At 42.4% G+C, this 144179-nt stretch overlaps 2 protein-coding genes across 2 annotated transcripts; one reads left to right on the forward strand and one right to left on the reverse strand.

The window, feature by feature from the left end:
• The first annotated feature begins 8520 nt into the window (after nt 1–8520).
• VAPB (VAMP associated protein B and C) lies at nt 8521–39323 on the forward strand. Its single transcript, XM_054173640.1, has 6 exons — nt 8521–8850; nt 25951–26103; nt 33563–33666; nt 35921–36001; nt 36764–36937; nt 39064–39323. Exons 1-6 carry the CDS (start codon nt 8793–8795, stop codon nt 39220–39222), a joined length of 729 nt encoding a protein of 242 aa, XP_054029615.1. The 5' UTR covers nt 8521–8792; the 3' UTR covers nt 39223–39323.
• Nucleotides 39324–48232: 8909 nt separating this feature from the next.
• APCDD1L (APC down-regulated 1 like) lies at nt 48233–67454 on the reverse strand. The gene is made up of 4 exons (XM_054173655.1): nt 67077–67454; nt 54687–54816; nt 53610–54168; nt 48233–51119 (listed from the first exon to the last, which is right to left on the reverse strand). Exons 1-4 carry the CDS (start codon nt 67111–67113, stop codon nt 50355–50357), a joined length of 1491 nt encoding a protein of 496 aa, XP_054029630.1. The 5' UTR covers nt 67114–67454; the 3' UTR covers nt 48233–50354.
• Between the last annotated feature and the right edge of the window lie 76725 nt (nt 67455–144179).

A 144179-nucleotide genomic window follows, 5' to 3' on the forward strand; every position in this document is an offset into this window, starting at 1 on the left:
TGTTAAACTTGGTTAGTCATAAATCTGGAAGTTCTTTAACTTGGAAAGATCATGTAGTGAAAGGAAAATCTCAGCTATTTGGACTATCTTTAACATAAATTACTAGAAAAGGCAATTTCAGACTTTCTAAATTATTGTTACTACATATTAGCTTATGGTAAAAATGGAGGTGAAATCTCTTTTTCAGTGAGATAACAAAAATAGTTTACTAATATCCATCCAAGATTTATTAACCTGAAAAGAAAATACTGGACTCTAGGCAAGACTGAGAGTTAGGCTAGTATTGAGATTATTGTAGTTCTCTCCAGACAGGAGAGGCATCAGTTCATAAACATTTGCCAACATACATGCTTTCTGATCTATCCTTACTTATTTGCTAAACACCAAAATTAAACTCTAAAAACAAGCAAAAAAGAAAATAACCCACCATCCTGAAAGACTAAAGAAGCAGCAACAATCTGGCTCGTCTCAAATGTAGCTAAAGTCTTAATGCCTCAAACTCCTTTTGTTCATTACCAGGCTAAGCGAAATGCCGGCATGCTTCATATCCTTTTCTGCCGTTCTGGTCTTGAATTACTGCAGTTAATAAAAACATGGAAATTGCCAGTGTTTCAGACTGTCCAAACTACAAACACTGAAGAGAGGCTGCTTTTTAACACATGCCTATTTAAAAGGACAGACTGTTGATGTAAGATCTTTTGAGCCAAGATAACTGTTTATTGATCAGTTGGCCCCAGCTGAAAGCTGGAATGCAGTCTTCCCTGGATGAGATGCACATGTTCATTGTTTCATTTTTGTTGGCAAAAAATGGTTTCTTCTGTACTAATAATTTGTTAGGCCATCTGCTTTCATCTTGCACTAGGCTTGCTGCAATTGATTATATTTTGTCCTAACATAATTTCACTATTTGGAGATACATTAGCCTTTGAATGCTTGGAGTGCTGGTTATTAACCATTCCATCTAAATTTTTAATAACTTCTTTTCTGTTGTTAAAAAAGCTCAGGACTGAAGTGTTACTCCACTATGCCTGTTTAATGAATGGAGCCCATCATAGAGGCTAGACTTTCAGATACTGCAAAACAAGCTTGTCATGTATGTAAAAATGTGGTGAGGTGCATGTCCTATCATTGATTCAGAGCATTTTTAACTGACAAAGTAAGACTGTTTCAGCTTCTAAACACCACCAGTTCTTTCCCATGAAAGTTAGATTTGTACAAATGTATAATTTGATAAATATTTTAGAGCACCCTAAATATGCTCCCCATGTTTTTGACGGTGCCTTCATATGACCCTCTAAATTACAACAGCCTCTTAGCCAACTTACCGTTGTCTTGATCTGTGCTGTAGGTGGTATTGTACTATGTTTTACGTACAGGCATAATAAATGCTGAAGTAGGCAAAATCTGGAAGTATCTAGTGGCTAAACTACTGAAAATTGTTATAGGTGCTTTAAAAAGATCTAAGACAATTCTGTAAACTTTTGCAGTTGCCAAGAAGGTAAAGATTTTGTTTAGGTTATTAAATCCATGTTGAAAGAACAAAAATCATTGGACTTCAAATCCCTACTGACATGAGTGAGGAGCAGACCCTTCAAGCACTACAGGATCAGACAGTTAATAGTTTAGAGGGATGTTTTAGGCAGACTTGAATCTTTGGGGTGTCACTGTACAACATACCAATTTAATACTACCAGACTGCTTAAGACAATGCCTGCACTGATTTAGAAGTCTAATGCTTTAACTTGGTTGAGAGATGTGGGATTCATTGGGAGCTGTCTACATTCATGGTTAAAGCTTCATTTTAATTATTAAAAAAATAATTTATCCTGAATATTTTTAATGGTTTAAAAGTTGCCCTCAACAAGATTTTTGTTACAATGTTAATACTTATTCCATAACATTAATTTTCTGTATAACATATTGAGTATTAGTTGGAAAAGGAAGCTTTAGCAGTGATGATTGAATTACTTTCTTGTGAAACAGTCTTGAGAGTTTATTAAGGATAGCATAGTCTATTTGTGGTGTGCTGTGTCAGCAATCTGCAAAGACTATCTTGAGAATTGATGATGTACAGGAGAAGAAGCTGTCTAAGCTGTGTGTAACCAGTCACCCGTTAGCAAACCTCACTTACGAGCAGTAGTAGCTACATAGAATTATAAAAAGCTCTCAAACATGAGGAGAACCTGAAGAATTCACTGACTTAAACTTCTGCATTGCCTATTCATTTTCCTAAAAGCTTCATGTAGTTCTCTTAAACACTTTAAACCTCTGAAAACAGAGGCTCTTCTGGTCATGGACGAGAGAGAAGGACACGTTCTTCAACTTTTTTTAGCAGGAAGTTGTTTTACAGTGACCTGGGGCTGTTTGTGTGCCACAAGTCACACTGCTTGAAGCAGGAGAATTGTGTGCTTGGAATGTAACTTACAAAAAATCTGCACAAAATTCTCGGAAGAAAATGGTAAAAGGTTTATGTTCAGATCACAGCTGTACTAATGGGAGGTGGCAGAAGATTTGTAGAGATAAGATTCTGGTGTGAATTACCAATGTAAGACAGAAATACAGGTTTTAGTATATATATATATTAAAAAAAAAAAAAAAAAGGAACAGTCATACTAGCTGTCCTCTTCAGAGTCACGTGGCTCCAGCTTGTAAAAAGAAATATGCTTGAAACCACAGCTTTGTTTTTAATACAAGACTTCAGGTGCCAAAACACTTCCCTAAAATTGTTAGGCCTTCTGACGCCAATGTTTGCTTCTCAAAAATCCCTTCTGATACTTTGGGGGTCTCTAAAGTTTGAAAGCAAAGCCTTTCTTAGTCAGGCAGAATCCAAAATTTATGACTCAGAAAATCAAACAAGCATTACCAAACTTTATCCATGAAGTGTCACAGCTAACAAATCTTTTGAGGGACACAAGACTACCCTGATACCCTGGAGTACTGATGAGCTTAGTCTCTGACATGTCAAAATTGTCCTAGGGTCAGGATTTTCTGTTTTCCCCACACACCCCCAATTTTTAATTTAGCATTGTCAGTGTAAATGCTGTAAGTATCTGTTTAGGAATACTGAAGGAGGTTCTAGTGGCATAGAGTTATTTGATGTTTCCTATTTTATGTGGAAAACCAAGGCAGTAGGATGATTTGTCCAACTAAAAAACTGAGACAGCACTTGCTGAAACTGCAGTCACTCTAGAGTAAAGACTTACTAGAAGAAACAATTTTGCTTTTTGATCATCTTGCAAGTTGGAGTTCTTAAATTGTTCCTTAAACACTAACAATTTTATTCAAGGAGCTAATGACCTTTGTAAAGATACTCTTATCTGACACAGGTTGTGGTTTTCTTTGCTTTGTTTCTATTAATGTTTTCACACATGTATTCTTGAAGAAGCCAACTGCTACTTCTTTTTGTCAAATGTTGAAGGATACAGGCCACTGCCATGCTCTTCATCTGTGCAAGTGTGATACTCCACCCAGTTGTTGCACTTGGATATGCTGTAGCCCTGACACCTGGAGACATTCACTGCTATTATTTTGCCTCACTTCTGCTCATGTTACAGAATGTATTTCCTATTAAAACCATTATGCTTTGGTGACAATTTGTTCTTTGTTTCCTTATGGGGTTTAGCTAGGAATAGGTGGCAAGTGTCTTTTTCTTCCCAAAGGTTCTCGAAGTATCTGTTACAGCAGCAAGTATTTGTAAACAAAATGGTAATTCATTATTACAGCCTTATTACAGCCGCTGAGACTTGTACCAATACTGATTCTTACCACATAATGAAGGCTAAAGGCACATTCATTTGGGGGAGCAAATTATTGTTAAGGCTCTAGTAACATAATGTAAACTCTTCTATATTTTAACTTCTTTTTTTTTTTTGTTGTACTTCCTATTTCTGAATATTGCATATCCAACGTGGAAATTGCTTTAAGACACAGAAACTAATTGTATTTCTGTAGGTGTAAAACACTTAAATCTTTTTAGCAATCTTTCCCCTTCTACTCCCCACCTGCAGTACAATGGAAAAAAAATCATTCTGAAGGTGTCTTCTGAACAAGAAACTTTGCATTTGTCTGTTCAGGACACAGAAATAACCTAATATACCATATAGCTCTTGCAGTGTAATGAATGTTTGTCTGTAAAATAAAGCATGAAGGTTAACCTTTGTATCAGCAATTCTTGTCCCTCTTAAGAACATTCTGCCTTTTAATTATAGGATTGGTTAACCTGTTACAAAGGTTGAGAGGTCTGTGCCTTCTTATTATGTTATCTCTTATTAAAACAAACTTAAGCCGCTCCAAGTTACAGAGCATTTGCAGCACTGTAAACTGCACAAATTTACAACCCTTGCTTCACTGCATGAAATGTAGTCGGATTACTAGTGTTGAAATATTGTAGTGATGAATTCCCAAGCTTATGAATGTTTTGAGACTTTTTGGGTTGTTTGGTTTTTTGTTTTTGTTTTTTTTCTTTTCTGTTTTTCAGTCTTCTCTTGGGCTGGTCCTGAGAGTGTGTACAGGTTTGTCTGTATTGTTGGTTTGTAGATGCTAATGAGGAAAACCAAGCTTTTGTGCTCTTTGTTTGAATTGTTACACTCCCATATAGTGCATAGATTGCAAACAAATGTTCATTTGGCATAATGTAAACAGCCTTTTCAGCCTAAGCATTCATAATAAACTTTTCTAGTGTACTATCATGCTAAGTCACTACCAGTTTGATGTATTGTGGGAAAAAAAAAAAAAGAAAGAAAGAAAAAAAAGGAAAAAAAAAAAGGTGTAAACATTTTATTAATAAAAAGCTTTGTTTATAAATGTGCTGGCTTTGTTCATGAACGCTTCCAAAGTGCTCAACATTTCAGGAAGTAGTTTCTATAGCAATAGAATGAGGAGGGGAGATCAATGCAAATCATACTACAGCAGAAGTGAATCTTAGTGATGATTTGTATAACTTTTCCAAAAACACAAGAGTGCTGGTCATTCAGGGTCTGAAGAGTTTCCCTGGTTTATATACACAGAAAAAGGCAGAACACAAACTTGTACAAAGAGATGGGGGGGAAACAGCAGAGAGAATGCAGCTTTTGTGTAATGCTTCCTCTCTCTGCAGTGTGATGTCTGAGAAACTGCAGGCCACACAGAGTCCTGTCAACCGGTGCAAGGCCTGACAAATTCTAGCAGGGTCAAGTTATTTAATACAGTGCATTTAGCTTAGATTGCCTGAAATGTAAAATCTTAGACTGCTTAGGCCAGGTTTCTGTCAATCAAAACTGTAAAGTGCTTTTATTGCCTGCCTAGTGTTTTGGGGGCCTGTCATGCTAGAAAGGGATCCTTTCTTATTTGTTGATACAGCCACCTGGCTGGTAGCTTGATTTTTTTTCTTTTTTTTTTTCTTTTTACACCCCAGTACAGAGCACAAAAATGCAGTTGCTTACAATTGTCTTGCTTATCTGAGGTGATGCTTAAAAGATGTAGTTTTCTTGGTTTAATGCATGATGCAACTCTAGCATATTTAGTTATTAGCAGCCTTTGAAAGTGTAAATAAGCAAAAAATCATGGTTTTGATACTGCCATTCCACCTGAAACCGTTGGATACAAGTTTCTACTAAGCAACTGGCTGCAGTTCCTATGCAGAAAACACATACTGTCATCTTTTTAACAGAAACCTGGAGTAGCTTAAATTCATTGTTCAGTACCTGTTGGTTTTACCCTCTTAGACGTACATAAACAACTTTTGAGAGTGTAAAATGTATTTCTGTAAGGGGTATGAATGTGCATTGGAGAGAGCATATGAAGAATATACATGAGGAATGTGCTAAATAGAGAGAAAAACACATTTACACGTTTGCACAGGGAATTCAATCGCTAAATGCAAACCACCTCCTTTGAGCACACACAATATGAGATAATCTTGTACTTGGATCAAGTCTTCCATAGTATTTAAGGTTAAAGTTTTGTAACAGATGAAACTGTTTGTTAACATTGCCCCAGTACAAAGCTTTGAGGTGCTCCTCAGAGTTTTCCTAGAGTGTTCATCTCCATTTTCTCCTGTTGATGAAAAACCCACCTGGGCAGCAAGTTACCGCCTAGCCTTGGCATGGCTGAATTGTTAATGAAGAGAGGGTCAGTTTATGTTATTGATAAGGACCCAATATTGCAGGTACCCTTCATCCATGCTGTGTTCAGTGAATCTGATCTGCATGACATTAAATGTACATGTTATTTGCATACAACAATCCCCTGACAGCCTACATTCATTAGACTTAAGAGATTTTCAATTTAAACACTGCTGTGCTTTGTAAAACCAGTGAGTCCTTCAGATCAAGCACTTAAGTTCAGAGCTGCCAGTTTTGGTAACACAATACAACTAGGCAAAAAGCCTTTAAGAGGTAGATCATCAAATGCTTAAGTGTTCTTTGTACTTCTTTCAGGAAAAGTGGAACTGGGAATGGTCTGGACAGCAACACTGAACAGTTGCTTACTTAAGTGGTTTTTATTATATATGAGTATATGATGTATAAAGTTCTCTTATTCCTCACAACTAACTTGCAGATACATATATAACTTCTCTACTAATGGACTGAGAATGACAGAATCTGTTTATAAACATAAAACCTGAGTGAGTACAAGAAAGAAGATAACCTTCCCAGCATATCAGACAAAGAAAGCCCTACTCCACAGCCTAAGTGTACCCATCTCCTGATTTGAGATCTAGTAAAATGTTATGACTTACAATTTATAGCATAAACAATGGATTAAACCCCCACAAGTAGTAAAACAAATAAGGCAAGAATATTCCAGGCTCCAAAAATAATTAACTAAGCAAAACAGAATAGCAGAGACCTGAGGACCATCTTTTGTCCTACAGAGAAGGAATTTAAGGAAGAGTTCCAGTATATTGCTGAAGCTTTTAAAAATTAGTTCTCTGTATTGGGCAAGAGCAGGTTTCACTCGGATTATGCAAACCCAAGAGCTATACTAAACATGTATATGGGCTTGGTTTGCTTTTGGCATGGAATGAAAGACAGAACAAGACCAAAAGATTAAACAGGATCAGAGGTGGTTATGTGGAGGAGCTGAAAAATACAGATTATCATGGACAAGAACAGCTGAAGTGTTGAGACATGGTATAAATACTGCAGATGTGCTCAAAGCATTGAATGGCATCATCCCATCCAGTGGTGTTAATTTTAACATGTACATCAGTCATTTGTCGCTGCTTTCACTGCCAGAAATGAGAACAAGCCTGTTGTCACGAATTCCAGATTTTTATCATTTTTTTTTTTAGCTACTTTACATACTCTTGGCAATTACCAAGTAAAACACCATTCTTGATACAAAGAACTTCTGTGAGGGTGAGGTACGTGGCATCATGAGTTGTGTCAGTGCAATAAAATTAATTTTCATAATAGGTTACTGTTACCATGTTTTATTCACCTCTTACCTATTTGCTCATCAGACCTGATTAGAACTTAATATAACTGAGTACTTTGAGATACTATTTTTTGGAAGCTGACTGATGTCAGTACACTTGCCTTTCATCTCTGCAAATGACATCTCCTCCCAAAGTCCTGTATGGCTGAAGTCATGAATACTTCTTGGTGGATATACATTTCCAGGTTTTATGACCAGTGTGTTTCTGCTGGTAAGATGGGGATCCCAAACTCTTGCTTTATTGTTACCCCTCAATGAATTTGACAGGTTATAGCAATGCTTCATAAATTCTTGGGAACTTCTAGAATGTTTAAATCAACCTGGAGAGAAAAGAAAAAAGCATCCTGTTACTGCAATTACTCGGGTCTAAGGCTACCAAAGAAGCAGTACTTTATAACAGACCAACCTGTAAATTGTAAAACTGTTTTACATCAGGCTATTTAGAATACCAAAACAAAACAAAACAAAACAAAACCCACCCAACCCACAAAACACAAAAAAACCCCAACCAACAAAAAAAAACACAAAAAAATCCAAGCAAACCAAACTCAGCAACAAAAAATAACTCAAATCCAAACAAAACAACCCAAAACTTCTGTTACAGTGTAGAAAAGGGAAGGGGATATTTTTCCAATCCCCGAGATGACCTGTAAGTCTCTTTTGACTTGTTGAAAAGGTAATCTGTCCTTGATGACAGTTACCAGCCTCTCCTGGAGCTGTAATGGTCTTTTCTTCAGCTTTGCAGTCACACCACAACTGCCCCAGGGTGTCACACTCTGCAGAGCAGCTGACTCTCCAGGAACCCCTCCTTGCCCTGGATGCTTTTCTCTTCCCCTTTCTTAGCTATAAACTTCACTGATGGTATTAATTAGCCCCTTTTCTCCTGTACAATATTACAGATGTAGGGCGGTTTCTCGACCCAAACAAGCTCTCAAACGAAGCCGTGACGAGTCTCCCCACACTGCCCCTGCCGACAGGCCGACCGGACCGGGCTGGGCCGGGCCCTCAGCCGCTGCGGGAGGCGGGCGGCAGTAGACGTCAGTCGCAGCCTCTCTCTGGGCCCCTCCGTGCTGCATCATCCCGCCTCCGTCCCGCCTCCCGCCCTCTCCCCGCGTCCTGCCAGGATAGCGTGCGCTTTGGGAGCCTGCGAGCCACCGCCCGCCCTCGCCGGCCTGTCCCCGCTCCGCCACCCGCAGCGCCGCTCCCTTCGCCTGTTCGAGGCCGCTTGGCGGGGGTGAATAAACCAGCCGAGCGCGCCAACCCCCCCGCCCGCCTGCCTGTCTTTCCTCCTCCCCTCCCTCCCCCTTTCCTTCCCCTCCCTCCCTGTCCCTTCCTCTCTCCGCCTGGTGCCGCCACCGCCGAGGAGGAGGAACATGGCGAAAGCGGAGCAGGTCCTCAGCCTCGAACCGCAGCACGAGCTCAAATTCAAAGGTACGAGGTGGCCGCCGCCATCCCCCGCTGCCTGCCCGTGCTGGGCCGGCGGCACGGCCGTTCTCAGGCCTTGCTCCAGCGGCAGCCATTTTCCGGGAACCGGGGCTGGGCACCAGCCGCTAAAATGTCCTTCAGCGCCGCCGCCCCCCGCCCTGCCGGGCTTCTGCCTGCCGCGGGGCGGGGAGGTGCCCCCTTCCCCAGTTTCCCGGGGCTGCAGCGGGGAGCGGGTGTCCCCCGCTGGGCCTGCCCCCGCCGAGGCTGCGCCGCCCACCCCCACCCGCGCCGCGGGCGGCTGCTGCAGGGCCGAGGGCGGCCCTGAGGGAAGAGCCCGCGGGGGGGGGTCCCGGCCGCCGCCTTCCCCAGCCGATAGCGGAGCAGCACACCCGTGCAAAGCCCGTTTCACTCCCGGGCTGACCTTCCCCCGCCGCGGCGGAGGGTGGGCCGCGGGCTCTGCGGGCGGCGGTGGATAGCTCCCGAGCCCCGCGGGACCGCCCGGGAGAGGGAAACATCCGAGGCGGCGGGAGAAGCCCTGGGCCTCCGCGGAGGTGCAGCGGCAGGGGAAGGCGGTGCTCTTTAGCTGAGGGCTCGGAGTCTCCCGGCCCTGAGGCGCGGGGGAATGAGTCCTCCCCGAGCTGTCACGCAGCTGGGGCGTGGGGCACCCGAAACGTGTGCGTGCAGCTCGGCCGGGCTTGGACGGAAAACACAGGGCCGCTGGCCAGGTGCTGGGCAGCGTTCCGCGGCTCTTTCATATTCCTGTTGTTATAATTCGGCAAGCCACTTAGATAAATTAATCGTAAATACTCTGCGGAAATCCATCAATTCTTTAAATAAAAATCTTGAATCGGCGCGAATTTTCATTAGCGTTGGAATTGCCATCTCTTAGCCTGACAGCACTACTGTAATACAATATCTGGGATTACAAAAAAACATTCAGCAAGTTTATTTATGCTACCAGAGTCAGAGGTACTTTATAGTTTCATTTGAATATCTGGCAAATCTGTGGTTGGTTTGTGCTTTTTTTTTTTCCCCCTTTAAATAGTAACTTACTGGCTTTTGGTAAAAATAATATACCTATAAAAAGCTTTCATATGTGTTTTCAAATGTGGAGGAAATCTTCACTTGTTTTTAACAATAAATATATTGGAAGCAATAATATCCAGTGAGCTTACAAAAAAAAAAAAGCACAATAAAACACTGGGTAGGATGAATATATCTTTGTTTTAAGGTGAAGTATTTGTGTGTTGTTATGGCAGCAGTATCAAACATGCTTAAGAAGGAAACTATTGTTTAAGCATTCTTTATGTTCAATATGATTAGAAGAAAATCAGCTCTTGTTCTGAACAATACTGCTTTCAACAAACAAGTTGGGTAAAAAGTGGGGTCCTAATTGGTGCTGACTTGCTAATGAGACCTAATTGTGATTAAAGGTTTGGTTTTGGGTTGTTTTTTTTTCACTTAAGCACAGGTAAGTATACACCCAGGAAAATTCTGTTTGTGGGTTGGTTTTTTTTTTAATGAAATAAAGATGACTTGTCCAGCTCCCTGTCTTTCAGTTGAGGTTCTGGGCTACACAGTGACCCCTGAAGTTAAATCAACCAGCCATATAGATTTTGGTTGCCAAATCTTTAGCCCGTAATGTTAACATATACTCCTCAAAATGTCAAATGTTATTTGAGTAACTGCAGCTATTAAGAGATCTAGCTTAAAAGTGTGCTTAAATATTAGTGTTCATACAGACTTAATGCTGTGGACAGCATTCATGTGCTTTGGCAATAAATTCTGTCTTACAGTCCTTTCAAACAGGTAGTGGACTGCTGTCCTTCATTCAGGAAAGGCCCATTTGAAGTACTCATGAACTAAGCTCTGCTCTAAGCATTTCTTGTGCTGCTGGTTTTGTGATGGCACATTGCCTGGTGATAAGGTAGTAATTATTTTCATACCCTTGTAAATAGTTGTATTTCTTTCCAGAGCTTTGCACTATACGAGTAAATAGAAGCTGGCAGAGGTCAGTAGTGGTGCTGACTGGTGTGGTTGTACTTCCTTGCTGGTGTGTGCTGAAAGCTCTGATGCTTAATGTAGAGCAGCAATGTGAATGAGGTAGGAATGTAAACCGAGTTTCATGAACATTGGAAAAGGATGAATGTCTCAGTCAAAATGCAGACAGAAAAAGCAGAAAATAGCTCTGATGCTGTATATATGTATGTATAGCTCTTAAGCATAAAAATCTAAAGGCAGGCTACTTCTGTATATCCCAGTCACCATGGGCTTGCAACCATCTCTGTCTTAGCCAGTGCTTTCACCTGTGAAGGACCAAAGACCTTTTTAAAGAAGCATTTTCAGTGAATCTTCTAAATTCATCTGATGCCCTATTTCAAAACAGTGTTTTGTGACTTGTTAGCAAAAATAGGAAACTAATTTTTCAAGTGATAAGTTTTTTTCCACATCACAGCATGTGAACGTGAGCAGGGGTTGTCTTTCCCTTCCTGCCTCACATCTACACTGTAACCCACATGCTCCAAAATAGCATCAACGTGTTCTGTACTGAAATGCAGCTGTGAATAGTGGGAGGCAGGACACTGATGTGCCCAGTTCCTTGCCCTGGTCTCTGATGCCATGTGAAATAGGAGCTTTGCTGTCTTACCAGTGACTTCCTCCACTTCTTGATTGTTGTAGACTTGCAACTTAGGTGAGAAAGCATCAAACTAAAGGTTTATTACTCTGACTGTACTGGTAATAGATGGTGGGAAAGACTACTATTATACATGGCAGTATTTCCATTTGTTTCCTTAGTTTTTCTTATCTAGGAGATCCCATCCAGCAGTCTGCTACAAATTAGTTCAATTACAACATTCGGGGCTCTGACTTTTGGAGTTGCTAGATATAAACTTAGACATTTAGGTGTCTAATTATGGCTCCTTTTGCTGGGTGATTTTTGGATCTAGCTGTTAATGGCAGTGCCACAGCTGTGCTCTGGGCGCTGCCTCAGGCATTTCACAGGATGGCTGATCTGACCCAGTGAAGCTGATGTGACCTTTGATCATAATGTGCCTATCTAAAGAGAATTTCTTTAATATCAGTAAGTAAAATTTTGTTAGAATGTAACTTACCTTAGAACTTGCCTGGGGTTTTAGGTATTTGAAACACTGCTGTATTCTTTGCAGATGCAGCACATCAGGGGAGTGGTGCTAGGTAGGGCACACACAAAACAAGAGGTGGCATGGACTGGGGTACGTTTCAACAACGTGTTTAGAGGTTTGCTACAGGTTAAGGTGGACTTATGACTCAGCACTCTGTTGCAGTGCTCCCCAAGTGGCAAATCGCAGTACTGCCAAGTGCAGGATTAATTCCTTGTAATACTCAAAGGTGGTGCCAATTGGAAATGCTCTTCCCCAGTATGTGATTCTGCACCTGCACGTATGCAGCATGTCGCTGTTTAACTTTGCTTTCTGCGAAGGGCACAATAATAAACCAGAATAGCCAATATCCATCAGTCCTAATAGTACTGATTCATACCTGGCCTGAAGCCTGGAAGTGTTGTTTCCAGGCTGTCACCTGTCATTGGCTCAAGTGAATCCCCTGGGTACATCAAAGCTACAGTCCCAAAGGTATGGCCTCAGCCCGTGTGGATGTGCTCAGTCTTAACAGTGTATCTGCTGTACTGGGAGTAAAGTATTTGGTGTTCAGCCACAGTCCATGTGGCTTGTATCACAGTATCACTAAGGTTGGAAGAGACCTCAAAGAGCCAACCTGTCACCACAGACCTCATGACTAGACCATGGCACCAAGTGCCATGTCCAGTCCCCTCTTGAACACCTCCAGGGATGGCAACTCCACCGCCTCCCTGGGCAGCACATTCCAATGACGAATGACTCTCTCAGTGAAGAACTTTCTCCTCCCCTCGAGCCTAAACTTCCCCTGGTGCAGCTTGAGATTGTGTCCCCTTGTTCTGGTGCTGGTTGCCTGGGAGAAGAGACCAACCCCTTCCTGGCTACAGCCACCTTTCAGGTAGTTGTAGAGAGCAATGAGGTCTCCCCTGAGCCTGCTCTTTCCAGGCTAAACAATCCCAGCTCCCTTAGCCTCTCTTCATAAGGCTTGTGCTCAAGGCCTCTCCCCAGCCTCATTGCCCTTCTCTGGACACGTTCAAGTGTCTCAATGTCCTTCTTAAACTGAGGGGCCCAGAACTGGACACAGTACTCAAGGTGTGGCCTAACCAATGCAGAGTACAGGGGCACCATGACTTCCCTGCTCCTGCTGGCCACACTATTACTAATGCAGGCCAGGATGCCATTGGCTTTCTTGGCCACCTGGGCATACTGCTGGCTCATGTTTAGGCAGCTGTCAGTCAGCACCCCCAGGTCCCTCTCTTTGGGAGCTCTCCAGCCACTCTGACCCCAGCCTGTAGCTCTGCATGGGGTTGCCCTGGCCAAAGTGCAGCACCCGGCACTTGGACTTGTTGAATGCCATCCCGTTGGATTCCGCCCATCTGTCCAATCAGTCGAGGTCCCTCTACAGAGCCCTTCTACCCTCTAACTGACCAACATCTGCTCCTAACTTGGTGTCATCTGCAAATTTGCTGATGTCTGACTCAATCCCCTCATCCAGATCATCGATGAAGATATTAAAAGAGTATGGGGCCCAGCACTGATCCCTGGGGGATGCCACTGGTGACTGGCTGCCAGCTGGATGTGGCACCATTCACCACTGCTCTCTGGGCTCGGCCCTCCAGCCAGTTCCTAACCCAGCACAGAGTTACTGTGGTTAGATGATTGCCACTCCCAAGTAAGGTAGTTTGAGCTCTGTCGTCTATATAAACTAATCAGATCTGTGCATTGCAGTGTAGCTGTGCAAAGCTTTCTGTATTGGACATGAATATTCAGTTATTATGAGATCCCAGGCTGAGGCTCTTCAATGATTCATTTGGGACATAAGATTGGTCTTCATTGAACCTGCCGTTGTCAAGCCTCAGAAGAGGGGTTAAGGACTTGCTCAGACATTGTGACTAAACCATAAAATTACATCTCTGTCCCTGTTGTGATCTGTCTGTAATGATTGAAGCACCCCTGTATAGAAGGTGTTTGGAGGGATTTGACGCTGTTCATTCTGTTCTTGCTGGATAAATGAGGATTTGTAGTCACTGCCACTGGAACAGGTTGTGTTTAAGAATGTAAAATACTGAGTGTTGTGAGAAGTTGCCTGTTCAGTATAATTAATAAACATCTTTTAAGCTGAACATTTACATGCTGCTTTCTTAAAAGCTGTTAGAGCCTTCCTGCCATTTACAGCATAATGGTAGGCAGTGCTAGATTATTTTGTGTGTGTGTTATACTCTTTGAAGGCTGGTCTGCCAGTGGCTATCAGTTTTTCTGCTGGAAAATGTACCAGTGGTATTTCCCTTTCTCTAGCATAATTGCTAGTAAGATAATCATTAAGTAAGAGTAAACCTTCACATCTCTCCACATATTTTAATTTGATTATCAAGCTACACAGCTATAAAAGAGGTCATAGTATTTGAATAGCAGGCTTCCTGAAGCTAAACAGTCTAAGGATGTAGCCCAACTATCAAACAAAATTAGTCATTTTCTGGTGACACTTTAAGTATTTGCACTTCGTGTTATGCTCCCTATTTGTCCCTATTAGCTGAAGTCAATGGCTGATTCTGTTAAGTGTTTGTTATGGTTATACAGACTTGCTGCATCTCACTGAATTATTCTAATTTCACGTGCACTGCTCATTTTGTAATTACTTCGCTTTGCATAGACTCCATTTAATTTCAAAAGAGCAGTGTTAGAAAAGAGATAAAAGCAAGGTAGTGGTGCATTGTGAGTGTCTCATGACATATCTCATGGTTTGAATGATGGTATAAGCTGAAGACAGTGCTTCTCTTGAGCTTCTGTAGTCTGCTGGTGTTCTTCACGCTAGAGACGTGGCACTAACAGCTCCACTGGGAAAGGGGAGAGGAATTGTACATGTATGGGCTAACAGCAATTTGAAACTTGAATAGGAGGGGTAGAGAGCTAAAGAACAATTACTTGAGATGTGTGAAGCAGTCAAGGCATAGTTGCATTTTCTGTTAAATTTAATTAATGTATTTAGGTCTCCCAAGACTATTTCCAAAAATCTCACAATGTGCTTGAAGTCTTTGGCCACTGTGTTTTAGAGGTTAAGGGCTTTTGAATAATTTTGTACTGCCTAGATTTTAAGAATTGTGGTGGAAGTAACAGGCATTAACAGGATCAAAGTATTACTATTTCAAGGAAAGTCCTGGTGCAGGGATAAAACCAGCATAAGCAGTTGCTACCCTTGGTTTTGTGGGATTTTGTGGTTTTAATGTAAGCACCTGCTTGCTTTTATTGTAAGAGCTGGGACATGTACACTCATCATTTCCTGTTCCTTGGGAATCTCATGTTTGTGCAGCAGGTTTCAGTTCCCATTGGGATATGCAATCACTGCAATGATAGGTGAAGAAGTTGAGTTTGTTATTTGAAAGCTCATCAGGGTGGCGGGCTGCCAGTCTGCTTTGGTTGATAGGACGTATCCTATTTATCACGTCAGAAAATACATCTGATAACAAATTGCATTGCGAATACATGTGTAAATGTGAAGTGAGGGCTGGCTGTCTTAAGTCCTAGCAGCATGGGTGTCATGTCAAAGTAAAGACAGAGATAATGTATCATAGTGGGAGCAGGTTCACACTGATGCTTACCAGTAAATTGTATTTCCCAGCTGCTACCCTGCATGCCATGTGCAGTGTCTTATCACCAATGAAAGAGGAGCATGGAGTGGAAATTTGCACAGGAGTGTCTGATAATTTCTTCTCATTGGAAATGGAATTACTGTGTTTTTCCTCACTTCACAGGTTTTATAAATTAAAAACTTATCAGTAGTCATGCAGTGTTTTATTTCTTATAAGGTTGTTTAGCTACCTTAGAACACAAGGCTGAATTTTGTTTAATTGCACTCTAAGTAGGAATTAGGATTGTAAAAATTAAAATATAAACCTTTAAATAGATTGTTTTGAAACTCAACTGGAAAAAAGGCATCATCACCATAGTGAATGATCCAACTTCATGAGCTCAGGTCAGCTTGCACGTACGAGCAAATACTCAGTTTTAAAAGAAGCTTAATTTGGTGTATGCACCCAGCTCTGCAAGGTATTGATTGCATCAAATGAGTTTCAAATCAAATGAGCAGTTTCTTCATCTGTTATGATGCAATTTTTGCAGAAAACTGGGTGACCAAGGGTTTGTCTTCTTTCTTGTTTTTAGAGTGCCTCTGAACTTAGCTTTCTGCTTAGCTGGAGACAATGCAGGAATCAAATGACCCTTGCTAATTCTGGCCACATCTTGCAGTCACACTCATTTTCTACTATCTTGTTACCATATTGGTCTTATGTTTGCTCCCTGCAGGGAACAACTAATAACTACTGAATGCATTTCATAGTTGGTACAATAACAGCCTTTTTGCTTTTTCTGTCAGTGTAGCTGCTTGGCTTTGAAAGCTTTATTGATGATGTTTGCAACAGCTTTGTTTGTGGTAACAGCTGTTGTTTCAGACTTAAATTTCATCTTTGTATTTGTAGGGAATGTGATCTTTAACATTATCCTTGTGCTGCTGCAAGGCTTCTCTTTTGTTTGTTTGTTTTTCCCTTCCAAGTAAATCCTCACTGATTTAAGTGACAAGCTGGTTCAGTCAGGAACTCTCCCAGTTAGGCTTCTCTTTTCTCTGGGTGAGAGACTGACACAGGTGTGACAGTTCCTGTAATGACAGGAGACAGAAAGGAAGCCTATTTTACCTACATATATGAATATTTAAGTACCATTTTTTTATTAGACTAGGGGCTAGACTCATGCCAAATCTCTTCCTCTGGTGTTTGACACAATATTTACTCAATATAGAAATCCTTTCATACCTGCTTTTTAGAGTGAGATGTCTGCAGTGACATAGAGGATATTTTCTGATACTTCTGGGATGTTGTTGAGTTTAAAACTTGGCCTGCTAGGCAACCTTTCATAAAGAGGGATTTGTGCCATCAGTCAGGAACAGCTGTCACAATCTTGTTGTCATTGGAAATGTATGCAAAGCGAATCACCATTTCCATGTTTAATTCAGTGCAGGATTAAAATGCACATGGATTGAAGTGATTGAGTGTTTACACGAGCAAGACAACCCAGACTTAGAGTTGACTGTGTCTATTCCTTCAGTATTAGAGCTGTTCTGAAAATTGCTTACTTCAACCATAATTCTTCTGGCTTCAAAACCATTTGTACAAATTGGGTACTGCTGCTGCCTGCAGTACTTTATACCACATTAGTATAAATACTTTATGAAAATAATCTCTTTACTAAACTACTTTAGTGTCTAGTTCTCTGAGCTGTAAATGAGGTCCCTCATACCATGGTGCTATGGATTAAAGATTTTATCGTTCTAAATATAATCCTGTTTTCTTGGTTGGTTTCCACGAGGGGTGGGAAAAAAATACAGAAGGGGGAGGTTTGCCTGGTGATCCAGTTACTTATGATGCAAATTACAAAATCCTGTAGGTGTGGGGCTCACTCTGGAGCCAAGGCTTATGTTTGTGCAAACCATCTTGAAGACCGTATTCAAGTTTGTTGTGCGTGTAGAAGGCATGTCAAATTACTATGTAATTATTTAAGGGGGAAAAACCCAACAAGTGCACTTTTTTTTGTTTTCCCATGATTGCTCCTTTTAACCTAATCAGTTCATCCTTAGTGGTTCTCTAAATGTTTCTTATAAGCAGGAGGCCAGCCCTTGTGTGTGCAGTTTCATGTTTGGACTGTCACTGTTCCCTGTTTATATTTGCAACTGCTGCTTCCTGTGATATGTGAATTAACAATATATTTTGCATCTTTAAATATTTGCACATATAATATCTTCTGGTTTGCAATGTCTTTTTTTCTGGTCTTACTACACTTTCACCACATCAGGAGCAAAAGTCTTTAACAGCAGTAAGAGAATTTCTTTTTTCCTCTATTTCATATAGCTGTTTGTACCTGATGCTTATTGGCTGCAGATATTGTTTAGAGATGAGATTTGGAGACTGGAACTTCAAATTAGTATCTTGTTCTGTGCCAGACAGTATAAGCTGTCAGGTATTTTTTTTTCCTTACTAAGTTTTCATACCGTTTCTGACTAAATTTCTGTTTTAATTTTAGCTTGGGTTAGGTTTTTTGTTTGCTCGGTTTTTTGTTTTTCCTTTGATTCTGAAAGCACATTAAAAGAAGTCCATTTTTAAAGAGGTTCCTTGGAAATGTGTCACGCTAAATTCAAGATTCCTTCCATATTTGTAACTTTAATTAGTTTCTTACTGCCTATTTAGGCTTTTTTGAATGTACTGGAAAAGCAGCTATGCATTGTGCATCCCAAAATCTCTAGTTTTGCTTGTTTCTTTTGGCATTTGCTATTTGTGTGTACTTCTGCACTTACAATATTTACTCGGTTACTATTTAAGTTGCACATCAAATTTGTCTATTTCAAGAGTATATATGAGCATAAAATTAGAACAGTTAAGTTGCTCTTTCTCTGCTATTTTAATGTGCATTTGAAATGGAGATTAGTGATTAAATTAGACCAGGAAAAAGTACTTGACAGGTAGTACAAGAAAACACATAATTTGGAGTGGTGCTTTAAAGGATGATGCTTCATCCGCGGATTTATCACTGTTTTTTCCAGGGAAGCTTGCATATCAAGTTATCTTCGTGCTGCATTCTGCTCTCTGCTGTTGCATCCCCACTTCTCTCTAGGGACCAGGGCTTCGTTTCAGTATCCTTTCAATGCTCATCCAGCAACCCCTGTGGATGAGGCTTCCAGCCATGGAGAATAATCGGGTGGTGTTATAAATAGGTCTTACTATGTCCTGCTTATTGAAGGAGATGTAGCTACTATTCCATTATCAGAAGAAAGTGAGCTGTTTTGACACCTGGAGAGAGTTGGTATGTGGGATATTTGTGAGTGGTGTGAACAAAGTAATACAATATGTTTGGCATTTGGTTCAAAAGGACATGAAAGCGCAGAAGAATCAGAGATGTACTTCTAAAGCCAGCCAGCTCTGCTGTCAGTCTCTTGTTCAGGCAGTTGTGTGTGGAAAACTGCTTTAAGTTTAGGACATAGAGAAAATGTTTCATGTACGATTTTGTTACTGAAGAGTGCTCTAAGTAATGTTTGGATGTACTAAAACTCTGAAGAGATCAGTTGGAAAAAAACAGATGACACTGCTACCAAAATTATTTGAAGGGCATATTCTTCCATTCTTCTTGGCAAGCTTATGTGTGGCCTCTCAGTGCTTACAACTGTGAAGTCAAACTGTTAATGATCCTCTGAGGAGTAAAAGGTGATAAAATTACATATTAATAAATGCCCTGAAAATAGTCTTCAGTCTCATACTTGTTTTTTAGCTGTGGGGTGGGGTTTTTTGTTTGTTTTTCCCATTACATATCAGGTATGTTCTGGTGAAAATAATTTGTGCCAAAACATGCCAAAGAAGGACACTGATTAATCCATTCAAAGGGGTTAATGTACTGCCAACCTTGCCCCAAATTTTGGCATCTGGATCATGTAGTTTTGTTGGGTTTCTGTAGCTTCTTTTTTTTTTTTCTTTCTTGGTTTTTTTCTCTCCCCTGGATAATTTTATTGATTTCTTTTTTTCTTTTTTTCTTTTTTTTTTTTTTATGACTCCTCTGCATCAGCTATTGCATGGGAAACCTATTTGGATGGCACTTCTGGTTTTGTAATAGGTTTTTCATCAAGGCTTCTATTGCTTGACACAGCAGAAGTGGAAATGACCACTTCCTTCCTATCACTTTGCTTCAGGGGCTCTTCTGAGTGAGGATAGTTGCTGTGAGAGTAGAGCAATTGATTCCACAGGGGCAGGGGGTTCTAGCTACTTCCATTTAAAATCTGAGGTAGAAATGTTTATTACATGGGGATTAAGAGAGGCCTTTCTTTAAAAATTATTACCAAATTTGGGGTTGTTGGGTCCTCATGGTGAGTTACTTGTGAAATCAGATGTTTATGCAACACAGGCATTTCTCACTTCTCATTCTTTGACTTCATTGATTTTAAAAGTTGTGGATGCTCAATTATGAATGTCTCCAGAGCCAGATGATGGTGGTGATTAAAACTTGGCATACAGTACTTCTTAAAACGCTAATCTTCACAAGATTGTCTAATTAGATAAGTATTCTCCTGACATCAGAGAGAGGAAAATGATAGGAGTCCAAAACTGCTTCTGTTTTGGAGTTGCCATCAACTCTTAAGGCAGTTAATAGCAGAAGATAAACCCTTAAATGATTTGTCTAAAGACAAGTAAGATGTTGCAAGAGTTTGATTGGCTCTTGGGTGTTGTTGATTTGCAGGCACCTGGCTAATAGCTCAAGATGTCTTGCTTGACATTTCAGCTTTTTTCATTTTTATGTTTATCTTCAAAGGACATCAGTTTTATATATAAACTTTAAAAAGAAGTGTACAGTAAGTCAAGCTCTACTCCTGTTACTGAGCCTTCCTGCTCATTGCTTTCATTTTTGACTATTTGTGATAGAAACCCCTAGAAATAAAATGGGAGAAATCGTGGGAAAATGAAATATTTTGGTACTGTCAGAGGCATAGTAAAGGAACTGAGAAGTAGCATGGATATGATTGGAAATGCTGTAAGTAGTGGTCTCTCTGTCTGAATATTTCAGCCTTTTTGTTCTTCAGCAGTGGTTGCTTTGTGCATGGTACTAATACTCTCTCACTTAGGACTCTGTGGTAGGTTTGTACATGCTGAAGCAAGGCAGTGTGCATCCCCAATTGGAGAGGTGGCCCAAGCTGGTGAAGAGACACTTCAGGCTATGGGAGTAGGAGCCATCATGGTGTGTGTTGATGAGGAAGGGAGCCTGAAGTATCATGTTCAACCCCCATTCACACACAGTGTCAGTGTGGCTCTTTCACTGGGTGAATTATTGCTCCACACAGACATCTACTAGTCAGGGCACATCAGCATGTGCAGGATTTGGGCTCTCGCGAGTAGCCATGAGACAAGTTACCTCTGCTGCTTTCCACCATCTCCCTTATTAAAGATTCCTTGGTTACCTTTCTATGTCTGATTAATACATCAGGTGATTAATGACTTTTGTCTGACACATCGATGGGATTAAATCAGGGTGAAATATGTCCTTCTCTTCCTATTCTTGCATTCTGTTGCTTTCCACAAAGGAAGTGCAAGAGGGATTGTCTCGCTGGGAGCTCTGCTTGTATTTCTGTCTGTTCTCAATTACCGTGCCTTTGGATACGTGTCTGTGGTGCTGAGTTGGAGTGGCAAAAGTTGTTCAGGGAAGATGATGAAAGTGCATCTAAAACATTCTGGGAATAACATAGGCAGCTTGATGAGAACATATTCTTGGTCTTGTTGATGAGCGATTGCTAATTTAACATGAATACAATTGTACCAAGTGGTCCTGCAGTGCTTTGCCTCTGCAAAGCACCAGTTCACTAATTTTTTTATTTATTTTTTTTTTTAGGGGATGCCTCATTTTAAACAGATGATAATTTGCACTACAGCACAAAAAAATTAGACGTGTACCTTAATACTTTAAACAACTATTCTCACGCTGCAAGTGTGACTGTAGTACATATGCCCAGACGTGCTAGCTTTAACTTAGTAAATAGGAGGCTTTGTTGCCTTCATTTGACAGGATGCTGCACAGAAAGGCATGGTTTCCTTGATGCCAGTGTTTTGAGTTCTGCTTGATCACAAAAAAAAAACAAACCAATTTTCCTTTTTCTCTTCTCCACCACCCCCTTCCTACTCCCTGTCTTGTAAGCGGATTAATTTTCAGCCCAGGAAGCACCCTGGCTCAGTGCAGGCAGGTGAACACTGTGCAGCTAGTGCAAGCGGCTGGTGGAGGTGAGAGCTCAGACTAGTCTATCCTCTCAGCACTGACATGGACTGATGCAGGAATAAAGCAACCCTGAGACTGTGGGCCACCTAATGTGTGTAGTTAATTATGAAGACCTACAAATCTTCAGAGGAGCATGCCCGTTTACTTTCAATGTTCCTGATCAAGCCTGTCCCATCGAAGCTTTACCTTTGCTGATACTTGTGCTAAGTTCTTTCACACACCAAACACTGCTACATCAGTGTTCATTCTTCACTGAAAGTACAGGTGTTTGAGGTTATTTTTATTTGCCATGCTAAACCATAGGATTTTGGTTAAGGTATTGAAATTTGGTACAATTATGTAGTTGTGTAGTGTGTTTGCAGTGAGTAGTGAGTAGCAAGAAACTCCCATCACGTTACCAGTGTGGCTTTGCTGGTACAATTATAAGCAATTTTCATTGCAATGAGAGTTATTTAAAAATTAGATGGAGTTGACATCATGTTCTTTTGACCCAATTCTGAGGCTTTTGGATTACTAAAATGATCTGGGCTATTATAATGCAGTACACTGCAAAATGGCACTCTTAGGAAAGATTGATATAGCACTGGTGTTTGAATAGGAAATGGAGCATGGCAAATTCTGAGATAATGCTCTGATCTTCAAGTGTGAAGGGTTGCATGTGTAGCTCCTGGGTGGAAAGCCACAGCTGTAGTTTGAAACACACCCTGCTGAAAAGTGACCCTATGAAAAACTACGATACCTCTTAGTGTTTGTGGCATGAGTGTATGAGGTGATGTTTTCTTTAAGTAGTACTGATAGTTTCTCTATCACTGGGCACCTAATTTGCATTAATAGAAGTTGATTTTATTCTTACTGTCAGGAAAAAAGCTGTCAAGCTCTTGTGGAATATTCCAAACTTTGACCGCCAAATTCAATTTACTGCATTCTTCCTTCTAGACAGCTTGCTCCCATGACAACCCCATGTCAGATGATGCATGTACAGACCCTGAGTTTCCCATAGCTTTGTCCTAAGGATGACACCAGTAGCATTTTTCTCATGATATTTTTAAACACAGGAGAAAAATAGTCCTTTTTTTTTTTTTTTCTTAACAAGTGTGTGAATTGTCATTTGGAAAGCACCCTGCCTTAATAGAAGTTTCACTTACCTAGATGCAATCAAACCCACATTAATTGGTTATGAATGTTATGAAATAGAGGTGGTGTTTTTTAAGAGAGTGGCTTTTCTTTAGGCACACAGTGAGTAGTCAGTCTTTGCTGCTGAGTCCACTTGTTGCTTTTAACCCAGGTACCATCCATGTCTATTATTGTGCTTACTGCCCACCTTAATAGTATAGGCATTATCCAGGTGTTGCATATATTTGTAGGAGTAGTTCATCCACTTTCAGAGGCATTGGGAAATGAGAGCATTTTAAGTGTCTGTGGGTAGGATTCCAGAAGCCTTGCATTGAAAAATGAAGCTCCAGGGTAGATGTCTGTCTGGCACAACTGATTAATACCCAAACTAGCTTTCCTGCAGTGCTCCAATCCAGACATTAGAAAGCAAAGGTGTGCTTATCCTGGGATCAGTTTCCCCGTGTAACCTCACCAAAACTGTCTAACGTAGGCTATAGTAGTCTGACAATAGGCTATCAAGGTTTCATTTCAGCCTGAGTTGACAGTTCATGTGCCTCGCTCTTAAAAGGTAGTCCAACCAAGCTGGTACTTCACTACCATGCCCTAATTGCCTGAGTAATACTCTGTTGTCTATTCGGTTTTTTACACGCTTAAAACATCTCTACTGGCACTTTAATCCTGCGTTTGTCTACTCTGTTTTGCTTTGCTACTGTATTTGAAGAGTAGTGCCATAAGGAGTTTGCCTGCATACAAGTTTGCTGAGAGCAGAGGTTGACCTTCTGCTGGCTAATCTGTAATTTGGGGGAAATGTATCTAAAGAAACTGTTTCAAGTTTAGTGAACAGAGAAAAGGAAGAAACCTCAAGCAGACAAGAAGCAGCGAATTTGGCCTGCTGAAAGGTTTTGCTGCCAAAGACTTTGGTGTGATCTATGTTAGCAATAAGTAACTCCATTTGGAAATTATTTCTCACATGGAGGAGTTGTCACATTATTATTACAACCAGCAGTTCCGTGCTGGGCCGCGCAGATCCCGCACGCATTCGTGGATCAGCCAAGTCAAAACATGGTATTTCCCACAGGAAATCTGTCCCAGCATGCAGACTAGTAAAGCACTAGTGAGGATGCAGCTGCATGTGTAGGGCTTTGTAGAGGCAACCCTCCCTCTGTGCTGGAATAGTTCAAGCTGTAATTTTTTAGTAAAGGCACATCCTTAGTGCTTATGCATCAAGTACTTTCTGCTGAAATGTTAGACTTCTTCCAGTTAGAGCTGTCTTGAAGATCTGCCACTGGCTTTGCACCACGAAATTGTTTACTGGATTTTTCTGATAGTTCAGCTTGTTTAACTTCCTAAACAACTCCTGGCTTCTTCTACCCAGTTATTTTCCATTAGACTTAAAGTCCCACTTTGCATGCAGAGCACAGAGCTATCTTGACAGCTGTGTTTTATTTTCTTTCACATCTCAGTGTTTCACCAGACGCAGGTTTAGTGAAATCCTTGCTAGGGGATCCAAAAATTTTATTGCTTCAATTTTTTGCTACCATGTTGCATCCTCCCTGTGAAGCTGGTTTGTTCAGAGTGCAGGCAGAAGTGTGCTACATTGGTGTCTGGATTTTTTTGTACGCAATTGCTTTGGGTTTTTTTCCTTTCTAATTACTTAAAACAAATTAGATGAAGGATAAAGGTTGCAGGAATGTAATACTTTCAGAGTTGTATTGCTTCCTTTTCTCCAAATTTATCACGAACTTAAATTATTTTAAGCCAACTGTGCTGCAGGAGGAATGTTACCTGCTAGTATTTGGATTCTCATCATTCACCCTTTTTTAAATTTTCAGTAAGGGAAGGTTTGATGTCTTTTTTTTTTAACCTATTTTCTTTTACTCTGAGGTAGATTCAGGCGTCAACTTAATGACTCCTCTGCCGAAGACAGTCCATCAAAGTCTGGTTATATTTCTTTTAATTTTATTTCTTTACCATCTAATCAAGCACTGCAGTTGCTTGCTACCTGTCTGATTTATCAGTGTCTTGTAGAAAAGTCTCAAATTGTGCCAGTGGAGGCTTAGGCTTGAGGTGAGGGGAAAGCTCTTCACAGAAAGAGTTGTTGGCCATTGGAATGTGCTGCCCGGGGAGGTGGTGGAGTTACCATCCCTGGAGGTGTTCAAAAAGGGATTGGATGTGGCACTTGAAGCCATGGTTTAGTAGTCATGAGGAGTTGGTTGACAAGTTGGACTTGATGGTCTTTGAGGTCTTTTCCAACCTTACTGATTCTATGATTCTAAAACCATTAAGTAGGCTTTTCTCTAACCCAAGGGATGTGGGCTGTGTCAACTAGACAGTGAGCCTGCGAGGGACTAATTCATCTGCACTCGTTGTTGCAGAACTTAACAATGGTTTTATTCTAGAAATCTTTGCCAGTGCTCTCAGTGACCCAACAATTTTCATTTTTTCACGTGGTTACTTCCTGCCTTGGGTGAGGTAGGCTATTTTATGAAGATTTCATCTGGCTTATTTCTAGTAGCCAAGAGAATTACTAAAAATTACTTGGTAGGAAAAGAGAGTGGACATTGGCTGCTTACCTTGCTGGTTGTCATTCAGCATTTGTGAGTAGCTGGTGAAATCCTGCTTCTGTGGAGGTACAGCTTGCATATGCAGCTGAATCTGTAGTAGCCACTTTGTTACCATGCCTGTTCTAGTTAACATCCTGTACTCCCCTATTTATTGTCTGTAAGGTAGGTATATGTGGTATCTCTGTAAGCCTGGGGTTACTGGGATTCAGTAGTTAGAATGGAGTAACTGTGTTACAGCAGGGTTTGGCATTGTTTGAATGCCATGTTGCTGTGTTGGCACCATGTGTAAATGATTTCCTCCTTTTTGTTTTGTTGTTAATGATCAACTTCAGCTGTTGGAGCATACTGTAGTTGTTGCTCCAGGGCCTCAGTGCATCCTCAGTTTTGCATGCACCGTTATCCGTAGATGGAAATTGAACATCTAATTACTTTATAAGATTTGTGAACAGAGATTTAGAACTTGCTTAGTTTCTGCTTGGAAAGTACTTTCTGTGTGATTTCAAGTTTGCTTTTGCTCTCCTCCTCAGGTCCTTTCACAGATGTTGTCACTACAAACCTGAAACTTGGCAATCCTACAGACAGAAATGTGTGCTTCAAAGTTAAGACCACAGCACCACGTAGATATTGTGTAAGGCCTAACAGTGGAATTATCGATGCAGGAACATCAATTAATGTTTCTGGTAAGCCATTCAAGAAGTTCCTTGATGACTGAAAATAGTTTCTTGTAATCAGTTATTTTTTGGAATATTTTGCAATCTGCAAAGTATTTTGCTGAGTGTTTGTAAAAGCAAGAGGTTGTGATTTAATGGGGAAGCAGCTGTTTCATATATCATTACTTCCTTTATTCCTAGTCTGGCACTGTTGTTTTCATCTTGTTTTGGAGCATGAAGGAGGGAGAAACACATAAATTATTTATATAGTTCATCAACAGCCATAGCCAGCCTATCCAAACCAGTACTACTGCAGCACTGCCCTCCCTGTGGGATTATTTTTGTACCCTTTTTTTGCCAGCTTAATTTCCTCAACCAGCTCATTTACAGGGTCAAAACAAGTGCTTGGATAGGCACATTGAAGGAAGACCAAAACTGAGCAGACTGCAGCCCCACCGGTTTGGGCTGGTGTTGGGTGTTGCCAAACTGCCTGATATAACCAATAATGAAAACATTTACTTCCAAAGCATGCTTGTGTTGTATTTCTGGAAGATGCAATATGCTTTGGTGTTAAAAATGTCAAGTGACTAAGTCTTTGCTGTTCCATTGGAAAAGTTAATGATTTTCTCTAATGACTCAGTAGCTCTTGATTTGCCTAAGTTTGGTAATGGAAAAGCAAAGGAGTGGCTTGCTTTGAAAGCAAAAAGAGCGGAGTATTTCCCATGAACAATATCTCTATTGTTAACTCGCTGATAATACATGCTTGAAAGCAATGTATTTTCTCAATGACTTCGCCATTCCATGTTTTTAATGAAGACTTCTCTCAAAGCATGTAATAACGGCATACTGCCTGAATAAAGGATGAGTTTTTAGTTAAGAAAATCACCTCTGCAAACAGAGATTCATTTTATTATTTTTAATGCATTTTAATAGTGATATGATAAAAGTTATTTACTGATAGGTTACACAGTTTGCCATTAATCTCTTAGCAGACTTCTAGCCTGGAATAGACAATGTTGGGAGCTAAAACTACTGCTTTCTACTGGGGGGGGAAACAAATTTAGTTTTTTTTACTTAAACTACTCAAACACCTCACCCTTGGAGAGCTTGCTTCAACAAAATAAAAATTGGTCCCAAAAAACTCTGTGTAACATTAAGAGACTCTAATCCTGTAAGTCATCTTGAGCATGCCTACATTTGCACAGTCCCTGATCTGTTGTCTGTGGAATATCTTGTGTCAAATGAGTGTGCATGTGATTTTAGAGTCGTCTCACCTGCACTTACCCTAGGGGATGTCATGTTCAGGAGACAACCAGCGCAATGTGGTACCTACGGGTGGAGCAGGCAAAGCACTTTTGCTTCAGGAGAAGGCTAGCACATACCCAGTAAGCTCTGATATGACTAATATGTAAATGAAAAAGCTCTCTAGAGAGAAATTGAGGTTTTTAAAACTCGGGACAATTCCCAAGTAAAGCTGTCTGTCATCTAATTTAGCTTCAGGCAAGCATATGAAATGCATAGAAATCAATGAAGTGATAACGAAAATTAGCATGGTTTCTAGCTACAAATTATCTCAATGCTATAAAGATGTGAATTCTTTTCATCTTTCAGATCAACTTTCAAAATTAAAAGCCTGCTTCCTCTACAGGCACATACCATCCCTTTTTATATGTCAGCTTGATCTCAACATTGTTTCCTTCAACTTCTGCTTACAGTGGCCCTTTGCTCTACCTTGAGCAGAAGATATTACAGAGTGTGTCTGTACCATCTTACACAAGCAGCATGCCTAGATCTTGCTATTCCAACCCAACTCTTCACAGTGGCATACCATACAGAATATGGATCTAGTCCAAGACTTAAAGTATCTGATTTTGAGAGATTGCTGTGCTAACCCTAAGCTGTGCTGTGCTTTTGCTTGCATAGCTTTGAAAAATTTGCCTCCTTTGATAACTTTATAGTGATTGTGATTCAGTTGGGTTTGCAAATGGCTATGGTGTATTTAATCAGAAGCTCACATTTGTGTTCTACATTTTCATGCTGATAACAACTTAGTAAACAATGATTCTAAATTGCCATTCTTACATTAATATGTTATTTTAAAATGCAAACATTTCATTGTTCTTTGTTTAATATATTAAGGTGAAATTATAGTTTACAGAAATCTAGTTATAAATGTTGATTCTTGATTTCCTAAAATGTTCTGAACTGAAGCTTTCTTTATCTTGTGCCTTGGCTGAATTTCTTTTTAATAGATCTGTATATGTTGCACTCCTGGTAGCTCTTTTAAACCATGAATGGGACCTAATATTTGGACTTAAAGATAGAATTGGTTTTGGTTCTTACTAGCAGAAAGGACCTTTTGGACAGGGGGGGGTCAAAGAGGGGACTTTCACAAACTTACAGAACAGAATTGGGTTTGAATTCACAGAAAGATGGGAGGGATTTGTTTAATCTTTGCTTTGGATTAGTGTTGCTTAAGAGCAGGGGGCTGATTTTGGAATTAATGAAGTGAAAAATAACTAGAATTTGGGGGTTTGCCTTTGAATCTTTTTTTTCAGTCATGTAACTCAGGTCTGCCCAGAGCATAAAAACAAGACTTGAATTTCTCCAAATTTAGTGAAAATACTACTGACAAGAAATTAGTAGAATATATTCAGTAATAACTTCCAGCCACTTAAACTAATTAGACTGTATTTACTATGTGCAATCTGTCCTCTTGAGAATTGCTGACTGGCTTTAACTCAGCCACGTGGTAGCACTGCATTGGCACTGCACCTTGTCTCTTCAAAAAGCAGTGCTTAAGTACAGTGGCATGAAGCTCTGAAACAATTTATTAGTTTCTCAGAATACTACTGACTGGAGCATAGTTTGGGGCAGCTTTATCTTCCTTGTGCTGTAGTAACCAAATGCCTGCCTGCCTTCCACTTCTGTGAAACTGTATCTGTACTATTTTGATGTAAGCGTGTGAGATGTTCTACCCGAAGATAGAGGCAGCAGTCAGAACACTATGCCACTTCATTTCATACCAGCATGATGGCTCATTTGAATCACATAGAATGCCAGAAAAGTAAGGCTTGCTTTATTCTAGTGGAGTCTCAAGAACTGGCTTCTTAGGCCAATGTCACAGCTTTTCCTAAATACCAGCAGCAAGGGCCCCATCAGGCTGCTCTGCCTGCTGCGGTGTCAGGTTTGTAGCCCGTGTTTTCACCTGTTATATAATGGCATGGCATGTTAACAGCTGAGTTTATGTAACTGTTAGGAAGTGTGTGTGTGTGCTGCCATCTGATTCCACTGCTTTTACTCTGAAACACTTGGCAGAGAAGACTACTTGCACATGCTCTGGTTTTGTTAAACATGTCTCATTTCAACAAAGATACCTGACTTTGTGCCTTCCAAGAGGTTGAAATATAAATAAAAGGCATGAGTGGATTACAAGGGAAAAGGGTAAAAAATACAAGTAGATGCTGCTGAGTCTGCAGAGAGGCATGTAACGAGGGGAGAGAGGAAGTACAGATGGTACCATCTGTGCACAGTGTCCCGCTGAAGAGAGCAGTCTGAACATGCTTCCTAGAAATGGGGAGAAGCTGACATTATCCTTAGGTTGCTGTAGAATATCCTGAGGGGGTTGTTTCTAGCCTTCTGTAAACTTGCTTGACTTTGATAAAGCAGTGTACATTGGCTTCAAGAGGGTGCTTCTGCAGCTGGCCTCTATTTGGTTGCAGTGTTTCACCAAGATCACGATCATGTCCTGTGCAGTGCTGCAGCCCCTGACTCTCAAGAGGCAGCATTGTTGCTGCACAGCTGCCCCAGCCCTCCCAAGGACTAGGTAGCAAGTTTTGGGTTGGTTTTATCCACTTGCTTTAGAAGAACCTATCTTGATCTTCGCAGATTCAACATCTTTCAGTGTTACTGGCATCTTTACAAAAAGAACTATGTATACATGGAACCAATGTGAAGTGATGCACTGGGTTCTGCCTGTTTTCATGGATAAGAGTGTCCTTTTCTCATCTCTAGCAGAACTGATCAAATTGCACTGTGATATTGAGGCTTACCCTTGCAGCTGGTTAGGGTATTTGATGTAAAGGTGACATAAGTGTGGTAGATTTGATCCATCCAGACCATAAAGAACTTTGTGCAGTGCCATTTAGGAAAATCATCAATAAAGCTAGAAAAGAAAAGTAGATTCACAGACTATTGAAGGAGCTGCTTAAGAGTAAACATTGATGTGTAATAACAGGAAGTTGCTAGTGACATTTCTTGAGAATGATTCTTGGTACTAATCCTGTTTAATGCTTTTATAAGCAATTCTGTCATAAGGATGATGATGATGTGAAGTTTGGACTACAGAAACAGAGGATGAGTTTCATCAGAGAAACTGCAAAATTATGTACTTGAAGAATAAAATACTCCTGCTGTAAATGCAAGCTTGCTAAAGGGGGCTGGCTGGGATCACTAGGATGCTGACATTATGTGGCTGTGAATAAGACAGGTGTAGTATGTGTGAGCAGACTGGATAATGGAAGAGGTGAGAGGGTATAAATTCTGTCATCCAAGGAACTAGTAATGTTTCCTGGATGTAGAATTAGAGGAGTTCAGGCTAGAACAGGTGCAGAGAGTGAATGGGGAGCCTGGCCTGGAGAGAACCCACTGAGTCTGGCTTGTTCAGTTTACCAGGAGGCCAAGAGAGATTGATGTCATGGAGTGCACCAGAAGTAAGTGACTCTTTCCCTTCATTGATATTTAAGCATAAGGGCAGCATTGGTCAAGGACCAAGTAAACAGACCATTAAGTTTAGATGGAAACTAGGGGAAGGTTGCTGACTATCTGAGCAGGGAGACTCTTCTTTCTGCTCTTGGAAAGGAGTGCCAGATCTTAGCAGGTGTTAGGGGTAGAGTTTTGCCTCCTTCTCTGTCCCTTGATAAAGGAAGTTTACTCTGGGAAAACCAGAGTTTAAGGCTTTGGCCTTAAACCTGTTTAAAATAATGGGATTATAGCAGAAATATGTGAAAAAACCTGGCTTCCATTTCTTTGGAAACATCAGAACAGGATGTACATAAGGTCAGTCCTTTGTTTGGAGAGAGACAAGTGGGCTAACAAAAGTTGTGTTAATCTGCATCATGTTGCTCTCAGACTTTGCAGTTTTGCTTGTGATAGAACACTTCTGGTGCTTTAGCTGTGAGGCTTTAGAAAGTGGATGAAATACATAAACCTGCCTGAGGGCCACTGGTGCTAGTAAACCTGAAGATCATGCTAATCATTTTGTTTCTTAGAGCTCTGGGTTCTGATGAAAGCTGGTTGGAAATGTTGACCAGGTGAGATGACTGATTTAAGGCATTTTGTAGGAACATAGGCTTTCTACATCATTCTTGCATCAGGTCTGGAGTTTGCAGTCACAACAGGGTAACCCACATTCACAGTTGCAACTTCTCCATCAATTAGGGCAGTTACATGGACCTGATTTTCTTCACAGATATTCCCAATAGTATGTGGATAAATGCTGAAATGGTTTGGTTTCCTCTTGAGCAAAGTGCATATTTTTGAGCTACCCATCTGGTTTACAAGACGTTTGCTGAGTAATTTGTGCCAATGTGGCTTTCATGTATTGGTCTAAAAATACAAGTGCTAACAATGTTTGTACTGTCAAGCCCTCTGTAGCTGCTTGCTCTTAAGATTCAGCAAATGGAATTCAGAGCAGCAGTCATTTGGCATTGGAGAATGGCTGGCCTCAGTGCTATCACTTGGGAAATAATGATTTTCAAATGAGCTTGTAGTTGCACTCAGCATAGTAAGCTGATAAAACAGTAGATCTGGAGAACTTCCATAAATGGGATAGTTTTGACTATCCAGTTGGATCTTGCACAGTATGTAGATTTGAAATAAGTTGTGTTTACTACAGGGGAGAAAAAACTATGCCACTGCTTTTCAGTGATGTATCTTACAGTGCTGAAATACAACTCTGCTTGCACGGTGCAGACACTTCTGCTTTGGAAAACAGCTTGAAAATCAGCTTCTTAATTTGCACACATTGGTTTTGGACTAGCATTTGATTGCTGTAAGGTGAGTTTAGAATGCATAGTAATTTTTAAAGCACCTCAGCTGAGAGAATTTGCTGCTGGCCTTCTCTTCCAGCTTTAAAAGGCATGTGGTGGTTGATAGCCACAGATTGCATATGCAATAAAGATGGCACAGCCGTAACATACTCTGGCCAGGGAAGGAGGCAAGTTGATTTGGCTTTCCTTCCTTTGCAATAAATGGGATCTTTGGATATCACTTTTATGTGACAAGCCCCTGCAATTAGTGCAGATTAATTTGGGCACAAAATGTTAATAGCACTAGTACTTGAAAGCAATCCTAACTCTTGATCTGCTTTTCTTCTTGTGATTGAGTTGAGGGACCAAACTAGCCTCATGGGTCATAAAATATGAATTTTTAAACCTTACCCCAATTTTTGTTAGCAGTAATTGCAGTACCTACAAGCTTCATTTTAAATTGATGTGGTGGAAGCTCTTGGCAGTATCTAATAACGTGTTTGTGTAAGCTGCTCCCCTTGTTTTCACCTAAGTTCCATCTCGGGTTGAAGCCAAACCTACGTTTGTTCATGTCACAGTAGCTGAATATCCAAATGTCCCACTGTGATTCAAAATGTTCCACGTAAATGCAATACTCAAGTCACACCCTCTTCAAGTCACTAACATGCCCTTTTTTTACCCAAACAGAAGAGACATGGAAACTCTTAAATTAAATTAAAACCAATAATTTTAAAGAAGTATACAGTCCTCCCAAAGTTGCCATTCCTTGCTCTCTGGCTCATGAACAGTCGCTTTGTATGTAAATAAATTCTGGGATCTTTGTTGTTGTTTTTCAATAGAGAAATACATTCTTTGTATACTTTCAGAGACAATGTTTATATAGAGTTTAACTATAAATTAATTAGTAACAAACTTTCAGCAGTTTACTTTTGGAAGAAAAATACTTGCATGTGGTAAATCAAATACCAGAGTCTCATTGAAGCTTTGTTGAGGAAACTTCCATCCTGAGATTTGAACCTCAGAGTTTCAAGTGTTTGACTTTGCCTCTGTAGCTCTTCTTAGGAATCACTGTGTGTAGAGCTCATCAAAATGCCAGTTTGTTATTTCTGCCCCAAGGATGGAGGAAGGAAAAAAAAGGCTTTCTTTGAGAATTTTCCTCTCTGTCCCAGAAGACATGTAAATTACCCTATTTACTCTAAACCACTTATTATTATCTTGCCAGAGCTGTGTACAGAATATTTTACAGTGATCAGCGTTTCCAAAATTCTCAGACAAAAACCCAGCCTGTATCTCAAAAGTTTTGTTTAAAGTGAGGTTCCTGATGACAGCTGCTGCTTTGGTCACAATGGACACACAACTTGCAACTGTTTTAACTTCTTACGTGTGGTAAGGATGTCATCAGTGTGCGAGCGCGCGGCAGAGCAACGTTAACGTAAAGTCTCTTGGGGTTTCTCTTGCAGTGATGCTACAGCCTTTTGACTATGACCCTAATGAGAAAAGTAAACACAAGTTTATGGTTCAGTCTATGTTTGCTCCGGCTGATACTTCAGATATGGAAGCAGTAGTAAGTATTGCCATTAATTCAAATGGATTTCTTTCTGACGGTATAATTTTATAAGACCTTTTACTGCGTTGCCTCAGGGCTGTTGCAGAACCACACTGGAACGATCCTGGAGAGCTTTGCCAGATTTCCATCTCTGAGCATAACAAGGCCTTTGCTGCTTATTTCAAGCCTCAGGAATCTTGCACTGAAAAATCACTGTTCATGTCTGTGGTTCCTTCTTTAGGACATCTCAGTAGCACAATACTAAGCAATCAAACAAATGTTAGAGAGTTGTAATTTTTTCATTAGATCCTTTTTTAGAAAGGCCATCTTAAACTGTATATTCTGAGATTGAATAGAATGTGCTCTAAAGTCTGTGACATCTTTCATAATTTATGCCTCTGCTCTCAGTCTTGAATCTTCCCTTGAGCAGCTCCTTTATCCAGCAAGAACCAGGAGGATGATTTACAAGTACTGTATTTTGGTTTATCCCTACCTATGTGTGTTGTGGCTTAGGTAAATGAAAGGCCCTTGTAGGTTTTTCTCCTGTGGATTACAAATGAGACTGACAGAAGCGTGTAGGTGCTGAAGCAAAGAGGGACAAAAGATGTAGAAATAATGTCTCAGGCTACATTAAGATGACTTGGAAAGCAACAAACCAGTATGTCAACTTCTGCAAGAAGGCACAAGGAAGCTTTCTCTAGTCTAGCTTTTGTTAGCTTGAGAGAACATTCAGTAGCTATTGGTGAGACAATAAAAAAGTAAAAAAGGCCATTGCTCTTAAGTGGTGGGGCTTGCATGTGTTTGTATGTATGCATGTTACTTAAAACCAAAAAAGCCAACCCCAAAACTCCATAGACTACATCTCATGGCCTTTTTACAGTAGTATTTGCAATCTGAATAGCTTTTCAAAGCTGCAGCACTCTGCAGGGTTAAGAGTTTGCCTTCTGAAGAGATTTATGGAACTATATTTGTTTAATGGCCTCAAAATAAGATCCAGTGGGAGAAACAGCAATAGTAATAAACTGTCTGCATCGCTAGAAGGATAATCCAGTCTGACATTCCTTCTAACTCTTTAATTTTCATGATGTACTTTATGCCATGAAAATCTTAATCTGATAGCAAAGAACAGGTTTTGGATGTGGATTGCTCTTTGAGTTTTCCAGAGCTATCCAGACCAATACAATTTCTTTTCCTATAACATGTGGTCAGTTCTCAGTTTTGTTACTGCTCTCCAAATCTCTTCCTCTTCTGGATAAACAGGTGAGACAAATTACGGGAGTACTATACAGCTTTCAACACTTCACAGGCAGCCAACGAGCTTGAAATAGAATTCTGACTTCAGCCACAGAAAAGCCAAAGTACAAGTCAGCTATTCAGGATGAGTCAAATACTTCTTCAGGTTGTACAGGGGTCAGCCATAATTTGACACCTACTTGAGACATGCTGAGCAATACCATGCTGCCGAAAGTGTGGACAAAGTGAACAGAATCATGTGAGAACTCCAGGACATATATGTGGCCACTTCTTGCTGTATCACTGCTATGAATCAAACTTTTCAGTTCAGGGTTCCAGCTGATAATCAGCAAAGATTTATACTTGAGTCTTATTAAAAATACTGGAAGAGAGCTTATTTATGGTGGGACTTTTAGTTGAAGAGGGGAGAAGGATGAGAGGGAAAGCTGTCCTATATGTAGCACATCTATTACTGTTTACAGACTTCGTTGGTGAAAATATAAGGACATGAAGAACAAGGAGGTTTTCTTCCTACCAGTCAGGAGGAAAACCTCATGCAGTTGAAAAAGCTTGAATAGGAACTGTGCTAAACAAAGGCTTCAGAACTAACACTGGTTGTTTTTTTTCCCTTGTCTTTGCATTCCTTTGAATGCATTTCAGGTTTTGGGGGGGTTTTTTGGTGGTTATTGGTTTGGTTTTGGTTTGTTGGTTGTTTTTTGTTGTTGTTGCTGTTAATCAGGACCATAGCTCCCCCTATCTATGCTAATGACTCTTACACAGCTCCCAATTCTCTCACAAATTTCCTGGGTTTCAGACTATTTAGAATGATTCCCTCATAGTATCTGGTCCTTCTTTTCAATACCTCTCTGTCACATACTTGGTGTCATTTTTTTCATCATGTATGTGGTTCATGGTAACATGATAAACACTTGTGGGGCTTTTCCTAAGTACCGTGATGCAATTTGTTTACATCAGACTGTATTTTCCATCTGTCTTACACTGCTATGTCTAATACTGAATTAACACTAAATTATTCCAGTGGAAAGAAGCCAAACCAGAAGAACTCATGGATTCGAAACTTAGGTGTGTGTTTGAGCTACCAGCGGAAAATGATAAGCCTGTGAGTATTGTCAGATGCATGTTGGGTGTTCTAACTTAATACCACAGCAAATCATGTCAAGTGGCATGTTTATACAGACAGCTAGATAAACAAGCAAAAGGCAGGACCCTCTGTTTCACTGCCTGGATGGTGTCACCCTTGGAAAACAATCCAAACTGTTTAAAATCTTAGTGGTGCTTAATGTAACTAGCAGCTAATTTGAGCAACGTAAGTGCAACACAAGCACAAAGAAATCTTTTGAGTTGTTCTGTTTTCGTTTAGTTGACACAGGATAAAGAATATTTTCTAAAAATTGGAAGATGCTGATAGATGGCCACAAAGCTCAGAGGTCATGCTGAAGCAGTTGTAACTGTCAGCAATATAAATCTGCCTGACTGACACTCCCCTTTTCTTCCTTGATACAATACTGATTTCAGGAAGTAAATGGGTAGACAGCTAGTGAGGAAGACACAAACGCAGCAGGCTGTGAGCAAGTGAGTTCCCGCTCAGATTGTGGAAAGAGGTCTAAGGATGTTCCCTTTTCTGTATGTGCAGGGACAGAAAAATCCAGGTCATTCTGTCTGCACTTATTGATGCTGATCTGGTGTTTTCTGTGAGACAAGAAAGTGATGGAAGTAAAGGTTACAAAAAGGAAAATGTTGTTTGGGTTTTCTTGGTACAAGCATGTTTCAGGTGTGCACAGACAATTTTACCTGTTTCTCCTCCTAAACAATCAGGGGGTGGTGTTACTAACTAACTAAAATCACTCTCCTTTTTTAACAGCATGACATAGAAATAAATAAAATTGTATCCACAACTGCAACAAAGACAGATTCTGTAATGTCTAAATCATTAAGTTCTTCTTTGGATGATGCTGAAGTTAAGAAAGTAATGGAAGACTATAAGAGGCTTCAAGTAGAAGTTCAGAGGTTACGGGAGGAGAATAAACAGTTTAAGGTAAAGATACTATTGTTCTGTTTTCCCAGATTTACTCCATTCCTGACAAAGAAGCTTCTGAATTAAAGGTTGGGCTACCCAACCTTGGTACAGTATTTTAATGTTATCTATAAATTAAAAGATAATTTGCATTTCTCTTGAAAGAAAAAGTGTTGAACTATGTTTTCTTCAGAAAGTGCAGTCAGAGGAACTCACTGGACAGCAGCTAATGAATTCCCTTTCTTTTTTTTTTCTTCTTTTCTCACCTTGTTTTCTTAGTCTAAATGAAATGTTCATTGTTGGACTTGGCCCTGTTCTCAAGCTGCTGGAAGCTTGAGGGCGGTGTTGTGCAAATACTGAGCGTTTCAGTAATTTCACCTATAATAGGCAATTGAAATGCCCAAATTAAGACAGGTTAATAGGAAATGTGCTTCCTGTCATATCCAGCACATGGCTCTGAAATCAACTTATTGGGAAGCCTTCGTCACCATGCTGAGAAACTCTTGTTACAGTTGTTTTGTTTGCTGTAAATGTCCAGTTTCATAGGTACCAGCAGCAGTGGAAATTTGAAGTGTTTGACTGCTGGAGCCCCATGAAAGGAACTCTTCTGTCAGCTCTGGTGGCTGATGCATGAAGAAATCATTTTAACGTTTGTAAACAAGTTTTGTTTTGCACATAGAATCTATGAATATAGCTGAGACACAACCATAAATACTCCTTCTGTTCTTGTTTTGCCAGCATCTCCCAATGTTAGAAGTATTATATGACTTTATTGTATTTCTTTTTTTGCAAATCAGTCTTGAATAAACACTCTGCAGGAGGTATCTAGAGTTGAGCTGATGTCTTACAGTAACGTCTTTAAATGGTGAGCTGTTTGTTCCCTTTGTGGAGTGTTAAAAATAGCTGTAAAGCATCAAAAAACAAGGGTAAATTACTGCCAGCTGCCAGGTGCTGTCAGTGTCAGGTTAGAGTCACTGTCAAAATGAAGTGAAAACATTTTCAATGAAAATTAGTTGTTTCTAGCAGTAACATTACTATTTAGGTAAATGCTATTTTATTGTTTACAACAGTCAGTTGTCCCTATCAAGACTCACAGCAGTAGCAACCTATTGATCTCTGACTTATTTAATAAGTAATTCTGTAAAACAAAATTTTCTTCCAGAGTGTTAGGTGCCCCTTTACATTCAAGTGACAAACATTGATGTACACTGAGCCTTTTGACTTTTACTTACCTGACAATTCTTAAGGCTGCAGTAATTTTATTACAGTTTTATTTCTTGAGGTTTTTTTTTTTTCTATTACATAGACTTGAGGCTTTCACTTAATGTCTTACACTTCTGCACTATAATATTATATCACATAAAGTCTAACACTGTTGCCTCACCAACAAAGGTCACAAGAGGCTGTTTTTACCATCTTTTGAAGTGTTTTTGTGTGTGAGTGGAATGGAGTGTGCTAACACACAGCTGTGCTACACAACAGTTAAGATGGGGGGAACATCATCTGCACTTGATAATATCTAGTGTTATGATGTGTGAGAACAGATAAAATATCTTTAAATCAGGAGAGCTGTCAAACTCATACCATGAAAATAGCCCAATTATTGCCAATTAGTATCATGTCAAAATGTCAGCATTAATATGATGGGAGAAAGACATTTCCCTTCAAATGCTGGTAAAATTTGCTTGTGACATCTACCTAGGGGAATGCTGAGTATAATTGCCTTAGTTGCATCCTTTTCACAACCTATCTTAGTTACATTGGAAAGTGTTTTCTTCAACAGAACTTTGCTTGTCTTGCTCTGTAAGCAAATATCTTTATGCCCTTCCCTCCATCATTCTTTTTGAACTTCTGGAGCTGTCTCCAGACTTTGGCCTGGTGTTCTTGTAGGATTTCTCATTGCTTCCCCTGTTACTTCAGTCAGCAGAAGAAAACTTCCAAGAGGACATGGTGGTGGTTGGTTTTTTCTGCTAGTCAGTTTCTTTCCTACCTCACTTCCCTGTCCTCCTTAGGATTATCTAGGAAAGAGAGCTCTGAATCAGCTGTAAATTAGCTTCACCTGTTTTATTATGCCCACCTGAAATAAATGTAAGGGTGACTATTTAAAGGTTTCATCCAGTAGAAATAATCGATGTATCTTCCTTTAGGAAGAAGATGGACTGCGGATGAGGAAGGCACCCCAGACAAACAACCCAATATCTGCTTCTGCAGCTGCTGTCAAGGATGAAGGGCTCAGCTCCAGACTACTTGCTTTGGTGGTTTTGTTCTTTGTCTTTGGTGTAATTATAGGAAAAATAGCCTTGTAGAGGCAGCATGCTGGAAATTGTAAATTGGTTTGATGGTTCTGCCATATCATTGGATTAAATTTATTCATAACAATGTTTAAAAAAAAAAAAAAAAAAGAAAACCAACAATTAATGTATGACATCTCACAGGTCTTGCCTTTAAATTACCCCCTGCACAAATACTATGTAACATAATCTAGAAAGTTTAAAATGTACAATGAGTGAATGACTGCAAGAGGATACACTTCGGTGATGAAGGTGGGGAGAAAATGATTTAACACTACAATGGAATATTGTATATGTCATTTTAAACATTCTTAGACCCTGGTACATGTTGCTGGATTACTTCTTTAAAAAAAAAAAAAAAAAAAGAAAACTTAAAAAAAAAAAAGGGAAAGGGGAGAAAAAAAAAAAAAAAGGAAAAAAAAAAGAAAAAGAAAAATTGAACAAATGATTCCTCCACTGCTGGAGCTGGCCCGATTGGATGTTTGGAGCTGGGTTAGGCAGGAGGTGTTGATAACTTCTGTAAAATAACGTTAATCTGCCATTCTGCTCATAAATTTAACAGTTTCTGTCAGTGTCTTCAACTCTGTGCAAGTTACCAATTCCTTGGCACTTAAATGACTAGTGAGAAGCTGAGAAGAATTGTATGTGGCAATGCTGAATGTGCTAGGCATCATTAAGAGGCATCAATTGACTGGTATGACGCTCATTTGGAATAAAGGTCAATGCCTTGTTCTCATAAAGGGACCAAGCTACACTGCTGTTGGTTCATTTAGTTGGATTAAAATGTTATTCAGAGATGTTTAATGCATATTTAACTTATTTAATGTATTTCATCTCATGTTTCCTTATTGTCACAAAATTGACTAATACTCTATGATACGAAAAGGCACCTGTTTAAAGCCAGTGACTAGAACTAAAAATCTGCTGCTGTAGTGACATGAGATTCTTCTGCCTCCTGGTGTTTTGGGCACTACACAATTGTTGGGAGTTTAAATCATCTGAGCATTAGAGAAACAGTGGTCAGGAACCTGGTTTTGTATGTAAATAAGTCTATCTAGGGAAGAAAAATATTAGTAGTAAGCTAGTCCTATGCCATAAAAGACCAATCCTGTTTGACTATGTAGCATCTTAAAAAAAAAAAAAAAAAAAAGGAAAAGAAAAATTAAATAAAGCCCCCAAATTAATGTTTCCTTTGTTACTTTTGTCATGTTCTCAGAGCTTTAGAGGTGGGGGAGGAAAAAGTATTCTGTGTCAACTTAGATTATGGCATAAGAAAACTTGCAGGCTTGTTTCAGGATGAATGTATTTTTTTTTCCCCCCCAAAAAACATCAATTCAAATAACCTCATCATGAGTCTGATAGACATAAGTGGTGTTCATATTAATGTGCTGGCTGCTGAGGTACAAGGGAACTCCCCAATTTTCAGTTCACTTGGGGTCAGTAATGAGTTGAAAGTAAGGTTTAGGTAATTTTGGTTTGAAGCAAAGTACACAAGCTCAGTGTGTTCTAACACGTTGAACGTCAGTAGGTGAAATAGCTTTCAAGTGGCTCAATTCCTCTGTATTCTTAGATGTTAGGTCCAAAAGCCATTGGTGACAAAAGTTTTTGTAACACCTGTAAGGATTAAGAGATGTCTTCTGAAAGTGACTTCTTTCATTCCTTTATTCCTGTAATTTCTTGAGAAAGCTGTTAGAGCTGCAGCCTCTCCGCTACACTTGTTGACCTTTATATTCGTTCCAGTTGTGTCTCGAGGGTTTCCTGCTTTGCAAGTGCAAATCAGTTAGATTTTATGTGAGATTTAATAAGAAAATAGAAGGAAAAAGCATCTTGTGTTCAGCTTTTGGACAGCTCTGGAAGTACCTCTAGAAGGTTCAACAGCCCTTTGAAATGCTAGTGTCTTGTCTGCTCAGGATGGACATGACAAAGCTATTAAGGTATGCCTGCAAAGGGCAGAGAAGATGGGAGATGAGCTGGAAAGGACAAAACTGAGCTCAGTGTAACAAATTGGCCAGAACTTATCAAGAAAAAAGATACTTTCTAGGCAGTAGAAGCTAATGAATACTTTTCCATGAGCTCTTTAAACAACCTTGTCAGAAAGACAAGGTTGTAAGTGATGTTGTAAAATTAATTTTCATGGCTTTCAAGTATATGTTTGAGCAAACCTTTACTGAAGGCAGACTGACCTATGCAGTGGAGGGGTTTTTTTAAGAGGCTGTAAATATCTTGCTCTCACTAAAAACATGTCCTCAGAAGAGCAGGACTCCTAATCTTCTCCTGAAAAACATCCTCCAAAAAGTGGGCCAGGGGGGAAGACTCTTTGCAGTGTAAAGGGGGAAGATTGAAGCTTTGAACTCTTCTCAGTATAGCTGAAATAATAGTCCAAGCAAACTTTACAGACATTATTAGCTACCAGAGATGGTTTTGCTGGCACAGACAGCTCCCAGATGAAGGCAAAAGCTGGCAGAGTGGCTGTCTTCCCCCCACTGTTAAGTAATCTCTCTTGGTGATCTGTGACAACTTGGAACTTTAGATCATTTTGTAAGCAAATTTGTTCCTGCCGTTTGCACTCCAGGATTATAAAGCGTTCCCCAAAAACATTCATGCTTTGCTAGATGCCTTACAAGTGTGATAAAGGAGACCAACAAGCAGAGGACCTTAGTTAAGGATCTGTTGGTACTGTAGCTTACAGCTGGGGCCAGCCCACACCATCAGTCCTAAGCAGGACTGTAAATTTAACTGCTTATATTTTGGAACTTGAAATGCTGAGCTCCATGCTAACCATTTCTGACAATAGTCTGAACAGACAGTGGCACTGCATTGTCTGGGTCACACTTTGCATTTGCTGAGCTTTAAATAAAATGACCGATGAGTGGAATCCTTAGTACCCTCCTTCTGTATGCAGCTGAAAGAAGTCTAAGAGGGTTTGTTTGTTTTTTTTTTATTCCAAGGTTCCTAAAGGCCAGTCTGTAGATAATTTGCAAAATACATTGAATGAATGTGCTTAAGCCACCTGGATCTTTTGTACATTGTTCCTTACCTGATGCCAGCAGAGCAAATGTTTTCCGTGAAGTAGTCATGGAAAGTGACTCATTCTGGAGGGCACTATGTATCTTAGGATGTTATGCATGAAACAGAGTTTCTAAATAAGGTTATCTTCTGGTGTCCTCACACAACACCAGCTGTTAGAAAATGTAATTGATACATGATAGTAGAAATCAAATTACCACTTAATCTAATTCTTGTCCTTGCTGTTGTTTTAGGATGCCTGTTTGCATTTTTTTTCAAGAGACAGTAGAGGCTGCCTATATAGTCTTGGTGCTGTGGAGCTCTACACTCCTGTCTGCACTCTTGGAGTGGGTTTGGCATAAATAGCTATCTAAATGTCTTGAAGCCTAGTACTGGGAAATGAATGGAACATGGTTTCTACTACTTTCACAGAGAGCACCACATCTTAAGGTAATTGTTCCATGCAAGAGGGATCACAACTATTGCTCTGCACTAGCTGTTGTTAGCTGTGAATACACAGCTGTGAGTGCGAGCTGTGCACCCAGGTTCAGGTTACTGCTTGAGGGACTGAAGAGCAAGGTAATGTTGTGTTGAGAGGGGTCGATGGACCATAATGTAATTCCCTAAAAATACAGGATTGTAATAGCCTGATGGTAGATTTCCATGTTACCTTTTTGTCCTGAAATGCTGTTAGTGGGATAAAGTTGGAATCTTACTTTGCAGATTGCTGGAGTTTCTTCTCGCCAATAAAGTATAAAGGGTTTCTATTTGCTGCACATGGAAACTTGCAGTTCTTGTTGTAATCTTGACTTAGCAGTCACCATGTTCACATAGTGGTGTGCACACAAAACTGGACTTAATATCTTAAGATACTTGATGTTGCAGTTGCCCAGTGAAAGAAAACTGTCGTCCAGTTTCTTTAGAAAATGTGCAAGACCCTCATCTCTTCCTTGGAATCACTTTCTTAAGCCTTGGCACCATAGTGACTGAACTGTAGTATTCTGAGGTTGTGAGACTATACTTCTCTTGCTCTACATGATGTCCTGAAATGCCATATCCTGAGTTCTGTTTTCTATATAAAGCAACAAAAAAAAATTCCACAATCAAAAATCCCTCTGTTTGAAATTAAAGAATGTGTAAAACAAGCACTCTGAGCTTTGTCTTTGTGGTGGCTGTGTTACAGCTGCAATAGTACTTCACAGCGGCACTAGAGCAGCTTGCGGTTGGAGAGCTGCACCTCCACTGTTTGAAAACTGGTTAGGTAGAGTCCGTTGCACAGATCCTCAAGAGAGCAAGTTGGAAAGGGGCAGGTGGTGAGTGCTTTTCAGTGTACATGTTTGAGGTATTTTCAGCAGTCAGAAACACTAACACAAGAAAGAAGAAACAGATCTGCACGGGAGTGAGACTATCCCAATACTGCATGTGGAAGTTGCTGTTCTTTGCAGTCAGTTACATGCCTACAGATGCAATTTACTAATTAGGAAATGCTTGTATAGGCCAATGGTTAGGCATTTTAGAAAGAAACAGCAGCTACTGAGCAAGGCTGTGTGCTCTGTGAAACCCAGCAGTTCCCAAGATACCCTTTGTTGAAGGATGACAGTGGGATACAGTGCCAGTATAAAGCATGTTGCAGTTAGCTAAATAGTGGGATTTGTTGTTCAAGCAGGGCAGTGCTAATCCTTTAACCACATCCAGTTAAGTTTTCTTTATATTCTGCAGACAGTTTCACCTATAGTGAATCACTTTGTCTAATGGGTGTCACTTCAGAAGTGGCACTACTCCTTGTGCTGATACTAAATTCTACTTTGCTAGTTTCAGAGGACAAAGTAATTGTGTGTTTCCACTATTCAAATCTGCTTAACTATAAAGTTTGTTTTATTAATGAGTTGATTTTGGTGTACTGGATAAGTGTAGATTAGTTTTTAAAACAACACAAGAGCCAGACTGAAATCTCTCACATGTGATACTTAATAAGCATCCACTAGCACACTGCCAAAATGACTCTATGCCTGTCAGTTGCTTCACTGTGCCCTGTGACTGCCTTTCCTTTTACAGAAGTCTTTGCACATTGGTATTTTGAAGACAAAAACTTGAGGAAACTTCCCTAAACTTCCACATAAATCTTTTTGCCTCTCTGTCCAGGCCTCAGTTTGTCCTGAAGCCTTCTGCATGAGTGAGAACTAAAATCAGGAACGCTGAGTCTGTGAAGGCAGGAACAAGGCTGCTTTATCTTGAAGCAAATGTGAACTTTAGATCTTTCCTCCTCTGATCTGTCAATAGAGCACAGCCTTTTCCAGAGGGCAAAACAAAAGAAGTTAAGAAAACAAATTAAGAAGAATTAATTGAAGCTGTGTATTACAAGTTGACATTGTACATCTGCTATTTGTGTTTATGTTCCTGTATCAGTGCATTTCATTCTTACTCAGTAAGTTCCTAATTTTGTAAATGTTTTTTCCCAAGATCTTGAAGTGCCTATAGAGAGCTGAAGAACAGTCTGTGGTGAAGTAGTGTTCCCAGTTTAGCTGTACTTCATTGTTTTTTTTAATCAAATCCTTTTCTTCAGTGGCTAAACTCACAAGATTAGAAAAGCCTCTTGAACTCCCTCATGTTTGACTTGGCAGAATTCCCCCACACAATTATCCACACACAACTACATTTAAAAGACCTTTATTAAGGCTGTACAAAGTCAAGCACTCAGAAAGTGGGAAACTCAAGATAGGCCACTTCTTGTGATTATGTTGCAGTATCTGATCAAGCCTTCAAGTACCAGGTCAAAAAGTGAGCTAAGGCTTTCCAGAAACTGCCCAGTTCTGTGTGCCTGACCTTATGTAATCTTAAGTTCTCTTAAGAGACGTGTAATTAGGTTTTTAAAAGTTGAACTTCAGTGGCATTAGGTGTAACCCACATGTGTGTCAGGATGGAATCTTTTGTGTTCTATGTAACAGAACCCATTCCTGATCTAAGCTTCTGGTGTAGTGGTGAGGAACTGAGCTGAAGCAGCACTTTTTATTTTCACATTTCACTCAGAGGCCACACAAAAGTGTGATTGGAGCCAGGAATTTTTGTTTCAGATCTGAGGCCAGAAAAGCTTTTCTGTGAAGGCTGTGGATTCTCCTGTCCAATGTCTGTTCTGATCTGTTCTGCCTGAGCTGTCAAATCTCACTCCATTCCCTCCCTCAGCCCTTTGGTTCAATCCCAGTCATCCTTGTTCCTTCACTGCTCTTTGGCAAAGAAACCAATGTTCAACCAAGCGGCTTTAAACAGCTTTTCTTCTCTACTATTTATTTTCCATCTCAGTCTCTTCCCATCACCCTCCTTTTTCTGCCCTGTCTGCCTGTCCTGGACTTTGGACCCATGGGAGTACTTTGTGGTTGCACTGGTGCTGCCTGCTAGGGCATTTCCTTGACATGGATGTCCCACTCCATTCCCAGATGCCTTTTCCCATCCTAGGCAGCTGCTTACCTTTCTGCTTCTTCTTTGATCAGATGTGTGCCTCTTTGCTCTGTGTAGAGTTTTGGTCAACGATCTCCTGTTTGCCTCCTGCTTTCTTCTACAGTTTCAATGCAGCATACTTATTTATAGTAAATAACAGGTTTTTATTTTCAGTGTGGGTCCTTTATCAAGTGAAGCAGTAGCTTGGTGCTGTCAGTGTATCTAAAAGCATTTTAAAACTTCTCTGTGTGTTTTGTTTCAGTTTTAAGAATTGTTTGGGATATTGGGAATGCAAATTCCAGGTGTTGTAGAACTCTATGGTATTTTAAACAGGGGGGCATGGAGATGGCTGATTAGAAAAATAAGTTACTGTTAATTGGGCTGTGAAGAGGAGATCAGACCCACAACTCTACTCATCCAGCAAACTCAGCTTATGCTTGAACTTACTGTGCCTGCTAGAGAAGCAGAATATTGCAAAGGCAACTTGTCTGAGTAGCTTAGGATATTAAAGAAAGCACAAAAGACTTTCATGCTCAGAGTCAGTGCAGGGAGCTAGCATGTGAAAATCCATTTACTTTTCTCTGCTTTTTGGAGTAGTTAAAAAAGGATTAAAGTTTTGCAAAGTATTATATAAGGAGCGAATGGGGAAGAGTTTTCCATGACACCTGTGCCTGTACCATTGACTTTCAGCTGGTACTGACCTGCTGGTGCATGTGGCTTGGTTTTTCTTCACAGGCACAATAAAAAGATACATATTTATTTGACAGTTGGAAGGTACCCAGTAGTCAGAACTAATATTCATTGTGTCCTGGACTTGTTTTTGTAATGCAGTGTTAGACTTGAGACATGAAGTTGTTTGGGTCTGTCTTGTGTCAGGTAAAGGGATTGCAGAGCTTTAAGTTGGAATCCTGGTGACATTCAAGGTAGGCATACAGCTGTGCAGATCACTAATAAATGTAACTGGTGCTTCAGAAGGCCACAGCTGAGCAAATTTCTTCTCCAGTGTGGTAGTGAAGAAGAAATTAGATGGAAAACAGAAATGGCAGTTTTCTAAGTGAAAGGTATTAAATGGACAAATACCCAATAATTTTTCAGTGGAGGAGGAGGATACCTGGCTAACTGCCCATCCTGCTTCAGTGGTGAAATGAAAGGTAAAAAAATAGATCTAAAGTAATACAAAGCAAATAAGAAAAAGGGAGGCAGACAGTGATTGACTCACAGAGTCATGTAGTGTAGAAAACTAATAAGGAAAGCAACAGCCAAAGGCAAAGAAAAACATACAGGTTGGAGTGCATGGAGAGGCTGATAAAGAGCAGAAATTCAGGGGAATCTTTGTGGTAGGTCAAGGACCATTACTAGATGCAGGAGGCAAAAGTGCTTGTGATGGTGTAGAACTAGAAAGGTGATGCCATTCATGAGCAAAGCTTACTATGAAGAATTAACATTTTTAAATTCAGGTCTAGAAGCCTTGAATCAGTTATTTCCAGGGAGCTGCTGGGAGCAGTCTCTGAGCTGCTGATGGCACAGGATGGGAGGGCCAATGAAGTGCTTAGCCAGCCTGACACCCCCAGAGAAGGGATGAAAAAGAAGTGTGTTAATGAGGGAGCATAATGTCAGTCATTTCATTCTGTCTTTTGTTTTTCATTTTCCTTCAGGCTTAGAGTGCACTGAGTGTATCTGGGTCCCTGCAAAGCTTGGTGTTTTCTGACTGTCACACATTTCAGAGGTGGTGGTTCAAAAAGAACCATAATGGTGGGGATGCTCATAGAAGGGTTCTGCTGGGACTGGGTGGGGTTGAATGGTTCCAGGTCATTGGTGAAAACAGACACAAACTCACTACTGAGAAAATGTTAACATAGCAAAGCAGCCCTACCCGAGACCAGAGCGACTGAGAGCTCTGCATGCGTTCCCAGTGCAGTTCCAGGGTGTAAGACTAATGAATGTGTTCTTGGTTTTAATTATCATTAGCTGTAAGTGATTATGCTTCTGTATGTCTCAGCTGTTAAGAGCTGGGAATTTTGGATGCCATTTGCATATTTATATTTTAAAAGAGAAGCTGAGTAATTGGAATGGATGCAAAAAAGGAAAAGGGAAAAAGATTCAGAAATTACTGATGGAGTGTGAAAATGCCTTAGAGAGAGTGAGAGAGAAAACTCACTTGGCTGAGTTTCTGTACCAAAATTGAGACTGACTTGATTACAGTGCACAAGTACCTTCACAGGGAGAAAACACTGAACACTGCAGCTCTCTGATCTTGAAAAGAGCCACACACCAAGAATCACTGACTGGCAACTGAAGCCAGGCAAATTCAAATTGGAAAAAAAAGACACAAATTCTAAAGAGAATAACTGTGTAATTTAGGAATGTTTCTCCCAAAACTGTGAACAGAACAATAAAAGTGATGATATTTATGCAAATAGCTTTTTCATGGCTTGTTTTTCTTTCAGAAGTGTACTTAAAGAGGGGAAACAGAGGACAAAGAGGCTCCTGATGAGGCTTTCCTAGGGAAGATTAGTCAGCGTAGCCCATCCCTTCTGCAAAGTCTAAGCCTCACTGGAGCCCCGTGCTGGTTGACTTGCTAGAGGTGGTGGAGCTTTTTCCGGTGCTTGTAGCAGAAGGATGTGATACTGTCCTCTGACTTTTACATCATGTTAATCCCATCACTACTTTGAACTGATCTGTGGTCTTGGAGTTTTTACAGCAGGCAATATTTGAACACTTGTTAAGTTTAATCCATTCCAAAGTTACATAAAACAAAGGAAAAAATGTATCTGCACAGAAATCTCATTCTTGGGGGTAAATGAAAGGCAGGAATTGCTTTCTACCCACTCCATGCACCCTCCAAACACTGCACAAGGCTGTGGCCTACTCTTTCCATGGACATCTTTGGATCCTGCAGGAATGTGTACCCATGCCAATTTTTAGTCACAGGAACTTTTCCTCCAGGCTGCAGTGAGTGACAGCTCTAACATGGTGATGAGAAACCAATCTGCTGAAGTTCTGTCATGGGTATGGCATACATGAGATGCAGCTGTGCTACCCTGAACTTGCCCCTGTTGATAGCACTTCAGCAGGGACATCCCCCAGGACACACCATGTTCTCCAAGATGCAGTTCTGGTTCTTCAAACATTTACCCGTGGATCTCCACACAGTGGCAGCCAACAAAACACAACAGCCCTTAGAAACAGGGAGGTATTTTGCCTGCTGAAGTAAGCCCTGGAGAAGCCTCCTTCTCCCCTGAGTGCAGAGGGAACCGAAGGCAAGGCAGCCAAACTTGGCCTTTTTGTGTGAGTGTATGTGCATGATTAATGTGTGATCGGGCCTGGAACATGCGAACATGCTGACAACATTTATGTCACAACTGAATGCATTTAATGAGCATCTCATTTGAATTATTAGTTAATGTACAGATCCCCCAGAAGTATTTTTATGTTATAAACCCCATAATTTATCAAAATACAAGCTGCAAGTTCGTAAATACAGCATTAAGAAGGTAGCTGTTGCATAGCTGGTTTAACAAAATACCCTTTGTGAGTAAGATATATAGGCTTATTTGGAGAGGACTTAGCTACTGGTAGGAGGGCTTCTCCAAGTAAGTTATATGCTTCTTGGCTGCAGCAGACAGGGAATATAATTTCTGAGTTTGTCCTTCTTGTCAGTAGAAAGCAGTGTGACCTGACTGGGCTGTCTGATTTGTGTATCTCCTCAGCCCACTGTTCACTAGAGGCAGATTTATAAAACATCTTTACAGGGATGAGGCTGGGTCATCAACTGGCATGCCAGTACACTTACCAAAAAGGACACAGGGAAAATTTATGGCCCGAGAAGACTTGGAAGCAATCTTTTGCTTTGCTCAGTGCATGGCAAGTGTGAGCTGTGATTGCCTGGCACTGTGTCTGCTGGACAGGGCTGGCAGTGACATGAAGCTACTGCTGAGGTCCCACAGGCCAGTACTACATGGGAAAGCTAGAATAAAGCAGCGAGGATGCCGTGTCTGCAGCTAGGTATTGCTGGAGGTTGGAGCAGTTGTGCAGAGAAATGTTCTCCATTTCCTGTATCTTCGTTCATGCTCAGAGTCAGGTGTAACAGTCTGTCGAGGTAATGCTCTGAAAGGGCACACACTGAGTGGAGGATTGTATGCTGCCATCTTTGTGTGCCTACATAGGCAGGAAAACTGCAGGAAATGTCTGTAAACTGAGAAAGGCAGGATGAACTGTGCCCTTATCAAGAACACTTGCTGTCTACTGCTGACTGACTGCAGATTAAATTTGCCAGAGCAGCAACAAGGAGTATGATGGGAGGGAACTTAACCTCAAAGAAACTCAGCAGCTGACACTTTGGATGGTTGAATTACATCTGAATCAAGCTCTTGATTAAATCTTAGCAATGTCAAAAGCTCAAAGCAGCAACTGTAGTTGATGTTCCTTTCTTCCCCCCTCATGTTGCTAAATTCTCTATCCCAATGTGCAGCACATCCATGTCACTACATTAAACATGTATGCAGCGAGGGGAGATTGGGCAATAAAGCCACAGGACAAACAGCATGTCGTAAGGAGTTTCTTCTTGGCTTCATCCACCGTTGCTGGGTGTTTCTAAAGAGTGTTTCCAAAGCTGAGTAAAACGGATTCCAGATGTGCTTGTTTGAAGGCTATAAAAATGATGCTAGCACCAGGACTATCTGAATTCCGTGCTGTACCTGAACTGAAAACTAGTCCCATCTTAAAAACAGAAGTGCTACAGACAATAAAAAGGCCACAGGCAAAGGTTTTAGTGCTTCATTCCCATTAGCATCCTTCTTTCCCAAGTATTTTAGACTAACATAGCTGGGGAATTCCTCTGACGCTCCTGCACACTGAATCAGAGGTGCCTGATAGGAGGTGGGTCTCTTGTCAGGGCTGTCGGGGCTGGACCCGTCCGTGGGCCTCTCGCCGATGTACAGCAGGCTGCGCTCTCTCGTGTCTTGCTCCGTTTTGAAAAGCTCATACTCTGTGTGGGGCAGCTTGATGCCCAAAGCCAAACATCCATTTGTGGGGGTTATATCCTGCTCCACCCCAGCACTCCAGGAGCTTGTCAGCCCACAGCTTCCAGGTTCTGAGGAGTTCAGCATCATCACTGTCACCTGATCCATCGGTGTCACCCGAGCCTGGGTGACTTTAAAGGCCAGCTCTGTGCCACCTCTCACTTTGGAGGAGGGGATGCCCTGGGTGTAATGCCCAGACGCATAGATGGTGAAGGTCGGCTGTTTGCAGAGTGGGTCAGAGTAGTGATAGTAGTAACCTTCCCAGGTGTGGTTGTGACCGTGGAATATGAAGTACCTGGTCAGGAAAAGCACGGCAGGTCGGACCTCGCAGTGGGTGCTCACCCAGCTGCCGCTCAGCTGCATGGGAAGCTGAGCTCTGGCAGGCAGTATGGGTGGGTGGTGCTCATCAGCTCTGTATATGATTCCACAGGCTGGGCAAGGATGCACGTGGTGCTGCAGGAGACAAACAATCACAGGTTTGTAAACTGATAAGCAAAAAACCCTCTTGGAGTACTGAAAAAGCTCAAACTCCCCACTTCCACACCAGGGTGTTCAGCTGCAGTGAACTTGGCCCAAGACATCCAAGAAGATTAAGTGAGATAAAGCGCTGCCCTGGCTCTTTGCTATTCTGGTAGCTGGGAAGGACAGAGAGGGCTGTGCCCTGAGGCTGTGCTCTGCCCACTGGCAGGGCTGCTAAGGACAGGCTGCAGGGAGGGGGACAGGTCAAGGGCAGAGCTGCTGCCAGGGCAGAGAATGCTCCCTTGGGCCCCTGAGGTTGTTCCCCAGAAGTTTTCTACTGCAAGCTGTGCATGCACCATGGGTGAAGACAAAGGTGGTGGGAGGTATCAGCTATACCCCCACATCTGCAGTGATTCAGAGAAAATGCTGCTGCCTTTTCAGCAGTGAGAAAGCTGAGAGCTCACCCTGAGGAGGCTCCTATACCCAGACTGCACCACACTAATGGCAGCCTCTCCAGGACAGCCAAAAGCATGGCATGTCCTGCTTCCCTAACCCTAATCCTGCTTCCTTCTCATCCCCTTCCTATTGCAGCCCTACAGACCTCTGCCCACACTCCCATATCTGTGGCTGTGTTTGTGGGTTGTGTCCAGGGGCGGGGGGGGGAAGAAACAGGCAGGGGTCTGCCAAGCAACCAGAATGGGCACTGCACTGGAGACGGAGAAAAGGACCCTCTGCAAAATGAGGCCCTGACCTTTGCTTCTCCAGCTGTGCTTTGTGCAGAGCTCTGAGTCAAACCAGTCCTGCAGCTGATCCAGTGCCAGGAGGGGGTTTGTGTAGGTTGGAACTTTTTCTTATACTCCATATATCACAACTGATTTATTTTTAAATAACCAGGGTTTGAACATTATATCGTTCTCCAGAACACGAGCTAATCTTTACTGAACTGTCATATGCAACAAGGTTAAATAACTCAGTAGTTAACTGTAGGGTGGGTAATTTACATGCAAGTTGATTGGAGTCTACTGTAATTTAGTCATTTTCAGCTTGCTTTACTGCTACTGTCACGTTAATGAGTGCTGACAGTACACAGTACATTATGGCTAAATAATCCCAGAAGTTGGCAAATACATGTGCTCTGCTTAGACAGGAAATTCTTTGATAATGAAAGGTAATTTGGGGAGAATGGGTTTCTTTAGAACAGATATAAATTTAAAGGGGGGGGGGGGGGGGGGGAGAAGGAGTGATATTTTCATAAAGAGGGTTAAAAAATAATTCCTAACATATCTGTGCAACTCACCAGCAAATGGGTGTTAGTTCAGAGCAAAGAAAAATCCTGTGCCCAATAAAATTATCACCACAGACATGAAGCCAAAAATGGGACCTGCTTAAAGCAGTTGTGTGAAGTTATTTCTAATGTATGGCAGCTTCTAATTACCGCCAAGTGGTGACATCATGTGCTGGTCCATTGGAGAGCTGTTAGCTGATTAATTACAGTGCTACATTCAGAGAGTGAATTTCAGTATCTTTAGGTTTGGTTTTAAATTAACTTTTTAAAGTGTTTATGTTTACCATCTGGTTTTGCTCATATATATGGTTTTGGCCCAAGATAACACAAGTTGAACCACTTTGAGAACGTTACTTCCAAGGGGCTGAGGGGTATTGCTCTGTGTTTTTCAGGGTTCCGTTTCTGCAGTTTGGAGCATGGGGAAATGTTGCCCCCAGGATAATTGTATCAATTCAGCTCTATCTGGTAATGTTCTGAGAGCTTTTTTCACCCCATCTCACTGCTCAACCATTTCTGAATTGATTAGCTACGATTCAGATGGAAATGTGCTTTCCTTGAAATGAGCTAACCTGCTGTAAAATAGAGTAACATTTAAAATAAAATACAAAAGAAAAGGCAACCAAGTCTCCTGCTTGGTTTTATTTATGGCAAAATGAAAGTTTGATTTGTGTGTAACAACATAATTGCATGCAGGGCAACTTCCTTTGCTAATGGCACTACACCAAGGACTAATGATTTAATGGCAGATGTGGCTTCTTGCTCCTCTCTTAATCTGGAGGACACAGCAAAGTGCAGAAGAGGGAAGAAGGACAAATGACAGAGCAGGCAGTCTCTAATGATGTGCAGCCCAAAGCTTTCACTGGTTTTGGTGTAAGAAACTCGGAAACTGCATTTCCTAGGAACATACAGAGCCAAAGAAAAGCCACTAACTCCAGGCCCATGCCAAGGCAGGCTAGTTTCTGGTGGCGGTGTTGCTGAGTTCATACCCACACTGGTCCTGCTCTCTCGGTAAGAAAGTAGGTGAACCCTGCATACCACAGAGCACCCAGACAGCACCCTGGGAACCCACACTGCAGCTCTTCCTTCCTCATCTGTGTGCCCTCAGGACATTAGGGGCTAAGTGCAGGCAGTATTTTAACCGTAAGGAAATCACACATGCTTGGCAAAGCTCAAGAACCACATAAAGGCATCGTCCTTACCACAGCACTCTGCATGGGTCGCTGATAACCAGTCGGTCGGTAGTGGAGCCTCTCAACCCACTCTGTGTGAATGTCCCCCAGGTACAACTCCTCCACCAGCCGGCTCCCGCTCTGCTGGGGCTGCAGCAAGGGCTGGTAGTGCTTCTCCACCCGCACCAGGCTGAGCTCATGCATGGCAAAGCCCAAGGCAGCTGTGCAGTCACGCTCAGTCTTGGCACTTAGCAGTTCATAGAGGGCTCCAGGAGCCCAGGTGCGCCCCAGGGGCAGGAACCCACTGCAGCCCTCACTGGAGGTCTGGTTGATCCAGGAGGCCACCTCCTGCATGGCTTTCTGGCTGTGGAAAACAATGCCGACTTTGTGGAGGTGGTAGTCAGCCTCGGTGGCCCCACGAGTGATCCAGGAGGCCTGGCGCAGCCGGAGCTTGCCCTTGATGACCAGCGTGTAGGAGGGGTCGTGGCAGGAGGGGTCCCAGTAGTAGAACTGGTAAGCTTTGAAGAGGCGGTTGGAGTAGAAGAGGTAGGATCGAGTGAGGAACTCGGGTCCTGGCCGCACCTCACACCTGGGGAGGAAGGTAGTCCTGAGCCACCCACAGCGTGTGGTCACTGGTATGCATGGTCAAATCTCTCCCCAGGGATACCCAGGGTATGGGAGCAGAGGGACAGGCATGAGTGGGAGCAGCATCATGGGCAAGAGCTTCCCACAGCCGGTGGCCACCCTTGGGTGATTTTAAGACATGGGCATCTGTTACCAAAAATGTGACAGTGCTGGAGAGAGGATCTTGTGCTCTGTGCCACATGCCCCTGGGAGTCAGGTGAGCTGCTCAGCGGCTGCACCCTCACGGGGGAGAAAGGGAAGAGGCTTCAAGGGCATCCGGGAGCAAGAGGACACGAGGCCTCCCTCCAGCCGGGTGTGCGTGTTTGAGGAGGCGGCAGAAGGGCACAGGTTTTCTGTGGTTCAGGGATTCGATTCCTCCATGCCGCCTTGCCCAGCCCGGCAGCAGCAGGAGCAGGGCAGGAGCAGTGCAGAGGAGCTGGGGGTTGTGCTTGGGCCGGGGGCGCGTTCCCGGGGGAACCTTACCCGGTGGAGACCCATCGGCCCTCCAGGCGGGGGGGCAGCCGCGCCGCGATCCTGGCGCCGTCCTGCAGGTGGCGGAGCTGCTGCCGGCACCGCGGCTCCCAACGCAGCGGAGGCTCCGCGGCCGCGCAGGCTGCGCGGGGCGGGGAGAGAGAGACAGGGCAGGCCGTCAGCACCCCCGAGACCAGCCCTGGGCTGCTGCGCCCGCTGCACCGCGGCCCACCCCCGGCCCTGCGCGGAGCTGGGGAGGGAGTAACGGAGTGGGTAACGCTATGGGCTCTTTCGGGGCCGGCACCGCCTGCATGAGGGCTGCAGATCCCCAGGGCTGCCCTAACACATCCCTGGAGGTGTTCAAAAGCCGCAAATGCCCTGACACATCCTGGGGTTGCCATCATACATCCTGGGGTTCCCTAACATACCCCTGGGTCTGACCTGTGGACAGCTTCAGTCCCGGGCCAGAAGGGCTGCAGAGATCTGCAGGTACCGATAGCAACAGCTCAGATTCTGCCAAGGGCTCAGCATTTGGGTTTCTCAGCAGCTTCACTGACACAGAAACATTTCAAACATCACTGCCTAGAACTCCTTTGGCTGCATTAGCTGGAAGAGCTAGCTGGAGACTGAAACCCTAACGGGTTAGCTAAGCTGCAAGCTCTTAGTTAAGGATACAGATTTTTATTTATTTTACTGTTTTCCAACTTGAGTTTCATCTGAATCCAGCTAATTTTTAGATTAAATCTTCAAATACAACTGAGTGCTCTTTGTTCATGTTCTCTCTCTCTCGCTCGCTATTGTTGAAGCAGTAACTGGAACAGGGAATTACAGCATGGGAACATTAGACTCGCCTGTCGCCCGCCATAAGGACAGTAATTCTGTCACTTACCTCATTTCCCATAACAACGGATGTTATTGGCTTAGGGAATGTGTGAACACTCAGCTAAATCCTGAAGACCTCTGCATGCACACATATATATGTACATGCATTGCTATATATTATTCACTCTTTACTTAAGCAAACTTCTGTGGCACTCATTAGGAGTTTGCTTCAGTAAGAAACTTGAAATTTACCTCTCTATAACACCACAAAATGAGCTCTCATTGAAGCTCCTCCAGAAACCCCAAAGACTCTGTGCTATCTTACAACTGTCCTGCCTGACAGAGCCTAGTCCCTTGGCCTGGTGCTGTTCAGCCCAGGCTGCCCAGGCTTTATGAGCCCAGCCAGGGCTTGCTTGCTGTAGCTGTACTTTGCAGTTTGCTTAGCAGTGCACTGGAATTTTTCAGGCCACCTATTCACTATGTACCAAAGGTTAGGACACAGGCTGCCCTCCATTCTGCTTATCACCTGGAAAGAAATATCTAATATATATTAACATAAATATATAACTCTTCCATAGAGTGAGGAAGCTAAATATTTGCAAACCTTCTTACCTCACTCAGTAAAGGAGATAAAGCTACAGAGTTACAAATGCTTGTCTTAGTTCCTGCATGCCACATATGTTCTGTGTGGCCTGAACCATTCCATGATCTGTATAGGGAGATTTGCCTAAAACAGACCCTTCACTGGCAAGAGAAACCCAAACCACCTGCTGCAAGTGGGAGAAAGGGACAGGTGAGGTTGTGAGAAGCCCAAGCCAAGTGACTGTGATCACCTTCCTAACAGAAGAGTTTGCAGATGAAGCTAGCACATATGCATCTGCTGCAGACCACAGGCAAGACTGTGAGCTGCTGAGCAGTGTCAGCAAAATTCCATGTCTCACAAGCTTAGGATATAATAGAAATATAAACACTCAGGGTGAGATTCACAGCTGGGACCCACCAGGGAGGCTCCTCTGATTCCCACAGCAAATTTATTCAGACAGGGGTCTCTCATCCCTGGCATCAACACACTCTACACACACAGAGGGTTAAATCCCTGTTACAAATCTTCCACATCCAAGTTTGCCACAAATACAAGCCCAAGTCAAATGGGAACTTGGTAATTAAATATCTGCTGTGCAAGTTGGGAGCTCCTGAACATGTGGCAAAGCAGAGAGATTTCCACTCCAATTGTATTTTATTACTAATCTAGTAATAAAAAACTTGAGTCTGGTGGACTAATTCAGGCACTTCAGTATGGTACTGCCATTTGCAAAAGTTTTATTTGTCACAGTGACAGGGTCCCTGAAATGTATTTATGTAATTTAAACACTAAAACCCTGAAGCTACCACAAAGGGAATAAACAATTGCAAAGCCCTCAGTGAAGCAGGAGAGCAGCAACAGAAGCAGCCTATCTACCCAAAGGCCAGTGAGACCACCTTGCATTTGCTGTTACCTTACTATGCACTAGAGCACATTATTAGTGTTAAGGTCTCCTTCTGCAGCAGACTCACAACGGTACTGGTTTCATCATCTTCAAGAGCTGGATGTGGTAAGCAGGCACAGCTAGCTGCTTTACAATTCCTTGCCCTAGTGCTTCCTACCTAAAAAGCAGTTCCTGTGAGTCTTCATATGAAAATGGGAAAACACTGGTTGGCAAAACCGTTTGCTGTTAGCTAAACCTTTACTTTGGTGGCTCATGAAGGTGCTTTGTGGCCTCAGGCCTTCTATAACTCACCTGCAGCCATTTCAGCTGGTTGCCCTATCAAGAGGCCTAATTACTTTTGGAGAGTCATTGGTCCAAACTGAATTACACTTAAGCATTAAATTATTATCCTAGAGAACACAGTAAACTGAAAAAATGACAGTATATGTATTAGAGGTAAGGGACTCTAAGGGTCAGATTTGCTCTTGCTGACAACTGCAGAAAGACTTTAGAGGTATGGGTGTACTCTATGGCCATTCCAAAATAATAGCACAGAAAACAGCCCCATTCCCAGCTCACCAGCTGCACTCTGGGTGTGCTTACTGCAGCAGAAGCTTCGACATTCAACTGAACCCTTACTGCTACTTTTGGCAGAAATGTTAAAAGTCTGCATTGTTTGAGAGCACAGACACTTTGGCAACACAATCACTCCATTTTGACACATTCAATAGAAAAGGGAATTTTTATAATCAGGATCAAACTCCATGGGGAAAAAAAAATTAAAAAGAAAGAGCCTCCAGAATGTAAATATTTGACATGATGGGAATTCCTAGGGATTTTGTCTTAACTGTACACAAGACTCCAAGCTGGATGCATCCTCAAACCAAAAGCTATTGGCTTGTGTCCAAACTTTGTGGCTGCTTCTCTCAAATACTCTGCCCAGTTAGTGTATTTGATCTCACCAGACCCAAATATCCTTTCAAGCTGGAAAAGTTCAGTTTCAAACCCAAAATCTGTAGTTAAGGCACATCTTTATTCCAAGAGCAGCATAAAGTGGTTGTCACTCATATGTCATTCTGTTACTTAGCCTCTAGTGAAGCACATTAGAGCAGCTCCTCTCTCCATCTTAAGAGACGCAAATTAACTGCTTTAAAGAGTTGTTGGGCAGGAGGAAGGGATTATTCACAATTCATCTTCACGACAAGAATACTCATTCAGAGGAAAAAAAAAAATTCCCCAACTGTGATCCCTTCCACTTGCTCGTTATCCTGTCTGTCTGTATAGATTAACCACAAGCGTTTCCAGAGAGCTCCTCAGTACAGCAGCTAGACAAAACAGTATCTTTTTCCAGCTTTCCGGTGCGTGCTGCACCCACAGCACTGGCCCAAAATCTTGGAGCAATGGGGCTGCACAAGCACTCAGGCAATTAGGAATGTCAGTAATGGGCAACAGCAGCTGACTGCTGCAATCAGCAGAAACCGGACCAAGCCTCAAGACACCAGCAACGACAAATACTGACCAGCCAGTCCATATATTTGTGTAAGAGATGTTCAGAAAAATCAGACCCACAGCATCAAATGTTAACAAGGCAGAACTGGAAATCCTCCCTGAAGTAAATTCTTGGTAGAAGTCAGCAAAAAGATTCCTAGGCAATGGCCAAGCCTGAAAATGTGAGGCTGCCAGTGAGGCTGTGCTACGAAACTGCTGTACACTCCAGATTCAGGCCTAATTCTCACTTTTAAAGGAAAAAAATACCCACCATGAGAGAAATACTGGAATATGCCTTGTTGGAAACAAATCTTGTGTTCTTCCAAGCTGACTGACTTTGGAAAAAAGCAAAGTCGAGTCACACATCTGTTTGTAAATGGAGGAGAAAATGCATGCATTACATTTTGCACCAAATTAGTTACTGCAGATCAACTCTTTGCCAGATCTAGATTGCTTAATCTGTTACATGTTATTGCCTCCTATGGCCAGAATTTATGATTCCCCTTTCTAACTCTAATGTTTCAGTTAGTCACCCATTCACAGGGATAAGATCAGTGCCTGAAGTCATGGAGCATTACACATTTCTTCATTTAGAGATGACATAAAGCCTTTGATATTTTCTGAGGAATGTTCAGCCTGGAACGAAGTGGACGATAAGAAACATATCAATGTATTCCGCATAAGTGAATTATACTTATCCACACAGACTTCATTAACACAGCAAAACAGTATTTCTTTAGCATTTTCTCCTGAGAGCACACAGAATGGATTTTGGGTTTGAACTAAAGGAACAGGGATTCTTTTAAAAGCAAAGAAAATGTTTGGGGTTTTTTAATCAAATTTTCTTGCATTTGTGAGGAGATTAAGTTAGTGATGCCTTTAATTCAATCAGAAAAAGGCATTCTCAAGAGAACAATTCTGAGGGAAGAGATACACTTTATATTATAATGTTATAAAGTTGTAAAATTTAAACATAACCTACTGGGGCTGGAAAAGTCTCGCATCAGAACTTGGCCTATCTGCAAACTGAACCCGGTTCAGGACAGGACTTAAGCGCACGCTTAAGTCTAATTGGCTTCAGTGAAACTTAAGCGTGTGCTTGAAATTAAGCCAGGGCATGAGCATTTTTCCTGATTAGTAATGCCTCCCTGAACTGAAGCCAGAATGTGGTCAAGTGGTTGAGGGAGGATGCCGACGCTTTCACTCGAGTACTGTTTGGCTTCTGGAAAACTATTTCTATTATTCATCCCATTTCTTATTTGTCTGTAAAATGGGTGTAATTACAGAGAGCTGTTTCACCAGCCTGATGCTCAGTTCATGCTGTTGGTGAGATGCTTTGAATTCATGAGAGGTTTCTGTTATTCTTGTAAAGATGGCACAATAAATGCACTACGTTAGCCGTCATTGCAGAGCATCACCCTGAGTTTCCTGCACATAACAAGAGCATAATCATGTATGAAATTGTGCAGATCCTGACAGGCAACTTGGCCGACTCCAATTTCCCAAGCAGCTCAGAATTTTAGAGATATTTTCAAAACACCTTCGCCACACTGGCAAACAGGTTCAGGCACCACATCCTATGGCTTTAGCTTAGCTTTATTGTGTGATCACTGCCTAATCTGTCTCATGTCCACAATTAAAGTACTAAAGCACTTGTGGTGAGTTTTAAGGTGTTAGAGAATATTTTATTCTTTTATTCATCATTTATTCCTCCCACAAGTGTCAAATTCAGTGATAGATGACAAGAGAGATGGGATCTGAGGTAAGGAAGGAAAGAAGGGAGAAAGTATTCTCTCCTGCACCTCAAAGATCACTACACCAAAATAAACCATCTTTTTTTAACTGACCTCTCTGGCCCTTTATCCTGAAGTAGAAAGCAGGCCTAGCACTGTAAATGGGATTGCAGGGCTTGACCCCAGTTTTCCTGGAATCTGCAGATAGGAAAGGTTCCATCACCATACCAACACAGCATCAGCACCCTATTCAGAAAATGCCCATCCCCACCAACTGACAATGAACAGTCCATTCGGAGAACGAAGGGATACCAAGGAGAAATGGAACATTCTCAAACGGGGTGAACTAAGCAGGGCCTGTAAGAGCTGGAACAGAGGACTTGTGATGCCAAATAAAAGCACCAGAGGTGGATGCAAGTGCATCTTCCCAAGAGATATCCTACAGTTAATCAAAACACCACACTTTCCAGTTACACAGCAGAGCTTTACTCATTACTTACCTGCTGTCTTGACAGATAGAGGAGCCATTTCACTTCATGTTTCTCCCTTCCACCCTCCAGAAGACACTGCACAGACTCAGGAAGAGTAGTTGGATACTTTTTTCCACAGTTAAACTGGTCAGTGTCAAAAGATGTACTGGAGAACAGCTGAGCAATTCCATACGGCCAGAGGCCCCAGTTGGCCCAATCATTGTGGTCAGCTCAGCAGTAACCAACCCTTAGCTCAAAGCCTTGTCCTGCTGCTAGCACTGTACGAGGGGGTCCAGGAGAGTGGAGAAGAATGATGAGAACAGTGTCCTGTTGTAAGCCAAAATCAGAGAAGCCACAAGGGCTCCCCTGCAACAATTCACTACCTCCACACCAACCTACAGGACAGCGTCTGGGGAGGTAAGAACTAATGGGATAATTGTTACATGCCTTCTTCTTTCAGCATAGGCAAGCACTGAAAAAAGTTTGGTTCAGGCCGGGCGAACACATTGTGGCTTCTGTAACTCTGATTGGTGTTGCCACACAGGTTTGGCACAGAGAAATACACAACCGAAACACAAAAGAAAGCAGAGGAGAGAAGGGTGATGCTATAGGGTTTTTTTCCTTGAACACTGGTGAAAGTTTGCATTTTAATTTGGTGAAATAGATGAGACCATAGTGAGATGATCCCCTGGCACCTAGGCAGTGAGATTGGTGAGAATACTTGGGAGATACCATTTCCTTTCAAGAAAGAAAGAAAACCACCTCAGTCCAAGACTGAGCAACACCCTGGGGGTATTACTGTGACTCAGTGACATTCTAGCTGGAATTAATTTTCTTACCAAATGGTACATATCAGATCTATCTTCCTTAGTTTAGATGAGCTGGAAACTCATTAGAAAATACAGCAGGTGGTTTGGAAATTACTGCCACGCTGTCACTTTGAATGTATGGAGCACCCATGAAGTTTTTGGCAACTCCCTTGAATCCCTGCACAGACACTTTACTAGTGGCTATCATGGCTATTTTTAATAGTGATGGCTAAGCATGTTTTTTTTCCTGGAGTACTTTGAAGAGTGGAACCAGTAATCAGGCCATGGCTTGGCTATAAAATGCCAACCTCATTTTGAACATCTAACTCACTTGCATGGACCATGGAGCACAGAGAGGACCACCCACCATATAAGATTAACATAAATATAGTGTTTACCCAAAGCAAAATGAGCAACTGGAACTGACAAGAGTTGAGAGCAGAACAAAAAATGATTAGGGGGTGGGAAGGATTGAGTTACAAAGCAAGATTAAAAGAGCAGAGTGCATCTAGCCTGGCTGAGGGACAGCAGGGGCAAGATGGACATGATAACAGCCTATAAATATTCACAATGCATAAACACCAAGGGAGGAAAGGAATTCCTTGCAGTGAATAAAGAGGTTCTGTTGGGATTGAATGAGAAGAAGAAAAAATGTGGCTTGTATATCAGGGTGAACTTCTTGAGGCACAATGTAGTAGGCAGCCCAAGTCCACTTGCTTGGCAGGATTTTGAAGGACTGAACAAAGCATTAGTACAGCCAGGAATAAGCTGCTCTTGGCAGGGAGTTGGAGGAATACTCTCGAGCAGCCTTTCAGTCTCCCACTGCCATGGAGCTGTCCCAGTGCCCTGCTCCCACGGGATACAGCTGCTCTCCTGTGTAAGCACATTGTTTGCCATCCTGCTCATTAAGATCGCTGCCTGGCTTCCATGGGACTAGTAATATGGGGTGGATGCACAAAGGCATTTAGGTGCCTCAAGACAGAAGTGACTGCAATGGGCACTGAACTGCTAAACACAGCTGGGAATCCCAGTAGGTCCCTACCATGTCAAGTACTCACTGTTGAAAATCTAAATCCAGGAAATTAGATTAGAAACCCACTAAAGCAAGAACGATCCTTTTGTTCTCTCCTTATTTAGCACCTAACACAACAGGATTCTTGGCGCAAGGAAACTGTTTATAGTAATAAAAATAGGATCTAATAGGATCTAATAGTCTGAGGCCATTTGGCTCCTGTGAAGCCAAGGATGACAAGAGTATTCAAAAGTAGTCCTAACTACCCTCACAAAAATGCTCTGCAGAAAGGTGGTAAACTGATACACAGCCCACACCAGAAATACACACACGTTTAACTTAGAATCACAAGTGACCACAGAAAAAGGTTACTTGTTCAGCTGAAGTACAGAATTAAAGTTACTTCTAACATGTGTTTTGGGGTCTGGGTGTGGTTTCTAGATAGCCTGAAATTTCAGTCTACTGTTTTGCTTGTCAACATTAGCCAAGTTTTGATGTGTTCCAGTTCTCTTAAACGCTGCCGACAGATGCTAGAATCAAAGTTGACATTCAACCTACGTGCTGCAAAAATCAAGTAACAGGACATGGGCTATGCACAACTAACAAAACTTAAGAGCTCTGCTGGAGCACAACTTTGCTGTCATTTATATTTTCATCTGTCTTTTCCAGGGAATCTGACTGGCAAAATCATTTTTTTTCTCTGAAAAAGTTTTTCTGAAAAGCTTGAAAAGTAATGTGTCGTTGTGCTTTTGTATCAACACGGGGGAGGAGACACTCAAAAGCCCTAAGCTGTCAGCATCTAGTACTTGTGGCTTTACTAAGAGCGTGAACAAGGTGAATCCAATTGTATCACAGCAGGGAGTGTGGTGTGTACACTGATCTCAGAGTATGAGGTGAAAGCCTGCTTCCAGGGATCTCCGCCTTTGACTCAGACAAGGCCAAAATGTCATGTGTTTGGCGGTACAAACCATAGGGGACAGTTTCAGTGATCGATTGAAGGGACACACTCAAGTTTAAAGCATTACTTTAAAACCTGAACTCAAGCAAATCTCTTCAGACACTCAGTGGGGAGACTTCTGTTGATTTATGTACCATCACACTACTTCTAAGTCAAGAGCTGATGTTACACTGATCCAAATGTCTTAATAGTGCCACATGAACTGAGCTTCACTGCAGCACTCTCAGTTTCAGCTGAATTCAGCTGTGATGATTTAATAAGCTATTCACTGGAAAGGAGAAAACATCAGCATGAAAGACATGATTACCACACTATCACCCTGCCCAAGCTCCAAAATAATGATGGTTTTCAGCCCTCTTATCACTTCACACTCCACAGTTTTGGGATTTCAAATATACCTCTGGGTTTCTTTCCTTGTAAACAGAAACAGAACTCTCCTAGCTGCATTTTGGAGCATGAGAGCTTTTAATTGCTTAAAGAAACATAAAAACACAGCTTGCAGATCACTAACCCCCGCTCAGGTCTTACACAACTTAAACGAGGTAGAGAAGGAGCTGTTCTATGAATCATATTTTCAGTCTCTGGCAGCACTCAACCTACAGAAGCAAGACTACATGTGAAAATGTTCACATTCTCACTTAGTTTCTTGATATTATGTCTGAGATGCACCATCTTAAAATCGTAAAGTTAGGAATGATCGTTTTTGCTAGATTTCTCTTCCTCAGCAAATAAATAAGAAAGCCAAAGGAAATGCATAAAAACATTGTGTAGGTACTTCCCAGTGATTGTGTCTAATGCAAGAAAGCATTGTCTTTATAGATGACATATGCTATGTTGTGGGTAACACAGGATCCCACTGAAAGCAAAATCTCTTTCCAAACTTTGTTCTGCCAGATGCAGCCTCCTCTAGCATTGGATTCCAGATTTGGTTTTCTTCATAGTAATTTCTGGCTTTTGAAAATCTCCTTACTCAACAATTTGTGCTTGTGGGGAAAATATAGAAACCACACCATATTTTTTTCACTTGTGCTTTTTTTACATCTCAGGCCTGTTTTTATCTATATCCATATATTTGAAACATGGCTAACCTATAATTATGGAAAGAACAAATAGAGTCATATCACACGATCCAGCGTAATATATTAGTTGTTGGGGGGTTTTTTTGCCAGCTTTAGAAATAAAGAATAAAACCCAGCAACTTGGTAAAAATAAATTAGTTAAGTAAACATTGCCCAAACATGCATTTGAACCAAAGACAATTACATCAACAGTAAGTATGTGCAAACACACACACACATCTATATTGAATGTACTGCTATCACTTATGAGACTGTCTTCCCAATCTCATAATTGAAAGTAAGTGCTGATCTTATCTTAACCCAACACTGTAATCTGCAAACATAAACTTTGAAAGCAAGAACAGATCTTGTATGTTAAAGCCATGTAGGAGAAGCTACACGTGAAAAATATCAGCATGGTGTTACTGGAATGTAAAGACTTTAATGAAAGCTTAGGTAAAACTCAGCAATGTCTCTGGGGACATTTCCAGGAATGAGTGATTCTTTGCTGGAGGAGTCTCCCAAATCAGACTCAGTTACCTAACTAAAGTGCTTTTTCAGCTAATTATGCACTGGTGTCATGCTTGTGCTGATGTTCAGTTTTATGTGGTATACAGAATGTCAGTCTTGCTCACAGTGAAGTCATTGGCAAACCTTGCTTTGATTTTAATGAGTTCTGGATCTGACTTAGCTGTTTAAACATATGTTTTAAGGTCCAGTTTCTCTGCTTACTGAAATCAATGGAAATTCTTTCACTGACATCAGGACTAAAATAAATTGTATGAAGATTTAAGAAATATTCTAACTAGGCTTAAATGAGTAATCTTAAATAATGCAGTGTAGCAGATCTCTGAGCAGAGAAACCTGAGCTCATAAAATACACAGGGAAGGAAAATACATATTTCTTGCTAAGACTTATCTTTGAGGGACATATGAAAAAGACCCCACATAAGCAGAACAGGAAAGTAACCTTACAGCTTTCTTTCTGAACTTTGGCTCTTTACACTGAATGTAAATAACTTCCAATAGCTACATGATTCTTTAGCAGTGATCACTAAAGTAAGCTCTGAGTTCTGAGAGGCAGTCAGTGTGGTATTTTGCTGCCCAAAACCTCAGATGAGTAAACTAAGTGGTAGAAAGGAAGCCAACAGCAGGAAACCCAGGTGTCTGGACTTCCAGTGTCCAGACTGCCCAGGGGGCCTCAGGGGCATGCTTCCAGCCTTCCTTTCACCTGCCTCTTCTGCTCAGGGGTGCACAGGCTCAACCAAGGATTTCCCTTGCATTTCCTAGGAAAATACTCTATCCAAGGATGGAGGAGCCTCCCTCAGGCTCTGCTCCTTGCTGTAAACATAAATCATTTTGCCTTTTTTCCCAGCACGTTTGTCTTTGTTCTCCCATATGGTCTCTTAAGCCAGAACCTTTTCTTCTGAAACTCATCCAAGAACTGCAGGGTTGAAAGATGTCTTCCTGAAAGGGAGCCGCGAAGATGCAGCCTGCTCTGCTCTGAGGATCTGTCTGCACAGCTGGGGCTCAGTGGCATATCCCTGGATCAGGAGACTACTCGCGAAGTTGTGCCTTGCTGGGGCAGGTGGTGGATCATCCCAGGGAAAATCGCCAGTTCCCAGTGAAACACCACTGAGAATGAACCCTTCCTGGATCTAAACTCGGCACAAGCGCTCACCGTGCTCCGGGCAGGAGCAAGCTGCTACGGCACCGCGGAAGCCCTAAAGGGTTTCGAAGGAGGGGGAAAAGGACTTCCACCACTCTGGGAGCCTCAGGTGGGAGGCGGAGGCTGAGCCCCGGAAGACTACCGTTCTGAGCAGCTGAGCACCAGGCCTTCAGCCCTTCTGGCACCTTTGCACGCCGCTCTGAGTAGGACATAGAAAAAGCTTCAGAGAAGCCCGTCGGCACGGGGCTGTCCCCTATCCCATGCCCTACAGCTCGACAGCGCCGGGCTCCCTCTGCCAGCTCGTCTCCTTCCCAGGGAAACGGCGGCAGACGGTGCAGGGCAGCAGGGAGCACGTTGTTCTGGATTCTCCGTGGACGCTCCGGCCGAACACCGCGGGTGCGCACGGCGGAGGAAACCTCCTCGGGCAGGGCAGCATCCCAGGAGAAGCCGGGCAGGGTGCGAGGGACCGAAGGGACACCTCGGGTCGTCCTGTCCTGAAGCCGACCCCTGGAGTGGCCTTGCCACTACCTTGCACCCCTCTGGCACCCTCTCTCGTACTCTCTTCACGCACGCCTTGCGGGACTCTTGCACTCTCGTTGCCATTTCTTTGCACCTTCTTGGCAAGGTCCTTGCTCTCTCCTTGCAGCTTCCTTGCACTCTTCCTGCACACTTCTTGCTATTTCTTTGCATCCTCATCGCACACTTCTTGCTACTTCTTTGCACTCTCCATACGATCCCTTTGCGCCCTAATTCCTTGAACCCTCCTAGAAATCTCCTGCCTTCTCCTGCCCCTTCGCAGCGTCCGGGGAGATACTGAGGTGGCGGGAAGCCCCAGGAAGGGACGACCTCAACTCCGTTACCCGCTCCCCCTCCCATCCACCCGCCCCAGAACTGCAGCGACCGTCGGTGCCACCTACCTACGAGCAGCCCGGCAAGCCACCAGCACCGGACCATGGTGGCCGCTCTGTTTCCTCAAGGAGCTGGCGGCAGGCGAGGCGCGATCTCCGCCGGTGCCCACGAAGCTCAGCGGGGCGCGGCGCCCGGCGACGCAGCCATGGGCCGCCTCCGGCGCTCCGGTGCCCGCGGCTACGGGACTCCGGCTGCAGCCCGCCGGCGGGAGGCTGAGCTCAGGCTCCGGAGCTGTCGTCCTGCTCAGCCCCAAGCCTTGCGATGGGAGCAAATAAAATAAAAATACCTGTTTCAAAATGAAACACCGCAGCCCACCCCGCCTTCGCGGTGGAGCGCGTCCCCCTGGCCGCTGATAGCTTTAATGGAGCTTGGCAGCCACAGGTTCAAGTTGCCAGAAGAGGTGGAGACTCCGCCGCCTGCGCCCCACATGCGGCCGCGCTCCGCACACGCGGGGGAGGAGGAGGAGGAGGCAGAGGAGAGCTGCGCCGCCACGACCGGCTGGAGTCGGCACCCCTGACTGGGATCGGCACTCTCACCTCGGTAGTCGCCACTTTCCTCTTAGGGATCCACTTACCCCTTAGGGATCAGCACTGTCTCTCGATAACCAGCACTTTCCCCTCAAAGACCGGCACTTCCCCTTCAAAAAACAGCTCTTTCCCCTCAGGGACCGGCACTTTCCCCTCAGGGACAGGCACTTTCCCCTCAGGGACCGGCACTTTCCCCTTCAAAAAACAGCACTTTCCCCTCAGGGGCCGGCATTTCCCCTTCAAAAAACAGCACTTTCCCCTCAGGGGCCGGCATTTCCCCTTCAAAAAAGAGCACTTTCCCCTCAGGGGCCGGCACTTTCCCCTCAGGGGCCGGCACTTTTCCCTCAGGGACAGGCACTTTCCCCTCAGGGACCGTTTTTTTACCCTCAGGGACCACCGGCTGCTCTGGCCGTGGGGTGCAATGGCTGCAGCAGGCCGCCCTGTGTCTGAGAGCCTTTATGGTGAGCCAAGATGAGTGTCACCTTTGCCTCACCCCCACTCGAAATAATGGGACTGCCTTGCCTTTCCCCAAGGTCCCAGAGGCTGCTAGGGGTGCTTTGGCCATCACTCCTCACTGGGGTACTGCAAGGGGATCATCCCAACATCACTGTGGACTGGGCTTCCTACCCACCATGGGCCATGGTGCCCTCAGATGCACCATCCCTCCTTCATCTTCCTGCCTCATCGAGCGGGCCATCAAGAGATAGCAGGGTGTCCCCCGAAGAGCCTACAGCCCTTAGAAACCCTCTCAACATCCTACACTGAAAAATTACATGACCCTTTGAAGGCATCTCTGAAGTACATGCCTCAGGCAGTGCTTGTCTAGGGCCCTGGAACTTATGCCAGTCATTTCCTTCCCACTACCCAGACAAGGCCTGTGGGCAGAGCCATGACTGATAAAGGGCTTGTAATCAGCTTTTGGCATGAAGCTAACCACAAATTTGATCTTAGATGTGCCTGGGACAAAACAATGCTTCTGCTTCTCTTACATTGATGATTAGCAATGAACCAGTCTGTTGCCCTTCAAACACAGTGCAGGTCCAACAATGTGGTTGTCTTTAGAAGCAGTGAGGGGAAAAGGCTGAGCCATGATGGCTCTGGTTGCCAAACACTCATGCCCATGCTAAAAGTTGACGTTTGGTGCACTTTTCCAGAAAAAAATGGGTTCCGTTTTTGCAAATGAGGTGAAAAAAATAAAATGCACATATGCCCCAGAAGAACCCTAGGACCCTGCAACCCAACTTTTCCTAGTGTAACTGGTGCTTTCACTGGATAAAGGAAAACTTTAGGGGGAAAAAAAAGCTAGTCTCCAAGTTCACAGCAGTAATTGGTTGCAATGAAGAAAAGTCGAGGTCTGATTCTTCAGTCACATATTTGCTGAGCAGAGGCTTCAGGGTGAGGTCTCAGTGCAGTGGGTTTATTACTTTATCAAAAAATAATGCACAACATCTTCAGTGTGGATTGGGACAAACTTATCTGTCATGTGTGCATAAAGAATTGAAGTTTAATGATACTTGCCAAGATAAAAATAACAAAGTCCATTTGTAATGCAGGCACTCCTCTTTTCTAGCTGATGTTTTTATCTCTTTTTGTTTCTCAAATTCCCCAAACCAGTCATTCTCGGTACATGTCCAAACCACTGTGGTTTTATTATATTTACAAATACATAAATTAGCAAATGCTTAGGCAAAAAGAAAGGTTGTCCTTTATAATGATACTAGAGAGAATGAGGAATTATTTTGCAAGAGGTTACCTTTAAAAGAAGACACAGGCAACTGAAACCCAGAAAAAATTCTGGTGCAGATAATTTTCCACCAGTAACAAACTTCAGTATTGGCTACGCTCTCAACCTCTGATGCTAATATTCATTTCAAGATGTGTTTTAAAAGTATTTATTTGAGAGAGGGAATAAACCCTGAGCAGAGTTGTTTTGACACAGGTGTTTGATAATTTTAGTAATTATAGGTAAGCTATCATGAGCTTTTATCGTATGTCAGACTAATAGGGCACAGTGATGGATTTCATTCATATGGCCTCTTTCATCCCTGCAATTTCCAAGGGACCTTATCAAAGGACCCAAATAAGAAGCACTTTCTCTTTGGAAAAATTCCTCCTGCCACCATTGTGTTGCAGAGCTGCCCATGCACAGCAATGCAGCTGTTCCACAGCATGCCACCCCAGCAGGATGAGAAGAGTGCCACAGCCTGTTAGAAATACCGGGAGGATTTAGACAGGCGATCGAGTCTTCCAACCTGGAAGTCTGCCAGGACATCAGGCTTAAATTCTCAACTAGTGTAAAAATTGCAGGGTAATCTTCAGCTCCTGCAGAGGACCAGTGATGTAAAAATGCCTATAATTTTTATTATAAAATAATTACAGACTACTTGCTGGGCAAAGCACGTGGAGGGAGACAAATGACTGCAAATAGCCTGTAATTCCAGCAGAACTATGTGGCCTGATTTATGTGTTCAAAGTGAATAGAAGTTGTTCCTATTCCGATTCAGAAGCACTTTACCCATGGTGCTGTAAATACTAACACAGCTGCAGGGTAACTGGGAACCAGACCAAGGTGTTTTCACATTAGCTACGCTTCACTTGCCTGGCACCTTGTGTAATATTCATTCCTGTGCAAAACAGGTACAAAATATTTGAACTCAGAATCATACACTCTTGTCAGCAATACAGGGCAATGAGTTGCCTAGCCCCCAAAGGTCAAATATTTTCTCTCCTCCTTGCCAGACTAGCAAACAACCACACATGAAGGCAGCAGGCCAGGAAAGTCATGACTAATAAGCCAACAGCTCTGAAAATACTTTGTCTGAAGAAAGGGATCCACTGAAGAGATAATTTGGTTCCCAAAAAGCCATGTCCATAGGCCTTATTAATTTTACTTCAGAAGTTCAGGCTCTGGAGATAGAATCCTGGAATTGTTCTGATGGGAGAAAACTTTTAAGATCATTGAGTCCAATCATTAAGGTAGTACCAAGGGATGCAGTGTTTGCAGGACTGAAAATAATGGGTGACCTGGAAGTGCTGAGCATGTGTATTTACAACTGCTCTTTAGCCTGGAGAACCACTTGCACTTTCAGGGGTGTATTTTACAGATCTATGGGAATTAGTATGCCCTTATGGCTTTCTAGGATGGCATTTATATTTAAGCCCAAGACTACTGCAAAAATGTTAATGAAAGTACAATATTTTAAAAGACCTTTCTTAACATTCAGACTGTTTTCATCTAGGTAAATTCAACTGCTATGGATGGTCGCCTGTAAAATGTCATTCTGCACCAGTTTTAAAGGTATAGTCAACATCTTTCTCAGTGCCTGCAACTGTCTTCCAATCTGTGTCTTTTTTTGTCAAATCTCAGCCAAGATGGAATAGAATAATAAATCCCTGGTTTGGAGGGCTTGTGGGAGAAGAGCTAGGCATCCCTCATGGCAGAAACTTCACTGAATCTCACTGGGAAACTCTGGAGGGAGCTATATACATTTAACACTGATTCACCAACAGATGGACCATGATGCAGAGTTGGCAAGTAGGGACAGCAATAAGATATGAAAAATAAGCAAGACTGGAAAAAATATTGAATTTCTCAGACAAAAAGAATGTTTAAGGTGTAGATTTTCTTTCTTTCCCTCTTATGTAAAAACAGTTAATATGTGCAGAGGATTCTTCATCAGAAACACAACGTACTCTCATACCATGGTCAAAGGCCTCCATGCAGAGGCAGTGGGCCCAGGGATGATATGTTTTGCCTAAACATGTAAATGTTGTCACCAATGGCTGACCCAGGATGTGCTCCAGCTACAATGTGCAGTAACGAGCACCCTGTTTCTCTCAGTTTAGCACAGACCAAGAATTCCCCGCTGTGCAGCATGCTGTTTTATTGCCACATTCTTCACCATTAGTAAAGAAAACTTAACACTGCCCTCCTTGATCACCTCTCATTCTCACACCAACCAGATCTCAAGCAGATGATTTCCTCTTGCTTTTTTTGTGATGGGTGACAGCCTATTTGGACTTTGCCATTCCAGTGGATATAGACAGATCACTGGCACTTTGGTTGTCTTGATCAGCCACCCAAGTTGAGCACAGTAGATCAGTGATCCTTTAGCTGTTACTTTGTGCTGTTCACTGAAAATTAGCATTTTTTAAAATACTGCAGAGTCATATGGAACATACCCAATGCAATTTAACAGCAGGGAAAGGTGAATAAACCTTCCAGGCTATCTGATTGGTGTGTCTGTTTGTATGCTAAAAAGCACTGGAGTATTATTTACCTGCTTATTTGGGGTTTGTCCTTTCTAGAGGACCTGTTATACTTGGCTCATGATGATTTAAATAAGATTTTTATAGACCCTAAACCATCTGCAAAATGTCCCAGATTTTCAAGGCCAATGTAAATGCAATGAGGGGGGAAAACCACAGTAAGAAAAGGTTAACAAGGTTTCTCTCTGCCTTCCCCTTGGCACATTTTATAATTAACTTTATGATGTCTGAGAGCAAAGGTTTGAAGCAGATAATGCTCCCACATCCTTGGACATAATTGCAGCAGTTTGTGTAGAACATTACACCAGAAGCAAGTTTGTTGGATTACATTGAACTGCAAGTTGTTGAGAATGTGTTCACTGCAGGGCACTATGGAGCACTGGCTTCACATCTCAACATGAAAGCAGCTTGCTGTGATTTATATCATCATGCTAATCAGGAATGTGCATTAATGCAAGGTTCCTTTGGGGCTCAGGGAAGAACAAAGAATCAGAAATGAGCCAGCTTTCCGTCTTGTGCAAGGTGCCACTGTTTCTCAAAGTGTGAAGGAATTAAGTGTGTCATTAGTTTTTACAGACACTTTAGAAGGCAGCTAGAGGAGATGTCATGCTGCATGCTGCAGTGAGAGCCACAGGCGACAGAACCTTCTGCCCCTGGACTCTATCAGCATGAAGGAAATTTAAAATTTAAATAGATCTTGGAACTCTAGCCCACGTTTTCTTATGAATGACAGATCCTTCCTGCCCTCAGTCCACCACATTTCTCCAAGCCTGAAAACTGACGCTTCCTTCTTAACAGCAAAAAAGTGGGAAAGATGTTTGTGGTCTGGTGGTTACACCATGGGGTTGGAAAGCAGAAGAAGTGTTGTTGCACATCTGGGCCAAGTTTCTTGTTCACGATGGACTTGATCCTGCCAGATACTGAGCACCCATTGATTTTTCAAGGCCAAGCCCTCACACAATTCATGTGAGTCCAAGTTCTTGTTCCAAAGCAAAAACTGGGCCTGTATTCAAAAAAATTGGTGCTGATTCTGTGGTTATGCTGCTTCCTTCACGGTCCCAGCAGCTCAGCATTAATTTCCATTCTCCCTTCTAGTGGCATGAGATCTGGGACAGTCATGCTCCAACACTTGACACCTCCAAAGCCCTGAGTCCTCATTAAAATTTAATTTTTCTCCTCTCTGGGGTTTAGCTTTTTCAGATTAGTGGGAGGTCCCGTTCTCTTCTGTTTCTGCCCATACCCGGGAAGGGAGAAGAATAGCAATATGGAAAGAAATTGCTTTTATTCATATGAATTGCAAAATCACCACTAGCTCTGACTTTTGCTGGAGGAGAAGCTACTATAGATAAAGATGCAGTCTGCTGGCACTGGTTTCTTTAGGGCAGTGTGTGGCTTAGAAAGAAGCAAGCATAAGGATATGTCTAGTCTGATTGGTGGGCAAGCAAGAAAATTTCCTCAAGATTTCTTAGTGTTCACCCGTTAGGATTGTAGGAATTTAGGTGCTAGTGCCTTATAAATACCTTAGATGTGTGATTTTATATATATTTTCCACGGGCCTTATGGTGACTGTGAACTAATTCGAAGGTTCTGTAAAAAATAACCAAGAAAAACAGCTCTATTGTCAGTGAATCCATGGGGGTCCATGAATCCTAAAAGACTGGAAACCACCACTAAGATCAATGGATGTATTATTTAGATTGGATATGGCCTCTTTTTTTGCATCCTTATATGTAACCCAATTTCCAGTGTAAGATTTCACTGTAAGAATTTCCCGTTGCACCACTGTGTGCAGAAAACTGTGCAGATCTGGCTGACTCCAAAGGTCTGGCTCCAAGCATGGCCTCTGCCATTCTACAGAGACAGAAAAAATAAGAGGGAACTTGGGCCATCAATAAAGTAAGGTAAAATAACCCTATCTTTGTTCAGTGACTATAGTAACCATAAGCAGCTGTTAAAACAGATTGGAGTGTGTTAAAAATCCAAGCTTTTCTGTGGTCCCTAGTTCTGGGCTGTTATAATAAGGCTTGTTTTCTCCTCGTTAAAACAATCATTTACTCTTTACATTTAGAAAGATAAATGTTCTCAAGGCACATAATGATATCAGCAAAGATAAATTACAAAGGCCACCAGCCAAATTCATGCTACTGTGAGGAACGCATCATAAATCCTTGCAGCAGACACATATCTGCTCTAGGAGCAGTGTTAGTATGCACCTGCTCACGACTTGAGACCAGCCTCTTGCACATTATATTCCTGCAAAGCAGGAGAACAATCTTTACAGGAGTCTGCAAACAGCAGCCCAAACTGGTGTCCTGTTCAGGAAAGCACTTAATTACGTATTTAATACTTGCTTGCTCTACTCAAAAAAGTATTTTAAAGGTGAAATTTTTTAATGAACTTTAGTTCAAGCTTTACAAAACAGTAATCCACTGTGTGCATTTTTTCTGGGTTACATCTGTGCACTTTCCCTGCCACTGTACAAACCCATTGCAAAATGTTTTCAGAGCTTCTTTTTAAAGGCAGAAGGAAGCAATGAAATGAGGAGTGTCTTCTGAGTGCTCTGGATTATTTAGTACACTTTGATCTGCGGGTGCCCTGTGGGTGCCTGGCTGCTCAGCACGTTTGCCAGTTTGTCTCATTGCACAAACCCTCCTTGCTGCCTTGTAACAACCACCAACTGTCCCAAACTGCTGACCTATTAACCAAACAAACTCTGCTAAATATTGCCATGTGTAAGTGTACTACTATTTTTCTAATTGCTAAAAACATGTCCTTCCTGCATTCAAAAGCCTCTAGAAGAGATTGTTAACATCTGGGTATTTAGCACAATAGAGGCTTTAAACTTAAAGGAACATTGTCCAGGTTAGCCAGTGAATTTCTCCATGTGTATTTTTTTATAGATGATTCCTTTTGTGTTATCCATATTACATTTGGAACAGTGAATCAATGGCTTTCATGGGGATTAAGTCATCAGAGAATATAGTTCATTATAAAAAGAGTAGACCTGAGAGAAGATTGATGTAATCTTGGACATGTGGTGATGGATTGGGACTGGTTTTTGACTGGATGTATAGCCACCTACTGGGCAATGAGGTGTGGGGGGAAAAAAACCTCTCTTGGTTGTGTAGGATAGCTCTGGGCTTTATGTCCCGAAAAGTCCCAATTGCTCCCAGCTACTTAGGGATCAGTGTGTATGAAGAGTACTCCAGGTTGTGCTTTGCCTGTGGCTTCAGCAGTGAGGGAGTCCATCTTACATATGGCTATAATAATTCTGAAACCCTAATTTTACATTCCACCACTAATTTCAAGAGACATTTTCCTCCCACTTTTTTGCTTGCTGAGGAGGACAAGTAATTTTTATTCTTGTTTTTAGACAGCTTCAATTTCTGCAGTTGTGAACTGGTTTGCTGTTACAGCATTTGTATTTTAAGCATGAAAAACAGATGTCTAGACCCGGTAGTGCAGGGGAGAGAAATTTCTTTGGTATTTGAACTATAAATATGGAAAATTTCCCCTCATCTTATATTTTGTAAAGCTTTGTTTTTACAAAAGTATCTAATCTTAAATCAAACTGTGTCTCTGTTTAGTTATACCAGTCCGTTGGAACCAATACTCTATCACATCAGTGACAATTTAGGTATTCCAAAAATAAGATGATTATAAATCCAAGCTCTGTATTCACATCTCATAAAATTGTAGGATTAAAGCAAAGATACTCTGCACTGAGAGAACTCAAGAGTTTCTGATTTCCCCACTAGTGTTTCCCAGTAGTCAGTCTCTTCCCACCTTTTTGGAGAATAAATCTTATGACGAGTGACTGAGGGAGCTGGGGCTGTTTGGTTTGGAAAGAGGAGGCTGAGGGGAGACCTTCTTGCTCTCTACAATTACCTGAAAGGACATTGTGGTGAGGCTGGTGCCGGTCTCTTCTCACAGGTAATTAGTGATAGAACAAGAGGGAATGGCCTCAAGCTGCAAGTGGGTAGATTTAAACTGGATATTAGGGAAAAAAAAAATCAGGGAAAGAGTGGTCAGGCATTGGAATGTGCTGCCAAGGGAGATGATTGAGTCACCAACCCTGGATGTGTTTAAAGGTCATTTGGATGTGGTGCTTGGGCATATGGTTTAGGGGTGAACCTTGTAGAGTAGGGTTATTGGTTGGACTTGGTGATCCTGAGGGTCTTTTCTGGCCTGAATGTTTCTGTGATTCTGTGATTTACAGAAACAAGATTTAAACTCCAGTATCTCAGTGAGTTGCATGTGTACTGCAAACAATGACACTGTTGGGCTTAAGAGGCAAGCTTTCCTAGAAAGAGGTGATTTCTTCTGTGACTTTCGGTTCCAGCCTTCCCCTTTTTCTGCATCACCACTGCAGTGTCACAGTGCATAGCTGCCTGACTGCACAGATGCTGAGAAGTCGCAGCTCCACAGACAATGGAACCACCTTGCGATGACAGCAGCAGGAGCTCAAATTTGCTGTAGGGCAAAGGGGAGACAGGACCTGCACCAGGACCCCAGCTCTTTGAGTAAATGCCCAGTCTGACATGCAGAGCTGAGAGGGGGACCTTTGATCCTCTGAAAATAGAAAGTGCAATTGGCTCTTTTCACTTAGAAGCATGACTGGTGTTACATTTCCTGAGCTGGACAAGGGTGGTCCAGATGTCCATGACAGATCTTTGCATAAGCACTTGACATTTTTGTTTTTCTAGCTGTTTGCTCTTCTTCCCCATTTAAGAAAAACCCTCTTCATACACAGTCACTGTTGTTGAAATCACTGCCCTAGAAAGGAGTTACATCAGCCTTTTGCCTTCAATAGTTTATTGGATCTCTGGTTGCTAGTGGGGAAAACAGACAAAATTAGGCAGACAAGAAAAACTGTGGGAGTTATTTATGTGAAATATGGGTCATTTTTTTCTCTAAAGCAAGTTAGTAGTACAACCATATGCTGGAAAATAATATGCCAAGTTTTACCCGATCTACTTACAAGTCAAATAATTGGATATATGAACTGATTATTCAACTGCATGTGCATTTTGAACAATCTGGAACATTATTCTTTACAGACCAGATTCCAAATTATTCAGACAATCTGCAAAGAGTCAAAATGCAGTAAGAATACCATGATTCTTTCTCCGTCTCTATTCTGCTATATGTCCACTTCATCATCACTACATGTACAGAGGTCCCAGTCCTACATGCACAGAGCTGCACAGGATCCCTGGAGGAGAAATGGAAACCAGTTGCATACCTCCATGTTTCTGAAGAGTTGGGCAGGTCTAAAATAGATCCATTCATTGTTCAGTAAAGAAATCAGAATGGTCTAAATGTGTTTGCTGCATACTGGCATGCTACCAGTACAGAAAAGACTGCTGTTTGAGCACAGTGCTCTCTGTCCATGAGTACGAGATCACAATACAATCAGCAAAAGCATCTTTGCCTATGAAAGACAATGCAAGAACACAAGTGGTAGAAAAATCTCTTTTTCTGCTTCAGTTAGTGTAAGATCTAAAGGCATGACCTGAAAGTGGAAGTTGGTCCTCCTTGGTCTAAACTGGGGACACATTCAGTTGAAAATGCATCGAGATAGGGACATTAGAGTATTTTGTCTGTCTCTGTATGCTGATCCCAGCTTGCTAAGGTGAGAGGAATCTTCTCTGCATCATCTCCGAGCCTGAGCTCTGATTTCTGTATCTGTGTACTGGGAGGAGCATTCCCAGCCAACAGCTGGTTGCCATCAAGGAGCATTCATGTGTGGACTTGACCCAGACTGACCCAAGATATCCTGGTCAGCCAAACAGAGTCATTGGTAATAAACATGTAGAGATCAGCATTTACTGCCATGTGCAATGCAACTGTAAGGACATAGCTACCCTTCAAGACATTTTTAAGCTTGGAGAATGTAAATGCTGCTTAATCCTTTTAGCTAGGTCACCAGGAAGGCATAAAAATTATATTTCTCATTAAAGAAATACATGTTGCTGAGTATATAGCCATGCATTCCCTTGAAAAATATCATTTTTATCCAGGCAGTGCCACCTTCCTTCATGCATCATTATGTTCAGTAGTGATGTATTTCCTTCTGCATTTTTCACAGGGTTGTTTCTTACTTCTTTTTGTAAGGCTTCTAAATAAAGGACAACAGAATATAATGGCCTTCATAAATCTCCCCACTGAGCCTTTGGAATAAAAAGTTTCTAGTGTGCACAGAAATATTTACCTTTTCTAGGCAACTCTGGGCAAGCACTTGCAGGGTCACAAGGAGGTTAGTGTCAGATAATCATAGTAATAAATGATATGGCAATACAGGTCATCATAAATAATATTAGAATCTGAATCTCCCAGGTTATCACATTTGAATTTCTTCTTTCGTTTAACATCTAAGGAAATACAAAATGCTGAGTGTACAAATATTAGTCCCTCTTTCTGACCATGCCACATCCAAGGGCCACTAAGCTCAGCAGAAAGTCTGCTGTTTGCTTCAGAGGGCTGTGGTCACCCCTGTGTGCCTGCAAGACCCTTATTTCTCTGCTAGCAAAACTAAACTAAACCAGTTTCTGAGCCCCTTCTGAGTTCACTTCTGGAATATCCAACGTAGCTTTCCATTCCGTTATTTCTTGATTAATGCGCTGAACATCAGCTTTTTGCAGTTACTTCTAAACTTTAATCAAGGAGAAGTGATCCCCCAATGGGCATTTTAATCATGTTTCCATATTTTTCAAAGGAAATTAAATGTTAATTGCTGCTAGGTAAATTCATCTAAAACAGTGATTTTCAATTCGTTCCACACACAGTAAGAAAATAAAGATAATTGTGTGGCATTTCCTGACGACTAAAGGGAGCAAGGACTTTTTTCCCAAATAATATTTGTTAAATAAAGTATTTTTAAAGATTACTGTTAGTGTATATTTTTGAATGTCTGTTGCTTTCAAATGTCCAGCTAAGCTGACTGCAGTAATTGTTAAGAAAATATTTCTCTCCCCGTCTCAGAGGTGACTGTGTAAGAACTATGACTTTGTTTAAGGACATTTCAAAGTACCAAGAAATTGCGTTTCCATCTTTGATAGCAGCCTGAAAGTAAAAAGCCCAACTGCATTAGTGAGCTTGTATGTGACATCTGTGCTGCTGCAGAAGGAAAGACTCAGACACTGGTTACAGCACAGTCTGTTATCATCTTGCAAGTCAAGACCATTGGTTTGGGGATCTCACTGCTTGTACTTTCCCTTTCATTATGTATTGGGACTGATCCTCAAACGTTTTGACTACACCATCCCAGGAAGCTGGAAATTTCAAAAGTTGTTACGGGCAGGCTACCCTGAAATCAAGGCATCCCAAAACACACACAAATTGGGACCTATACATCTGGATTTCCAGCAGCGCTGCCCACAACCATCCAAATTTTAGGGCTGAGCTCTTGTATTGCCAAAGATTTAAACCTAAAAAATGGCTTTGGACTACAATTTCTGTGAGACTTACCACTAAAAACATCTCTTTAAGCTGCAAGAAAACTCCTGGTGGTTTCAAATACTATTTCTTGATCTTTTTGACAAAATCATTGAAGTTGTGAAGATCACTTCTTCCACATCATTGCAATCATAAGAAGAAAAAAAAAACTGAATTGAAAAATGTCTCTATTATATAATCTACACATTAACAGGTGGAAAAATAGCAACATAATTTAGCTTTCGACACAGAAATGTCTTCCTTGGAGCCAAGCGAATTCACTCCAGTGTTTAATCTGAACAGTTGCCAATTTTCTGTCTGTAATGGGAATCCAATGGAAAGTTGGGGGGGAGAACAAATTAAAGATAAATGCCACTTTTTGTGCAGAAGCTTTGTCTAAGCAAATTTTGTAGAGACTAGCAGAGCATAGTCTCAGGGACCAGAGTCAGATCAGAGGTTGTATTGGCTATGGAGTGTGCTGGTTTGCTTTTGGGAGTGTCTGCCAGAGCACCAGGGTGACTTGGCTAATGTGTAAAATTGTCATCATCAGTTAAAACTTTAGCAAAAACATAAGTTCAGGTCCTCCAGACTCACTTGCTCTCAGACACAACGCACAAGCATGCGCATACTCAGTGCTACCATCTTGGCCATGTTCTGGATCACACATTGCAGTGATGCTCTGCAGCCGCGCTGTCTTGTGGTCCATGGCCAAAGCTGATGCTCATTTCTGGAAATGATTAGAGAATCCACCCACTACAGTCCTGAAAGTTTCCTACTTTGAAGAAACATTGGATTGCAATAAAAAACCCCCAACAATTCTGGGACTAAAGAGAACTGCTCACAGGAAAGTGAAATGCTCAGAGAGGGCTTGTGGGACGGGAGGGTGGTTTGCATTGGGTCAATATGCCCATCTGAAATTCACAGGGGGTCAAAATTAATATTTTTTTTCTCAATTACACAAATGTTGTTTTATTAATAGAAAACCCTGAGATGTTCTAAGGAGGCAGGGAGCTAAGCTACCAGTGTCATTGAATTTTAATGATAGATGTACTCCTCAGGCTCTTTTAAAATCCCAGCTTAATGCGTTGCTTCCTGCAAGGCTAGAAAGCTTGGTTCCAAGCAATAATTAAAAGTCTAATCCCTAGAAAAAATAGATTAAACCAGTTACCCTTTATAGCAATTAGAGTAAAACAACTAAAATTGAAGCTTCCTCATAGAAATTGCTTCCCATTTTTTATTGTTAGTGCCTCACTCTGAATCAAAAGCTGCTAAGTGGGATAAATATAATATTAAACATGCTAACAATAAAGTTTTCAGTCTAATCAATCTCTCTGTTACTACAGCAAATGTAATTATTTTAATGGAGTGCCAAGATAAGTAAGAAACTGAAAGTGATCTGAAAATTTCTCTAACTGCCTGTTAATGGAGGACTTTCCTTCATTTTCTCCTTTGAAAACATTCCAAGAGTGTTCAGAACTTGAGTTAAATATCTCCTTAAACATTACCTAAGAATGACTTTTGTGTTGGCTGGTTTAAAATGAAAAATAAAACATAAATTTTTAAAAACCCAACAAAATAAACAAAAAAAACCCCAAACACAAACCCCACCACAAACAGAACCCCAAAAACCCCTTCTAAAAATTGCTGTGGTCTTTCTTTTTGAAAAGCTGGTGAACAAATCTGGAACTTATTTGTCCTTTGTTTGCATTGACAGATATTTTATTAGGCTACTGGAGACTGAACAGATATTGATCTTTTTAACTTTGAATATAAAAGCAGAAAAAAATAGGAAAATAAATAAAAATACAGGAGGGGAAGCCTATAAAAGAAGTTAGTTGCACAGTGAGATAATAACAGAACAAAATGCTTCTAGTCCCACAGTTACGTGGCCTTAACGAGGACTCTGCAGTGATATAACTTTGTTGGAAGGGTCACCACAAATTATCAAACATTTTTAAAGCTTTCTTGCCTATAGGATAAAAGATGAAGCATATGTAAAGATCTGTACATAAGAGAAGTATGTCCTCATCAGGAACTGCTATCCCACTTACCTTTTGAACTGGCCAAAAATGGGGCAGGTTGTTCCTTTGCTCTGTTGCTCAGAAATCACAGGATCTGTCCTCAGGGGATTGGGCATGAGACTCGGGGTTCTGGACTCTGTGACAGTCATGGTTTGATGGTCACATAATATTTTAGCACTTCCACAATAACCTGCCTCAGCAGGGCATCAGGACCACACAGTCTGAGTTCAAAAATTTCTCACCAGTGGCAATCCTCCTCTCCCAGCTCCTTCAGAAGCCCACACACTGCCATGAACGAGGCTTTTCCTGGAGCCTGATGCTGCAGGAGCTGCCCCATCCTGGGTGTGGGGCAGGCACGACAATGCAGGCAGCTCTGTCAGAGCCTCCCTGCATCACAGCCTGCCAAACGTTTGGTGTTTTTTTTTTCTCTCCTCACGACCAGTATTCCCCTCTGGTTGTGGTTTGCGTACTCTCAGAGAGGTATTTGCTGGAGGAGAGTCAGGGTAGAGAGGTTTTCCACGGGATGTAAATCCTTTGGAAATGCTCCATCTTGCTTGGACAAAGACCTTGGTGTGTGTCATGTTATGGTGACAAACAGCAAGAAATCTTCTTGTACTGTTTGTGCTTCTAAATGCTGGCTATGCTGCACTGCCCTCTGAAAGACCCTGGTACCAGCCTCAGCTGGAAAATGCCTCAGCTATTTGCAGGAGGATCACTGAAATCCATCAACAACCAAGAGTCACTGGGCAATAAGCATCAGTGCTGGAGCTGCTATGGCATGAGCAAGAGCTCTATGCCATGGCATTGCTCTGGGTAGGAAGTTTCCAGCCATCCTCCCTGTCTTTCCCCTCCTGGCATGCCAGCACACAGCATGTGTTTGGGAGACATTGTTCCTGCAGCCTGTGGTATGTTTTGAATGTTGGTGTTGCCGTTAACAGGCTCCCTTCTGAGCCCCTCACTGTCATGCCTTAAATCATCAGCCTGCCATCATTCCAGTGCTTCGTCTCAGCTTCTAAGATGAATTGGCAGTTACAATAATGGTTCTTAGTGCAAAGCTTATAAAACATGCCTATTCATGTAGGTTTCTAATACATAACACTGTGGTTTCCTTCTAGTGAGCAACTGAGTTTCAGCAATCACAGGAAACTGGGCCAGGGCAGTTCTCCTCTGTCCTAGTTGCTCTTAGCTGTCATGTAACTCGAAGGTATTTTCAACATGCCAGCCTTAGTACAGCTAAAGCTATGTGAAACTCAGCCATGTGAATGGTTCTCAGAGCTTCATTTCACAAAGCTTCTTGCTTTCAGTTTTTCAAAGGGGAAGAATTTCCCTGTAAAGAGTAAATCAGTTTCATTGCATTTCTTTGTAAGAAGTTTCACCTGAGCAATTCAGTAAATGAGAGGCCGGGGGGAAAAATTGCTATACCTGGTGTTGAGGATATTGTCAATGCAGGCTGAGTGGGAAACCCACGGCAGCCCACAAGGCACTGGTGTGTGCAGTTCTGCTGTGTGTTCTTGCACGTGGAGGGATGAAACCAAGTCATGCAACATCTCCTGGAGAAGAAGAATGTAGGAAGGAGGGAATTGTGTGTGCTCAAGCACCTAATTGTGGTGCAGGAGGAATTCAGACTTTGGTTTGGTGTTTAGAAATGCTAGGCCCCAGTCTCCTGTTGCTTAAGCGTACATAGCGGCAATGTAAACACTAGCAGCTACACTCACATGGAAGTAGATACTCAGTAATTGTCCTCATTTACTTGCTGTGTCTTTTTCTCTGTGCTTTTCTTTCATGAAGCTGTATGAAGTCTACTGTCAGTTAGGCAGAACACCTCTGCCTAACTATAGAGAAAGCTCATAGCACTTTGTGCTGTACAGAAGTACAAGCAAAGCCTACTGCACATCTCAGTGGTGGGCTGGACAATATCCCAGACACTAACTCAGAACTTTTAATGCAGTAAACATGTTTTTCCCTAAAGACAGCTTAGTCTACCAAATGACCCCATTTATTGAAATAATCTGTTGGCTTTTTAATAAGTATTCTATTCCAATGTATGAGCACAGGATCGAGAATGATTTCCAGTTGCATTTTTTGCTCCACTAGAAGAATTTAAATAATCAATAGGGTCAGATAAAACTAAAATCCAAATAACTCAACTTGTGAATGTCCTTCATTTGAAGAAGTCTTTAATTTCTTGCATATAGTTTTATTCCTCTAAAATCCTTCTGAAGTCTATTGATGCCTGGAACGGTGAACTCCAATTTGTGGAGAGACAGGGGGTATCAGATGGCAGAACAGCTCATTCTTCATGGCTTAGGTTCGGGAGAGTTCATATGTCCAGGGCTCTCTAAACAGATCAGTATTTCACACCTTTGTAATCTAGAGCATCAGTCAGTGCTGCTGTGATCTCCGCTGTTTTGATACAGGATGCAAAAGAGTAAAAACACAAGATCTGTTCCATCTGCTGACCAGAGCAGGGGGCAGATGCTCCTGAAGAAGTGCAGAAGGCAAAGGAATTCTTGTGGGTTCTTGTAAAGAACGCAAAGGACTTGGATGTGGCTCCTTGCCTCTTTGCAATGGCTCTCTTTTTATCTGCTCCTTACAAAGATGCAAGTTTTGAGAATAAGATTTTAAGTTCTGCTGTACCATTAAAGGGCACTGAAAATCACTGCCTCTGTCAGGTTCAGACCAGTTCTGATAAAGCTCTGTTCCTGCTTTGCATCCATAACTGCCTGTGCATCCCTCTTCTCCTTCACTCTCTTGTCCATATACATATAAGGATCTTTTGCACAGGAATGGCTTCTCGTTTTATGCTTGTGAAATCCTTAGCTTATAGTGCCCCTATATTTTCATCTTTTAAGCATAAGAATAATGAACAGGGTAAATGATAATGTAGTTGCTAACCTGGCTGGTCTTGGTCAGCTCTGCACCTATTTACCCAGCCTGAGCACTCAGCTGCATGCACAGATCTCCTCTCTGGTTCCTCTCCCACCACTAATACACACACATACAAATGCATTAAAAAGTCAGAAAACCAGTACTGGCCCAACAAAACATTTTTGCAGGCACTTTGAATTGGAACTGAAAAGGAAGCATTTCCAGTGATCTTCTACTTTCTGGCATATTTAGCCAGGTGAGAATTTGGGGCAGGTGCCCTCCAGCGACTGCTCCTGTTATGTGCTGAATTTTGCAGTGTAAAAGTCATTCTCCTGCATTAGTGTGTAATGTGTGTTTGTGTACACAGCCATGGAAGCTGGAAATAAAAATGGATTCCAAAGATGAAATCTTAACCCAAATTGCTGTAGTACTCTAATATTATCCAATTACAGAAAAAGCAATGTTTAATTTGGAAAGAGGAGGTACCAGTTAATGATGAGTTATGGGGAATTTATTGCAGAGCAAGATTCTTGTTAAATTGGCATTACATGATGTGTGAGTAAAAGTTCTCAGGATTTAATAGCCTGGTCTTCTCGCATTTTTCACCAGCTCTCCTGTTTACTGAGAAAAGCGATCTCTCTGCTTCATGGGCACAAGACCAGTGCCAGGGATTTAGGAACTGGAAGTAAAAAGGCGAGGACAAGCAAGTGGAGACAGGGGAGCCACTGTCCTTCTAGAAAAACCACAGTCAGGAAAAATGCAACTCCACTCACATTGCTCTGTTTTCAAGAATGCACTTTGTTCCTAGAAACTTTCCATTCATGTATCAGTTAATCTGCTGAGCAAAACACCTGCCAGTAAATATTATAGCTTTTGTGGTGAGAATATTCTGAACAAAATTTTATTTGTCCAGTAGAAATCTCTGAGCAGGCTGGATTGTTTCCCCCTGCCTCTGGCCTGGGGTGATGGAGCCAGATGATGGCATATCACTGCTGGTCCCCTTTCCTTAGGTTTGCCAACATCAGCAGAATCAGCATGGGCTATAAATGTAGTTTTTTACATTTTCCTTTTATATTCAAGCATGAAAGGCTTTGACTTGATACCTGGTGTTTCAAACGTTTGGAAAAAAAGCAGTTCAAAATCTGGTCTTTGGAGCTGTCCCCTCTAGCTCAGGTTGGCAAGGTGACTTGTTACTGTGCGCCAGATGCAGGGACCCTGTTGCACACGATGATTCATGCAAAGCTTTCATGGGCTAATGGAGAGCTGAGACATGGGATGTGCCAAAATCAGTGCAAGCTGTAAGCTCCCACTGCTGTGAAGAATCAAATCCTCTTTTTAAAATGCAGCCCTCTCCAATCTGTATGACAGAGATAGGAGAAGACAGTGCAGTGCAGTATTTGTGTCAGCTATCACAGAAGTGTGATAAATGTGCTGTCAGAGTCCTACAGCTCTATCTGTTTGCTGTCTGGTGGTTGCATGATTCAGGATCAGTTTATGAGTTTCTTCTGGAACCAGATGGTTGCAAGGCAACAAAGTGAATGCCAGCTACATATAAATGTCAAATGTTCAAACCATTACATGTCAACATATACGAGGTGTGCAGCCAGCAGTGCTGCAGAGCACAAAGCCAGAGACATGCAGCGGGTCTCACTGAGCCAAAGAAATAGAGAATTCAGGAAAACTTTGATTTTAGTGGAGATACTTGGTGAAAATAAATCAGCTCCTTGTAACAAAAATATGACCAGGTCTCCATGTCATGAGATGGCCTGTAATATATGTCATGACAATGAGTTCTGTCAGATTTAATTACTTTTTTCTTGCAGCTTTAAACAGAACTGGCTTCAGACTGAAGGCAGCTCCTTATTAAAAATGAAATATCAAAGATGAGATTACTAGCTACAAGGAATTTACCATCAGAGACAGTATCTGATCCTGTGCAATATCCTGTGCAGTCATACAATACCCGTGATATCTGCAGCATTCCAAAGCATTATACATTGCCATTAATTAGTCTTCTTAATTAGTCTCATCAGGCAGAACCTACCTGCAAGGTCTTTGCAATGTTGGAGAGCACACTTCAGTGGATTACATTAGCAGATGTAATGTGCTTTATTCCAGATCAAAGTATTCTGCCCAGTAGTTGTGCCCTTTTAGGCCAAATCCTGATCCCACTGAAATAAACTCTAAAATATTCCATGGGCTTGAGTGGGGCCAGATTTTGAACTTTGGCTACTTTCTATACATCATGGCACAGATGAATGCAATTTTACAATGAACTATTCAAAATCTTTCCAAACAAACTCAGTAATAAAAGGATTTCCCTGCTGTCAGAAATGAAGTATTTAGATGATTCGTGATGAGTACAACCTTTTCTAATAAGGGCTGGATATATTTTCTTTTGAGCTGCACTTCATTCATTTGCTGCAAATCCAGGAAACATTTGAAGCGAGTTAGGACCAAGCAGCGCAAAGGCTGAAATGTGGTTATCATCATGTCATGCACAAGGCAAAGACTCAGGCAGAATCCACTCCCTCCAGAATGTTCCCATCAATATTATGGGTGTGAGAAGGGCCTGCAGCCATCTGGCCTTTATTAGCTGGGTTTTGGGGCTTGATATACATGAGGAAGAAGTATAAGAGACAGTCTGTTACAGTCAAAGATTTGCATCAAATACCCAGGCCCTGGATGAGTGATCCCAGGAAACTACCTGCTGACGAGTATAACGTGGCATTTTGCAACAAGGATGCTGTTGAACTGATAGCTTCTAAAATGTGGTTTATGAAAGTCTCTCTTTTTAAAATTAAACAGTATGTATCATCCATTCCAGAGCCTTTAGAACCAGTCATTTATCTCTGCAAGCCTTAAAGAGCAAGTCATTTGGTAAAATCTCTGTCATTCTAAAATTTGTTTCTCACAGGCTGTTGCAAACTTGTTTGTTGTCCCAATACATCAAGTTTTATTGCCATCAGTTACAATAACAGTGTAATATGATTATATCCTGTAAAAGAATCAGCAGCATATCACTGTGGGCACCTCTGTGAACCTTTTGAGATGAAGTGCTGCCTTATACGTGTGTGCTGAACACCTGAAATAGTGAGCTCAAGCCTCTGCATGGATACTGGACTCCTCCGTCCTGAAAAGCGAGACCACTGGTCTCACTGGATCAAAAACCTTATTAGCCCTGACTTTACAAGACCTCTGCACACTAAATTTCTACTGACTTCAGTGGGTCATTGAGTTTGGGAGGGTGGCAAGACAAATGCTGGGATTTTGCTACAGGAACCATTAAGGGACATCCCACCATACACCCCAAAAAGTCTTTCAAGGCCTTATTTAGAGATGGGCACTGAGTTGGTGGTGGCAGGCTAGAGATATTTTTGTGGAGTCCTCAGAAAACAGGCAGTCATTCCACCACAGTTGTTCCCTGGGTTTGTTCTCTGCAGCACATTCTATAAAGCCCTGCTCCAGCCCCAGGCCGGACGGTCGTGGGTCTGTAATTGCTAATGTCAATGTGGGCCTGGCTCCTCCCTGGGCAAAGCATGAGCTTGCAGAGTCCAGGGTCTAAAATGACATTTCTTTCAGCATATTGAAAACTACAGTTCTTCCTTAAGAAAAACCAACCACCTATTCTAAGATTGATGTGTAACATAAATCAGAACTAATCCATCTGAGTCTGTTAAAATAAAGATGCTTTTTCTTATCAAACTGAAGTATTTTGATGTGACTAAAATGAAATGGTAAAGGCAGAACTCCTGCTATCGACTATTTTAAATGAGATTTCACTTTAATCAATGAGATTCTGCAAAATGTTTCTGACATGTTTTCCCTGGCTGTTCCTGAAGCCTTTGATCTATCAATATTTATTACCCATATTTTCACACCTGGAATATTAGGTTGTTCCCTATTGTTAGTGAGCTACTGTCACTGTGAACTTCTTATGAGGGCTGTGCTGTGGGGCTGGCTGTTGCCAGCTCCATGGTTAGCACAGGAATAGGAAGAGCCAGGCGTTGGCTGCAAACTGGGAGACAATGTGTGCAATTCTACTCATCCAGAGGCAAAATTTTCTTTGAGATGATCAGCTGAAAAGTCAACAAAATAAGATGACTTTTGTGTCATTGGCCCTGATGCAAAGGGAAGTTTGTCTACAAATTATAGAGTCCACTTGTCTGTGCTTCCTGCTGGCATGAGGTCAACACCTGTGTGGTCTGAATTGCCTTTACCATGGTACTTCAACTTCTCCTGAGGAGCAAGGTCGTAACCAGCATGCAAACATAGCATCTTCCATGGTCAGAAGTGCAGAGTCTTTGTTGGGACATTGGAAGCAAAAAGAAACTCCCATGCTCACCAGAAAGGAAGTTGTCTTTCTGGAAGCTGTCCTTCTGTTTCTCCTTCCTCCAAGAACAGGCAGATAAAAGCAGCCAGAATCACAGGAACACCAGTGATTTCCATGGAAAAGTCTTGCAGAGAATTTTTGTACTCAGCAAACAAAGGAACAGGACTAAAAACTTTGCAGTACTCAAAAGTGTGGGACTCTCTTAAGAGGAGAACTTTTCTGCTTAAATTAATGCTACTGTCAAATTCTGCATTAAACCCAACACTGACAGGACCCTTCCAAGCCTCTAACATTCCCAGGCCAGTACCTCTTTGCTGCCTTGAGGAACCCTCAGAGCAAAGGTACCAAATACCTGGTGCCTGCGGCACGGTGGCAAGCCCAGGTTGTGATGGGGGAACAAGTTCCTCTCTGTCCCCTCTACTGGTTCCCAAAGGTCAGAGCAGGGGCATGTGTGAGGAGGCTGCTCTGGGGAACACGGAGGTGCTTTATCACACTGCTGTCTTTCATGATTGCTGCCTTCCCACGGATAAATCCTCCTCGCTTTGTCCTTGCGCTCAGCAAAAGGCTTTTCAGATTGCCTGCACAGTTAATTTTATCTCCATCGCAGGTCTCCTCGTTTCTCTTCCCACACAAAACGAGCAGCCTGACAGCAGAAAGCTAATCAGGAGGAGAGCCAGAAGCAGTGCATGCCAACGGCCCATAGCATGCAATCAGCCACTGCCTGAACTGTGTCAAAGCACCTCCATTCACTGCAGGGAAGATTTTTTGATGCCCCAGACAGATACTTGAGACAAGACAGCACTTATATACTTCATTATCTGTCAGGGAGAGATGGAAAATGGGTGATAAAGAAAAGAGAGAGGTGGGGTGAGAAGCACTTTGTTCACTTTGTTGACATTGGTAGTGAAGAGGTGAGCATGGAGACTCCTGGGTGGCCTTGGCAAAGCCACTGTTTCATGCCCTGATTCTCTGAGAGGGGCAAGGCTTGTGTCTCCTCAACCTGGCACTGGCATCACGTAGGGAAGACACCCAGAGGACTGCTAAGTGCAAGCCCTCATACAACTGGGGCAAAAGATTTGCTTTGTTTATCAAAGTGAGTGAAGTCAGTTAACATAGAGGCCCAGCCCAGTTCTGTCTGCCAGAAAAAAAGTGAAGAGAAAAGATTGGGACAGGCACAGTTGCCCTGGCCCACAGGCTATGGACGTGGTGTCTGCTCCTTGCTGTGCTGGTGCAAGAAGCTTATCCATTACTTTTGTCTCTTCAGTGCTTAGCCACTGTCCTTACTAAAGCAGAAGGGGTCAAACCCTGTCTCCATCATAACCTGAGATCAGCCTATGGATGAGTCTGGGAAAACTGTTTTATCCCGCTTTCCTGAAGTCTGGTAGATCCACATCATCGCCCCATGGTTTGATGAAGTCAGTATTGCAAGACAGCCGCCATGAGTCACAGACTTATTGACGCAATGCTAGGCCAGTGCTGTACCCAGCTGTCTCCAGCACAGGTTCCCATGGGAGAAACCCATGGATGTGATCCCTAAGCATGGCCTTGCTTAGCAGACGCCTCCCGAGAGTGATTGTATTCCCCAGAGCAAAGTGGGCTGATTCACATTCAAAATTTTAATACAAGATTTGGGATGGGCAGTGTTTCTGCTCTGAGTCACACTAAGCCATTCCTCTTTACAACTGGAAAGATGCTACCACAAGCTTTCAGCTGAACACAGTGGTGCGGAAGATTTCACACACTTGTCATGGGGCCTTTACGGAGGTCACTTCATTCTCAGGAGAATCAAAGTTCCTTCAGTGCTGCAGCCATTCCTGTGACACACTCTGGGAGTTGCTTTGCGCAGGAAATGCTCAAAGCAGTCACTGAACAATTGCAAGTAAATACTTTCTTGGAGCTCAACAGTCAGAAGTGTCAGGAGCCAATATCACCACCCTCCCAAGTCAGGCTTGTATGTAAAGATCCCAAGGAGACCCTTGCTGTCCTTGTTATAGTCGCAGATGAAGACTGAGCCTCTTTTTCTCTCTCTGAAGAAACAGCTGCTTCACCAGTGCTAGTGGAGAAACTGCTGTGGAGCCCAGCCACTCAGGACCCCAGCAGGCTGCCTGAAACTCTGGCCAAGAATAATATTACAGTACAATGTAGTGAGTTTGTTTTTCACAAGGTTCTCCTAGCTTCCATGGGCTGGGTGCATGACTCAGAATTAATGGAATGCAATAATTAATTTCACTTGTCAAGCCAGCATTACCCTATCTTCTGCACCAAAAGTAATGTTGCATCACACTGGGTCTGTTTAGGGCAGAATCTTGGAGGAAATTGTGCATGAAGAAGTCATGAAGAGGCCTAACCTGGGACTGAATACAGCATATCTAAGAAGGTTAATTTCACATTTGATAGTTTCCCTTTAATTAAATATGTACACATGCCTAAGAAAATAGAACTTGAGGTCAGAGGCTTGGGATGGAAAACAAATGACCAGGCTACATGTCATGTTTCATAGAGGGAAGAAGCAGTGCAAGGGATTTTTTCATTCAGGGTGTAAAGATAGCTGATTTTCCATGCTTGCTTTTTTTTTTTTTTTTTTTTTTACTAAACCCTTCAAGTGCAAATATCCTGAGGATAAAAGGAAATAGTTTCCCTCCTTCAATATCACCTTAGCTGGACCAGTTTGTCCTCAGATCTGTGGAGAGCATCCTTAGTCCTGGTTGAGCAAAGGGGTTATGCGAACCATAGGTCCACTCGCCTGCACCTGTATTTCCTCTTGTAAACCCTATTTGGCTCCTTATGTAGCAGGCCTGGACTCAAACATGAGCTAGACATCTGAACTCACTTGGTATCTGGGTCTCAGTGACCATAGTGCAGACTTCCCAGCCATGGTGAAGAAGAGCACCTATAACACAGTGGTGAGCCACTGTCTACAAGGAAGTGTCACTTCCTGCTGTGTAGCAGCATGTAGAGGCTGGAAGGCTTGGAGCTGTATGAGGCACTATCACAGTTACTGGTGTTGCTGGATAAATGTTTTCTTTAGTGCTGTGCAAAGTTGTATTCTCCAGGAAAAAAAAAATCCACAAAAAAGTAACCCAGGCCTCCTCAGAAACCACTTAAGACAGGAGATGAAACAAAAGGTTAATGATAGGATTGAGTATAGTGTGGTTTCTCAGACTGAAGACATGGCTTGGTTCAGCTGCACTATAGTGCAGGCTCAGATGTATACTTGAGGGCTCTGGGAACCCACCTTCCACATGGTGGGTTCACAGCACACCTGTGATTTTACTCTTGGCAGCATGTGCATGCCAGTGCTGAAGAGCAGGTCAGGCACTGGCTCATCACTTGTACATTTTCCTCCTACCTTCAGGACAAATTTAGTCTTTTTTTCTTTTGACTAAGTCCATCCTTCACTCCTAGGAATGAAAATTATTTTCTGGACCAACATGATTTTCCCTCCTTTTATAGTTGAAAATTGCTTCAGGACTGAAGGATTACAAAAACTATGAACTTATTTTCTTTGAGGGCAACAATCTTACACTAGTTTTCTACATGAAGTACTGTTTGCATCCCTCGTTTGTTGCACTCCGAGTTGAGTCTTTGGCCTCTGGTAAAACACACAGATACTGAAGGGGAGAGCAGGGTGATCTCTGGTGTCCTGGAAATCACAGGCCACACCACTTCACTGCAAGAGTTCTGGCTTGTATTTGACTTTTTTTTAATGATTTCCTTTTTAATAAAATATTTATACTTAGGAAGATCTGTTCCAAATCAGCTTCAGCAGAGAGCATTACGAGAAATGGATCCCTTTATTCCCAGTCACTCTGAAAAAAATACATTCATTGGCATATTTGGTCCAAATCAGATGTAAGTTACTGAACTGATTATGTAAAGCTGCACAATTGCAAACTTTCTGCTTGACTTTATTAATTTCCTGTTGTTTAACTACCTAAGCTTTAGTGTGGCAAATAATTCCTTTCAGGGTAACGCTGTGATCTACTTTATTAAATCTCTGCATACTTAGGGAATTTGACTTCTTTCATGTCATTTATCAAACAAATGTGGATTATTTTTATATCATTCTTTTAAATTTTATGAGAACTTTGACCTTGATTTAAGATTATTGACATTGAGATTCACACTCTGTGGGCCTTAAAATTCCAGGCTCATGAAAACCATTTGATCTCTAGGAACTGATCTGGGTTCTTGAAGGGCTATCACACGCCATGGGGTCATATTTATTTTATGAGATGATTTTTTCCTAGTGAGATCAGTTAAAGGAGCAGCCAGTGTTGCAAAATGTGGAATAAATTTCCAATATAGTACCACAATACTCAGAAAAGATCTCACCTACTATTTAGCAGCCAGTAATAGTTGCATTTTAATAGCCTGCATTTTAGATATCTCTGGTTTCATAACTCCCTAGCCCTACTGTATCTCATACAAATATATATATATAATAGTTTCCTGCTTTCTTACTGAGCACTGGGGAATTAAAAGTCAACTCTGCTTCCTTGAGTTGCTGAAAGATTGCTTTCAGGTGCTATAGGAGTTCTTCCCAGCGTTTGCTATAAATCAAGACAGCATCCACACAGAGCACTGCATACCCCAAGTGTTTGCATAGCAGCAGGCTAGTTACTTGAAAGATACTAAGGAGCAACCCACACAAACCACAGCTTCATGCTGAAAAAAATCCAGTAAGCACTGAAAATTTTATTGTGGTCTTGGAAGATTCTGCTCTAGGTGTTGCCAGTATCTGCTACAGAAAGCCAGAAAGCTCTTTTTTTCCTTGGCCCTAACATCAGCTGGTACCCATGGCATTTACACAGCTTGCTGGAAACATTTTTTAGCCTTGGTGCAGCAGCACTGAGCGATTTAGTGCCAACCCCCCCACATGGCCATCAGATCGAGATCTCCTTCTGAAATGCTGCCTGCTGTCGCCAGCACTCCCTCATTTCCAGCCTAGTTATCCTGTCACTGAACACACCAGAATTTCAGGAAAACAAGCATGACAATTTCCAGGTTAGTGTTGATGGCTGCAGGAACACTGTGTGCTGGATCCATATTGCACTTAAATCTGCTAGAAACCTTCATCGTGTTCACCAGCAACACAAGTAACACCCTTCATCCACCCTACTCAGGCAGGAGATCCCAGATTTCACCTGAGGAGGAAAGCTCTCCACATCCTGGATGTAGACAGAGCCAAGCACTGCTCTTGTTCACACATTTCTCACTAATTTGAGGTTCCAAATATGATATTTTTTCCCCCAGTAAAGTTTGAAAAATGCTAGGACACTCCCAGGCAAGGGCTACATGTGCATGTTGAGGAAGTGGGGAGGGGATGGGGGAGTGTGGATATTCATGCTGTCTAATTTTAGATGTCTAATTCAATTAAGACCTGGCCTGCTTACACAGAGACTCACATTCTGACAAGGGTTACTCAGAGCTCCTAAATCAGGAGCCTGCTGCTCACCATGAGCAGGGCAGGCAGCATAAGCCTGAAGTCAGACAGTGTTTGTACATCCTAGACACGTTAGTTTGTTCGACTCTATCTCCACTGTGGCATATTGAAATACACCCTTCTTATTTTGTCTCAGAAAAGGCTTTATTGGCTTAGCCTTATGCCCCACTTTAACCTCTCCTTCCCATTTGTTATTTGTGAAGAGTCAGCCCTGATTAAAACCAGCCCCATCTTTTATACTGTGCGATGGCAGTTGCTTCCTCTCCATGGATTTCTTCCACAGGATTCAGAGTTTCCTCAGCCCAGCACGTAGGAAGCCAGCACACAGAGCAGGCCAGGGACGAGATTTCCTTTGTAGCTTTACTTTAGTTTTCCTTCTGTTTGATTTCCAGGAGAGAGATTTTATGTTGCCTGGGTTTTAATATTTAAAAAAATATGCAGGGCCTGGCTTGCTCAGTCAGGGTGCCAGGACGCCCGGCAAGGCACTTCTTAACTCTTAGTAGTCTTGCACCACTTTTAGTCACTGTAGCAAGTTTCTCTGTCCTTCACCTTTCCTCGCCTTCCCTCTCCACAGCTGAACTGATATTAATTTTCTCTGTTATTTCAGTCAGGAAATCTATTTGCTCACATTCTGAGTACTGTGATACCTGCGAATAAAATTGTGAAAACAAAGCTGCATGTTCAGCCCCTCAGCTATTTACCAGTAATTATCCCCCACACTTTTCCATTGGGTTTGTGGAACTGAGATTAAACTGGAGGTGTCCCAGACACCAGTCCAGTGTGGCTCTCCTTGTGGTCAGCTAAATACGGGAACCCACCTCAACCCCAAAACAGGAACCAAATTAAACCATGTTAACCAACTCATTATTTTCAATTAACTCCACATTCTTCTGGTCTCTTAAACCACCATGTGCATGGTGTGTGGGTTTGTCAGATACAGAAATAATTAAGCATCTGCCTCCATTCCACTGTCCATTGCCCTGAAAAAAAAGGACTTCAGCCGTGGCAATCTTCCATTAGTTTAAAGAGGTAAGAGTTGTACACTGGGTATAGTGTACTGGCAAGAGTTTCCTGATGCTTTGAGCAATTCCTTTAAAAATTATGCATAGGAAACCCAGGCTGTAACCCTAAGTCATGCCAAAACAATCTCCCCCTTCCAGATTTATAAAGTTTGCCCAGCTTTCTACCACTGCCACCCAGGTGGTACTTCACCCTACTACAGAAAAACACCTATAATTTTATTTCTTTGAAAAACATGTGAAAGTTTTGGCTCAAAGGCTGGGTGGGAAAAAAAGTACATTTCTTAGTGGTTTATTGCCCTTAGGAAAACATACTTCAGTTATGAAGTATTCCCCCCTGAAAACTTACTTGACATTTTGTTGAGAAAATAGTAACATTTGTAAAAAGTTCGCCAAACTACTTAATATCATAGCTGTAAAGCAAGGGCCTAGAGAAATGTCAGTGTGTCCATGAGGCTAGTGACTCTTCTGCTAAGAGACCCATCCTGTGAAGAATTACCCACAGCAGCAGGAGTTGCTCCTGTTAGAGAAGATGTGTGTTTGCCTGCAGCAACAAACATTGCTATCTTGTCAAGGGGCTGTTTTCACAGTCTGCGCAAGGCTGGAAGGCAAGAGAAGTTTGGGCATCAAAGGTCCTAAGGGACTGAAGTGGGTCCTTGGAAGTCTGGGCAAGCTCTGGACTCTTTTCAGTGGGCAGATCTGAGCACAGAGCAGCTTTTCTCTGCATCTTGGAGCCTCAAAACACTCCAAATCCTCTGTCCTTCTCTGTCTTGGGCTCCCAGACATGCCATAAGCAGCTCAGAATGGGTACAATGACACAGTTCTGTCAGTGTTCACATACATTCTAAAGAAATAAGCCTAGCTTAGCTCAAATGAGTTAATTAATTAGTATCTGTCTATCTATGTGTCATCTGCCTCTTCAGCTTGAGTGAAGTTCTGGCTCTGCTGAAATCAGTGAAGTTTTGCTATTTACATACATGGGACCAGAACTGTACTTCTTATCTCTCTGCTTTTCAGTTCTCAGACAGAAAGTAAAACTCTGTCTCAGTTGCCATCACTTCAGACACATCTCAGGTGTCCCTCATGATTCATAGCTGCAGTACCACTAAGCACATCCAAACTTTGCAGTTGCTCCCATTGTTCAGGAGCAAGAGAGTTAAATTCTGTATCTGAATAAATCTGAACTGCAAGAAAGTTCAGGCCCATGTTGGGATGTGAAATTTATGTCTCAAGCCCATTTCTGGTTTTGCTGTAAACAATTTCAGAATGTGATTAGATTTTAAGGGAAACTTGTAATAGAGCTGTAATAAGATATGATGTAATAGGTAATAATAATAATAATATATAGCAGCTGTTAAGTAAAGCTTTTTCTGCATTTATCCCTGAAGGATACAGGGACTCAGCTGCAACTTCATATTTTGAAAGAGGGAATATTAAACACTGGGACCATGATGCAATGATGTTATTGAAAACGCCAACAGGAAAGCCCAAAGTGTGAGAGTTAAGACCAGCAAAAGATGCATGCAAACAGCTGCTCTGACGTAAATTCCCTCAAGTTTGGTTCATTTTCTTTTATTTAACTCAGAGTTAATACAGTGGTTTTGCAGATATTGCTTTCAATAGGATCTGGGCTGCTGAGAACAGTGGGATTTTTGCTCTTACGTTCCACTATGGCCTGAACAAACCCGCTGAGTGCGCCTAAAGAGATTAATGCGAGGTGTCTCTCCAAACGCCTGTCTGAGGCAGTGTCACTCAGCTTCAGGCGACACCCTATCCTCAGTTCATGCCTTTGAGAGAAAAGAAATATAAAGTCAACAAGAGTTAGGAGTGGAACATCAACTTCAAAACGGAATTTCCTGGCGTTTTTCACAGCATGCCATAACTGAAGTGTTAACTAATATTGCTCCGTGTATTTAATCTCCATGTGTTGAAGGAAAAAGATCTTTCATGGAAAGACTAGAACAGATAAACCTATATTTAGCCTTCTATAAACACCTCCTAGGGTCACGTTTCTTAAATGCAGAGGCCAAGGATTGCACAGAGAAAGTGCACGAATACAGACACACTTACATTTGACTCAGAGAATGAGCATTTCTGTGTATGATGGACAGAGCCCATTGTAAATTAGGGAATGTATTAAAATAAAGCTTTAAATTGTTGACCCTAATAAGAAATGATCCTGCTAGGGAAAAAAGGAAACATAATTTTTGGGTCATTAACCTGGCAGAATGTTTCCAGGATTAAGTTACTGAGCACCAATATCAAGCAGACAGAAGGGCTGATTCTGCTTGGCACAGCTCTTCCTATCCACCTGCCCTTCATCAATGACAAACCCCTGTCTGTCTGGGTTCTTCCAACACATTTCTGACATCACCTTTGCTCTCCCCTCATAACTTATTTGGCTTCTGCAGCCCAGGAGAGAGCTCTGGGTCCTGTCCTTCCTGCCAGTGATAGGGGCAGTTGGGACCTCTTGCTAAGATGAGGACTCCAGTTCGTCATCTACAGACGCAATGAAATGGCGAGGGTTTTTTTCTTCTAAGCGTAAGGACATACTGGGATACTTGTGGTGTCAGTGTTAGAGAAGAGAAACAGAGCCCAGTGTCCCATTACATGGGCTTTCAGCTGTATTTGGGAACAACCATTACGTGAGAGGCACTGCCTACTGCCTGCTCTAAGTAATCCAGGCCTGATCCAAAGCCCCAAACCATCTGTCCTGCCAACAAAAGCATGTTAAATAACTTACCAGAAAGTACATTAAAACAGTCTCCTGTCCTTGGTGTTATTTTGGTATTTTGCTGCCTGTGCAATGTTACCACATTGTGCTTGCTGCTCAACTGTATTTTTAGTATAATAAAACTAGAAAAACAGTCATCCTTTCACCTGAATACCAGAAGTCAATTCGTTTTTAATGTCTGAAGATGTCCTGAATTCAAACTGGGGTTTTATTTTTCTGTAGATTTGGATCTAAAGTTGGGGAAAATTTTCAGTAAGATTTGCAATCTATTTTTACTGACTTTTAAGAACTGAAGGTCTTTGTGTCATTTTACATTGCTAGCTTCAGGGAGAAAAAGCAGCTACTGGTAAGTGTGATGATGAATCCAGAAGAACTTGAGAGTGATTAACTTCAAACAAAGAAGCTAGGCTGTTTTAATGGTGAGATTGTTATCTGAGTTGAATGCATTTAAATGTGTATTTTACAGTCCACTGGTCAAGTCATAAAGGTACTATAAGCCTTAAAAGAAAAACTGGAGGTTAATAGGTCAGAAATCAGCTACAGAATTTTAAGGGTCAGGAAACAGTAGAGTGTTATTCTTGACAAGGCACCCTGCAAGACAAGGTGGATGGAGGTCAGAGAGTTGCATGCTGCATAGGGATGGTTTTTGAACAGTCATCTCATAGGGAGGAAGGAAGATCACATCACAATCCAGGCTGTCATGCTGAAGTGAACAGTGATGCCAAGCAGCATCACCAGCAAAAATCTGGTGTCATTTCCCAGCAACACAACACTTTGTTGGCACAGGATCAGTGTCATTTTGTCCTTTGATATCTCTGCTGAATGCCACAGCAGTGGCACCTGGGGAAGCACAGAGAAAAGGCCACAGCACTGCCTCTGTGTCTGCCTGGGCTTGGTGAAGACTGAATCGAACACGTTTACCATCTGCAGCTGAGTGGTCTTCCATTTAGAAACAGGGAATGTTGTTCTCCTGCAATTGTTCTATTTATTTTACAAGTTGTACTAGGAATGTTGTGTGGCACTCTCTTGGCCCCTCTTGCCTATGATTTACAGTAGTTATAAACATTCCAAAGTATACATGTAAGTTAAATGATACATTAATATTGTAAAGTTACAATTCTGGTATAAATGTGTCATCAGTTTGAAAATTCAGTTTTTCCTTTGCCCAGCTTTGTGATTAGGCTGACTGGAATCAGCTTGATGCAAAAGCACCACAGACATGAATTCAGTGTGCCTATGTGTCCCCAAAGTAAAATACTGTGAAGACAAGAAGAGAAGGATATTCTGCCAAGCTGAAACAGTTCAGAATATTTAACTGCTTACATGCATTTTAATTATATTTTTCAATAAATAGAGTGAGGGGGGAAAAGGTAACTGAACCTCATGCCCATGACAGGAAGACAGATGAGCCTCTCGGCAATACCCTCCAAGGTCCAGCTCCTCCCATGGGTTCATGCCATTGAGGTTGTTTCTGCAGTGCCAGAAACCACGGAGCTGGACTGGCTGCTTGGAAGGGTATGTCTGCACCGACGGCCCTGCCAGAGCCGGCCACATGCTGCCATGGCTCCAAGCTGATCGGATCCACGCCAAGTCCACAAGCCAATGCCTGGTTGCTGCTGGCCTGAGTGCAAACTGTCCCCAGGACACTTGTACAGACAGACTCAGCCCTGCTGCCTGCAGCAGTGATGGCACCATGGTACTCTCCTTCCCCACTCAGCCCCACTTTTCACTTTATGAAAAGAAGCCTTGACATTTGCTAGGAGGAACAACCTGGACTGAGTTTTCACAGGAATATTGTAGCAAAATTCAAGAACATCTTTATCTCCCGTTTGCAGAGTAACTACCACAGCAGCAGTGAAACTCAGTGAAATCAGATGATTAGTTCAAGATCACTGAGGAAATCAGAATCACTGGCAGGAATGAAGCTTAACACTTATGATCTATTCAAACAGACTCTAACATGAACGTACAGAAATTCATCTGCCAGGTATTCTGTAAAATATAATCTGGCTATGCAAATAAGACTAATCACATAATTAATGCAGTAGAATAAATTAAAATGACAGGCTATCAAAGGAAAAGGAATTTGTGGCATTAAGAATTTACAGGATCAGTCTCAAAGTCAGATGGGGATAGGTTATCTGGAAGGAGATGCAATGAATGTATTTGTTATCTCTATCCAGCTATGTACCACTGGTCTGCAGACCCCCTAGGAATGCTCATTTTCAGAACAAAATGTATTCATGAATTATTTATTAAAAGGAGGTGACCTGGAGAAGAGGAGACTCAGGGGTGACCTTATTGCTCTCTACAACTACCTGAAGGGAGGTTGTAGACAGGCGGAGGTTGGTCTCTTCTCCCAGGCAGCCAGCACCAGAACAAGGGGACACAGTCTCAGGCTGCGCCAGGGGAGGTTTAGGCTGGATGTTAGGAAGAAGTTCTATACAGAGAGAGTGATTGCCCATTGGAATGGGAGGTGGTGGAGGCACCATCATTGGAGGTGTTCAGGAGGAGACTTGATGGGGTGCTTGATGCCATGGTTTAGTTGATTAGGTGGGTTGGATTGGTTGATAGGTTGGACGTGATGATCTTGAAGGTCTCTTCCAACTTGATCTATTCTATTCTATTCTATTCTATTCTAATTCTTTATACTCACATCACAACTCTGTTGCAGTCTGATTAAAGTGACTAGCTCAGCTGCTTCATGGGCAGGGTGAAATGTCCCTAAATCCCTGAAAATGTCATCTGCATTACCTTAATCGTCAATTCTTGATCAGTCATTCCTTAAGAAAGTTCTTTTTTTCTGTATAAGAAATGTATGAGAAAACAGCTTAGCACTTGGATGTACAGCTCTTGAGAAACATTTCTCCTTCCTGCCAGACCCAGTAAAGGGAACTGGGTGAGCTATCTGATCAAACAAGCCTACCACAGAGCAGCTTCAGTTCTCATTGTTGCAATATGAAAATATTTTATGATGCCTCATAACTCATGCGTGAGGCTCTGATAATGGTCACGTCAGCCCCCACATTTCACACTGCGTTTAAAAATACGGCTTGTTTATCTACCACATGGGCTACAGCCTGCCATCACATTCACATTTGAAAACACTCCACACCCACACACAGTCTCAGAAGCTGTCCTAACAGAAGCACCCTCACACGATACAAAACTGTCACCTTCATCATTGAAATTAATGTTTTGGAACTTCATGGTTTTTGGTCTCTGGGTTTGGAGACAAAGTGAGTTAAATCTATGCTCATTGTCCTTTCAGGAAATGCATTTCAGATCTTTTGCACATCGCTCTCACCCTGTATCCTCTGCAAACTGGGTGAATGGGGTAGGTGGCTGGCTGGCTGGAGCAGAGCCACAGTGTGTCTGTGTTAAGGGTTCCCATGTCCTCTTCATTTTATTGTGTTTTGGTGCATTTACCGTTTCACTTAGAGCCCAATTCATACAGACGCTTGTGAGAGGATCTCTGCTCTCAGCAATTAAAAATAGCCTTGTAACCCACATGATTATAGTGAAAATCTCCAATATGCAACCGAGATGAACCTTTGGGTCTTAAATCAAATGTGATGGACCTCAAGCATGCATTTTAATATACAAACAGATAAAAATAAAACAATGTAATGAGTTCTAAGCCAATTTCACAATTACACTGCTTGAGTCACCAAACTGAATTGCTTGGAGTTGGCAGTAACAGATGAACTTTTATTTGGGTCTGTGCTTTCTATATTACACTACTCTATTACCTCCTTAAATAGCAAAATAAAGTATGACTTAGCATTCAGCAGTAAATCCTTTCCCTTTTTTGTGTCCTATGCTGCAGTAGCATAGCTTAACTGAAAATAATTTTTGACAATAAGTGCAAGATATTGTCTGGTGTGAAAATGAGCCAGTGGTTCAGTTAACTATTTCTTTCTTAATGCAGTGTATTAATGTCAAGCAGAGGCATTAGCTAGAGGTTTTAAAAAGCCTGAGGATGATTTTAAATATTCAAGCAGTGTTTTCCTGCTGTGTTTGTGTAGCCGTTGGGCAGCTGACAAGCAGTTTTGCAGAGCATAACGGTTGCAGTGTATCAGAGCAGAGTGTAGAGAGAGCCAGACATTGATTGCAATGTAAGGGACGGGGGCTTCAAGCAGGCCAGCACATCTTGTTTAAAGTGTGGAGGTTGGTGTGCTTATCATTCATTCCTGTGTATTCAGGATGTGTAACCTCTTCCCATGTCCCCAACTGGCCCATTCCCCCAGTGCACCCGGTTCACACCAGGCCCACACCAGCTCCAATGCTGCCTTTATTTCCTCACTTACTGAGGCTCTCTGCCCACTGCACAGCGTCTCTTTAATCTTTGTAAACCAAACTCCCAGCCAGAACAAACTCTGTGTGCCAGAATGCATTTGGGAGGGATGGCAGGGACAAGCTGTGAGAGGCTGCGTGGCAGAGGAACAAGCACAGAGGCCTCGTGGGTTAATGTCTGATCAAGTACCTCCTTTCAGAAGGCCAGTGGGCAACAGAGAACTATTAAAACCCCTTAGAGGTTTTTCCATTCATTACAGCACTGGTCTAACCTGTGTTCTCAGGCTTAAAATCACACAAAACCACCTTGATGTGACCTGAATTTCATCCTTGAAATGTCTTCTCATGTGGAGTTCCTGGCCAAGGGTTGCTTTTTGGGTGTGATTTCAGACAGGAGGGCAGGTCACCCTGCAAAAGCTCAGCTTGAATGCAGGGAATGACAGGCTTTCATGAAAAGCTTATTCTGACAAAAAATACTGTGTATTGTATTTGGAAGCACATGGGGGGTTATCCACACAAGCCAAGTGTTATGTTTTCCAATTGTCCAATAAAACAGATTTACATAGGAGCAAGGAAGAAATAAGGCATTTTACAAGACTATTCCTAACCTCCATGAACTAAGACATCTTGATTTAAAACCGCTCAGTGCCCAGCAAGGGGAAATAGTTTAGACTATATGTGAAAAGAGAATAATGGCTCCATCAGGTAGTCTGTCAGCTTGTGTAAATAGGACCAGGTTGGAGTGTAGGAAAGCAGGGTGAATGATCTACTCTCCCAGGAAAGGGCTTCAGTGAGGCATTTAGTGAAACTAGAACAGACTTATTGTTCTATGGGACACGTACAACAGTTCCCCTGGGTCCCTTTGAAAATCACAGTCTGAATAGACACAACAGGAAACATAAAGACCATATTTACAGGGGAAAAGTTAAGTCCCAAAGCATTTACAAGCTCAGCCCAAAGCCTTTCAGAAATACAAGCTGAATGTGTATTTCTTAAAGCCTAGCACTTTATCTGCAGGAACATCTCCCTGTCAGTAGAAGCAGCACAAAATGGACCATCTGATGGTAATGCTGCACCTCATGCAAAATCTTACTGAATTTATTTTTCACATGTCTCTTCCCTACTTCATGTCAGGCAAAACTCCACACAGCCAGAAAACTTCAATGCAGAGCAAAGTCTTGTGGACCTAAAGACTAAGGTTGATTGAAAACCAGGAATCATTCATGGAAAATTAGTAAATGAGACACACAGAGAGTGAAATCTGAATTAAGAATCACGTCCAACTGGCAAGGACCAAGCCTATGGGACAGCTTTATTGTATCTCTTGGGATTACAACATCATTTTCTCTGACAACCAGTTCATGATCCAAACTAAGCAGAAGCTCTTTTTGGTGGTCTGCTCTGAGCCTGTCTCCTGCACCAAGCTCTTTGAAAAATATCAAGACAAAAACAAGCAGGAGGGATTTTTTTGCTTTGTTGTGCAGGGTGAAGAAATAAGCCTTGAAATGGCAAGAGCTTCCATGTGCTGAGGCATTGGTTCAGACTCTGTAATCCTTCTCTTAAAATGCACATGTGACTCTTGTTAATGTCAGCTGGAGCTACACATGCCACAGAGCAGGAGCAGACACAGCATCAGGCACAATGACCAGGAACATGTTTCCAGACATTATCATGCCTCAGGCACACCTGAGGCACCATGTCAGGGCTGAGCTCTTCTCACACCTCAACCATCTCTCCAGTGCTCCTCACTTTGACTGTTTAACCTAAATTCTGGCCAAGACCCATCCAAGGTTTTCCCACAAAAGGGAAACCCAGTTGCTGAGGGTGGGAGGAAAATTCTTGCACAGACACCAGGCAAACAGGCAGGACCAGGAGCTGCACAGCTGATGGAGAGCACCATCCCCACAGTTTAACAAAGTCTCTGTTGATTTTGATCTGGCTGGGAGCCATCTCCAAAGGACTGAAGATCCCCAGGCTGCACTGTCCCTACTGTGGGTGCCAGAGGGGCCATGCACATTCTAGGCTGTTAGGCAGCAGGCAGTAGTGGTCACCACAGAAACGAGGGGATTTGAAATGAGAGCACAGAGAGGTTCATTGCAGAAGGAGTTTTGAAGGGCAGTTTTGGGGGCAGCTGCAGGATGTGCAGGACAGAGCCTGGTCCATGTGCAGGGGAAGGGTTACTATTGCTCATAGGATGTGGGATGCTGATGGGATATGGCCTGGAAAATCGGCAGCGATGCATGGAAGGTGTGGCATGGGAAGGCGATGCAGTCGGCATGCTCTGCTGAGATTCACATATGGATTCAATGCCAATAGATGAAAGGCCACACGTCTGGGGAGGACCAATAAAAATACAAAATACACTTTGGATGGAAATGTTCATGAGGAAACTAAAGAGGAAACAGACTTGCTGGCAGCAGTAGCTGCAAAGTGGTCAGATGGGGCTGGAAGATATAAGGGTGGGGGACTCTGTTACAAAACAAAGGAGATAACTGCTCCCCTCCTCTGGCCACATCAGGAATTCTGTAGTTGGTTTTACCCCATTTTCTTTATAAATTACACTAGGGCAAGAGATTCAAAAGGAAAAAAAAAAAAAAAAGCCTTCTGATAGGAGAGTTGCTGCTTCAGGAAAACCTGCTCAGTCAAGCAGTTTTGAGCAAGGCAAAAGGAAATCTCCATCTAATACAGGATAAAACCACCTGAATGGCTATGTAAGGGGCAGAGGTACTCTGGAATGGGCACCACTGATTCCCTTAGGCAGGCCTGCTAGTTTTACCAATGGAAAAGGTGAGAAAACATACTGCCAAGGTGTTGCAAACAGACAAGACACAAAATTCCTCAGAATAAGAGACATGGCTCCTTTTGAGCACAGTAAGCAAGGTGGACTGCAGGAGGTAGCCCTGGTGATGCTTCAAGGGTAAATATTCTTGCAGGTGTCTTCAGATCCAGCAAGGTCATTGAGGTGAGGGTGGATTTAGACAGGCTAACAAGTCCCTGTTCTTTTCTGTGCTCACATCTGGTAATTGCAAGGGCTGCAGTCTCAGCAGGAACCATCTTCTGCCTCTATTTCCTCACATAAGCAGCAAATGGGGTCATGGATGGGAAGTGCCAAAAGTAATCTTTCAGTCTCTTGTTTTCTTAATATGAAAAATGTATTGCATATTTCTACAAGGAAAAAAAAAAAAAAAAGAGAGAGAGACAAAGAAAAATTACTTTGTCTGGAACCAAAAATTAAAAACCCCAAAGCCTTCCTTGTGAAGTGAGCTAGGAGGGACTTGGATAAACACATCTATTGACTTTAAAATATAATACTTTTCTTCAGAAGGAATGAATGACACAAAGGGTGTGTGTATCTCAAAAAGCTATTTACATTTCCTTAACCTGGATTCACCTTTTTCTTTTTTTTTCCTCTGCAGTGTTTATTTTCTTTGCATAATGTTCCTCTTCACAACAGCGTTTCTGCTTTAATTTCATAAAAGGACTTGCAAGAATGCAGGGGTTATTGTTTGCAGTTTCGCTTTAACCTTTATGCATCTTTTGTTTCCAACAAACTCTAATGTTCCACATTCTTCCTTGTTCCTTCTCATTTCATCTTTCTTTCTAATGATTTCTGTGCTCTTCTTGCACAGTTTTCAAGAGATGAAACCCCTAGGACCTCTTAGCAAATGAACATTGGTGAATCTTTTCCTTCAGAAGACTGAATCTGTGTCTTTCCTGTTTGTAAAAACATCACAACACACCATGATACAGTTTTTCACCATATTCAACAAAGATCCACTTAAAAAACCCACATGCTATCAATATTTATACATTTGATTTATTCATAAATCCATTGGAGAAGGCTTTGCTCTTATCAGGAGGCTCCCAATATGCAGTAGTAACTGCAGGGCTGTTCCTGCCTCTTCAGCCTCTGCATGTGGGGGATTATTACTCCTTTACAATGCTTTACTTCCCTCATGTCAGGAGATTTCTGGGATGTGTCCAATGGCCTCATCACTCTGCAGAAAAGCCTGCTAAAATACATGATGGAGGGAAGCTGAAAGTATGTGTGCTTAGTTTATAACCCAAAAGATGGCTACAAAAAGACCTCAGCACAGCTCTGCAGGAAAGACTTGGGGTGCCACAACAGTACTGTAATAGGCTCAGAATCATGGCTTTTAAGCCAACATGATTGCCAGAGCTGAGGAGCTCTATGCATGAAGTCTCAAAGTAGGAAAACAAAATCATTGTTCATCCAGACACAGTAAAAAGGAGTGCAGTCAAAATTAATCTGAGGATGTTTTTTTCCACATGAAGCCTGATTAAAAGTCAGAGTTTAGTACCCAAGGAAGATTTTGTGGTCAAGAATTAAGCTCATTCAGCAACCATATAGGATAGGAAAATTTTCCAGAGCCATAATGGTTTAAACCTAATTCTTCAGAGATTAAATCAGCCTTTACCCATCATAGATTTGGAAGTGTCTAGAGCAGGCAAACTTTCCACACGAGCATCTTTGGCACTTCATACCAGCACAGGCTGGTGACTGCACAGGGACTGGGATAGGTTTTATCAGTAATGAGCATCTTGAAATGAAGATGCCTACATGAATGCTAAAATTCCTTTAAAGAGCTTGGCCCAAGCCAGCAAGAAAAAGAAAGGGTTCTCCAAGGTACGGTTATTTCTTCAGGCAGTGTTGGGTAGCTGCCAGTTTTAGTCACAAAACTGCCATTTTCCTCCTGCCATAATTGCAGTGGGCAGAAAGCCACCTCACAGAAAAGAACTGGCACATCCTGGAGCTCTGTCCACCCTCCTCAGCAGAGTTCGTTAGGATGACCTGGTTGGCAGGTGCAGCCACTGTCTTCCCACAGAAAATGCGGAGTGACCTCTCTTTGCTCCTGCAAGCTCCGTGCCTGCTCTCAGAGTAGAATTTTCCAGAGCTATGAATGTCAGACTTTAGTTGTTCAGGTGCCTTTACACATCAAAACTTTGAAGTTTTGCTCCTCCAGCATGCAAAAATTGATTATTTATCCTTCCATGGCTGAGTTTAATCCTGCCTTATGTCATGAGCACCATCAAACCCATGGCAGTTATAACCAAGTCACTAGCAAGTGTTCAGTGAATCGGGGTTTTGTGTTGTTGGAAAATGGCAGTTAATTAGAACTGAAGTTTTCTGTGCAAGTGCATTTACCTTGCTAAATTTAACTCAAGACAAGGTGTGAAACTGCTGAGGATGGAGACAGAGCAGGAGCATACCCCTTTTTGTCTCTCCTGCCCTGATCATCCACAAGAGTATCTGGTGTCTAGGCCCCTCACCTGCACCATGTAAAATTATTTTCAAGCCCTTTTTTGAAATGGTGCAAAATCTTTCAACTGGTACCCTACCCAACAGATGAGGGAGCAAAAACGTCACTGGTTTTAGCCGGGGGATGCTATAACCTGATGCCTCAGGAGCTCATTCTGCGTAAGAAAACAATTCCCTTGTTTGTTCTGAAAAAAATCCAGAAGTCTTCAAATTCATTCCTGTGCAGAACAAAGCAAATGTTGACACCTGCACATTTCACAATGGATAACTGTTGGTGTTTCAGTTATCCCTGGCACTGAGTGACAGGATGAACCTTTGGTGACCCACATTCATACCCACCAGCTTCTCCAGCAACTTGGCACCAGGGCTCCCACTCCATCAGTCCTGGCACTTCTGAAACTTCCAAGGTAATTTGCAAGGACAAGTCAAAAGTTCACATTCAATAAACCACTTCTTATAGTTCATTAATAACAGTTCAGGTAATTGGGAGGCTTGGGTAAAGAGTGAGGTGTTACCCTGACTTCCCTTGGCTCTTATTCCTTCAAGTCCAAGTGTGCACCACAGGTAACTAGAGGGAAAAGCAGAACAGTGAGTTTCAAAATCACATTCTTTCCCCCTAAACATGAAGGAACATGTTGCTCCAGCATATTTGGTTTCATGGTGACAGAATATAAGCAGGTTGGGGAAATAAGCCTGTCTGCCTTTGGTTATCAAGGTGTCTTCATCTCTGTATCACTGTAACTGGTGACAGGAGTGGAGAACTGCCTCACCAGAGAGCTGCTACCTGCCTGAAAGCAGCCAGCAAGAAGCCTTTGAGAGAGCAAAGTCTTTCCTCTCCATTTGCCCAGGCAGTGTGGCTCGTTTGTATGCATTGAAAAAAGTTTGACACCTTTTAGTTTCTTGAGCAGTGGATATCAGAGCAATAGGAGAGGAAAGGTGAGGCATGAAATCTGTCTCCCTTTAAAGGTGCTTTGATAATCTCCTGCACAAAAAGTGAAAGCCCTCAGGTTTCTCACATTGTAAGATGGAGCATGTACTGCTTGAGACCTACATTTATAGTTCAGTTACTAGGAGTGAAATGCTTTACATGCCTCTGGGGATGTGTGAAAGGAGAGCTGCCCCTGGTGTACTACTAGAAGCCATGCCAGCAGTTCAAATAATTTTTTTCCAAGATTTTATGATCTGATGCTTGGATTACATTTGTTTAGCTGTAGAGGTGTGAGGTCTGAACAATTTGTCAAAGGAAAGAATAGCCCCAGCTCCAGACATGTGTTTGGAGTTCAGCTTCAACCATGACACTGTGGAATGCTTGAGGAGGGATGAAGTCACAGGATACCTTGCCCAAGACCTAAAGTGTAGGAAAGAAAAGAGGCACAAATAGTGGCATAGAGTGGGGAGATGTACCTGTAAGCCACCTTCCCTTCCTGGAGAGCAGGTTGAATGTGGCATTAGGGAGCAATATTACAGGATCATGGGGAGAAAGCCCCCAGGAAAGCTTGCTGTCAGTGAGTCCTGCTCACCCACACCTGGGGTGAACCCGGTACCAGGGTGAAGTCACCTAAATCTCATCTGGACATCTGTGTGCACTCGTTGTGCAGTGGTCTGCAATGGATATCTTGCAACTGAGCTAGACATCCCAAGGAGCAGAAGGTCTTGCATGAAGGATTGCTGTCTCAGTCACCTGCAGTGCTATGGCAAGAAAAACCTTCATCTCCAAATATAATTGTATTGAACTATTTCATTCCAGCAACTTTTCCCTCAAATTTCAGGCTTCAGACGTTTATTCACATTGTTCCAGGATGGCAGTTTGATAACACAACACAGCTCCCCAGCCTGAAAGGTGACTGGCACTCACCCTACCATGTAGACGGGGCATTGAAAGAGGGAAGCTGGTGGTATTTCCAAGGCCACAGAGCAGAGACACCCTCTTCTGCAGTCTGTGGGAATCCCATCTTAAAGCCTGAACTAAAAATTAAATGGCAGGGCAGTAACTCCAGAACCCCCCAGTCCATGTCCTTCTTTGCATCCCAGCACCGCCTATCCCAGAACAATCATCTTTTCTCAACTTTCCCACCCCAACTGCTTTTTTTCTTCCCACTTTCTCATATCTAAATCCCCCCATTTCCCCTTATCAGTCTTCCCAGCACAGGTTCTTCTGCCAGCCCATGACATTTCTCATCCTACTCTGACCCTCCATCACTTCCCTACTTCTGTCAGCCACGTGCATCCACTGACATCCTGCATCTGCCCACTGTGGCAAACCAAATCCACTCCTACACACACACACGTGCCCTTCAGGATTTGGGGAAACTTGGATGTGAGTTGCACCTGTCAAAAATCCAGTGGAAAAGAACTTAGGGGCAGAAAAGGAAGAAAAATGTAAGAAAAAAAAAGATGGACATGTGGTAGCCCTAATAAAGAGTAATAAAGTCCTCAGATGTTCCTGGGAAAACTCCCACTTAATTAACCAAGCTTTGGACCAGGCTCCAAAGCAGCTCACTTTCCAAAGCTGAGATAAGTTCCTGGCTCCTATTTCCAGCCCTTGTGCTCAGACTGCTCAATGAGGCCCATCCTCCTGCTTTTATTTATGTTAGGGAGTCACTCATTCGTAATTCATCTGGGACCGAAGCTCACTTCCCGTGTCAGGATACAGATCGTTTATAAGGCGATAAGGGACTATATTAACATTACAACCCAGTGTTTGTAGATGCTCACATTCTCTCTCAAGATGTTTATCACCAATAAACACAGTAGAAAATCTGACTTCACTGACCTTTGCTTCACAGATGATTCTCTTTCACACTGTACATAAAACCAGACATTTATTTAGTGTAGTACTATGTTGGGTCCAGTCAAGTTCAGTACATAATGCTGAAGACAACAGCAGCTGTAGGAGTTTAGTATCTTTGAAAATATTGTTCTTGTAAACCTGTTTAGGGTTTTTAGTTGTCACATGTGCCAAGAGTATATTTTTACTTGCTCATCAGGAAGTTGCCCTACCACCCCAAACTCCAAATTCTTTTGTTTTTATTCAAAGAACAGCAAAGCATGTAATCACCAAGCACATGACAAGACTTTGTGATGGATTGACAACATTTCACAGCTGAAACGTAGGTCTGTAGATAAAAAGCAAATGTTAACAGATATTCACTTAGTGAATTACAAATTTCTACCCCATCTCTAATTGCACTGTCATAATTTGGGCATGGCACATTATTGAAAGGAGAAGCAAACATTCATCTGTTATCTTTGAATCATATTTAAGTTACTTGTCCTCTTCATGGCCTGTAAAACAAGAAGTCTCTATATGCTGGGCAGGTAAATATTAAATCAATCTCTTGGATAAGACAGCATTAATGGACTAACCAATACCAGCAAACAAGATTGGGCGTGGAAGGCTCATATAATTAGGACCACTCTTTGGTTCATGCTTGAGGAGTCTCATTTCCAGCTAGCAGGTTTAACTCTACCATCATTTAAAATGATGATACACCAATAGTGAAGGGTAGAGAGGAAATTCAAATTGCATCTGGTGCTCTTACAGCGAAGTAGCACTGGTGGGTCACAGACTCAATAGGTCAACCCTACATGAAGCAACTGTGGAGCCTCTCCTGATCTGGGATAGCAGAGCTTGGTGAAGGGTCAAGGCCTAGCATGATAGTGCCACCATAGCCCTTGGGTGAGCATTGCCCATGACCTATTACTTTAGAAACGACAGAAGAAGGAATGTGATTTCCAGTAAGTGGTCAGTACTCACCTCTAAAAATAGAGGCACTGGAAATCATTGGTGACTTTTGACAGTCTTGGCCAAAATCAGCTATTTTTAGGCCATCTGAGCTCAGTTCTCTCAGGAAGAATGTATATTTTGGGTGAAGGGGAGGAGGCAGAGGCTCTTGTAGCAGACTGAAAGTTGAAACACTTTCATATCAAGAGCACTAAAAAATGACAGAACCACTTAATTTCTTTAAATGGGTGTGAAAACGTTGCCAAGTTTTGTGAGCAATTAAATTTAATGCAGGATAAGATGGCAGGGATGAAGGATAATTATATGCTCTCAAAAGCTTGATCTTTTTGTAAATGAAATGGCCTTAGGGAGTTTTTGCAGCAACATTTGGGCTCAGCCTTTTAGTTGCAACAAAGCCAATTGCCAGTCGTGACACTGCGCTGGGCACATGTGACATGGTTTTTAATGAATTCCCCATCGGATTCCCATTCAGTTGCCCACCAAACCTGACAAGAGCTTAGTTTTTCTTTTGCACTTCTGTGCAATAGAATCTTGCCTCGTGTTTGCTTTCCCACATACCTGCATTCTTAGTGCGCAAAGAATTCCATATACCGGACAACAAGAAATTTCTCTGACAATTAAAGACCAGAGACAGTGTAACAAACACATCATTAACAGCAACATGAGCACCAACTACAGCTCTTGCTAGTGAGCCTGCCAGACCTGTGAGGTGTTTGATAGTTCATTAGAGTTGCACAGTTCACCATTCACTTTGCTGAAAGCCTAAAGAATTAATTTATTCCTATTGAAGGGCAGCACAGGTTACTGCCTTCACACAAGTTATTTGGCACAGCAATAAGATTATGTCCAGACATCATCCCACAGCAGCATAAGAAACAAATCTTGTACAAGAAAAGAGGCAGGTGGGAGAGGCTTTATCCTTCAGACTTTGAGCACGTTACTGACTCATTTTCTTTAGAAGTTATTTGTGGGTGTTATATGAAATTATTCATTTCTCAGTGTTCAGACAATGTTAGATGATATATTCATGAAAACTTCTCCAGTTTTCAGAAATACAAACCTGTTACTACTGATTCTCAAAAATCAATTATTTAAGAAACTGGAGGAGGTGATATAATATTCTTTGTTTGATGTTCATTACTGTTCTGTTTGGAAAGTTTTGCTTAGCCAGACAGAAACAGGGTCAATATGAGATGATTTAGACAGTGTATTCAAAGTGTCTGAGGGTCAATCTGAGCAAGTTTGTGAGTATCCCAGCAGTGGAAATTTTAGGAGGGGATAGAGTATGATAAAGATCAGGAATGATTAAAACATCGTAAGAATGAAGGATTAGCAAACTAAAAAAAGGTAATTCGCTTGGATCACTCATCTGATGTTTGCTATCCACTCTTGCTGGTTGAAATCTGACAGGTTACAAAACACAGCTTTAGGCCAGACATCAGCTTGTTGATTCAAAGGAGAAAGAATATTTATAAGCAACTTGTCTTACCATGTGAAAAAGTAATTTCCATTTTTATTTTATCTTTTTTTTTTTTTCCATTTTCACTTTTTATTTAATAAATCTACTTTGTGTTATTTTGGCAACATTCTCTCCATGCAAAGAATATTTTATTTACAGCTAGCTCCAAAAATATTTCCCAAGTACATTCCAGCTAGCTGCAAGGATGATAATCTTGCAGACATTTTTCTTTTTATGGTTTAATTATATTTATTTTTAGTTGAATTGCTGGGCTTATTCTTGGGAGCCTGTTGGATCGTGATGATGCTTGCATTTGCTGTTGGGAATATGGCACAAGCAGCAGCACTGAACTGGATAACATTTATAAAGGCTCTAATAGCTTCGCTGCTGGCAAAGAGCTGAGAATGTCATTTTCCCAACCCCACCTACAGCTTTCAGGATCTAACAAGCTCTGGAACAAATGTTGCATTTCAATTTTGTGAAAATGATTTTATCTATTGCTGGAAACCCCTCCAGCACTTTAGGGGAAAAAAAAAAAAAAGAAAAAGAAAAAGAAAAGAAAGGGAGAAAGAGAAATATATCTGGTAGCTGCATGTTTCTCCAACTGGTTGCATACACATGATTCTGACTAGTTCAGTGATATTGCCCAGTAGCATAACCATACTCCTGCAGTGCCATGTAACTGATATGGCCATGCCAACATCAACTAGGACTTAATCAGCTTGTATAAGGCAGCTCAGGCTAGAGTGGTGTGTGGCAATGCCAGCGACGAGCAGTGTGAGCAATCTGGCAGTGCAGGCCTGGAGCCTGACATGGTGGTAGGCCATGCTCAGCATGAGTACAGAGCCAGCTATCAGTGTACCAAAACAGTGCTGTCTTGCAGCATGTAACTAAAGCAAGGCACTGGTGGCTATAAACACAGCGAGTTGTCTTGGGACAACAGGACATGCACCTGCATCAACAAACCTCGCGTGTCATCAGTAGTTGGATCAATAATCTATAATAGTGTGATGTGTGGTCACTCATAGGGAACCAATGAGTCCATGCCAACAAGGCACTTCGAGTTTATGTAAGTTGTAGAAGTTCCCTTGCTAGGCACTTCTGCCTTTCCTATCCCTTCTCCTTCCATGCTATACTTCACTGTGCTATACTCTCACCATAGGCTTGTGCCATAGGCCTGCAATACTGGAACAATAAAGGAACGATACTAGATCATACTGATCAGCTGTATTGATTCCAATCTCCGTCGTCCGATAGTGGTGCATCCATGCAAGCTGAGCTGCTCCAGAGGGATGCTCTGGTGGTTCAGTCTAGCTGGAGTATCCTTGTCTCCAAGGAAACAGATTATGAAAATGGCTCATGACCCATTGCAACTACAAGAGTTTACTCTGGCTTGAGCTGTACTAGAGGCTGGTTGGAGACTTTGTGACCAGGGTTAGTTCACTGTGGTGTAGGGTACAGGGAAAGCAGTTAATGGGAATCATCTTTTCATTATTAAAGATACCATATTCTTTTCCTTAGGAAGCACTTGGCCTAATATTTTGTCATGGCAATTTCCTATCTGTCTTTTTTGCTCTAGTTTGCTCTTTGGTTGCTTCCTACCCTTTTACTTTGATGAAAAGATGCTGAACATCGTTAAGTCACTTCTGTTTGAGACATTTACATTTCAGTAGCTGGTACCCAGTACAGAGTACAGTTTCCTAATGGATCATTCAGGAAAGAGTACACTAAATACAACACCTTAAAAGGAGGTTGTAATGAAGTGAGTGTTGGTCTCCTCTTCCTACTATCAGGGGGTAACAAAATGATATGGTCTCAAATTGTGCTAGGGGAGGTTTAGACTTGATAGGGAAAAAAATTACTGAAAGAGTGGTCAAGCATTGGAACAGGCTACCCAAAGAGGTGGTGGGGTCACCATCCCTGGAGGTTTTCAAGAAGCATGTGGTCATGACACTTTGGGACATGGCTTAAGAGCTGTGATGGTGTTGGGTCGACAGCTGGACTCAATCTTAGGGGTCTTTTCCAACCAAAATGCTATGATTCTGGGAAATGTGGGGTACAGTGAGGCATATGTATATACATGTAGTATGTGTTCACAGTTAATATTGGTTTGGTATTTTATAAGATTTTGATGAGTAGTGCCACATTTGAGAAAACAAAAAGTAGCATCTGAGTAAAAAATTCCTGAGTAAATGTTTCACAGGAACAAAACCTGAAATCAAAGCTGTCTCCAGGGTCTGTGCTTAGATGCCATTAGCACACTGCACATGGCATTGCCTGTTTGCCCACTGTTTATGATTATGGTGCTTTAAATACCTTTAACAGTAATCACTGGGTGGTTCAATGTGTCACAGGTCTCTGTGGCTTGAAAGCTCCAGAGACAGACATGGTTCTCATGCGTGTGCATCAGAGTGCTGCAAAGTGTGTGCATCGGGACTCTTTCTACTAATTGTCTGGAGGGGGGTTGTGCATTTATATTGGCAGAATCCTGTTGCATGAGTGTAGGAGAAGGGTTGTTTTCAGATAGCTATGGTAGGCTACAGGGAAGGTTTGCCTTTGCTCGAATTAGAGAAAGCTATGTTTTGTCTTTGACTCTGAGAGTAATGTAAACACTTTGGAACTGAAGGAGAGAAACTAGGCAGAATTTGGTTGGATGTGTTAAAATATTGTTTTGTTATTTTGACCTATTGTATGCCTTAATTATACACATGCCAGTAGAAAATGACTGATTGAGATGTGACACATGCCTTCTGATAGACTATATAGTTTTACTGTATAACGTAATAAACATCTTCGCCTGCTTACATCTTGTCCTGGAAGCATTGCTCAAGGTGATTAGAACATCTATGCTATTACACATAAGCACAGAAAATAAATACTTGGACTTCAGGAAAGAAAATGGATCCACAACAAATGGTGGTGTATTGCTTAATGGTTTCCTGACAACTCCCTGTCTCTGCTTTGGAGCTGTGAAAACAGACACAGTCAGCTCTCATTTCAGTCTCGGGAGGAACCTGGCAGGTGCAGTGAGCAAGCTGGTCAGGAAAATAAAAGCCATAGGTTCAGGACGATGTTTAAAAAGGCATTGTGTGAGGATTCAACACTTAGCTCAGTCAAGGGCTGTCTGTAAAACTGCCATGAGAGGAGAGGTCCTGTGCAGCTGGTGTGTGCAATGTTTCTATGTGTTCGATTCCCTCAAAAATAAGAACAGGGAAGGAGGTTCTCTGTTTACGTGGCACAAGGTGCAACTGCCTTCCCACAATCACAGTGACACAGAATGGAGACAAGTCAGATCAGAAAATGAGGTGAATTGTTCACATAGGGAATAAGTACCTGGAGGCTGGGTTTCTATGCTTTTTCTTCTTTGCAATGGTTTTACAGTTTACCAGGACTCTCACCATGAGTTCAGCCATTGGTCAGCTGCAGCCCAAGGTTTCTTCTCTCAGCATTACATTCCACAGTAGTTTCTGACTCATGTTCAGATTCTTTGCCATCTGAAGGATGGCATTAGATAACATTTCTTAGTTAGTTAGAGCTAAACAGAGTCAGTCCAAAAACCTTAAGAATGGATGGATCACCTCTTGCTCCAGTAGAATGACAGGAAGGGAGTGTCTAAAGTAACAACCCTTCTTTTTCTTTTCATCTCTCCAGCCTAGAATAGTTGTCTAGGTCCTTCCTCACAATTTATCTAGCCTGCTCCTAAACCCAGCAGCCTGCACAGTCTGCAGCTGTTCTTCTCAACCCTCACCTTGGGGAAGCTTTCTCTGATGTCTTGGCTAAAACTCAGTTTAAGTCCACTGCCTTTTGCCTGATCCACTTATGTGCAGAGGAAGGCTTTATTTCTAAAATACTTCATAAATCTATAGAAGGTAAGATGGAATCTTTCTGCTTCCATTGTTACTTATTTATTTTTAACCAGAAATTTGGGGGATTTATTAACTTCCTCAGAGCTGTTCAAATAAACCACACAGAAGAGCAATGGCTTTCTATGGAGTGCTTTAGGGAAAAATAGTTTCATGCACTAGTTAAACCTGGTATACTGAAGTCATGGGAAGTTTTGCCATGGAGTATAACAGAGCCTGGATGTCAGCCAGTGACTGGCAGTTTTCATATCCATTCATTAGTGTCCATTGGGTCATCTATCCTGAGAGAATCTCAGTGTCTTTCAGACAAATACAGGTGAAAACTGTGAAGTCTTGCTGAGCTATGGTCCCTTCACCTCCCTCCAGGGGAGAAAGAAAAGAGCTCCTTAAAGCAGAGTTATATGGAGCTTCACTGACTTCCCTGGCTTGGACTTTAAGTAGAGAAGAAATAGCTGAGAGTGTAATTGCATTACAAGGAGCACACAGGTTTGAAGGAAGAAAAGAAGAAATACACATTCTGGAAGAGTGGATATTGGTGGATAGCCTCAGTCCCACCCATCCATCACCCCAGGCACAGAACAGAAGTCTATCAGTCACAGCACTTTATTCATGTCAGAGCACTCCAGCTCCCAGCAGGAACGACGGGTCCAGCACCATGCAGAGGTGATTTGAATCATCTGGGCTTATCACAGAGGGGTTTCAGAAAGTTCATGTTGCAGTGTCCTGGTGCATTTTACAGCTTACTTAAAGGGAAAGGACTAAAACATCCAATATATCTCCCCTTAGGCTGACAACCTAGTAAACACTCCAGCAGGATAACCATGATCCTTGGAACAATGGAAACATTTTAGTTAGAAACTGTAGAAGTTACAAGACAAAGATTTATGTGCTGTGGGGCAAATAAATATTCAGCTCCCATTAATGTTAATGGGAGTTAAGTGGCTAATTCCCCACACATTATGCTGAAGATTTACTTCTCTGTATTTTATAGAATAAATGAATTTATAGTCTTCTTGGAGGTTAGACCTGAGAAAAACAAAGAGCTCAGAGTTTACTCCATTTTTATGAGGTCATTTTTTTGAGGGAGGTTTATTCCCCAAACAGAAGGAAAGGTTAGAAGAGCACCAAGCTACAGCGATCCCCTCCGTGGGATGCCAGGGAGATTTGTGGCAGGCATTTAATCCAAGCTCACAGACGGAGAGACACGCAAATATCCATATAAAATGGCTTAATAACAGAAGCCGGAAATTCGTAACAATAATAAAGGCTGACATTTATGCAGAGCTTTTCATCCACACATCTATAAGCTGGATTTTGCAAAATTCTCCTGCAAACCACATGTGATTTCACACTAAGAGGGCAAAATGCATCAAGTAGGCTGACTTCAGCGTTACGGAAACTCAGCCAACACTGCAGCAGCCATTTAGTGCCCCTTAGGTAGTTAAGCATGCCTCTATTTTAGAGATCAGAGTATTCTCATTAACTTCAACTGATTTTTCATGGGGTAGAGGCAGAAATGAGCGTACATACCTTGATGAACCTGTGCCAGCGCTTCTCAGTCATTCCTTGTACCTCCATGCAGAAATCCCACAGAATTAATTCTTTTTTGAATTATGCTCCAGTCTCTATGATGACCCTGTACATTTTCATTGCTGGTTAAAAAACATTTGAAGTCAGTTTTATCAACAATTTAGAATCACAAGAATCCTCTGCCCAAGATGCAAACAGAATGCCATAGTCTCTGTGTTCAAAGATGCCCAAATATTTGTTCCAAACAATCACATTTTTCTCTCCCTCTGTTAAGGACGACAACGTATGTATGCCGAAACTGAGATCAGAGGTTATGTGTGAGACAATTTCACATTTGTTTCCCTTTTGCCTGATCAGAAAAAGAACAGCTTCAGAGAGAGGAAGAGAAAAATTCATAGCAGTGTTTTCAATGGGGCACAGTGATTTGCTGCAGATAAGCTTCAGCCTTTTTTCCCCCCCTTATTCAAATGTTAAGCTTTCCCAGGCAAATGATGTTTTCCCCTAACTGGTTATTCAGTGTTCTGTAACTCCACATAAACAAGTCCTTTTCATGAGCAGGGGCACTCTCACAGTTTCATTTTAATCAGACATTGCTTTTCTATTGTATGTATTGGATTTTTTTCCCCCTTTCTTGGCAACAAAACAGCCTCTCAAGACCTTTGACAGTAATTCCATGCACTCCTCTTTTGCTAGGACTAAGCTTTCTCACATCACTTCATGTTTATTAGAGCCAGTGGCTGAAGAGGATCAAGTGGAGCAGGTACCCACGTGCCAGCTTCACCCAGCAGCCTGGTGCCAAGGCTGGGCTTTTCTGCATCCCCTCCTTCCATGGCTTCTGTTTCATGCTCTTGATGCAACTAAGTATCTCCAGGCTTACTGGAAATGGCACAGTGAAGTAGCACATTCCAATGAAGTTATAGTCCAGGCATATTATGCTTGGCTTGGTGTGAACACTGAACACAAATTCATACCCTGGAGAGCTTAGGGCTGAAATCTAAAGGAAGAGACAAGCTGCAGATAGAGAGACAGATCATAGCTGGGAGTGCTGATGGGAAGCCACAGCTCAGAGCCAGTCACCAAACAGGGACATGCCCAGTAAACACAACACTTTCATCCTCTCTCATCTGCCAATTTTCTAGGCTATGAGCACACAGAGCAGTATGACATAAGGGGTTGGAGGGCTTCCTTTCCTACTCAAGACAGGGGAGCTGCTGGTCTTTTGTGGGGAGGGTGGGATTCACAGTGATTAGTCAAAGTCTCCTGATTAGGGTGATGGGGAACCTGAGTGAGGCTCCTACTTTATGGCAGGCTTTGGATAATCTCCTGGGATTTTTGGGCCAGGAACACAGACCAGGTATGGGCTGCAGGGCATTAGCAGCTTGGAGTCAGCTGCAGCAGCTGACCTGGGCTGGCTACAGGTGTATCCCCAACTAGAAACATCAGGCTCAGTATAAAGGGGGAAGCTTGAGGAGGGTAGGAGCTTACTGCTCAGCCTTCTGCTGTTGTGTCGACTTCTGCTTCTCTTCCCTCTCCTGCTCCTGAGGACTGTTTAGTGTGACCACTGTACCATTAATGGGTTGAATGTAACTTTATATTTGCATTGATGTCAGTTTTGTTGTTTCACTAAATCTGTTTTCATTTCAACCTGTGGTTCCTCTTTCCATTTCTTCATCTTCCTTCCCTGCTGGGGAGGGGCCATCAGGTAACAGAGCAGCTGCTGCAGTTTAGCCCCCAATATGGGTTCCACTTAGACAGAAGGTCTGTCTCTTCTCATCATCTATGAAAGCCACAGGAGGGTGGCCAGCCAACACAGACATCTAAATTATGCCTTGTATGAAGTGGTGCAAATATTCTCCAAAATTATAACTGCCTGAGTTTACCCTGGACTTCCCACAAGTGGAGCAGATCTTGGAGAGAAGGAAAGCAGCAGAGAGAGATCAGGACTGGAATGCATGTTTGAAATGTTATTTACTATCTAGTAAACCCATTTTATTGCACCCTGCCCTTTATTTTCAAGCACTTCTATGGCCACGTGCTGTATATCAGTCACTATCTGATTATGGAAGCTTTCACAATGATTTCTGGATGGCTTTAAAAAGCTGCCCAAGAATTCAGTGTGGCAGAGGTTTGAACTTTGTTGCTGTGTTTTCACAAAAAGGCTGAAGAACAAACAACAGAGAAGGAAAGAAGTGGATTTCAGTGATCTGTGTGAATGCAGAAGGTCTCAAACCATGGGAAGGAAAAAAAAAGAAAGAAAAGAAAAGGCCTCTTTTGGGGGGTTATATGGTCCAGATAACCTGCTCACATCTTTCTGCCAGTGGATTATGAGATCCACAGCCCCTCTGGCTTTTTTATTAATCCTGGAAGAAGAGCAATAAATAAGTGTCATGTTGTTACTGAAAAAGAGCCTACGAGACACAGAACAAATATTAATTGTACTTCAAGTAGTGCAGTTATTTGGTACGTGCACATCCTAGAGAGATGATGGACAGGTAAAGAAAGAAATCTCTCCATTTAAAAGAGATAGCTGGCTCAACTGGCTTGTTTTTGCTGGCCACACATGAATAGGATCACGCCTGCACAGATTACTTTTACATTCTCTGCTTGTCCTGGGGGACAAGATCTTGTCTTCTTAAGCCGTTTAGTTGTGTTGATAATTTTTATTCTTTACACTCGGCTGTTGGCCAAGGCAAATGTTTGTGTTGTTTTAAAAACTTGAAGTGTATCACTGTGGGAAACTTCAAATATACAGATAACTTCAGAAAGCATTTTTGGAAAAAAATGTGATAATATCCCATGTTGTTTCACTCTCCTTCTATTAGTTTTACACGAAGCGGTGCTCAGTGCCCATACTGGCTGTTTTTCTGTCCTCCTTCCCAGTCCAAATATACCAAAATACAGATGTGATGTTAATTGAACCGAACTATCAACATTTCTGTAGTGAACAAAAGTTCCACAAGAAATCAAGAAACTAAAATCAAGCATTGCTTTTATCTTTGGAAGAATGTGTGAAATGCGTAGCTGAAATAACAAAACCCACTTTGAACTGTGTGTTTATTAAATATTAGCACTAAACAGGGCTCAAAATGTAATGGAAGGACAGGCAAAGTTTAATTGAAAATGACAAAATTAAATAAGACACAGCCTCTGAGCTCACATAGAGAACATTTGTCTCAGTCAAATGCTACCAGTGCTGCATACCAACGATACGGCATGTGCTGCTGAGCACGCAGGGACTCAAATCAAAAAGATTACAAGTTTGGCTTATGAAGCCTGCCTCAGACTCTAAGTAAAACAAAGTTAGACAGCTGAAAATATTCAAGTACTGCTAAGCACCAGCAGAGAAAGTTTGGGGGAAGGGGCAGAAGCAAGGAGGAAGGTGTCTGGGTTCTTTTGCAGAGCCAGCTACCCTCCTAGCAGCTCTTCCTTATCCCAGGTGCAAAAGAAGAGGAGGATCCACATCTTCAAGGTTCATCCCTATTACCTATTCTGTCCTGGAAGTAGATCCTGGCAGAATCCACCAGCCAAGGGGATACTGCTTACTGCAGAAGGAAATATTAGTTAACAGAGAACCTGAACTGCAGAACCTGGGCTTGCATATCTGAACCCAGCTTCTCAGTTTAAGCCCATGTGTTTTGACACAGCATTTGAAATATGATGCCCTGGGAGGTGGTGGAGTCACCATCCCTGGAGGTGTTCGAAAAAGGATTGGACGTGGCACTTGAAGCCATGGTTTAGTTTGTCATGAGGTGTTAGGCTCATGGTTGGTTGGACTTGATGATCTCTGGTGATCTCTAAGGTCTTTTCCAACCTTATTGATTCTATGATTAGCAAGTAAATTGAGTGAGCATCTGCTGTCAGCCCAGCATCCCGCATTTCTGCCTTATTTTTCATGGTGAGGGCATTGTTACATATTTAGGTAAGCCAGAGGCTGTTCTGCCTGGAGCCTGACATGTATGGACTATATGTGTATCTATCAATCAGAAGATGATCAGCTTCCATGTGTCCTTGAGCTAATAGTGGCCCTTGCATAATGGTGTGTACCCAGTTCTATACCCCAGTTTGCCTTTGTGAGTCATCATAACCTCAAGGCCCACCTGCCTTCTCCAAGACACACACAGGCACAAGTCCCCACAGGTTTGTTGTTCCAGGAGGAGATGACATTCAAGCAGTATGGAGTTGTGTAATGTAGCTTTAATAAGCATGTTCTTTCTATTTGTCACTGCTTAAGCTGTACTTTTACTCACAGAGCCCAGCAGTCTTGCTGAAATCTGCAAAACATTAACAGCAGCAAAGATGAAGGGGCTTTGAGCACTCCACAGGCTGGGGGGAGCGTCTGGCTGGGCAGGCTGGCTTGGGAAGAAGTAATTTTGATGGAATTAAAGGAAATAGTAATCAGGGTTGTAGTGAGAACTCTCTTCCTCCAGTTAATGTATTTTCTTAAACAAAGAACAGGAAGTTATAACAGAAAGCTCCTCTGTGCTCCTTAGGCACACGGCAACTGGCATCCTTCAGCTTAGCACAAATCCCCTTTGACTGGGGGCAAATGGGCGATTCTCTTGTTAGCAGCACAAATCCTGGGCATGCTCCATTCAATCCCTCCATTTCCCACTCCAGGATGCTTTTCCTTTTCCATACACCTTCTTAAATGGATGATCTGTTGCTAGAATAAAAAGAGAAATGTCCATTTTCCCTCCTTTTCATTGAACTCCATCCCTCCGTCTCTCTCACTGGCTGTAAGGGTTCTTAGAGCGTCTGTTTTTCAGCAATAACCATTCCCTAAGCAGGGTCACACATATTGTCTAAGTGCCAGCAACCAGAAACTTTAAATAAAGTGTTACTGAAGTAACTGTACAAATATCTCTTTTGCAATAATCTGCTCACTGTCTTTCATGTGTTTGCTAATGAGCTTTACCTCCTGTGGAAAGTCAATGGGCTCTAGCTGCATAATTTTCCAGTATTCAAAAAATATATCGGTTTTGCTGGAAAGGGAGCTGGTGTTTGTTTTTTTGTGGTGAATTTTGTTTTTATTGCTCTAACTGCAGCTTCAGAAAATTAAATGTCTGTCAAAACAAATCAGGAGTAGGAATGCTTGAAACTTACATTTTTGGCACCATTCTGCAACGTTAAGTGTTCATCGTCTCAACTTCTTTAAATGCTGAGCATGGTTAAAATGAGCCTCAAGATCAAAAATTAGTAGATGTCCCATTAATTATGTTTCAATGTGTAAGTTTCCTCAGTGGAACTTGAGGCCATATAGTGTTTTTCTGATGCCAAAGCCTGAGGGCTTCTCCAGCTCTACTATTGCTGCTCCAGTTACTCTCAACACATTCCATCCCCGCAACTCACTAATAGCGGAGGAGACTGGAGAAATCCCAGTTTTGCAAACATGTGCCACTGATCACATTCATCATATTACTAGCACCAATACTCCTAGCATTTACTGCTGGGAAGGATAACACTAGTTGCCATGAAGTTACTTAGGCATATAGTATAAGCATGAGAAATATTTGCAGGTCTTAACAAATGCTCTCAAAGCAATTCAGTGCAGTGAACTCAAGTGTCATGAATTATGAGCTGGTGATAAAAGCAAGGAAGCTAAAACACAATGCAATTTGTCTTTGCAAATGAACCTACATCAACTTCTAATAAAGCACAAGTCAATGTGCATAAGTAAGTCTGGTACATGGATCACAGAATACAGCTCCTCAGCACAGCCCCATGATTTGGGTGAAGGCATCTATGAAGGACAGAGCCCACACTGGATGTATCTGTGGTAATGCCAAATATTTTCAGCCTATTAAATCTTCATCTAATTAGTAAAGAAAGGCTCAAAAGGACAAGCTGTAAGCTGAATAACATTATCATGATATTAGGGTTCAGATGCTGACAATGCTGAAAAAGTATCATGTTATTGATATCGATTGTTAATCAGGAAAGTATTTTTCCAGGGAGATCTGAGGATAATAATAATAATAATAATAACAATGTTCAAATAACAACAATGAGCTAATAGTTGTGCAAAGAGATGTATGCTTAGGCTTTTGTGCCGCTGGGCCACATGTAGACCTCTTCATGTGCAATTTTTGAGTCTGTGACTGAACAGGTGGCTTCATAGGAATGTGGATAAATACTTTACTAAACAAAAAATAAATAATAGAAAGCACAGGCAGGCTACCACATTTAATATTTTCCACATGCAACTGCAGAATCGTGAAGTCCAGAGATTAGTAAGGGGGAAATTACTCCATGTCAACACTAGGGAAACTTTTTGAGGCCAAAATACTCTTAAGTCTGAGAATATTCCCTCAGAGAAGAACCAGGATTCTCTGGTAATAAAATGATGGGGAAAATAATGCATTGTACTTGCACAGTGCTGCATGGGAAGTGGCAAGTAAGGACAGTGGTTGCATCCCTGTAAAAATAAACGCCAGGCTGGGCTCAAAGCCAGCTCTGCTGTTCACCTACACTACTTTGCTGCTGTAGCAACCTGAGTCAGCTCTGAGGTGAGCCATCTGGCAGTTGAAGAAGGAGAGAATTTGATGTGCTCTCTGCACTGTGCAGCACATCCACAGCATATGAACGTCCCAGAGCTCCATGCCTAGTTCTGCAGCTTCCCTCTGCCCCATCTGCCTCTGTGCTGGTGCATCAGTCTGCTGGTGCCAGTGTCATCAACACTGGCCAGACAAGACCACTTGAAACCTTTCATAATGTTAACTGCATACCAGGGTAGATGGAATTTCAACCTGCATACAAGGACAATCATGAATGCAGGCTTACAGAATTCAGAAACTATTCCAGACTAGCCAGTTAAACTTTGAGGTACTCACAGAGACAACCTCTATCTAGAACTGTAGGACAGATCACGGTGACCACATTGGCCAGGCCCTGTTCTCCAGCAGCACAAAGGTAGGGAGCATTTGACATAAAAGGTAGCACATAACCATTCCCAAACACCATGCAGGCAAAAGATGTGGGACATGGTGAAGGAGAACAGGTGGCCAAGAAAGGCTCCGCTGGCCATGCCTCTTCTCTGGCTGAGTGGCCATTATCCCTGAGGCTGCTCAGGCACACTATAGGTCAAATAGCCATGCTGAAAAATCAAGAGTAGCTATTTACTACTCACCCTCCTCTCTGCAGCATGCTGAGCAAACTTTTAGAGGGACAGACTATATTTAATCTGAGGGGAAGAAGGATCTTTATTAGTTTGTGGTGTCATTTTTCTTTCAAGTTCCATTAGCAAGGTTTTGTGTATCTTTAGATAGTGCTTTGTCATTATTTTTAAATGGTAACATAAATCCTGTTGTTCATCTTCACTGATCTTCATTAATTCCTATCTTTGCTCCTGCAGACTTTATTAATTTTATTCAGTATATAATTAGATTTTTAAGAGCCATCATTAAATTTCCAGCATTTGAAACAGTCCTCAGAGAGTCACACTGTAAATGTGACCAGCTTCAAGCCCTTTTTCCCTCTATAAGAAGTGCTGTAAGAGCTTTTGTTTTATTCATTAAATGTCACGTTGTCTAATATCACATCACCACATCACATAACACATCCACTCCTGTAGTAGTAAATCCCTTTATGTTTTTACATTGTAGTCCAATTTGCAATATTAATGCTGCAAGTAACATATAGTGACAAATGAAGCTTTCAAAAGAACATACAATTTCCATTCCAGACACCCACTATCATTTCCAGTAATGGGTATCCAGTCTGGATGTATGTTTCTAGCAGACTGTAACAGTACAGCTTTTAAAGTCCCAGTGATTCTTGTGAAACCACAAATAAGCAGGTAATCTGTGAACAGTAAAACATTGCCAGCAACTTTAGCTTTTCCATTTCAAAGCTTCATTTCTTGATATTCCCTCAAAATACATAATAATAACATCAAAAATAATCATAATGATAATAACACTAACAGTCAGAGGCAGATTAACATTGCACAAATAAATTTTTGTATGTGGCACAGAAAATCATCTTGCCCATCCTGTCTAGAAAGACCCAAGATTTGATGACTAAGCCATGAATATTATCAAAATGCAATTTTGGTTTTTAGCTTTTGAAGACCTCAGAGGGTTCCCCACTTTCTGTGCCACTATGCAAGTGTTGCTACCTTCCCATCAAGTGACCTTTTGGAAGTCCATGCCTTCAGTGTTTCAAATCAGCCTTATCAGAGTCTCCTTTTCACCTCACCAGAAATAGCTCAGACATCTGCATACATGATGTCTCTGATCTGCCTGCAGCTGTACTAATCTCTGAAAATGTGAGAAAAGAGAAATGAGAGTTAGCTTTTGAAATTTAGAAAGAAGTTTAAATGAAGATAGCCTCATCCCCACCTCCTCACACACCTCAACCACAAGTTTAGATATGTTCAAGTTCAGGCTTTTCCTGAGGCCTCATTCCCCATTAGGAAGTTTTATCCTTTCTTTGCTAACTGTTTATACCAGAGGTAAATCCTCCCAGCTGCCCATGAGGAGCACTGCTATCTCAGGGAGCATTGCAAGCCTGAGGGGAACATTAAAGAGGAACATACATACTGCATGTCAGGACCAGATTTTTTTCAGGCAATAGTGATTGAAGCTTTTAATTATCTTCTTAGATATGTCAGGATGGTGACAACATTGCAGGCAAAGCTCTGCTGGCACTGCATCAGTGGTAAAGCCTGCCCGTGAAGCTGTGAGGGTGCTTGAAGATAAATGAGCCCCTGCATCCCAGCCACTTTAACCCCAGGGATTTCACAGGTCACACTGGCCTCAGCAGGTCAATAATTATGCCCTGGGGATCAGTATTTACACATTTATTTTGCATCGAAAGGATCTTCCTAGCAAGCCAAAAGATCCCTGTTGTGCTCGGGGAGCCATACTGAGGTCATCAAAACTCTTGGGTAAGGAACAGCCATCACACAACCTGGCTCAGCTCTCAGCTCCACCAGGTTCATGCTCTGCTTCTGTTTCCCTGAAGCTGAGCAAAATATGGGCTCAAAGGATTTCCAGTATACCTTGGAATAGCCTTGGGGCTGCTGCAGCACACCCCAGCTGCAGCCAGCTGCTGGCCCAGCAAAGGAGATGGCTAAGCACTACGTGCTGTCACTCATGTGTGAAGGCAGGGACAGGGGACAGGCAGCAACCAGGGGGCCCAGTGTCAGAGGAGAATCCTCCATTGCTCTGAAGGGCCATATCTTTGGCTGCTTTCTGCTGCCTCAGCAGAGAAAGAACCCACTGCACAAGACTAGGATTCTACCTGGACCAAAGTCCAAGGATTCAGCCCATAAATCTCAAGGCTTTCTTTTCTTTTTCTTTTTCACCTTCACAGATGTTAACATTTTCCAAGCAGTTATATGCTACCTTGGTGAAGTGCAAACAAAATATAAGCCATATCTGAAATTCATGAAGGATAAGGTAGAATAGCACGTATTGGTTTAATGCAGCAATCAAGATCAGATAAAGCGCATATGCCTAGTGCTGGATCTGCCCAATTAGCAGGAATGTGAAAGACATCTCGAGCATGTGTTTCTGATATAAAGTCACTTTCACTCAGAGGGGAAACACACTGTGTACTAATGCTGATGTTCTCTTCCCTGATCCATCAGGTGAATGCATATTGAAAGAGGCAGGATAACGCTATTTCACCAAGGGTACAATTTTCTTCTTGCTAGAAATAGATTTATTGTGCCTTCTCAGTCAAAGCTGATAGCATCCAGCATACTCCCATTTACCTCTCACTGCTTCTGTCATCTAACATTTCTCTATAAACAGACAATGATTTAAGATTTCAGAAGAAATTAAATCATTTTGCCTGGTGGAGGATGGTAAGCTTTGAGGCTGTGCAATCTTGATTATACAGATTTAATATGAGGATATGCCATACATCTGAAACTTACTTCATTTTTTCCTCAAACTTAACAATTCAGGGACAGTTGCTTTCATCATCCATCATCATGATAACAGTGATAATGAAAAGATGTATTAGCCACACTTAAGTTATTTACTCAGAAAAGTAAGTCTTAATGTGGAAGTACTATAGCAAAATTTGGGAACTCAGAAATAAAGGTTTTCATGTTACAGTCTGCTAGCTGAAATTTGGCAGTACAGATGTACCTACCAGTTCAGAGAATTGCGAGGTCCCAGTTTCAACTGCATTCAAATAAACAGTTTTCACTGAGAATGTTTGGCAGCTGAGCTGACATGATAAAAGGTTCAATCCACTCTTGAGGGACTATTAATAGAACTGATGGAGATTTATTATAACACACTGTAGGACCCTCATCTTGGTGCTCTGGATCCAGCAGTCAGTGAGTGCTCTGTCCTTCTGACTCACCCTCCAGAGCAGCCCCAGTCTCCCTCTGTGGGAGTCTGGCAATATGAACTGTCTATTTTAGGGACTCACTTTAAGGTTCAACATGAGAAAATACTCCTGCAGATACAGCAATGTCTTTTGCAAAGAGTGGCTGAACAGCAGGACCATTGCTGCAATTATTTCTGCATATATTCCAGTTGTATTGGGTACAGCCCCAGTTGTTTTCCCAACTCAGGTGAAATGTGCCGTTAAATACAAACCCTAGACATCTATCCCAGCAGTGAAGCAATGAACTACCACTCAGTTAACCCTGTGGCACTGCTCCTAGACCACTCCTCTTAAAACTCCTAGTTTTCCTTCTGTATTACTCTTTATGCCAGCAACAAATTACTCCCACAGCACATTGGGCTTCCACAACACAACCATTATCTTCCCAAATGTGATGACTGCCTGTTGCTATTTCCAACACATCAGAATCCCAGGGCTGGAATACACGATCCCGTTCTTCTCCCTTCCCACTAAAGGGAATCACATACATTCATTATGAGGTTGTATATTGCCACAGACTGAGGCAAAACACACTGCTGCTCTTGTGTGTGGGTATCTTATAAAAAAAATTCTTTTGTCAAAGAAGCCACACAAATTATAGCCTGCAGCATAAAAAAGTGATCTAGATCCTAACTCAGATTGAGATGTGAACACACTATGATCAAAGATCTTGGAACTAAAGATAATTACACCCTTCTGCAATGATTATTGCTGCTTTAAAAATAAATCAAGCTGGTTAGAAACTTGAAAGCATTTCCAAGGCAAAACCAGCACTTGGATCAAATGCAGTTTTAGGAAGATGTTATTTTTCAACTGTTAAAAAAGATATTAGAAATTCCCAACACAATGTGGAATTTTCTATTCATTATATTTTTCACTTGAAACAGAGGTAATATTGCTATTCTGTAATCTATAGAATAGAATAGAATAGAATAGAATAGAATAGAATAGAATAGAATAGAATAGAACAGAACAAACCAGGTTGGAAAAGACCTTCAAGATCATCGCATCCAACCTATCAACCAATCCAACCCACCTAATCAAATAAACCATGGCACCAAGCACACCATCAAGTCTCCTCCTGAACACCTCCAATGATGGTGACTCCACCACCTCCCTGGGCAGCCCATTCCAATGGGCAATCACTCTCTCTGTGTAGAACTTCTTCCTAACATCCAACCTAAACCTCCCCTGGCACAGCCTGAGACTGTGTCCTTTTGTTCTGGTGCTGGCTGCCTGGGAGAAGAGACCAACATCTGCCTGTCTACAACCTCCCTTAAGATAGTTATCTCCCACCAAATATTTCAACTGCAAGAACTTTAAGCAGGAAAATTTCAGTCAAAAAAATTTACAAGGGAAAAAAAAAAGCCCCCCCCCCCAAATAAAAGAAAACTCCCAAAGTTAACTGGAGAAATCTAAGCTTCTATATTCAGGAAAAGCAGATTAATTTTTACTTATAAAAGCACAGGTTTTAAACAGACATAGACCCAGCCTTTACATGTGTGGGCCCAACATATTGCCAGCCGTACAACCGTACCTACAGTCACTGCTAAATCTGACTGGTGACATACTGCTGTACTGACGTGTGAATGTCTCCGTGCCTGAGTTAAGGAAACGACTGCTGTCAGGCACAATGCAGGTGTCTTATCAATTGGATGAAATTCAGAATCTCTTATTGCTGTGAGCATGAAATTGTGGGGATGTCTTTAGGAACTGTTTTCAGATGTTCACTATTCCTGTGCCATTAATCCCTCTCTCTGCTGCCCCCATTATTACTAAATTAAGGTAATAAGCCTACAGCCCAGAGATCTGTCACAAAGTCCACCAGTAACTAATGTCAACAATCTATTTCAATTCGGACATTAATCAATATATGGCCCAATTTTTCTAGCTCTGTTTTCTTCTATGTGTAGTAAATACACTGAATTTTCAATGGCCATTTCAGAATCCTTTTTAAAAATTGAACCCTAGAGATCATATTTTTCCAAACCTGCCCCATCTGTCTCTCCTAATTAATGATGTGATGCACTAAAATAGATGGCTGCATATTTTGCAAAGTGTTGCTTGGAGCTGGACTTGTGTGACTGTCATTGGCTTGCACAGCTGTTGCCATGAAAACTCCAAATCACGGTAAAAAAAATGTCTGTACAGCAGAATAAAGGCAGAAGTAGCAAATAACATGCAGAGAATTCAATATGCCTAATTAAGTGTGCCATCACTGCTACATACTAAAGATTGCTCCTCCAAACTGAGCTCCCTCCAAGAAGAGAAACAGCAGTGATATGAATTCTTGTGCCCTGAGTTCAGCAGCACAATTAGCACCAGCACTTTTTGAACATACTTAACAGGATGGAGATCAATGAGTCATTTCACAAAAGAAGTAAAACACTGATCAGCTGAGAACAGCTTTTGATCACAGTCTCTTCTGTAGCCTTTCCCTGGCCATGGGCCACCAGCTTACCTCAGTGTCCCTTGTGAGAGGGCCAGTGGCCCACAGAAGCTGGCAGCTTCCACAAGAGCAACATACAACTGCAGATTCTTTTGCTGGTGGATCTATTCATAAATGTGTCCTGTTTAAAGCCATCCAGCTGCAGAAACTTGGCAAGGGGATTGTTCCCAACACAAGCACTAACTCAGTTGTCACTCTGGATACAGGACTTTTACACAGTGTGACATTTGCTCTGATGGATGATGTACCCAAACATGGTATCTATGTAATAAATGCATATTAGTGAGTAAACACATTTTATTCCCAAACAAAAATCATGCCTAGGAGAACAAGAAATCAACAGACACATTCTGGAAAGGAAAGGTCATGGGAGGGAGTTTTTCTCATTAACCCTTTAACTACTGAGAAACTGAAAAGAATAGTCAGTCAATGTATGGCAAGCTTGTATGTCCTTCTTCCTTCCATCCATACCAGCAACAGTGTACAAAGGGATTTACAATATTGCAAGATGTTTTGTGTTTTAGCATAAGCAAGAATCATTGAGGCTTGACTGCAGTAGTCAAGATCTGAAATATTTTAGCCTGTTAGCTATAGGCTTAGCTTCTTCCACTGGGCCATAGTGCATAGCAGAGGTGTATCAACATTATACCTCTATTAGTAGATGCATGATTTAACTCAGCTAGTGTCTTATGGAAACGACCCACAAAGCAGATGGTCGGCTGGGTGAAGCCTTGGCTGTCACATGTACTACATGATCAGTGACCATGGCTTGCCTGCTCATTCTCCAGATTCCTTAGGGTTTGTTACACCAACACAGCACATCTGTCTGTGTGCAATCTGCTAGCCCACCCTTTGGGCACTACTGCTAGAGAATCCAGATGTCCTTTGAAGCTTGGTTTATAAGGCAAAGCTTCATCTAAAGTCCGTGCTTCTGTCTTTTCAGAGATGTTTCAGTCTTCCTCTTCTTCATCCCACTAGCCATGGCAGGAGGTGAGCAAGGGACCAACAGCAGAGTGCAGAACTACTTGTGGCACAGGAGCGGGCTGGTCTGCAGTGTGCTACGCCCCAGAAAGCTCTCTCCAGCCATCAGGTGGTCCAGGATCTATAATCTGAGAAACACTGACAGGGAGAAACAGGCTTTCTCTGTTCTACTCCAACACCATTTGGTGTTTTCTCTTATAGGCTGTTCTCTCCACCTCACTGCACAGAGAAAACACCCCAGAGTATCCTGTTCAGAGCCACTTCCTCACTCTACATCCCAGTGGATGCAGCTTCTGAAAGGAAGCAGAGTCGGCAAGGATGGAGTGCTTTTGGGAATCATTCCCAGCATATGGAGACTGCATTCTGCAGCAAGCGAGGGCAGTTCCCTCAGCAAGTGGAAAATGGGCTTCACCTCCCTGTGGTCTCACTGTGGTTTGCTTCCCTTGCGATATTATTTTTGAACAGCAGGCAGGAGCTCTGTGTTTCTTGTTCTGTTTAGTAAATCCAATAACCAAACCTGGCCCACTTCTGGGTGGTCCTCCCAAAATACCAGAAAACCACGCCAAGGCCATGTGATATAACAATCATAAGAAGTAGAAGGATTGCTTTGACAGATACCTCAAAATCAGTTTTTCAAGAAATTAGATGTTTCAACTATTGTGTCCATTCCATTTGTGGCTTTCCCCCCCTGTTCCTTTTACTTATCCAGTGCCTTTGTTCTTCATTCTGGTAAGCCAGAATTACCAGCCTGGAAAGTGAAGATCACTGATGCATGATGCTTGACTTGGTCTTTGGCTGGGAGACATTACACTGCACAAAATGCCTTCCAGGTTAAAGAATTCAGATCTGAATAGCAGGCAGGCTGGCTGCTTTCATGACCAAGAGTAAGAAAGAGAGATGCAATGAGCCAGCCATTAAAGCCCAAACATAAGCATGGTTTCCTTATATTTTCCTGAATACTTTGTGGGTAACGTTAGTGCTCAAGGACTAATCTCAGTGCTCAGGGCCAGCACGAACCTTGCCAAGCAGTCTGGTGCCCACGCACCCACAGGCCTGCCAGCGGCTGTCACATGCAGCAGCTGCCATCCCACCACAGGGCCTCTGCGCTCACCATTTGCCAATGCACTTCAGCCATGACTTCCAATGCTGGTGGTCCAGCTCTGGCCCTCCCTGCTGACATCCACCCCAGCTTCAAGAGCATCCCCTCCTTCCTGCCTCTAGAATTGATTTTGGAAAGTACCAGCCTCCAGAGTGGAGAAGGGTGGTGTGAGATGGGCTAAGGGAAAGGAAATAATCCAAGTGCCTTCTGACTGGAGCAGATGAGGATCCAGGAGCACAGGCTGCTCACAAATTTACCCTGCTGCCTGGTCCCTTGCAGGACCAGAGGCACAGCAGACCATCAGCCGGTTCGTCTCCCTGAACATTGGGATATCCCTGAATGTGCTTAACTCAGAGAGAAAATAAACTTTGTGTTTCATCACTAACACACACACCTTCCCAGCTACCAACTATTAATAATGCTATACTTGACTAACATTTTTTCATTCACAGCTTTTTACAGCTGCACTGTATATACACACAGTCATTTCTGGAGAGGATAGGAACCCAAGTCTCTTCTGCTCAAGAGGACAGGCTGGCCAGAGACCCAGTAGTAAATTCCTGTTCTGATAGCAATCAAATTAACAATTATTTGAAGCAGAAATACTCTTCCTTCTTCAGGGCCTGATCCAAATCACATTACATCAGCTGAACTTTTTTCTTTTCTTCAACTGCCTGTGTGACAGTGCCTAATTGGGCATCTGTGCTCCTATTTGTCGCTGCCCTGATGTAATTAATTGCTGTAGGATTAAAAATACTTGTTTAATTCATCTTCACATTAATATTAATGATTCCTGTTTCTTTTCATAAACACAGGCCCTAATTCAAGTATCATAATTCTACACAGCAAACAGCCCAAAATGTGATAAAGGAGCATTTCACGATCAGAGGTTGGCTGATACAGAAACATAGCACAGCAACATGACCCAAGCAGAACAATGTGATTGATTTTTCTCTTCCTTTACTCCCAGCTGCTGTGATTTGTGCAAAATCTGTCTCAAGACAATGGGATCCCATGAAGGGAGCAATCAGTGCTGGGAAGAAGCAGGCAGCATTAAAGGAGATACACATCCTCCCTCTCCTCCTGGCACGGATACACATCTGGATAGAAAGTCATTGCACTCCTGAATGCCCTGTCATTTCCTCAAGGAAATATGGAAACCCAGCTGCTAAGCTGCTCTTACAGAGATGCTCAGGGTTAAACAGGCACACCCTGACCCTCCTGAAACCTTCATCCTATTATCACCTGGCACTTCACAGCCCTGATAACTTTACTTTGCCACTTCACTTTCCAAAAGATCTGCTTCTGCTCTCCCAGCATATAAATAATGTAAAAACCCCTGACTGTTCTTTGCATATTCAGTTAGTGAGGGCAAATGGTTTTGTGGTTAATGGACCAGGTGGAGACTCAGGAGATGTGACTTCAATTCCCAGCACTGCCGCACACTTCTCACACAACCTTAGCTTCCCACACAGCCTTGTCACATTCACCCAAGCCTAAAGAAGAGTAGCATAGCAAGTGTGATTTCAAACAGCAAGCCCGGGGTGCCAAACCCAACAGTCATCAAAAGACCTGGCACCAGTCACACCAGTATGCTGCTGCCCACACATGGCTTTGTGCAATTAGGGTCATAGCCCGAGCGGAGCATGGTGTGGCGCCGTCCTTCCCCCTGTTCAGCAGGAAAACTCCACTGCAGTATTTCTGACTACAGTGATTTAGGGTCTGTTCTCTTGCACTGCATTGGACCGAGACACGCAGGGCACAGGGAAGCTGAGGACAAGCTGTGATGAAAGGGACATCACCATGAAGACAGAGAAGGGTTTGTATAACTGCAGAGGCAAAAGGTCAAATCCTTTATTAAAAAAAAGCTGTAAACAATTAAAGTAGCCATGAATATGGGAGGCATGAGTGCAGCCATTAATGTTTAGGGGAGTGAAGGAAGGAAGACAGAGAGATGAAAGCTGAACACCTTTTTGAACCTCAGCCAGAGCTTTATCAACCATATAACTAAGAGAACATATCCTGCTCAGCGAGACACGTATTCTCCCTGTTTCATTACATTCTGTTCTGTCTTCAGTCATGATGGATCCTGCTGAGACTCGTGTTTAACAGCTCCTTCCTGGAGTGGCTCGAGCAACAACAAGAAAAAAAATATTGTGAAAGTCACACTCCATTGAAATTGCATCCTAAAGGGACCCGGTGAGGGCAGTAATTACCAATCTGACTAGGAACACCAGGGCCACACTTAGCTCGGAGACTGCCCTACATGTTAAAATTAAAAAGGACTTTAAACAGATGCAAGAAAAGTGGAAATTAGGGACCAAAGTGTAGGCACAAGAGTGATTCATCATTCCTGATAAGGAGCCATTAGGCTGGATTTTGATGGGAGCAGAACCCAGGGAAGCCGGCCTTTCTAAGCTTACAAATGCAGTGTAATCCCCAACTGTTTCAGATAATGGAGAACTGCATTAACCTTCTAATGCTTCCCTGGTGACTCTATCACATTCACCCTCTTAGAAGCCTCTCTGCTACTTTTTTTGCACACTCTTGATTTCTCCAGATTCTGATTTCCATCCTCTGCAGCCAATACAAAATTACTTGGTAGATGAGATCAGAATCCGTCCCCGTGTTATTTCAGCCGTAAGGAGATTCCTGGCTTGTTTTAGCCATCAGGATAACCTTGACATGCTTTGACTTGCTTCCACCAAAAATGTAAACAGCAGTGCTAAGTACAACAATTAACATTGTGTCTCTGCAGATGTTTGTTTCCCTTGATGGAGCTTGGAATTTGAGTGGGGAGAAGCAGGGTAGGCAGTGAACAGAGGCTAATGCAGTCTGGGGCAAACTTCCCAACTGCAGTTTTATAAACAGCTCAAGCTGCTCCCCTTTCTATCAGTGATGTCACTCCTAACCTTCCAGAGGGCTGCGGCATTGCTATCCATCATCTGCCAGCTGCTATTGCTTCCCCACCATAGAGCAGGAGGCACGTGGTGTGTGAAGGCGGCTGGAATCTTGAGGCGTTTCAGCTTCATGTAAGTGGAAGCCAATAAAGCTTCAGATTCCCTGGATTTTTCATACAAATTATCTCACCCAAGTCTGCAGATAATGCTGTCTAACAGTTGTAGGTTATGATTTCCAAACAGCAAGATAACCTTCATCATCAAGCAAAGGCAAAAATGCCATTAGCAGATAGAGAGGTGATTTAACTCAACCTAGCCATTTGCTCACAAGTCTGAATTTATGTCATCAGCTGTGATGAAATGAGTGTTTTCTTAGATAGATATGGACAACTAACACAGCACAGAACTCGGCAATCTTCAAAAGGCTCTGAGTTTTAAATTCTCTGGCTAAAGTCAAACATTTGTCTTTCATATCACTTTCACTCAAAGGATGTGTTTTTGCAATATTACATCAGGCTCATGTGCCAACAGAACGGGCCAAAAGGTGATGTCCAAGGGATGAACGCTGCCTTCACTTACACAACAGTAACCTATCAGATCCACTGGAATTACTCTAGGTTTCCAAGGGAGGACTTGACATCAGGACCATAACACTCTGCTAGAACATATCTTGTATCACCATTGCAAGAGCCCTGCAAACCCAGCACTTTGCAGCTGAGACATTTCAGATGAGACCTCAAAGTTGAGGTAGTCACACAATTAGCAATGAGGTGACCGAACAATGTGTAACAGTAGGACTCTCGCTGCCTTCCCCCGTCCAAAAAATGTCCTAAGTTACAGGAATGCTAAATGCAGAGTTACTCTGTGTCTAAACCTATTTTGTCTGCAATTGTACCCTTTCCCAGCATGAGAGCTGGAGGCTTTGGGAACAGGACATATTTTTTAACAGGTCACTTGCATTTTCTCGTTCTCTTCTCAAATGACAGCACCTTGTACCCTCCTTTAAACAGTTTCTGAGTCAATCGTGTGTGATTCCTTGTGGTGCTGCCCTCGTCCCTCAACAGGCCATGAAAATCAAAGCAAATTTCATTTGCTTTGGAAGCAGATGCCATGTGAAAAAGCCTCTGTCTGCTTAGCAGCATGGCGGATTCATTCCTCCTGCAGTCAAAAGGTTTTAAGTTCAGTGAGGTCACACAGTCAGCAACTGGCCAATTGAATACTCACCCAAAAACCTCTGCATAAGTCTGATGTGATTCTACAGGACACAGAAGTACCTTCAGTATCAGGTAGAATATTGATGCATCTCTCATTATTCAAATAGCTGAAGTGGTTTTGCTGCAGTACATTGTTGTTGTTATTATACACAGCAAATGTTGCTACATCAATTTGCCTTTCCCACAGCCTCACAGCACACAGCAAATGAAGTGCAAAGAATGATCACGGGCACCAGACCCCTTCAGGCATAGGAAAGGCTGAAGGTGAGTGACTGTTTTATGCAATACATGACTACAAATCCTGAGCTGGTTGTTTGCCACTTTTATACCAAGATAAACAAAACATGCCCCTACGTTGTGCATGCAATTTTCCATAATACCATGAACTCTGCAGGTGACAGCCTGGGCAGGGGAACAGACCCAGCTCTCTGCACACATGCTGACTGGATTTCAATGCACAATTGTGACAGACATGGATATTTTTCAAAGTTATCTGTGTACTGGAGCATTTGAAATGTTTCTTACCTGAGGCTACCTGCCAATAACTACTACTATTCTTTGAGCTACAAATGCTGTCAGGATGAAAGCAATGTTCCAGCTAAGCCTGATGTTCAAACTCCGGCTCCAGCTTTAAGGAGCTGAAGGATGCACTCAACCTACGTGTGCATCTTGTCAAACAAAGATGAGTTGTTTTTCATGCTCACAGTTTCTGGATAGCTGTTCCAAGGTTTTTGCTGTACCTAGACAATGACTCACCTAAACCCAAATGTATCAATAGGTTAGTGAGGTTAGGTCATCCCACTGTCTCCACCGTGACATTAAGGAGAGCAACACTCTTTGCATCACAAGTAGCCACTTTCACCTCAGCACCTTATGTGACTTGAAAGAGATGGGTCAGCTGGGAATACCTTGGCAAGGATGACCAGAAGGTTTCTGCACAGAAGAAGCTGAAGCAAAGGATCTCTAGCACAGTGCATTTAGTTATCACTAACACTTATCAAGTGCAACATTTGAAACAAAAACAAAAGTAGCTGTAATTCCAGTCTCTGCCCTCCCTGTCTTCAAAGAGCTTCCAAAAGCAGCTTGAATTCCTTATCCCTTTGCTAGCATGCTCAGAGTGACATTAGAAGCGACTTCTGGCGCTAGCTGTTATCACATCCTGGTAACTGCAGCCCCCAGCTAGCCACATGTTGGCAGCAGTCGAGGAAAGCAGCTGTAACACTATCTGACACACACCAGGAGTCTGCGCAGCCCCACTCACAACCCCACTATGCAGCGGATATCAGCCCTACATGCTAACTATCGACTTGCTGAAACATTATCATACATGAAGGACTAATGAGGTGTGCTGGGCCATTAGCCATCTCTGAACATTGACTGATGAAAAACATAATTAATGGCAGCTTTTGCCAACAGACTCAAGAATGGAGAATTAAATTAAAAGGAAAACAGCTGTTGTTAATGGAAATAAGGACCATTTCTTGATTAAAATATCTGCCTGTCTTTCCGTGGGAGGCTTTCCAGAATGGTGGGATGGAAGAGTGTAACGAGATCTGGGAGCAGAGAATCTGCAAAGCTTCCTGCTGAAGAAAACATAACTTCTCTGGTTGATGAGTCACAATGTTTTCTTTTTGCAGATTGGAGTGGGGAATGAGCTGTACAATTGCCTTGCTCATCTCACTGCCAGTCTGAATGGCTTTATAAGCCTTGGAGATCAACCCTGACATGAAAGAATCCTGTTCAGCTTTACCATAAGGTAATATTTCATATTACATGAGCCTACAGATATAGGAGGGCCTAGATTTTAAAAGCTTCTTGCTAAGGCCCTGTGTAGTGGTACAGAGCTCTGAATCCAGTAGACAACATCTCCATAAATCTCACTTAAGCCCATACATTGCTTCTGATACCAAACTGCAACAATGAATGCACAGCTGGGAACATCTGTCAGAGGGAGACTTCCGCCCAGAATGAGCCACTGCGCTCTCAGTAAAAGTTTGCTGACATGAATATAAGAGGCTGAAGGGTAGAAAAGGTAAGATCAAGATTTTTTCAGGTCATGAGGCCTTTCCTTCATGCACTGATGACTCTGATCCTCTCTGGCAACTAGTACTGCAGGAGGAACCTACAGTACAGAAGAGGTAAAATCCAGATTTTCCTGGACACCGAGCAGCACAGCTTTGTCTGCCTCATACCATCCTCTGTGTGACAGAAGTCACACACCTGTAGAGTACAAGTCTTCTTTCTCAGTCCTCAGAGGAATTTACTTTTACTTCTTTTAGCATAAAAAATTTCAGTGTGTTTCCAATTGCCATTGGTATCTGTGTGACAGCAGACATGACCTTCTCACAGATTACCCTGTGTGTTTCAGGGTGTCCTCTCTAAGGCTCACAGACACTTCAGTCTGTCTTCACATAAAGTCTTGAATCATGAGTGATTCTCTGGGAGGGCCCTAAATGCTGTGTATTCCAAATTCATACTGGAACTTAACTGTGGAGCAGCTCTTTGTAGGTTTACACCCCGTTCTCTACGTAGGGCAGTAGAGCCTCTGTTCTGCTGCAGCCAGCTCCATCAGTCTTGCTTTGTGTTGTTCAGAATGATAGATCTTTTCCATCAGTGATGCCTGAGAGCTAAGCCCTGGAAATCCTATGCCACATGAAGCCTGCTGACAAGGAAATACATGCTCCATACCACCTGTGCCTTGAGGAATGAAGGTGTATGAAAGGCTGCGTTCAGGCTGCATTATCAGATTCAAAATGGAAACTAAAGAGAGAAAAAGATCTGAAAGATGAGCCAGCCAGAAATGCCTGTTGCTTTCACCTTTGATCCACTAGAGCTTTGATGTGGTTTTTCAGTCCTTCAGACAAGGTAACTTATCCCAGTCTGCAGCTCATGGCACCTCCAATGGGTATAAATGAGGCAGCAAGCTGTGCTCTTCACTCTCACTGAGGCACTGCTGGTTAGCAGCATAATTCAGTCCCAGTTCTCCTCCCATCTCCATTTTTTTCTCTGCCTACAGAGTCTAAAAGAAAATTCCCTCAACTAAATACAAAAGCACTTGATGTTCATCTAATGGCATTTCAGGGAAAGGAAGCATGAAACCACACAAGTTATTCATCTCCATAAAATGGTTTTATCGGGACCCAGAACACAATTCCTTAGCCTGAGGAGGTCTGATCTTCCCCAGGAGATGCAAATGCATGACATTATGTGCAGAATGGGTGCTGCTTAAGAACCCAGATAGACGTAGAGCAGGCATGTGGGAATGATCAGCATAAAATATTTCCTTTTAATGATGTGCACACTTCTGTTGCTTTGAGGGAGAACAATATGTGCACTGAATACTGCAATACATTCTTCTAGCAATATGGAGGTCTTGATCTGCTGGTGAGGGCTCAGACTCAAGATGTTATTTGCTTCACTTGCTCAGCCAAAGGTTTGCCTCTCCATTGCTCATGATCCTGTGCCAGGGTTTTCCCACCTGCCCATGGGTTCACCATTTGGGCAACAAGCTGAGCTGGAAAACCTTAGCTCTGAACTAAGGGATTTGCTCCTCTGCAGTCAACAGCAGCACAGAGTGTATTTTCCTCACATTACATTATTCCTGCTTCTTCTTGTACTCTCACAACAGCACCAGCATGAGCCTGAACTCCCAAACCCAGAATGACTGGGAGAGCCCAAAGCCAGCATGCAAATGCAGATTTTCTTGCTGGGGGCCTGGGTATAGAGCAAGGGGGTCCCGCTGGGAGGAAAAGGATCTGTCATGCTCAGCTGTGGCAATCCGAGGTGGTGGCACTGAAGCTGATCACTGCTCCTCTGCTGGAAGCTGCTGTCACAGCCCAGCAGCTATGGCAGTAATCACAGCTCGCAGCCACTGCAGTTCACAGTTCACTACCATAAATTAAATCACCAACGTAAGGTAATACAGCAGACTGGGAATTGCAGAGGCCAAGGGCCTGGCAGACATTTGTGCCTCTCTCCCCTTCCATTATAAAAACAGAGCCTTATACCTTCACTGCCCCAGGAAGATTTGGCACAGTTCGTCTGTCAGAGTCCCAGACAGCTCACTGGAGGTCACGCAGGAAATGTGTGTCAACACAGATCATTGGGCAGGGTGTTGGATTTGCGTCTCCAGAGGCTCAGGCAAACATCGCCCCAAGAGACACCTTCTCCTGTGAGCAGGGGCTGGCTATAAGCAGCAGCCTCCAGCCCTTCGGTTACCGCTGCTGCTGCCTGCCAGGCGTGTGCCTGTCACGCTGCCTTGCAAGCAGCTGGCATGTGGCTTATGAGGAGCATTATTCTGTAAATGCCTTACTAAAGCCCTGTTGAAAATTCTGTCCCAAAGAATAGAAAGAGGGATATTAGTTTAAACAAACTCCTTAACGTGCATATGAAACGAGCCCTGGAAAGTGAGCAGAGCTGGAGCTATTCTTACTTACTACCTCCTCTGCAGGCTTTAATTGTACATTATTCATTAATCCTTTGCTCTTCAGAACAAACAGATCTGTTTCAAGACATTTGTGTTACATAAACAACCAGAAACCCTTCTGGATGAGAGCATGTGTGCACATCCACCCAAAGGAGCGCTGCAGTCGTGTCAGAGATTCTCATATCCCTGTGCAAGCACTGTGCTAGAACCAACAGAAATTAGTATCATTGTGTGGCTTTGTTGGGCTGGTTTGGAAACCAGTTTTGCAAAGTTCACATGGGAGCCAAAGATAATTGCCTATGTCTTGATTAAGTTAGGAACAGAGATGCTTTCAAGTGTGGCACTTGGAAGAAGCTGTGCATCTGCAGGACTGCTTTGAGGTAGAGAAGGCATCTCACTGAGGTGTGGTTCATAATACAGTCCCCAGAAAGAGGGAGCTGTTTGTCTGCTGCTAGCCCTATGTGTTGGCTCTGCTGTCAGACCATGCACAGGTTAGACAAGCAGCTCTGGGTCTACAAGTGTTAGTGCACACAGCAGTGACATGGTTTCATGGTTGCTCTATAGACAACATCCTTCTGGATCTGGGGCCAGAAAGGAACTAACAATGGAGTTCTTGTCCAGGACTTTGATCTCTGTAACACGGCTGCCATCTCACTTAAAACAACAGAAGAGTTATCTGGAAGCAGAAATTAGGGAGATAAAGGTGAAGAAGCAAATGCAGGGAGCACAGAAAGGTGTTCATGGATCCCTGTCACCCTTGTACCACACATCCAGAACTGAAAACAAACACAACTCTGTCATTCCTCAGTTCAATAGGGAAGCAGGCATCTGGTCCTGCAGGGAGAAGGACAGGATAACTGGCAATCCATGCAGCAGGGAGACATTTTGAGCTGGATCTGGAGCCAAACTAACTATTGGCCAAAGTCGTCTCTGATATAACACTGCCAAAAGCAGTTCAGCATTCTTCACCTCCCTTGAGCTTCACCAGGGACAAAACCGGCCAAGCTTTGCACAGCCCAGATAATCCAGCTGTGGCAGGACCCAAGCCCAGCAAACCAAATGGCCTTGTGGGCACTTGCCAACCTGACACGTCTGAGTTCATGAACTGCAGATGGTGCTGGCCCATGTGTTTCATTTTCCCTTGACATCCCCAAGCAAAGCAAGTCAAGCGTGCCTTACCACAGTGCCTGGGAGACCACGGTCAGGAAGGGATCAAATTTTCCAGTTTTGCCTCAAGTGTGTCACCACATCAGCAGACAACTCCTTCACCTAATGCCAGTGTATTGTGTGTCACCTCATATTTCACATGGTATAGCACAGTCCAGTGATGCAAGTGCCTTCTCCTGCTGGCCAACCGGTAATTATGGAGATAGCACTGACCAGGAAGCCAGGAGTTAGGGCACACAAGGGCTGGTGGTGGCACAAAGCCCTTGCTACTGGTGGGTGGGATTCCTTTACCTCTCCCTGAACTCCTGCCAGGCCACTCAGCACATCCCCAGCCACAAGAAGTTTGCAGCTGTTTTGGTTTGAAGCTCCAGAGGAGGGGGAGGCTCTATCAGCTCTTCCTAGGGAATGTGGTTCAATTCCTCGCACCTCATCTTTGGTCAGGAAACTGAAATGTGGATAGGCAAAGCTGCTGAGCCTACTTAGACAGAATACCTCAAGAAAACATGTAGAGCCAAATTATACCCCATTAACCTCTCCCAGCCAACCATCTTCCACAACTATGCTGCAGGGAATGCAGCTCAGCATTTGGACTATCACCTAGGCTCCTTGCTACTGAACACATTCCAGTCTCTGACATGCTATCATTTGCAGTGGTGGGGATAGCCACTGCTGTTAGCTGGGACCTTGAATAACCAAGAACAATTCATATTTAGGGACCCTAAATTCCACTGTGGCACACATGCTCAGTGTTTGTTGTTGACTGAGTACTTCTGATGGAATCTTCAACAGCTTTGTAATGGGATATAGTAGACAGAAGCCAAGGAAAACATTTTCGTGGAAGGAAAAGGGGATAACTGTGTCAGGATAACCAGCCTGACAACTGAATTGACACAGGCTGGATCCACCCCTCCCTTAAGTGCAACAGTTTGGACATGGGTCTCCTTTTCCTGCAGTTTAGCTCAGGGCTCCAAGGATCCTGAACTCTCCATAGCAAATAGCAGATGTACTCCAAGCACAGAATGATGTGACCATCCCTGCAGAGTACAGCCAAAGGGTACTGGACTACCTTTCCCAGAAGAGATGAAATGACAGCAATGGGGCCATACATCCTGAAGACCACAGAGCCTGATCATCCTATACATGGCAGCACAGAGGCTTGAGATCAAAATAACCTCTGACCACTCTGAGCACTGCTGCCATCATTCAAAGTGCTCTGGATGATCCTCTCCATGCGATGCGGGTGAGTGGGGAGTTCAGGGTACAGACACTTGAAGGGGATATTCACTACCACAGCAGACCAGCTGGAGCCCACAGGCAACAGCTGAAGGGTCCTGGCCTAAAGCCAGCCACTAGGACATCAGTGGGAGATCAGCTAGTTGAATTTGGGCTGCATGGATCATCCAAGGTCAAAAATCCCTGTCTTCAGAGGGATCAAATGAGGATAGCTTGGAGAAAACCTGATTGTCTAATCAGCATCATGCTCTTTTGCCTCAGTTTCTTCATGTATAAACTGGGAACAATAAGATGTGTTCCCCTGAGGCCTTGCTCTGTGGAGTGGAAGTTCACCGATGGTGCTGAAAGTGTTTCTAAAGACATTGTAATTCTTTTATCTGAGCAACAGGAAGAAAAGAGAAAGAAATGAAAGCAGTTCCTTTTTGGAGCTGTGTTCTGCTGCTCCTTGCAACCCCTTTGTTTTGATT

This window comes from Dryobates pubescens, chromosome 26 (assembly GCF_014839835.1).
Source record: "Dryobates pubescens isolate bDryPub1 chromosome 26, bDryPub1.pri, whole genome shotgun sequence".
In the NCBI taxonomy this organism is placed as follows: Eukaryota; Metazoa; Chordata; class Aves; order Piciformes; family Picidae; genus Dryobates; species Dryobates pubescens.

Coding starts and splice junctions, on each gene's coding strand:
- VAPB (XM_054173640.1), top strand. CDS start 8,793: ATGGCGAAAGCGGAGCAGGTCCTCAGCCTCGAACCGCAGCACGAGCTC. Junction 8,851..25,950: donor GCACGAGCTCAAATTCAAAG/GTACGAGGTGGC, acceptor TCTCCTCCTCAG/GTCCTTTCACAGATGTTGTC. Junction 26,104..33,562: donor AACATCAATTAATGTTTCTG/GTAAGCCATTCA, acceptor TTTCTCTTGCAG/TGATGCTACAGCCTTTTGAC.
- APCDD1L (XM_054173655.1), bottom strand. CDS start 67,113: ATGGTCCGGTGCTGGTGGCTTGCCGGGCTGCTCGTAG. Junction 54,817..67,076: donor GCTTGCCGGGCTGCTCGTAG/GTAGGTGGCACC, acceptor CGCCCCGCGCAG/CCTGCGCGGCCGCGGAGCCT. Junction 54,169..54,686: donor GGCCGATGGGTCTCCACCGG/GTAAGGTTCCCC, acceptor CTTCCTCCCCAG/GTGTGAGGTGCGGCCAGGAC.